Genomic DNA, 144179 nt, shown 5'->3' with positions numbered 1-144179 from the left:
GCCCTGTCTAGGCCAGTGGCCAGCAGATCTATACTTTGGTCCTGCATATTCAAATAGCTGTTCTGCATGCCTTTCAGGGGACCCCACTACCCTCTTACCTTCCTGAGTTCCTACTCAGTCCTCTAGACCTCTTGACCGGTGGTTCTCAATTGAAGCTATTTTGCCACCAGGGGACATTTGACAGTGTGTGGAAATGATTTTGGTTGAGGGTGAAGGATTGCTACTGGCTAATGGGAGAGGCCAAGCATGTGGTTAAAAATCCTGCAATGCAGAGGAAACCATTCCACCCCTAACAAAGAATCATTCATCAGATCCCAAATGTCAGTATTGCTGAGATGGAGAAACCCTGTCCTAGACCCAGCTTGTTCATTCATCCACTCATTCATTCTACATGTTTACTAGGGCCAAAAATGTGCCAGATCTGTCCATTAGCAAACCAGGTATTAATACATCCTTCACAGGACTGCAAGGAGCAATAAATAAAATGAAGATGTGAGCCCACCCAGTCCACCTGCTGGACAAAATCCAGCTTTGCCCACACCATGGTTTCCCTTTCAGATTTCTGCCTAGACAAAATCAGAGATTGGTAAACCTGGTTGGCCCCCAATATTTTTAAAAGCAGAAGTCTAAGAAACTGATTTAGGGGAATTATGAAAATGATGCTGTGATTCTTGCACTGATTTGGTTTAGAATAATAATTTGGAGTCAGAGAAACCTAACAGCTTATTCTTTTCTTTGTGCAAATAGGAGGATTTTTTTTTTTAGTTCAATTTTGTCCTCTACAACAAGGAATAAAAATGTCCCCTCCCAGGGTTGTTCCCGGGATCTGTGATCAAAATTACTACACCCAAGAGTTCTGTGGGAGGCTTGGTGCTGTGTGCCTCCTGCCCAAGGTCACAACCTTGAGTGGGAAATACCAGAGAGGATGGTGGGCTCTGCACGCTCCTCCCAACAGTCACCCCCGGAGCCAGGAGGACTTCAGAGGCTTTAAGGACTGAACTGAAAATTCAGCCTCCTTCATTTGGGATTCAACATAAAAAGCTATTTTTTTAAGTATGCAAGTCCAGTGGTTTGAAGGTTTCATTAGTCATTCCACCCATGTCTCCCACAGGAGCTTAGGGGACTGATTGCAGAGAGGGCTGTGGGGTCCCTCCAGCAACTGAGGCTTCTGCCTTAATGGCCTGTGGCTGTCTACACTTCTAGCAGGACACCCCTGGCTGTTTAGAGTCCTCTTCACTGTCATTGCTCTTTACTCCAAGGAAGGACCCACCCTGGACAATCACTTCTCTGGGCTCCAAGGTTGCTGGGAAAATGCCTTGACATGTGTTGGAGTATCCAGGGATTGTCTTCCACCTTGAAACATGTTCTCCTAGCCTGTAATGTTGCCTGTATGTTTTTGCAACATTTCTACATCTGAATGGACCTTGCAGATGTATTCCCCTGAGCTCTTAGCTCCCACAGCTGGTGGGCACAGAGTTTTTAAACTGCACTCAGTGTATAAAGAAATTCAGCATTTAGTAGTATGACTAAACCACTGCTGGACACTTCTTACCAGATAAACAGTCAGTTGCTGCAATTTTAGATAAATATTCCTATATGTGCTTTTCATGTACATAATTGTGAAGAATAGAAACCTAAACTTGCAATTGCTGGGCCAAAGGGTGTGTTTGCTTCTCATTTAAACGGACATAGCAAAATTATCATTCTAAGAGCCCCATCAGTTTATACTTATCTGAACAGATGGTTAGAGCACCCATTTTCCACCCTAGGAACATTGTTTAATATTTTTTATGTATCACAGTTAACGCAAGTGGTTCTGTAGTGGCTGTTGTGGCTATTTGGTTCTTATCACTGCTGAGACTGTACATCTTTTCATGCTCTTGACCTTGTGACCTTTCTTCACCATAAACTGCCTGCTAATAACCATATTCCCCTCCTCTATTGCTCTTTTTCTTACAGTTTCACAGGAAGATTTATGTCTTGGGTATAAGATGTTGCAGATATGTCCTTCCAGCCTGTCTTTTATCTTTGCTTGTGGTATCAAAAGTTTTCAGTTTTTATCAAGCTTTTCTTCTGTGTTTTTGTATTTTATTTTGTGTGGTGGGGGTATTTTGTTTTTGAAGGTCATCTCATTCTAAGTTTATACACAAAATATTTAATAATTTCTCAAAATGTTTGTATAGGATTTTTTAGTTCTTTAATTTGAAATAAAATTTTTACATAATTATATAACAACTATGCACAGTATTTTAAATGTATATTTTGGTTTCCAGTACTATTTATTAAACTATCCAGGCTTTTTTTTTTTCCTGGCTCCATTCATTGTATAGTATACAATTAGTAATTTCACTTGTCTATACATATATGGGCTGTTACTGAATTCCATTCTGGTTTGTTGATATATTTGTCTTTTTCCTGCACTAATGACATTTTATTATTATTATCATTATTATTATTATTATAGTTTTGTATTCTGTTTCTGTGTCCGGTGGGTCTGGTCCACTCTCTCTCTCTTTTACAAACTGCTCTTGGATAACCTCCTCCTGCCCTGCCAGGGTCTGTCCATCTATCTTCTCACTGTGACTCAGGCCACCCATGTCTATGGTGGGGGTTCCCTTAGTCATCCCTCAATCTCAGCAGTCTCAGTGGATCAATGGATAACTGATAATTAGCATAATTCCACACCCAGAAGAAGTATGCAAAAGCCAGGCAGCCCCTGCCAGGTGGGAAAGGAAACAGAACTTCTTTCATGAAACAAGAAAACATTGCCAAAACTCCTAACACCAAACCTTTGTTTTTATAGAGCCTAAGAGCAAAGAGGACAAGGGACTTGCCCAGATCACCCAGTGAGGGGTTCCTGACCCCCACCAAGACCCCTCTGTTACCCCCTGCTGAAAGGCACCCCAGCCCTTCTGAACTAGGCTCCTCCTCATTGCCTTGGGAGGACCCAGACAGCTCCTCCCAGAGCTGTACTCAGTGCTTGTTCCTCACACCATTGGTTATTTCTGGGACACACTCTTGTAAGGAAACTCTCACTGTTTCCCTCCCCCAGTCTTAGTAGCTACACAAAGAAGACCCTGGAAGTCAGCCTGGGCCACTTCCACTCCCTCACACACCACCCAATCTGTTACCCAACAGATTTGGTTCTCATCACAGCTCTGACTCTTTCTAGGCAGCATCTGTACATCACCATGCCTGTTTCTTTGCCTGTCAGATCAGACAACAGTCATACCTATCTCATAGAGATGTTTTAACTGTTAAATAAGGAAATATTTGGAAAGTGTTAAAACAGCACCTGTGATGAGCTAAGATTTGTATGACTACTCTTGTCACATCTCACTCTCATCATCCTCATTGTCATCATCATCATCCTGAGCATCTCACTGCCTCCCCCAATCTGGTTCTGGGCCATCATGCAGCCTGGATTCTTCCTAAATGGTCTCTTTACAGGCAGGGCAACCCCAGGGTTGGCTCTTTGGCCTCTGAGTCTCTTCAAAATGCAAAGCTATTCACTTTTATCTCCTTTCTTCTCTCAGGATAAAAACTAAAGTCTTTGTGGCAGCCTACAAGTTCAGTCTCCCAGATCCCTATGTAACAGAGAATTGCCCCTGCCTCTCCTCATCCAGCCACTTCCTACCCTCCCTCCTGATCTTGCCCTACCTGCCTTTTATCTTCCAGCCCCATCTCCACCCCCTCTCTTCCACAGGCTGGACCCCTTGATCTGAGCTCCAACTTGTGTTTTTCCCACAGCACCTCAGAGCTGACACCAGAATGTGGTTGTCAAGCCCCCTGAAGGAGCTCAGAGGCCATCAGGCCTAGGAATGCCTGCCCTGAGCTCCCAAGGTTGGGAAACACGCCCTGCCTCTCAGGCTCTCTAAGAGCCCAGCTCAGATCCTGCTCCCAGAAGTCCAGGAAGGAGGGCCTGCTGATGAGAAAACAAAGTGGCCACAGCGACACCTTCCATTTACTTTTCTGGGGCACTTCCTGGACTTCTCCGTGCACAGTCAGCTTTCATTGGAACTAAGACCAAAACACCAAGCCCCTGGCTTCTCACCCCACTGCCCCTGGGCCCTGGGTTTCCCTTACAACTTTCAGCACCAGCCCAGCCAAAGGCATTAGACTGCAGATACCCACCTCATTCTGATGGCCCTGTGGGTATGTGATATGGAGACCAAAGTTCTGTCAGGGCCACTCACCCAGAGCAGTCAGCTTATGGGTAGAGGAGATGAAAGAGCTCTTCAGAGAAACTTTCTTTAATTTGCCTTTCTTTAATTTAATTTTTTAACAAAGAAATATATGTTTTAACAATCAACTACTACTATAAAGCTGGTAATAAACATTAGCACCCTATACCTGCATTGGGGTAGGGGTACACAGCTGTACACATTTGTCTTCAAACATCAAAGCCCATCCTTACTGCAGTGAGAGAAGACACCAAAGTGGAAGCTCTGGTCATAATGGAGGCGTAGGTAAACACACCTCACCTCATTGCACAACCATAAGAAGGAACACAAACAATTCAAAATTAAAAACACTCAGAACTGCCGGAAAATTATCCAGGAAAACACCCAGAACTGTGCAGAAGTCGACAAGAAGGATTTGAAGAAGCTATATGCATCCAGACGGGGAGGAGGGGTGGAAACCAGGAATCGGTGCAGAGAGAATGCAGTGTGGTGGCAATGAGCCAGAGGAGGAGAGGCGGAGAGGCAGTGAGGCAGCAGCATCCAGAGGAAGGGGCAGCCCCATGTTCACTTGTGGTGGATAAAAATCAGGGGGACCCCTTTGTGAGCGAGTAAGCGCAGCCTCGGGCCAGATCACGCAGCCCAGGGCTCCAGTGCTGGGAAAAGAAAGCCTCATAACCTCCAACTAAACCCAGTGGGGTTTGGGGCAGCAGAAAAAGCTGCTGGTTTCTCAGGGGAGTGCAGAACATACGCAAACCCACCCACCCTGGGAACCAAAACAAGGACAGCAGCCAGAGGTGCGCCAGTCACATAGGGGAAGTGGGTGAAGTGACTGGAAGTGGGGCGAGTACCGGGCAAGACCCAGGAGTCAGCCAGCAGCAGCATTGTCCCCTCTTTGACCCCTCCCGCACACAGGGATCCACGGTCCCGAATACCAAAGGCTCCGCCCCATACAACTTAACAGCTGCACTAAGATGAAGTCGAGGCAGCTCTACCTAGTACACAGGCACAGGGAGGCTGCCAAAATCAGGAGACAAAGAAATATGGCCCAAATGAGGGTACAGAACAGAACCCCAGAAAAAGAATTAAGCGATGAGGAGATAGCCAACCTATCAGACTCAAAGTTCAAAACACTGGTGGTCGGAATGCTCAAAGATCTCATTGAATATGGCAAAAGCATAAGGGAAGAAGTGAAAGCTATACTAAGGGAAATAAATAAAAATCCACAGGAAACCAACAGCGAAGGGAAGGAAGCCAGGATTCAAATCAACGATTTGGAACATAAGGACAAAGTGAACATTCAACCAGAACAAAATGCAGAAAAAAGAATTATAAATACGAGGAGAGTTTGAGACGACTCTGGGACATCTCCAAAAGGGCCAACATCCTAATCATAGGGAAGCCAGAAGAAGAGGAGGAAGAGCAAGAAGTTGAAAACCTATTTCAAAAAATGGGGAAAGAAAACTTCCCTATCTTGGCAAAGGAAATAGTCATACAAGTCCAGGAAGCACAGAGAGTCCCGAACAAGTTGATCTAAGGAGGTCCACACCAAGACACATCATGATTAAAATGCCAAATATTAAAGATAAAGAGCATATGTTAAAAGTAGCAAGAGGAAGGCAGAGAGTTACCTACAAAGGAGTTCCCATAAGACTATTGATTGATTTTTCAAAAGAAACTTTGCATGCAAGGAGGGACTGGCAAGGAGTATACAAAGTGATGAAAAGCAAGGACCTACAACCAAGGTTACTCTATCCAGCAAAGCTATCATATCATTTAGAATGGAAGGGCAGATGAAGTGCTTCCCAGGCAAGGTAAAGCTAAAGGAGTTCATCATCACCAAGCCCTTATTATATGAAATGCTAAAGGGAGTTATATAAGAAAAAGGAGATCGAAAAGATGAACATTAAGATGGCAACAAATTCAACTACCAATAATTGAATCCAAATAAGAAACTAAGCAAACAAGTAGAGCAGGAACAGAATCACAGATACAGGGATCATATGAGGGCTATCAGCTGAGAGGGGGAAGGGGGAAATTGGTGAAAAAGGTGTAGGGACTTAGAAGCATCATTGGATAGGTACAGAATAGACAGAGGGGTGTTAAGAACAGTATAGTCAATGGAGAAGACAAAGAACTTATATGCATGACCCATGGGCATGAACTAAAGGGGTGGATAACGGGAGGAATGGGGGGTATAGTGCAGAATGGGGCAAAGGAACAAGTGTAATGGCATAATCAATAAAATATACTTAAAAATTAAAAATAAGAAAACATTGGCCCACTGGGGGAAAAATGTTCTCTGTATAAGATTTTTGTTTTATTTGTTCATTTATTTTATTTTATTTTTTAGATTCCATTTGTGATATCTATGGCCTTTGTCTTTCTTTTTCTAACTTATTTCACTAAGCACAAGACTATGTCCATCCTTGTTGTCGCAGATGAACAAGATTTCATTCTTTTTAATCGCTGAGTCAGATTCCATTATATGTATGCACTAATCATTTACCCATTTATTTATTGATGGACACTTAGGTTATTTGGCTATTGTAAATATTGATGCAAAGAACACATGGATGCATATATTTTTACAAATTAGTGTAATGGGTTTCTTGAGATAAATACCCAGAATTTAAATTTCTGGGTTGTTCTTTGTCTCTTGTTATAGCCTTTGTTTTAGAGTCTACTTTGTCTGGTATAAGTATTGCTATACCAGCTTTTTAGTTGTTCTCGTCTCCATTTTCATGAAATACCTTTTTCCATCCCTTTCTTTCAGTATGTGTGTGTCTTTCAGTCTGAAGTAAGTCTCTTGTGGACAGCATATGTAAAGTAAGGGTTTTGTTTTCCTACCCATTCAATCATGTTACGTCTTTTGATTGTAGCACTTAATCCATTTACCTTTAATTGTTGATAAATAAGTAGTTATTACCATTTGATAATTTATATTTTTTATCTTTTTCTTAAAGAAGTCCCTTTAACATTTCTTGTAATACTGGCTTGGTGTTGATAAACTCCTTTAGCTTCTTCTTGTCTGGAAAGCACTTTATATGTCCTTCAATTATAAATGATAACTTTGCTGGGTAATATTGGTTGTAGGTCCTTGCTTCTGATCACTTTGAATATTTCATGCCAATCCCTTTTGGCTGAAATGTTTTTGTTGAGAAATCAGCTGACAGATTTATGGGAGCTCCCTTGTAGATAACTAACTTCTTTTCTCTTGCTGCTTTTTAGATTTTTTTCTGTCTTTAACCTTTGGCCTTTTAAGGTGAGTCTTGGTGTAGGCTTCCTTGGAGTCATCTTGTTAGGGACTCTGTGCTTCCTGGGCTTCTGAGAGGGGGACCCGAGGAAAAAAATGGAGTTTCTAGAGGACAGGCACCTTGTTGTTACAGGTTTCTCCCACCAGGTGAGTTTTCTAGGAACCCACCTGAATCAGTATACCAGCTGGCATTGCTGTGAGAGGATGCGTTTGGCTTCAGCGAATATTTTTTTGAAGACTGACTCAATGTGCTTGCCCATTTCATGAGGGGTGATTTATGAGCACACCTGCCTACACCACACCGAGTGTTCAGCAGTTTTTGACCAAAAACAGCATGACCCCTGTGTCCCATACTTCCTATTCACCAGGTCTTGCCCCAAGTGACATTTTTTTGTTTCCCTGGATAAAAAAAGTCCTCAAAGGGAAATGTTGTGCCAATGTGGAAGAGATGAAACAAAAAATGGCAGAAGCACTAAAAGGTATCAAAATCAATGAGTTCAAAAACTCTTTTGAGCAGTGGAAATAACATCTCGATAGGTGTATTGCATCAAATGGCAAATACTTTGAAGGTAGCTAAAGTTTAAACATGTAAGAATACAAAATTTATTATAAATAAATTCTTTTTGGGAGCTACTCTTATATAGTATAATTTATTATATATAAATACTGTTTCAATATATGGAACATTATGATGAGGCTTGAATGTGAAGTCGAAACTCCACCATCTCCACCTTCAGAATGGACTTGGCTTTCCTTGGTTCTTTTTTTCCATTGTAATTTTAAGATGAGCACTTCAGGTTATATGAAAGATTTTTATTTTATTTGGATATAAATTAGAATTAGATGATATTTATATATTATTTTAGTGAGACTATATTTTTTATTTTGAAGAGTCTATTAAAACATAATATACTCTCCATTTATGTAGGTCTTTCAAATCCATCTATGAAGTTTTATACTTTTAAAAATAAAAGTTTGTGAACACTTTTTGTTAGATTTATTCAAAGATATCCATAGATTTTATTGCTACTGTGATTAACATCTTTTTAAAAATTGCATTTCATAATGGTTTGTTGATGTATTTAACAGTTGGTGATTGAATCCTCTATAAGATCTATTAGTTTTATCTGTAGATTCTCTTGTTTTCTCTTTTGTAAAAAAATTCTTATTTCTTGTTTTAAAGATTATGATTTCAAAGTTTCACTATTATGTATGATGTTTCTGATAGCTGGCCTTAATCAGACTAAGGAAATTTCCTTCTCTGATTTTACTAAGAATCACTATTACAAATGGATGTTGAATGTTATCAAATGCTCTTTCTATATCTATTGAAGGGATTGTGACTTTCTTTAACCTTTATTTATTAAAGGTTTTATTTATTTATTTTAAGAGACAAGGGAAGGGAAGGATAAAGAGAGGGAGAGAAACATCAATGTGAGAGAGAAACATCAAACAGTTGCCTCTCGTACACACCCCAATCAGGGACCGAACCTGCAATCCAAGCATGTGCCCTGACAAGGAATTGAATCATGGACCTTTCCCTTTGTGGGACTGTGCTCAACCAGCTAAGCCACACTGGTCAGGGCTCTTCCTTTAATCTTTTAATGTGATGGAGCACACTGCTCTGTTGTCTAAGGTAAAGCTATCATTGTGTTCCTGTGATAAATCCTACTCTACCACTTTTTTGGATATACTGTTCAATTCCATGTACCACTGTTTGATGTAAGGTCATTGTATCTGTGCTCATAGGTGAATCTGGCATATAGTTTTCCTTTTGTATACTTTTATTGTTTAGAACATATGTTACATTGGGACAGTTACCCCACTTTTCAACTTTTTGAAGAAATTTGCATAAGATTATTTGTTCCTTGAAATTTTGGAAAAATACACCTGTTTTACTGTGCATATTTATATTTATAGGAAGAGTTTTAACTACTGGTTCTACTTAAACAAATAGATATAATCTATTTTGCATTTCTATTTCTTCTCATGTTACTTTTATTAAGTTCTAATTGTGTAAATAATATTTAACTGTATCCATATTTTTAAATTTATTGGCATAAAGTTATCTTATTCTCAAATGGTTATTTAAATTTTACCTGTATCTGTAATTGTTTCTTTATATTTCTAAGGCTCGTTTTTATGTCTTTTTTCATCTTCATATCATGCTGGAGGTTTGTCTCTTTTATTTGTCTATTCAAAAAACCTTTTCAAAGAAAGAACTTAAGTTTTGTCATTCTCCCTATTATTTCTTTTATTATTATTATTACTATATTATTAACTTTCTAATGGACCTCAGGTGCCCAGAGTTGGATGTAAGAATTCTTGGCTCAGGATGCCCATCATGATCCTGTCATGACCTGTTTTATTGTGTTTATATATGTAAGAATAAGTAGGTGGGAGCCCTGTGCTCTACATGACAGAAAGGACACCTCCAATAGCTCTCATCTACTTATTAATTCTGCCCTTCCCCCCACTTCTGGCTTCCCCATCTGAGTAACTACTTTTCTGGTTTCTATGCTTTTTGTTCTCTTCTGTGTTTTTGTGTGTATTTCTAAAAATGCATTACTTATTTTGAGTTGTTCCTAATAAAAAGAGCATCTTGCAGTACATTATATTCTGGGACTTGTTTTTTAAAGTCAATATTATACTGCTGTATTTCATCCATATTACTACATGTAGCTGTATTTTAATCTCTACTGTGGTACAATATGCTATTTTGTGAACATTCCACAATTATTTTGCTATTGAAAGTGTCAACTGAAGGTCACTGCTGCCAATTCAATGTCAACAGGAATCCCAGTTTGGTGAAGGGGGAGACAGAGTTTACTCAGTGCTAACAGTTCAATTCTAAAACAGCTCAGCTGTTGAACAGCATGGTTATGAGTCAGTCCTGGTGTTACAGTGCTGCTCCACTCTGGTGGTTTGGCAATACAGCTTCAGCTCTGATGTTGCCACTGTAGCTGGGGTGATGCAGTCTTCCATGCACACTGAAAATGCCTCAGTGGAGACAGAGGTGAAGCTGACTTATAGAGGATTTCCCACCCCTGGTTCTTGATTGGTCAGTTATCATGCAAATGAGAGCTGCAAGTCAGCACAGTTTGAGCCTTCCAAAAAAAACACTGTTCTGATTAGTTGGAATGCAGTTAGTTATTCTGGCTGGTTGGTGAGGACGCAAATGAGGATATAGTGGTGCAGCCCCAATGGCTGAGGCAGATCTTCAGCCCATTGGTTGATTTATGATTTTTTATAAGAGCTGACTCTGATGGCTGGAGCAGTGCTGAAAGATTGGCAGCCCAGCCTGTGACTTTCCCTGAAATGTAGCTCGGGCAAGGGACTTCTGTAAACAATGGGTGCTAGAGTCTAGTTATGAATTTGAGTCCAATTAACCATGAGAAGTCCTTTTCAGCGGGTATATTCTTGGGGTCAACAAAAGACATTTTTTATATTGTAAACACTACAGCTATCAACATTCTGATATACATGAGTATATTTTTGGACAATTTTACTGGACATGTAACTAGAAATGGTATTATACCAGTTTTACCAAATTTCACCCTTCAAGCAAAGTGTAAGAAAGTCTCCTAATTCATATCAACACTTGATGTTGGCTGACTTCTTAATTTTCGTGGATCAAATGAGTATAAAATCTCAATCTGATCTTAATTTGATTTTCCTTATCACTAACGATTTTAAACATTTCTTCATGTATATTACTTTTCTCCTTTATTTCCTTTTCCTGTTTATTTTTATTGGGTTGTTTGTCCTTCTCATATTCTTGTTTTTTTAATATATTTTATTGATTATGCTATTACAGTTGTTCCAATTTATTCCCCTTTGCTTCCCTCCACCTGCTATACACATTCCCCCCAGCAGTCTCCCCACTTTAGTTGATGTCAATGGGTTCTTTGGCTACTCCATTACCTATGCTGTCCTTTAGATTCAATTGTCCAAATTTTGTTTGTACCAATTTTTGCTTCTTAATCCCTGCACCTTTATTCTCATTTTCCTTCTTCCCTCTTCCAACTGATAACCTTCCAAATGATCTCCATATCTGTGATTCTGTTTCTGCTCTGCTTGTTTGCTTAGTTTCTTATTTGGATTCAATTATTGGTAGTTGAATTTGTTGCCATCTTAATGTTCATCTTTTCGATCTCCTTTTTCTTATATAACTCCCTTTAGCATTTCATATAATAAGGGCTTGGTGATGATGAACTCCTTTAGCTTTACCTTGCCTGGGAAGCACTTCATCTGCCCTTCCATTCTAAATGATATGATAGCTTTGCTGGATAGAGTAACCTTGGTTGTAGGTCCTTGCTTTTCATCACTTTGTATACTCCTTGCCAGTCCCTCCTTGCATGCAAAGTTTCTTTTGAAAAATCAATCAATAGTCTTATGGGAACTCCTTTGTAGGTAACTCTCTGCCTTCCTCTTGCTACTTTTAACATATGCTCTTTATCTTTAATATTTGGCATTTTAATCATGATGTGTCTTGGTGTGGACCTCCTTAGATCAACTTGTTCGGGACTCTCTGTGCTTCCTGGACTTGTATGACTATTTCCTTTGCCAAGATAGGGAAGTTTTCTTTCCCCATTTTTTGAAATAGGTTTTCAACTTCTTGCTCTTCCTCCTCTCCTTCTGGCTTCCCTATGATTAGGATGTTGGTACATTTAAATATATGTCCCAGAGGTTCCTAAGCTTTTCCTCATTTTTTTTGGAATTCTTTTTTCTTCCTGATGTTCTGATTGAATGCTTTTTCCTTCCTGTGTTCAAAATCATTGATTTGATTTTTGGCTTCATCCTTTCCACCATTGGTTCCCTGTAGATTTTTCTTTATTTCACTTAATGCAACACTCATTTCTGCCTGGGTCTTTTTTATGGCATTGAAGTACCCAGTGAGTTCCTAGAGCACCCTGATAACCAGTGTTTTGAACTATGCATCTTACAGGTTGCTTGTCTCCATTTCATTTAGTCCTTTTTCTGGAGTTTTGTTCTGTTCTTTCATTTGGACCACATTTCTTTGTCTCCTCATTTTAGCAGCCTACCTGTTGTTGTTTCTGTGTATCAGGTAGAGTTTCTATCCCTGTCTTAACACACCTGTTAAGTTGTATAGGGTGGAGCCTTAGGTAATTGTGAGAGAAGAGCAACCCATGTCAACGCTCTGTTGCTGTGTTTGAGAGGGCTCACAGAAGGGACAATGCCACTGCCTGGCCTCTGGAGAAGTTGTTTCCCCACTTGTGCTTCACTTTCTCCCCATATGCCACTGGTGCCCTTCCAGCTGTTTTCCTGGTGCTGAATACTGGAGGGGGAGGGTCTGCATGAGTCCTAACTTGGTTTTAGGCCCTTTAAGAAGATGCAGTTTCTTCTGCTGCCCCAACCCCCACTGGTTTTTACAGTCAGAAGTTATGGGGACTTATCTTCCTGGCCCTGGGCCCCTGGACTGGGTAGTCTGGACTGGGGCTGGAATTCCTCACTCCCAAGGTATCCCTCCCATTTTAATCACCACTTGGGAATGTGGAACTGCCCTTTCCCATCTCCACACCTCTCTGCCCCATTCCATGTCTCCACACCTCTTCATGTCTCCACCTCTCCTATCCATCTGGATGAGTGTGGCTTCTTTAAATCCTTGGTTGTCAGACTTCCACACAGCTCGATTTCCTGACAATTCTGGGTGATATTTGTTTTCTAAAGTAGCTGTATTTTTTGCTATAGTTGTGTGTGGAGGTGAGGCATGTTTACCTATGTCTCCATTTTGACCAGAAATCTTGTCCTTCTCATATTCTTGATACCAGTCTGGTGCGGGTTATATATTTTGCAATATTTTCTCCCAGTTTGTAACTTATTTTTGCTCTCCCTTTTAAGGTGTTTATTGATGAACATGAACTCTTAGCTTTGTTTGTTTGTTTTTAAAGATTTTATTTATTTATTTTTAAAAACAGGAGAAGGGAAGGAGAGAGAGAGAGAAACATCAGTGTGTGGTTGCCTCTCACATTCCCCCTATGGGGGACCTGGCCCACAACCCAGGCATGTGCCCTGACTGAGAATCAAACCAGTGACCCTCTTGTTCACAGGCCAGAACTCAATCCACTGAGCCAGACCAGCCAGGGCTGAGTTCTTAGTTTTGATATAATCAAAGTTATTAATATTTTATTTTAATGCTAGTGCTTGCCATTTCCTCTATATAAAAAAAAACTTTTCTATTGTAAATTCAGAAAAATATTTAGTTAGTATTTTTACTTTTCTGTTTAAGTACTTAACCCAGCTGAAATTGTTTTTTATTCATGATGTGAGGTAGGGATTCAATTTCATTTATTTCCCCAAACGAACATGATTTTTATCATTTTCTTCATCCTAGGATTTATATTTTAGAGTTTTAGCTTATTATTCTTTTAATAATGTCTGGGGTTGGACTCTTGTTACATGATTTTCCAGTCTTCCTTGTTTTTTAATACATGAATTTAAAGCTGTAAATTTCCCTGTAGCTATTATTTTAGGTGTATCCTATAGATTCTAATGTTACGTATTCATAATTATTGGTTTTAATTTTTAATCTCCAATGTCTTCTTCTTCACCTCATAAGCTGTTTAAAGGTTTTGAATTTTCAAATACATTAGCAAGGTTGACTGTCTTTCTGTTACTGATTTCTAATGCTATTTTACTGTGGTCAGAGAACATGGTCTAAATGATATGGAGTTCCAGCATTTGTGGAGGCTTGCTCTTTTGTCTAGAAACTGACCAGATTATGCTGATTGCTGGTTATACTATAAATGTTTATTAGGTCAAAGCTGTCGACTGTGCTGTTTAAATGTTCTCTGTTGTTATTAATCTTTTTTTTCTTTCCTAATCTATTAGTTACTGAGTAGGGGGTTATAAAATTTCTATTATGATACAGATTGTTAAATTTTTCCTTAAAAACCTATTGACTTTTGCTTTATCTGTTTTGTGACTGTATTGTTAGAAACATACAGCTTTATACTTTTAAAATAACTTTATGGTGAATTGTTACCATTATCATCATGTGATGATGCTTTTTGTCTTAATGTTTATTTTGTCCAATATAAATATAGCTTCTATAACTGCTGTTGTTTTTTTCCCTAATCATCTCAAATTTCCCTTTTCTCATATGTTTTCTAATCACTTTGATCATTTTAAATAATGTTATTTTATAAACATTAAAATAATATTTTACTAACTCAAGTATGGTTGGAATAGGGGAGGCTAATCCTCTTATTTGGTATTTCTGCTAATTTTTACTCATTGTGTACTATTTCCTTATGTATTTTGGAATTTTTAAATTGGGACCTCACATATAGCAGTGGTTTTATTTGCTTGTTTTTAATGCAGGAATCTTAGAGCTGGGAAATTTTTCCTAAAGATTGGTTTTGCTTTTATTTCCTCCAGGATGCCAGAGATCTCACCCAATTATAACAATTCTCACGTTAAAATTTCACTGTAGGGATTTTCACACCTCCCTAAATGTGTACATGTCGACTGCAAACCTGTGTACAATGTAAGCTTAGGTTTTCATTCCCTTAGGAGAATCCTCCTTCCCCAACCCACCGGGTCCCACTTCAGAGTTCTGGGCAGATACCAGCCTCTCTGCCCTTCATGCTGGTGGGCCGGATTTTCCTTGTTCCCCTATCACTGCAGCCCTCACCTCCACCCCCCATGGATCCCAGCTTTTCTTTCTTTATTTTTTTTAAAGATTTTATTTATTTTTTGTCATGAGTGTATGCTTCGCAATATAATCTTTCCTATAAATCAGTATTCTGTCCCCTTTCAGGTTGTCTGACCTGAGCCTTAAGAATTGAAAGTGCCACGCCGCCTATACAACCTGGAGTCCCTAGAGGTGACACCAGCACTGTGGAATAACAGAGAGTCAACACAGGTGACTATGCCATTCACTTAGCTTTTATTAATGCAGGTTCAATCCAAATTCATACTAACCTAATAACAATAATAATCACTCAGAAACAATCAGCAATAACAGCACACAAGAGAATTAGGGGATAATGAACCCGAGTCCTACAAGTTTAGATCAGATCCACATTCAGGAGGCAACTGGGCCAGGCCGTCAACCTCTTGCAAGGCAGAGTCAGAGGGACAGAAGTGCAGTGTAGCTCTTTCTCTCTGGAAGTGAAACATGCAGGATGTCTTAAAGTGACTCACTTTCTGAATGTGTCATCCATGGTCTGAATTCCTCTGCTTTTATGCTTCTTTTGGTTGTAAAGTCATGTTGATTTTGCACAATTTCTCATAAACATGTTTTTCTTAATTTGTATAAGCAAGGACATGTTGTTTTCCTCATTCTCAATAGGCACATATTGTATGCATCAGCTTTGATAGGCACATGTTTATATCAGCTCTGAAAGGCACATATTATTTTATGTCAGCTCTGATAGACATGTTGTTTTACATCACTCCCTGAGAGGGTGGTGTTACCCCTCAGATAAGCACATGTCTGCCACACTGTGTTGTGCATGCTGAGGGGTTATATTATTTCTCTGCATCATTGCTGTACTGCACATGCTCTAAACATGGCTTCAAGTCTTGGTCTCCATATTTATTTTTACAGAGAAGGAAAGGGAAGGAGAAAGGGAGGGACAGAAACATTGATGTATGAGAGAAACATCAATTTGTTGCCTCTCACATTGTTCCAATTGGGGACTGGGTCTGCAACCTAGGCATGTGCCAACTGGGAATCAAACTGGTGACATTTCACGTTATGGGATGATGCTCAACCAAGTAAGTTACACTGGTCAGTGCTTGATCCCAGCTTTCCATAGTGATCTTTCCAGCTCTCTGGCTTGAGTTGGCACAATGATTTTTCTTCTCTCTCTCTCTCTCTCTCTCTCTGTGGTATTAAAGCATAGGAGTGTAATTATCTCTGGTGAGCAATAAAATGTTCCGAATACAGGTATGACTCTTGATTACTATTAAATCAGTGGTGAAGTGAAATGTATATTCATTGTAATAAGGGAACAGTCCCATAGAAAGGTCACCTACAGAATTGTGGGCACATGCCTTCATTCCAAGGTGGGTCCTTAGAGAAGGAAGAGGGGTGTGTGGGTGGGAGTGTGGGGAGAGCATATAGAGTTGAACTTCCTAGTATGTAACCATTAGGCATCTGTGGCTGTAGAATGCCTGAGATATGGCCAGTACACACTGAGATGTGCTCTAAACTCAAAAGCTTTCAAAGACTTAATAAGAAAAATAATGTAAGTATGTAAAATATTGTGATACATTTTTAAATGGATAACATATTGAAATAATATTTTTCAGGTTTGGTTTAAATAAAAAATTTAACATACATAACCTATCTCCTCTTACTTTTTAATGTGGCTATTAGAAAATTTATAATCCAACCTGTGGTTGAAATTGTATTTTTGAGAGCCTTACTAGTCAAAGTGAAGTCCTTTGGCCAGCAGCATTGCCATAACCTGTGAGCCTGTTAGACATGCGAGACCTCAGGCCCCAGTACCTGCATTTTATCAAGATCCCAAGGTGATTTGTGTGCAAGGTAGAGAACAGTGGTTCTGAATCTTGAGCAGGTATCACTATTACCCGGGGAGCTCTTTAAATTAGAGTGCTGGCCCTGCCTCCAGAGTTCCTGATGTAGTACGTCTGGCCTAGGGTCCACAAGATACACTTCTAACAAGATCCTACGTCATACTTAGGCATCAGTTTGAAGACCTCACTTTGAGAACCACTACTCTGTACTGTGGAGGATAATGGCCTGATCTGTCCCCAGGACCTAAATTAGGGGTTAGAGCCAAGTCCTGGGAATTAGATGTTCTGGAATTTTTCTTCCAGCAGTGGGATGTCCTCATTCTTCTCCTTCACACCCAAGCCCTCTGAGAACCATCTAAGAATTCCCAGTCTTTTAAATGGATTGGAGGGGGGAAAAAATCCTTTGAGAGTTGATATCAAAATCACGGGAATGAGAAAAGTCTTTCCTTTACTCAGAGGTGGGAAGGGCTTCCCAGCCTCCATTTTTCATTCATTCCTCCACCATTCACTATCCACCATCCACCATTTACCTCCATTCAACATTCTCCATTTATCATCGACATCCATTCGCTCTCTTGGTCCTTATGGCCTGCATGAAATTTTTTCATCAAAATAAAGAGGAAGAAGCTGAGGCTACAAGAGATGAGTAGTCCACCTAGTGCAGGGGCAGAGTGGACATGTGAGCTCACCAGAAGGGTGTTCTTTCTTTTCGTCTTTTCAGAGCCTCCTTTGAGTATCACTACTGAACCTCAGTGCACTGACTCTACCCCACGCTGCCGTTTCCTTGCCCCACGGTGCCTTAATATGCAAAAAGGTTGTCCCAAAGCCGGTGCCGATTCCTGGCCACACACAGCACACCAGGGTACTTGGGTCATCAAGCACTTTGAGATCTAAGGGTGCCTGAAACTCTGCATTCTTGGATTATAAGGTGGTACTCATGCTAAGAGAAGTAGAGGAACATTCTTTAAAGCGATGTAACAACTTGGAAAATGCAACCGAGACCTCCGGTGAGAAAGGGAGTGAGATCACAGTGATCTCCATTCTACCTGAAACCATGGTGTAGATTCATAGGACATGAGAACAGAAGAGGAAACAGTAGATGATATTTTCAAAAACAGAATGCAGATTCAGGAGGGTAAGTCATTTAACAGAATAAAGTTGAAGAGGGAGGAAGACAGTATGCTGAGGATAGCAGGAAAGGCTCACGGTTAGAAACACAGGGACTGCTGGAGGCTAAACACAGGAGAATTACCTCCAAGTCTGAAATCCCAGATCCCCTGAACCACCCAGGGCATCAGAGAAACTGCTCTGTTGACACTCTGGAGGAGCTGTGGACTTCAGGCTGCAGACACAGCAGAGGTTAGGGTATGGAGATCTCAGCAAAATGGAAATCAAGTGGATGTCTGTGGAAATAGTGAGAGCCAAGCCAACTTCTCCAATCTGACCCAGAATCCTAGTGGCCTGATTTAATTCCCTAATCAAGAAATTGATAGATTATTCTCTGAAAAACCAAATGAGTCAGAGAAAAGACCTCATTGATCAAGTCTTCCAAGATGGTAGGACTCCAAATGGTGGGGCCCTCCTGGAAAGCCCACCAGCCAACCAGCTATGTTCTTGCACACAGAGCTTCCACTTTTTAAAAAAGTATATTTTATTGATTACGTTATTACAGTTGTCTCTATTTCTCTTCTTTGCCCCCTTACACCCAGTCCCGTGCTTCCCACCTACAATCCACCCCTTTAGTTCATGCCCATGGGTCATGCATATAAGTTCTTTGTCTTCTCCATTGACTATACTGTTCTTAACACCCCTCTGTCTATTCTGTACCTATCCAATGATGCTTCTAAGTCCCTACACCTTTTTCACCAATTTCCCCCTTCCCCCTCTCAGCTGATAGCCCTCATATGATCCCTGTATCTGTGATTCTGTTCCTGCTCTACTTGTTTGCTTAGTTTCTTATTTGGATTCAATTATTGGTAGTTGAATTTGTTGCCATCTTAATGTTCATCTTTTCGATCTCCTTTTTCTTATATAACTCCCTTTAGCATTTCATATAATAAGGGCTTGGTGATGATGAACTCCTTTAGCTTTACCTTGCCTGGGAAGCACTTCATCTGCCCTTCCATTCTAAATGATATGATAGCTTTGCTGGATAGAGTAACCTTGGTTGTAGGTCCTTGCTTTTCATCACTTTGTATACTCCTTGCCAGTCCCTCCTTGCATGCAAAGTTTCTTTTGAAAAATCAATCAATAGTCTTATGGGAACTCCTTTGTAGGTAACTCTCTGCCTTCCTCTTGCTACTTTTAACATATGCTCTTTATCTTTAATATTTGGCATTTTAATCATGATGTGTCTTGGTGTGGACCTCCTTAGATCAACTTGTTCGGGACTCTCTGTGCTTCCTGGACTTGTATGACTATTTCCTTTGCCAAGATAGGGAAGTTTTCTTTCCCCATTTTTTGAAATAGGTTTTCAACTTCTTGCTCTTCCTCCTCTTCTTCTGGCTTCCCTATGATTAGGATGTTGGCCCTTTTGGAGATGTCCCAGAGTCGTCTCAAACTCTCCTCGTATTTATAATTCTTTTTTCTGCATTTTGTTCTGGTTGAATGTTCACTTTGTCCTTATGTTCCAAATCGTTGATTTGAATCCTGGCTTCCTTCCCTTCGCTGTTGGTTTCCTGTGGATTTTTATTTATTTCCCTTAGTATAGCTTTCACTTCTTCCCTTATGCTTTTGCCATATTCAATGAGATCTTTGAGCATTCCGACCACCAGTGTTTTGAACTTTGAGTCTGATAGGTTGGCTATCTCCTCATCGCTTAATTCTTTTTCTGGGGTTCTGTTCTGTTCCTTCATTTGGGCCATATTTCTTTGTCTCCTGATTTTGGCAGCCTCCCTGTGCCTGTGTACTAGGTAGAGCTGCCTCGACTTCATCTTAGTGCAGCTGTTAAGTTGTATGGGGCGGAGCCTTTGGTATTCGGGACCGTGGATCCCTGTGTGCGGGAGGGGTCAAAGAGGGGACAATGCTGCTGCTGGCTGACTCCTGGGTCTTGCCCGGTACTCGCCCCACTTCCAGTCACTTCACCCACTTCCCCTATGTGACTGGCGCACCTCTGGCTGCTGTCCTTGTTTTGGTTCCCAGGGTGGGTGGGTTTGCGTATGTTCTGCACTCCCCTGAGAAACCAGCAGCTTTTTCTGCTGCCCCAAACCCCACTGGGTTTAGTTGGAGGTTATGAGGCTTTCTTTTCCCAGCACTGGAGCCCTGGGCTGTGTGATCTGGCCCGAGGCTGCGCTTACTCGCTCACAAAGGGGTCCCCCTGATTTTTATCCACCACAAGTGAACATGGGGCTGCCCCTTCCTCTGGATGCTGCTGCCTCACTGCCTCTCCGCCTCTCCTCCTCTGGCTCATTGCCACCACACTGCATTCTCTCTGCACCGATTCCTGGTTTCCACCCCTCCTCCCCGTTTGGATGCATATAGCTTCTTCAAATCCTTCTTGTCGACTTCTGCACAGTTCTGGGTGTTTTCCTGGATAATTTTCCGGCAGTTCTGAGTGTTTTTAATTTTTGAATTGGTTGTGTTCCTTCTTATCGCTGTGCAATGTGCTGAACGAAGCACGTCTGTCTAGGCCTCCACCTTGACTGGAAGACTCACAGATAACATTTTGACAGTTACTGCATGGGAGTGGGGTTGGGGTTTGGGTGAAAAAGTGAAGGAATTAAGAAATGCCTAATGGTACTTACAAAATAGCCTTGGGCATGTAAGCTACAGCATAGGGAATATAGTCAATAATATTGTAATAATTACGTATGGTGTTAGGTGGGGGAGGATCACTTCAGCAGTTGTATGAATGTCTAATCACTATGTTGTACACCTGAAAATATAATATTGTATGTCAACTGTAATTGAAAAATAAAAACTTTTGTGAAAAAGAGATGATTATAAAGAATATTTCATAGTGCATGGATGCCTGTGCAATTAAAAAGAAAACCACACAACCCACTATGAAAGAAAGCCAATAGACACAACAAAGAACAGGATGAATACCAAGAACTTCACCTAACACAATAATTGGAGACTCTAAAAGTATTATCTTTAAAATTTTAGCCATAAAAATATTCAGTAAGAAAAAAGAAAAGTATTGTGAAATAAAACCAGGAAGGTTATGGTAGGGGGAAGAAGCAGTTTTAGAAATATTATAGCTATGAAGGTGTAACTTTTAAAATAATTTTTAATAAATTTTGATGGAGAGCTTAAACAGATTAGAAAGAATGAGTTCCAGAAGGATGGGAATAGAGGAAACTAGCAAGAGGTGATATTCAAAGAAATATTTCCTACAATTTTCCAGAATTGTTGGAAAGCATGAATCCTAAAATTCAGAAAGCCAAAGTTCCATACAGGATAAAAATAAATTTACACAAATCAGAGCAAAATACAGAACAGTTAGTAACAGATGATATCCACAAAAGAACTTCAAAAATTTAGACAATTTTATAGAAAAATGTTACCTAAATTGACTAAATACATTATTGAACACCTAGAAATGGTTTTCAGTGTACAATTCAGCGGCCTTTAGCACATTCACAATCTTGTGCAACCACCAACTCTTTTTAGATTCAAAGTATTTTAATCACCCCAAAAGAGAACAGTGAACGAATTAAACACTCTGCATTCACTCCCCAACTCCCAGTCTCTAGTGACCTACAATCCACTTTCTGTCTCTATGGGTTTGTTTATTCCTGATTATTTCATACAAATGGAATCATAAAATATGTAGTCTATTGTGTTTGATTTCTGTCACTTAAATTATTTTTGAGGTTTCGTGATTTTGTAATGCCTATCAGTACCTCACACCTTTTTACGGCTGATTAATTTTCAATCGTTTGGATATACTAGAATTTTTTAATCCATTCATCTGTGAAGGATACTTCAGTTGCTCCACCTTTGGGCTATAGTGCTTCTATGAATATGGATGTACAAATACTTTTGAAAAATACCAGAAAGTGGAATTGCTGAATGATACAGTAATTTTACTTTCAAATTTTTTTTTTAAGGAATTGCCATACTGTTTTTCACAGTGGTGGTACCATTTTACATTACCCTCAACAGCGCACAAGGTTGTCAACTTTCCCACATCCTTGCCAATTCTTGTTTTCTTTTATGTTAGTAGCTATCCTAATGGGGTGTGAGGTGATACCTCATTGTAATTTTGATTTGTATTTCCCTAGTGATATTAAGTATATTTTTCATGTGTTTATTGGCTATTTATATATCTTCTTTGGAGAAATGTCCATTTAAGTTCTTTACCCATTTTTTAAATTTTTTTTTAAAGTTTAAGAAATTCTTTATATATTCTGATGAATCCCTTCAAGGATATATAACTTACAAGTATTTTATCCCATTCTGTGGGTTGCCTTTTTACTCTTGGTAGCATCTTTGAAGCACTTTTTAAATTTTCGTGGTACAATCTATTTTTTCTTTGGTGTGTTTGGTGTCATATCCAAGAAATCATGATCAAATCTAATGTCAAAACTTTTGTCCTGTTTTCTTCTAAGAGTTCTATTGTTTTAGGTCATGCTTCTATCCTTTTACATTTACTGAATTTTTTTTTTTTATGGTCTAGCACATGGTCCATACTGAAAGTTATCCCATGTGCACTTGAGCAGAATGTATATTCTATAATTGTTGGCTGGGATGTTCTACAGAATGTTAGGTTTAGTTGGCTTACAATGTTGGTCAAATCCTGTTTCATTGTTGATCTTTTACTTTGGTGGCTCTATCCATTATTGAAAATGGGGTATTCAAGTCTACAACTATCGTTGTTTCTCTCTCTCTTTATTTCTGCCAGTTTTTGCTTCATGTTATTGTTGTTATTAGGTGCATATGTTTGAAATTGTTATATATTCTTGATGGATTGATCCTTTTACCATTATAAAATGTTCCTCTTTATCACTACTTAACAATTTTTTAAATTTGAAGTCTATTTTGTCTGATATTAGTATAGCAATTCAGCTTTCCTGTGGTTGCTGTTTACATGATATACCTTTTCCCATTCTTTTTGTGTCTTTGAATTTAAAGTGTATCCTCTTGCAGACAAGTTAGACTTAAAAAGAAAAATCCAATCTGACAATCTCTCTTTTGATTGGATTAATTCATTCACATTTATTACTAATATAGTTGGGTTTATATCTGCTCCTTTATTTTTTGTTCTCTGTATGTTTTGTCTTTTTTGTTCCTCATGTCCTCCTTTACTATTTTCTTTTGCACTGAACGGTTTCTAATGTATATTGTACAGAGCTCTTAAAGTTCCCAAAATAAGATTTTTACCTAATTGAGCAAGTCACTCTATATTGTTAAAACCATTATACTTAGAGCTTCTCCCTCTAAGTCTCTCATTCTGGGAAACATAATGACAATGTTTATAGATAGTCACACTGAGATACAGCAGGGCTGTGAGCTAGCCAAGGTCACAAAATGCCAGTGGCTGAGACAAGAACTGTACTGAAGATCACCTTCCTTTCATTGCATCATAACTGTTTATAGCATTTTCTACTTGTTGAAAAGGCTACAACTTCTCTACCTCAGTACAGTCTACATTTCACATATTATGATGCCCAGACTCTTCACACTCATTAATTGCATTAGGACTTCAATCTCAGAACGAGGAGGACACAATTCTCTTATAAGCTAATGATTACAAAAATAAAAATAAAAAAGCACTTCTCAGAAACAAAATAGTCATGAGTTTGACTACCTTATGAGCCAAGTTCTCAAGTTTAGCATTTATTGACCTGTTTAAAAATCCCTCTGACTTCTAGATAATGATGTCCAGGAGCATAATAATAGAATCTTCTTCCTCTAATACATAATGAATCATAATGAAAAAAGGAAAAAAAATGAACAAGTCAGAATAACGTTTAAAAAAAATCAGCAGAAAATTCTTGTGTCAACCCTGACTTTATGACATCTCCTACCAAAGGAGAGGGATTCTTGACCTAAGCCATTTAACAAAATCTCAGAATGGAAAAGTACCATATTTTGCCATGTATAATGGACACCCACACTTCTGGCCCAAACTTTCAGGAAAAAAATCTTTCATTTTAATTTTTTAATTCAATTATTTATTTATTTATATTTATATACTTGTTTTTGTATTATGAAGGAATTTTAGCATTTATTTTTGAACATACTATGGTATGAGAAATTTTATGTAACAAATAATTAAAAAACACAAAAACAGACACAAGCATTTCAGGTACTAACCCCTGTATAATGTGCATCCTTATTTTTCCCTCAAAAATTTGGGCAAAAACTACGCATTATACACAAGATACGGTAAAACCCAAGTCCTCCAACGAGAGCTTCATGCTGCCCAGCAGACACCTCCCCAAGATCCAAGTCCAAAACCCTCCTCTCTGGGTGGCAGGGTGGACCATAGAGGTCTGGACAGGGCTGCTCACCCTCGGAAGGAGTATGAAGTGAAAAAATGGAATGGGAGGAAGGTGAGGCATAACACAGAAAAATCAGAGAGAGGTAAATAGCAAGCCAGAGAAAACATATCCAATTAAAAAAAAAAACAACAGTTGCACAGTAACAGCTCTAGAAAAAAAAGAATACAATGAATTTAAGAAAACAAGACTTCAGAGCTGAGATCTTAATATAACAATAAGAAGGAAACATGACAAATAAGGTTAAGAAAGCAAAGAGGACCAAAACAACACCATCGGAGAACTACAAACACGTAATAGCTGAAAACATGCAAAGAAAAAGCAAATCTCTTAAAACAAGAGAGTTATCATGAATGCAAAGGAAAAAGAGATGGAAACAAGATGATACATAAGGAGAACAGTGCTGCCTGATATAAAGCAGTCGACACCATTAGGAAAGCAAACAATGAATACAATAAAAACATTCAGTTACCTTCCATCATGGAAGCAGAGAGGGCTGGGATGATGGTTACTACACAGTAATGATGGTGGATCTGGTTGTGGTCTGGAGTGATGTTTGTGTGCATGTGTGTGTTGGCTGTTTTATCTGTCCTTACTTTTGGTTCTGCTTGTTTTTTGTTTTTGTTTTTCAAGATAACAAATTTCATTTTCCTAAAGTACAATCAGTATAAAACTGAGTACACTACAACTTTCTACAAACATGTCTTATTTACCAAGCTATTTCATGCTTTACTAACAAAAATACCTGCCAACTTAATAGCACCTTAAAAGAAAGACTGTTTAAAGGCAATTAAAATGGTTCAAAGATGACATCAATCAGTTGCCTACCCTACGCGCCCTGACAGGGGATTAAACCCACAACCTAGGTATGTGTCCTGACTGGGAATCAAACCAACAACCTTCTGGGGTATAGTACAATGCTCTAACCAACTTAGCCACTCAGCTAGACAGGACCCTGATTTTATAACATAATATACAGTACCAAAAAAATTAACCCAAGTAAAAACTTTTAAGTTTCAAAGAATTTCTCCTCCCTTAAAGTTTTAATTATAAACTAGCTATCATTCAAAGTAAACATCAAATGCAGCCAACCTCTGTTGACAAACATGATTACTAATTATAATTGGAAATTTCCATGAGAAAAAAAATCAATTAAAAGATTAATGTTAATCAGCAGTATTCTGGCTTGAGTTTCCAAATTCCTTCACCACCAGAAGTTCTATGAAAAGTGCAGAGGTTTCTCAATAGTTCTCGAAAGACACAAGACTGTGAAACTGATAACTTGGATTCGAACTCCTGCAGTATCTCCTGAGTGCTGGCCTGGCCATCCACACGGGCCTGAAAAGCAATGAAGTTCCTCATTTCCACCAGCAGGTCATCATGTTCTGTGGTGGAGGGCGGTGGAGCAGAAGCCTCTTGAAGGTGCATGTTTTCACTTTCTAGCCTCTCTGGCAAAATCAGGTGGTTTCTAGCTCTCATTTTAGCCAGCAGTGAGGACGAAGTGAGGACCCCAGATGAGGACTCCGCATCTTCCACTCTTCCACTAACATGCTCAGAAACATTATCTTTTCCATCCTTCTTCATGATGTTGTCCTGAAGAAAGAGGACCACTACATTGAAACATTTAACTTCTAATTTATGGCCTCATTTATTTCCCCAAAGGTTCTGAGGGGCCTTAAATAACACATGTACCCAGGCCAGGGTGGGAAAGTTATAGGTTAAAACTGAAACACCAACTACCACGGCAGGAAAACAGAGTCAAGCACCTATATCCACCCACTACTAAAGAACATTTCCTCAAAAAACAAAAAAATCCCTCCAAAACTACACTATTCAGTTGGCCGCCATTCTAAATGATGGGCGGGGGGGGAGAACTGAGTGGCTAGATAACAGGCTTTCTAGGAAATTGCCTTGAGGAAGTACGAATTCTGTGGGCTTTTCCTGTTTTTCCTCCCAAATTTACCCTGATTTAGGTTGGCACTGTGGAGTAAAGAACAATATCATCGGTGCACTTCTTTCTCTTCAATTTTAAATCATTTTATTCTTTACTACTTTATACCTCATATGTGTTTCCTTAAAACAACAAAGGTTCTCTATTCCTAACTGTGTTCATATTAATCTAAAATGGCTGAACCTGGGAGTTTTCAAATTTTATCAGTAACATAACCCTTAATCAGCAAAAACCACAGAGAGTATTGACTCTGTCCTAGTAGTTACTCTCAGTGAAGCACTCAGGGCCCTAGGGAGAGATGGGCAGCACATGCTTTGGCAGCTAGTTAATCACAAACTTTAAGGCAGTCTTCTAGACATCTATTCTAGATTGGTCTTTGGAACTAGTACTGACCCTCACAATAGGTCAGGCTGTATGGGCGGTGACTCACATGTCACCTATCTCTGTATTACAACTTTCTCTCACCCCCACCCCCCCACCATATTAACTTTCTTAGGGCAAAACAGAGACTCTGCTACAGATTTTGGGTTAAAGACGTTTTCTTTTAGGAAGTTAGTTGGCCCTTTTAGATTCGATTAAAAGTGCTTCATAAATCAGAGCTTATAGCACAAATATCAGATGTCACTATGCCAGCAATTTTTTCACATCATAATCGGGTTAAATTTTCATGGCAATTCAATCAAGTAAGTCTCATGTAAAAAGCAGACAGGCTATCATATTACCTGGCACTTCTCCTTTGGAGAGACTGAAGGAAGATGTTGCACAGAGAAGCTGGAATTCCTTTTCTGACCAAATCTACTCCTAAATGGAAAAGAATCATAGTAAATAAAATGTTTATTTTTGTGGCTTAAGAGATGAAATGTCCTTTCAACAACTAAACTCTTCCTGGAAAAATTTTCTTTTGCATGATTCTTCTTTCATAGCTATAACACTCTGATTCCTCTACTTTATTCTCCTGGGAAGTAACTCCTCCATCTGGAGTAAGAACCACGCAAGACACTTGTTCAACATATTATGGAAACTATCCTCAATCCTAGGTAGGAAAATCCTTCCAAAAGATTAGACTGAATAGGATAGCAATTACTAAAAACTGGCTAATCATCTCATTAAGGTTTATCATGATTATGAATCTCTTAATATTTTTAATATCATTTCAAACAAAACAGATCATTTCTCCTTCCCCTAAAAAACTGGCTTTGGAAAGCAGGGGATGCAAGCAAGGAAGATGGTAAGACTACAAATGTGTTTCCCCAAGTCATACAAATTGGCTGATCTAATCCCCAGACAGATTTTCCACTACTGCACATAAACAGGACAAGTATCCACGCTAGCTCTGACTTTATTCCTAACCTGGATGGACTGGCCCTCTCACAAGCACAGTAGGACAATAAGCTCTTACTTTATTCCCGCAGGAGCGCCAGAAAACCCCCTGTGGCCAGTCCAGGTGGGCACACCAGAGACTGCTCCCAAACACTGCTGACGAGAGAGTCTCAGTGCTTTCAGAGCATCCTGGGCCACACGGGTGGCCTCTGCCTCCACCAACATATAATCTGGACTGCCTCCATCCATGATGGCGTCATGTTTCATGACACTGTGCACACCAACTAGGCAAGAACAAAGGAAAACAGGGAATGTGTTATTTCAGGATGAAAACAATCAGTTTTCTTCTCTGTATAATTTAGCATGTTGTGGGTGGCGAAAAATAATGAATACTTTTAGCTGCTTTTTACCAAGACCCAGGAACTTTACAAATGCTATTGCAATTTATTTTCATCACTACCTTATGAGGTACAGACTATTAGTATCCTTGATTTACAATAATCAAAGCATAATGCTTTGATCACAACTTCAACATAACCTCTTCTCACCTATGTGAAAAACTGGAAACCTTCTATTAATAAATTCTTTATTGAACAGAAAAAAAGAAACCAGAATTATAGAATTCCTAAAATGTAATGACCATGGAAACACTACATATCAGAAGAGTTTAATGTAGTTATCAGTGGAAAATTCACAGCCTTAAATACTTACATCAATAAAAATGAAAGAATAAAAGAACAAACTTTTCAAGGCAAACAGTTTTATCAAAATTAAGCCAAAAATTCACCAAAATACAACAAAAATAAAAGCACAAGGAAGAAACTAATGAAGATAAAAGTGAAAATTAATAAGGTAGAGAACAACCGTGGATCCAATTAATAAATCAAAATCCTGGTTTACTGAAAAAGAAAAAAACAGACAAACCACTAGCTTAATTTGATCGAGGAAAAAATTGAAACAAGCAAATTTAAAAAAAAATATTATGAGTATTTTCTATGTCTCTGTGCAAATGAACTTGAAAACTAGACAAAATAGATAATTTCCTAAGAAAACAGACCAGTAACTGTAGGAAAAAAAACAGGGAGTTGACAAGTTACAAAAGAGCATCAGGTCCAGATGGTTTCTTTCTGAAATGCCATACATAAGCCTGCCTTCCTGAACACAGAATCATAAACAGCAATCTTCGGAAAGTCTAAGTTCACACCACAGTGAACACAATGACTGTCCGGGGCTGAGTGAGATGACGCACCCAGGGGTGACTAACTGCAGGACTGCCTGTCCTCCAGGGTCCCGAGCAATTGTTAAGTCTGCTTTCCTGATTTTTCTCCCTTCATATCAGCTTTCCTGCTTCCAGAGTGCCTGCCTCTGGCCATATCCCTGTCTCTTGTCCCATGATGTTATTTTAATTTCCTGTGGTTGGAAAATCAAATAGATATAGACATAGAGAAATTTTCTAAATGTTTAGATAGTAAAAATCCATTTAAAGCATTGCACCCCTCCTGTAAGTAGTTGTAAGTTCTATTGTTCTCTAAAGTTTCAAATCCTTCTCTAGGTCTTTAAAATAAAAAAGAGGAGAATATGATTTTTCTAAATGTTAATAAATTTCAAATCCTGATTTTAGAAGAAAAAATACTTCCAGTGGAGAGACCACCTTGCACTGTCAGTAAAGGCTGCTATTGCTAGAAATGACCCATTCATGTTCTGTTCCTAGCATACCGGTGGCAAATTCAGCAAAAGAATTACCTGATTTTTTGAAAAGTTTTTCTAAAACATAATCATCATTGCTCTGATTCTTGTTCTCACTTTCACTCTCATTGTCTTGCTTCTGGTACTGCCTTTTCTTCACTAGGTGTGGAATTCGAGTTCCTTCAAACTTGGCGTCTTTGCAACACCTAGAGCTCTTAGGCTTTTGTATTGTTCTCAGAAGTTTCTTCTGGGTCTTTTCTTCTGCCACACTATGTTTTGTTTTTGACTTGTGCTTATAAAAATTATTTTCCATTTGTTCATTCTCCCAAAGAGGTTCTGTTTGAACCTGGCAGCGTTCTCTTTTTTCAGAAAGATGTTGCTTTTCATTGATGCTTTCCTCACCAGACATCTTGTCCATTTTACTGATTCTTGGAGAACTTGAACACTCCCCATTTCCAGTTAACACTGATGAGTCCTCCAGTCGAGACCCTGCATCTGCCTCTTCTCCAAGTCTGTCACTGCTGGTTAGATTCCTAGGTGTTTGAGGGGCATCTCTCAAAGGATCATTTTGATTAGAAGTTACTGCATTTCCATTAGCTCCAATAGCTGTAGATTTCTCCTCAGATGATGTGCCATCATTTGCAAATGCATTAGAATCAGGGATCGTTTTGCACATTGGAAAATTATGGTCTGTTCCAAAGGCCAGTTGAAGTTTTCTTTTTAAATGGTGTTTGTGTGTCTGAACATCTGAACCAGTTCCTATAAAAGGAAAAAACACACTAATGTTACATTACATAGTTCTTATGTAATTTATTCCTTTAAGTTAAATAACTTTATGTAATACCTGCAAAAATAGCACTTGTTTCAGTGCTCTGGGATGCATCAGGACTAGTCAGACTAAACAGCTCATAAAGATCGTTGGACTTGAAAAATCGCCGTTGCTTTGGATCTTTCAGTACTCTATTTGTCAAGAACTGCTTGAAGATTTGTCTAAAAAATAAAAATTAAACTGATATGAAACAGTGTTTAGCTCTCTTTCAAAATTCTAATTATAAAACAATGTAAGAGAGACATGATAGCTGCAGCTGTGCAGATGTCTAAATAATCCCTAGAACTTTTAGCCTTGGAAAATTATAATTCAGGAAGTACATAAAACATCAGGCAGTCTCCTGTGTTTCACAGAATCTAAGTAAGAAATGATACCTTATTATTATTCATACCCAATGGGTTTTTCCAATGTCCAAGATTCATCACATTTCAAGAAATACCTTTTCACATACACTCACACTCTCAAATGACTCACAGCCTCTCTAAGCTGCGAAGAGTAGCTTCCTGACCCCTAGATCAAGAGTCCCCTGCCCAGCCCTAGGCAACCTTCCTGTGATGGGCCTCAGGAAATGCTTACCTGGGCTTTGCAAAGTTTTCACTTGGAGCTATCTCATCAGCTGCCACCTGCTGATCCCACTGTATGATAAAGCACCATACCATTGTCACTATTGCCCAGACAGCTCCATGAGGTAGCCCTGTCCCCTCCCCCTTCTGGTTGCTTATTATTCAGCCTAAGGCATGTCTCTCTCAGAGGAAGCTCTCCCCATTGGGACTCAGCTTGCCTTGAGCACTTTCACACCAGGCCCTGAAGAACATGAGCCACCCCATGAGTAGACCAGCACAGGGTAGAAAGAAGGTGCCTTCCTCTATAAGCTGGGGTGTAGCTAAATAAGGTATTCAGCAGAGAAAGTGGAGAAATTGGCAATATTTCCATTCTACTGTTGAAGTTATCCTTGCTTAAATCCCTGCTCTTTACAGAGAGAAAGATGGAGGAAGAAGCAGGTGTCCTGGTCAACTTTTCTCTTTGGGCCTCTGAGCCAAGGCTAACAGAACAACCACACCTATCTGCTATGTGTAAATACCAGTATGTTAGCATTGCAATTTTGTTACTTCTTAAAATTTTTCTGAACAAAGATGGCACACTATACTAGGTAGGAACAACATTTCTCTCAAATAAACAATATAAAGTTTAAACATAAGCAGTCCTTGAAGTTTAATAAGGTAGAAAAATGACCATGTTCATAGACATTTTTAAGAAACTCACAATAAGCCATTTAATTTAGTAAGAAAAAAAAAAAGAACAAAACAAGAATTTTAAAAAATCACATTATCCCTCAAGTTACAGCAACTACTATTCCAAGATGGTAGTAACATCTTAAAAACAATGCTTAAAAAAAAAATCCCAGCTTGCAGCCCTGGTGGTATACTTGTTTACCCTGCACACACTGCAGCCAGGGGAGAAGATGTCAATCAAGGGTTGAACAGACTGACCGGTGATAAATCTTTTCTTCAATGGTGCCTGCAGTCAGAAGCCTATACACCGTCACCTGCTTCTTCTGGCCTATCCTCCACGCTCGCTCTCGGGCCTGCAACAGAGAGATACATCTTAATAAGGACCCTTCCCAATGCAAGCACTGACTAAAAAGAGAAATAGCTAGTTGCTTCCTTCTACTCCCAAAGTCAGAACTTCATCTAATGAGGCTAAATACATCTAAGGCCTATTGAGGAGGATAAACAGGCATGTGAAAAAGAGAGACAAACATCTCTATTAAAAAAGAATGAGTGTAATGTCACATACTCTTTTTTCCTCAGATCTAGTGATAGATGCTGTGAACAAACCGCTGGAACTCATCCTGTCTGTAATACTGGAGGGCGTCTTCCTTGTGCTGAAGACTAGGCAACAACCCAGATGTGAAGCTTAAGCTGAGAGGAGCACAAAGGATCCTCCCAAGTGCTGGCCATTAAACTGAAGTTGACCCTCAAACAACACACTGACCCTTGCACAGTCAAAAACCTGTATGTAACTTCTACTTCCCAAAAACTTAACTACGAAGAGCCTACTGTTGACAGGAAGCTTATCCATAACATGAACAGTTGAGAAACATATATTTTGTATCTGTATTATCTACTGTATTCTTACAATAAAGTAAGCTACAGAAAATGTTACTAAGAAATTATAAAGACAAAATATATTTACTGTATTTATTGAAAAAAAAATCCACATATAAGTGGACTCATACAGTGCAAACCCATGTTGTTCAAGGATCAACTGTATGTCACTAATACACTCCTTTTAAAAAATAAACAGACCTGTGTGTCTGTGCTTGGGTTCCAGTCGGGGTCATAGATGATGACTCTATTTGCCCCCGTCAGGTTTACTCCTAGGCCACCCACCCGGGTGGTCAGAAGAAACACAAATATGGATGGGTCCTAGAAATAAGACATACAACACTTAGTATGCATCTTTAACTAGTTAGAACTCTTCACCTCTGCCTTTCCATACTCTACATATGGAAAACATTCCTGATATAAGGAATGCGCTATGTTCTAAAGACCTCTGGTCAGTCAAGAAGCCATCTCACAACTCTTACTTTTAATCTCAGTATTAGTAGTATGTAAAAGTTGGGTTTTCAAAAACACACACACACACACACACACACACACACCCCACCCCCAAGAAGCCATCTCACAACTCTTACTTTTAATCTCAGTATTAGTAGTATGTAAAAGTTGGGTTTTCAAAAACACACACACACACACACACACACACACCCCACCCCCAAGAAGCCATCTCACAACTCTTACTTTTAATCTCAGTATTAGTAGTATGTAAAAGTTGGGTTTTCAAAAACACACACACACACACACACACACACACACACCCACCCCACCCCCCCCCCCCCCCCGCAATAATCCAAAAATGCGTAAAGTTAAAAGCGAAAAGTCCATCTCCACCTGCTGCCCAGTCAAGATATAAGCACTGCTCAGGTAGATATGGAAACACTTCCTGTCCCTCTGCCTAGAGTAGCACTACTGGATTTTACTGTTGTATTCACTTGTTACCTCATTGAATCTTGTAATCAGGGGCTGTCTTGAAGCTATTGTAGTAGTACCATCCATTTTGAGATAGGAATACTTCTGGGCTCTAAGGAATACTTCAAGTAAGTCCAACATCTGTTTGGGAGAGAGGATGGGAAATGAGAGTTTAAAAATCAAATATACACCCAACGTGAGTGCTTCTACATTTGTGTAAACAGTCACACCTTCCCAACAGCTTGAAGGTTTCTTGCTTTGAGAGAGATAAATATAATTGCTACAAGAGTATTTTTGGTATTTCCCTGCTGCTAATTCTTACAAGTTTTGTAAATAGCTGGGCATTTATTTGAGTTCAAGCCCAAACTCGCCCACACCCCAGAATCACAGGGTAACTACATGTTTTTAAAAAGCCAACTTCTGGGCACCAAATCGAGAGAAAGATCTAAGCTCCCAAAGATTTTGCAGGCTGTCACCCCAGTATCAACATGTAGATTTGCTTTTGAAATCATTATTTTAGATTATTTCCTATATTTTGAATTAACGGTTATACCCCATGAAAAATCAACTTGTTTCTTGTACAAGATTTGCATGCTCACCTGTCTTGACTGAGAAAATAGCAATACTCGTTGACCCTGCTTGTGCCATATCTTCAACAAGGACTCAACAACTATCATTTTTCCAGAACGTTTCCAGTATCCAAACTGATCTTCCTCTAGTTCATCATCTGAAATACCTTTAAGATTCTTCGGGCCTCCAGAAAAGAGATCAGGGTGGTTGCAGATTTTTCTAAGGGCTATAAGTCCAGAGAAAATCTACGGTATAAAAGAATTATGTGCAACCAAGATTATTTTGTGTAAATTCATGTTCACTCAGGAAAGGAGGGATCGGTGATATGTAACACAGATTAAGAAGGAATTCTTCATTAGCTTCTTAGCTTCCTCCCTAAACACAGAGTATTAGGAGCTAGAGGAAATCAACCTTCACTCATCTTCTTTTCCTGATAGCACAAGTTCTCTAGAAACAAAATAATTCTATTAGGCCAAACATGTCTACGGGGGTCATACTCAATTACTGATGATTTATTTTCCCTCACTAGAAAAAAAAAAGGTATGATTTATATAACAAGCATTAGAAAACTTGTTATATAAAGCTGACTTATCTTTTAAATATATTGAGATAGGAATACTTCCTATAAATACTTAAATAGAAATAAAAAATGTCATGCCCATCTAAGTTTTGAAGAAATCAGTCATATAACTTAGCAAATGCATTTAAATATTACACTACTAAGTACCTCACTAAAAGCTCTACAATTTAATGAGTCACGGGTTGAAGTCCAACTTACCTTTACATTAGTATTACATCAGAAAATATATTTGCATGGAAAATACACAAATGGGAAAGAAATGGACAGTCCACCCAGCAGGACAGACCAAGGGTGAGTGCCTGTCTTCCATGTCTAGCAGGGGTACATCTTGCACAGCTTCTAGAGTGTGACTCAAATCATGCTCACCAGTATAAAAGCTCAAGTAGAAAAAGATGAATCAAAAATTAAGCATGTAATCAAAGAGTATGATAGTTCTGACCAGTAAACAACAATTAAACAACTACAGTACAAAAGATCTGAATAAATCAGGAACACTGCCAAAATTCACCCAAAGAGTTATCTGTACCTCATATTTCTTCCCCTAAACCTGTGCTGTCCAACACAGTAGTCAAAAGCCGGAAGTGGCTACTAAGTGCATGAAGTGTGGCTAGTCCAAACTCAGATATGCCACAAATGTAAAATACAGTTGACCATAGGTTTGAACTAACAAAGCAGGCCTTCTTCTGTGAGATTTTTTTTTCAATAAATACAGTCAGCCCTCCATATCCATGGGTTTAGCATCCATGCATTCAACCAACTGCTGACTGAAAACAGTATTTTTGACCTGAGGCTGGGTATCTGTGCACACAGAGTGCAAAATGTATGCATTGTTCCATGCTATTTTATACAAGGGACTTGAGCAACTTTGGATTTTGGTATCTATAGGGGATCCTAGACCAAATCTGCCTATGATACCGAGAAATGACTATAGTTAAGTTTTTAAGGAGTCAAAAATTAAAAGCAAATTTTTGACAGTGCAAAGTGGGGGTGGGGGTGCCAGTGCCCCAACACCTGAGTTGTTTAAGGGTCAATTATACCCAATTTTGAAGACTTACAACAAAAGAGTAAAATATCTCAATAATTATTTTAAAATTCTGATTACATATTAAAGTATTTTGGGTATATAAGGTAAAGAAAATGTATTATAAAGATTAATTTCAACATTTTTATCTTCTTAAATGTGGTTATTAGAAAACTTAAAATCACACATGTGGCTTACATCCTGTTATCTACTGGATAGTGCTGACCTAGACCACCTAAGGCTGTACAACTTGGAGGCATGTGAAGATCAGGGGAGATATAGGAGAGTTGAATAAATATGAATAATTTAAAAACCTCCAATAAAACACAAAATAAGAAATTATGAGAGATGGTTGACTTAACCTGGAGGGAAAAGCATGTAGATATTAGGGTACACAGGTAGCCATGTTACCTGTATCCATCTCTTTATCTACCTCCATGCATAAACAGGAAAGTGTGAGTGCTGGAGCATACCATTCTACTCAGCTGTGCCTCCAATGAGCACACATCAAGGACTAAGGAAGTCACACATGTCAACTAAGTAAAACACAATTCACATACTAAGATACTGAAACAGAAACAAGTTGAATAGTTTACACGAAGCTTTAGACTTCAATGCTGATTATAGACCTACTATATATATTTATTGAGCAGACATTTACCCACAGATTTCTGAGTATTGCCAATAACTAAAATGTTATTCTAGAAAAATCTGTAATAATAATTCTTCCTCCTTGCACCTGCTAACCCCAGAGTTCTGAGGCTGCTTCCCTACATTATGCACAGGATCCGCAGTCCCTGAAGGACTTAGGCATTGCAGATCCTGTTGTCTAGTGCAATTCTTCTATTACGAAGCCATGTGGTGTTGGATTCGAGTGCAACAGTGCTTCAGTACAGATAAAAAGGGAGCATGCTGAATTTAACTGTGTGGTCTCTTACTTCTGTAAGGGTTCCAAATTAAGTGACAGCTTGCACCAAAATGTTTTCAAGAGTAATAGTGAATCCTCCCTGACTAATACTAGCTTCCTTTCTTTCCCTGTTCCCCTTAATTTTACTGGCTTCTGTTTTTAACTGACCTGCGTCTCTCCATTGAGAATTCTGTAAACTTCTTTGGAATCAATGAAATTTTGGTAGACTTTATGTTGCTCATCTGTAAGACGGCAAAATAAGACCTACAAGGGAGGAAACAAAACACAGCAACTATAATTTCAAAACACATTTTAACAATTAAAATACCAACAAAATTTCCTAATCAAAACAGCACAATGCATACAACTGTAATAATGTACCTCTTGTTTTTAAAAAAAAAAAAACACAAAATGAAGCCACATCTCAGAGCTGAACAAAGTAGTTTCCTCCTTTCACCAGGCCCCGTTTCTGTCATCTGTCCACCTCTTGGTCCCCATCCCACTGTCCTGACAGTCCCTGAAGACTTGTTGACTGCTCAGAGGAAAGTATGGGACTAGGTGCACAGACCTTCCTCCATCCTAGCCACCAAGTGCTTGCGCCAGCTCACCTCCCATGCCCCTCACCCACACTCCACTTCAGTAAACCTAACCAGGGACCTTAATTGCAACTGCACTCCCCTTTCCTGGAGTTATAAGTGCAGGTCCATAAGTTCACCAGACTCATCTCTGGCAGCAATGCCTACTTCCCCTGCCCAACTGAGGTGATTACTCTATGCCATCATGTTCTAACTTCTCAACCTTCCTTTCTTTCTTCAAGTCCACCACCACCTCACAGCTTGACTTTATTCCTTGGCTAGTCATATTCCCAAGGAATTTTTCTTCAGCCAACCCTTCACCACCCACTGCATCTGTCCTATAAACTTCCAAACATAGATTACCTCAACCTCCTCCTTCTCTGCTCCTTTCCATTAAGCGCTGAGCACTATTACTGTGTGTCACTCCCCCCTCCACACCCCTCCCCCTGGCCCCAGGCAGTGTCCTGGGGTTCAGCTCATTCTCCAGGGGAATCCTGTGCACTCTCTGCCCAACAGAATGGCTGTGACAACACTCCTCTCCCTCCCCAAGCTGCTCACCCACCCACCTACCTCTGTTTCAACCTCTACTTAAAAACGGTAAAAAAACAAAACAGTTTTTTAATTTTTAAACAGTTTTAAAAATTAGAAACTGAGGCTATCAGGATTGATTCTCTAGTTTTCACTCCCTAAAATGTCTACTTCTTCATCTGCCTCAGCTTATTTTCCTTTATTCCCAGAGGAACTGGTTCCTGTATGCGATCTATAGTAACCCTTCAACCTTTCCACCAGATCTGAAAATCCTCTCATCTTCCTTAGAACAGAGTTCAACTCCTTAGATTCTCCAAAAATTGAGGGGAAAACTCCCTCTAAGTATCACATACAATCACTATCTCCATTTCCTCACTTTTTTGTTACTCATGAACCAGCACAATCCTGGAGGGCACTTCCGCTGGTACCACTGAAACTGTTACGGGTGAGGTCACTAAACAACTTCCTAGTTGCCACACACCAGATCCCTGGGCCTCATGATTCCACTTCCCCTTACCCACCTCTTGCTTTTCTACATAGGCCTCCTGTGTTACCAGCTTGTTCCTTGTCTACCCTCTCCTAAATGCTGCCATTTCCCTGGGCTGCTTATCGCTCCTCATTCTATATGGACTCCTTAGGCAAACTCACTATTTCTAACTTTAACACATTCTCTGCTCACAGGCCACCTACATCCCAGCCTAGTACTTTCTTCACATTTTAACCCTTTTTATTGTCCTTTCACAATGGACACTCCATAGACACTTCAAAGATAACCTGAATTAAACTCGTTAGCTGTCTTCTCTGAGTTTGGCCTCCTGAAGCCTCTGTTGCAGGAGATCTATCCCAGCATCCCAGTGAGAAACCTGGGAGTCACTAGGCCCTTTAGCTTCCTTCCTGCTAGCCCCACCCTTGCCTCGGTTCAGGCCCACACTCTTCTCCTAAGGACTTTGTAGGGAATGGCTAATCCATCCCTTTGCCTCCATTTTCTGTCCTTGTCAATGCTTTCAAATGGTATCTGAGTAATCTTTCTAGAATATGAACCTGAGTGCTTATAATTCTTGACTTCTTAAATTCATATTTCAGTACTTTAAAAATGGCAGCTGAAAAGCCTCACCTCTCAATCACACAGTTAATTGGACAAATTATTCACCAGGTCCCTAGTGTGTGCAAATCATTGTTTTTGGTGTCATGCAAAATCTGTAGATGAGTAAGACAAAATCCTGACCTCAAGGAGTTCCAGTCAACTGGAGGCTCTAGTGGAGAGCCTTGTGGGAACTTCAAACGAACTTCTCTACGTGTGTGTTTGCTTGAGAGGTGGGCAAACTTTCAGGTAGAGGGAACAAATGCAAATAAAAAGAAAAGTGGAGCATTTTAAAAAAAGAGGAAGCAATTTGCTTTGGCTACTGCACAGAATATAAGAGGTATTCCTAGGAATCCACAGTAAAAATAAATTGTCACAAGCTAAATCAATATTCTTGGTGGGGAGAGGGATATCAAAGGTACGTTGGTAGGAAGCCTTGGAAAAATAAATCCAGCAAAACTGTGCAATACTAATGGAGTGGGAAGTGCCAACGGTTGGGAGACCAGTGAGACTAATTGCACTAGTCAGACTAAACTGTACTAATTTATGAGGATGTGAATGAGAGATGTGAGAAAATGACAAAGGATAAATAAAACACCACAGCAACTGGTAGGTCTAGAATTACAGCTCAGAGGGTTGTGTACTGAGTTAACTGACAGAGAAGAATGTGTGAGGGGAATGTAGAAGACCAAGGGGTAAATCTGGAAATAAGTTTTGGCAGGGAGGGAAGAGGGAGCAATGTCAATAGCCTTGATGACAGATCTCCCAAATCCTTTAGAGTTTCAACATTCAAAATCTACAATGCATTTATTTTTAGATGCTGAACAGACAGTACAGTCATCTATTAAGATAACAGAACACTAGGAAGAAATTCAATAGGATGATCCTTTCAAAACCTAAGTCAGATGTTATCACTCCTTTGCTCAACAACTTTCTGTGAATTTCCTCTAAAGTCTTCACCATGACCAGTCGGCCCTGGTGATCTGGTCAAAACTCTGACTGCTTCCTTTCAGCTCTCTGCTTGCTCCTGCCCTCCAACCACTCTGGCCTCTGTGAATTTACCAACACACCCCGACTTTCCATCTGCCTAGAATGCTCGTCCTTCACAATCCCCTATAACTCCTTCTTTCACTTATTTTAGGCCTCTGCTCAACTGACAGTTTATCAGAAATGTCTTCTCTGACCCTCCCTTATAAAAATGTTTCCCTAAGTCCTTGCCCTCATCCCCCTCTTCACACTTACTACCACTTGCTATCTGATATATTTATTTATGACTGTCTTGCCTCAAGAATGAATGTGAGTTCTCCAAGAACAAGTGTTTGTTTCGTTCACTTCTATTTCCCAGGCATGTTACTGGCACCTAAGACAATTTGTAGCATGAATGAATTGGGGACCTGAGGAAATAGAGAAGTTTAAAGAGAGTAGCTGTGGGAATCTATGTGTTACTGAGAGATCTAAGTCTGTGGACTAGAGGAAGAGTTCTGCTGAGGGCAGGTGTGTTACAGCAGAGTCACCTGTCACATACTGGTATATGTAGATGCCACAGGAGTCTCGTGTCACATCGCATACTGGCATATGCAAATGTAGATCAGCCTGCCCCACAGCTCCTGCCACCACATCCATGCTTTAGGGATGTTTTGCTAACTCCTGAATTTACAGACCTGTTCATTTTTATCCGGCAAAGAAAGGCTCATTTTGACATCTGATTTCATTCTCCGCAGGAGGTATGGATTTATGGTATCTCGTAAGACACATGCACATTTATAAGCAGTTTTAACCTTTAGTAAAACAAAAGGAAAACAATTACTGCATCTTTAATAAATGCATTTGTTCTTACCTCTCAACTGATTCTAATGCTTGAACAAATCATTTTTAAAAGAAATGACCAATGATTATACAAAATTGGTTGGAAATGGTTGGAAAATGGTTTATAAAAATTAGTACAAGTTCAATATGCTCCAGGAGGTGGGAGTTTTCCTAACAATATCATTAAAAAAAAAAAAAATTAACCAAAATATACAATCAAAAGAGCAACTGATAATTTTGTACTTCTATGCCTCTTTTATACTTCCCTTTAATTATTACTGCATAGTTAAACCCTCTAGGGGAAAACAACTGCTTTCAAACAAATCTCTATTTATAATCTTGTATTATGCAAAAGCTACAAAGGAACTGCTTCTCTGCAAGCTGAAGATCAAAAGCCAACTATGGGGGAAGTTGCTCCAATGAAAGCAACCAGATAATCAGTGATTACTGCCCACTGGAGACTCTGGAGAGTAAGTTCAAGAAAAGCCCTATGATCCTAGAAATAAAAGGTCACTCTAGTCTACAATGGAGCATATGGTTCTGTAATGGAGCACAGCCACATGAGATGGGTATTAACTGTACATAGAAAAACAAAGACTCACAGTGCAGAAAACCCCTCTCTCCGCAATTCACTTAAAGGCAAACAAAGAATTCAATACATTATCAATATTTAAAATAATCTAAATAGTCTTAACAACCTAGTAAATTATTCTTTAATGGAATAAGAAAAATTCCAATCAAAGTTTAAATTTAAGAAAGTCCGCTGCAAAATGAGAGGTTGATCATAATAAAGAAAAATTCATATAACAAAATTAACATGGTAAAAAAGAAAACATTTTAAAAGACTCTAAGAGCACCTCAAGTATGAATACCAGTTCATGTATGTGTTTATCTTATGTGTTTATGAGTGTGTAAACATAAATAATAGCTTTTACTTGGACTAGCAGACAACAATAAAGAAGCTCAGTATCATTCAGACACTGGTTAGAATTACCTTTAAGATGATGATCAGGTACATATCACTGGTTGTTAATTCTGAGGTAATTAAATTTCAGAATTTAACAAGACATTAAAGTCCCACCAAGGAAGCAAGTACTTGTTTAAATTTTCCTGAGAAGCTATACAGTGTGTTGAGGCTAAACTGTCTCCTCCAGAGGACTATTGAGCTAGTTGGTTATGCTGGGAGACCAAGGCCAGGCTGCTGAATGGCCTGGCCACTCACTTCTGTTCTTTCTCCCACCTGTCCACCCCTCTAGAGAGTTTCCCTGCTCCTGGGCCACTGGTCTGGGTCTATTTCTCATACACAACTCTCCCCAGAGGATGATGTTAAGCTCTAGACTGGGATAGGGAAGGGAGAGCAGGAATGACTAAGAAACCTTATTTTAGCCTTCATGTCAAGCCACATTTTCCAGTTCAACTCTCTTAGGGAATCTTGTGCTTCAAGAAATAAAGCTGAATCTGTGTTTAATTCTCATCTGCTTCTGGTGTCTTTTCTTCTGTGAATAAAAGACATATAGGGGTGACGGATCCAACTGCATTTCTCTATCACTCCCAACTCCCCAGTGTTGTGGAAAATGTACACCTAGCTGAGCATGCCCATGCTTCCTTCCTCCTTCTGACAAGGTAGAGTGATAATTACTGCCAAATTACTTTGCTTCTTCCACAGCTGAGTGCTGAGTCTCAATAACCTTGATCATGAAGGAAGGTTCAACTAGATGACCTCAGGTTCTTTTCAGTTCTAAAATCTTCTGCACACATCTAAGAAGAAACAGTCCCTATTTCTGGTAGTTTCTTTTCTCCCTCTCTCCCTCCCCAATCTTTTAGGTCCTAGCACAGTCATTCCATCCCCAGCAAGCCTTTCTTGACTCCTACAAGCTCTGATAATTGGCTATCTCCTCTGATCATAGACCTTATTACCACCTGATCATGTTTGCCACTTCCCCCCACCCACTCCCAGCATTTAAATATTATTTAAAGGAGGTTCTGGTTGCCAGCTATCTCCCATCATTTTAGTCCCAGACTGACAAAAAATGCCTGCTGACAGGCTATCTTCTTGGGATTCAATAATGCAGCCAGCCATGAACTTAAACAGAAAGGAGCAAATAAAAACAACACCTCTGCTCCCAAGGACCTTATACTCTAACAAAATAAAAAAGGTAAGTGCACTAACTTTTGAAACACAAATTTAAAGAAACAGACAATATCACATTGTCTTTAAGTACTTCCCCACAAATGACTTATTAATCCCAAAGGAGAAGTGGTAATTTTAAAGAGTTTAGAAATCTGGCAAATACCACCTCATCCAAGTAATCAGACCACTGCCCATTAATACCATCAACAGTGTGTGCCTCCAGTTAGGAAGCACTGAGAAAGACATGTCATTTCTGTGATATTCCTGCCAGAAATGCATAACCTGAATCCCATCACAGAAAATGGAAGACAAACCCAAAGTGAAGCACATTCTATAAAATAACAGGCCGGTGGTCTTCAAAAATGTCAAGGTGATCAAAAGTCATAAGGAAAATTAGAGAAATTGTCCCAGATTAAAGGAGACTAAAGATGCATAGATACTAGAAGAACTTGCAAAATGTGACTGACATATACTTTAAATAACAAAATTACATCAACGTTAAATTTCCTCCTGATTCTAACATTTATACTACGATTCTGTAAGATAATGGCCTTATGCTCAAGAAATGCACACTGAAGGATCTGAAGAAAGGGGCATCATCTGTAACTTGCTCTCAGATGATTCAGAAAAAAAACTCATAAATTTGTGTGAATGTACAGTGAAGTGGGGGAGAGGGAGGAAAGGAAAGATCAAGCAAATGTGGGAAAACATGAGCAAAATGCTAACAACTGGTGAGTCTGGGTGAAGAGAATATAGAAGTTCTTTTTATGATTCTTGCAACTTTCTGTTAAACCTGAAATTATTTCAAAATAAAAAGTTTAAAAAAGGACACTATAAATAAAGAACAATAGGGATTCAGTGGACGAAGAGAGCCCCTAAAAACATTAATAAAAAAATCATTCAAATGTAAAAGGTATTGAAATTGTTGACAATCCTCTCATTTTAAAGGTCTAAGATTCTTTTTCTAATTAAGTATTTCAAAACCTGTGAAATTCTCTTTTCATGAAAGACTTTCTTTGTGGTTCAGTCATGACCTGGCCAGTACAGGCCCCACCTGAGAGCTGCACAGAAACCCTGGGTCTTGTCCAGGGTAAAAGCCTTCTCTTAGGTCAGCTTCATGTCCTGATGTTCCTGCCTGACAACTCCATTCTACCAATCACCAAGGTCTAAAATCTCAGGGGTCAGTTGCAGCAAGCTTATCACCACCTATACCATTTCCTTTATCTTATCAGCCTTCACATCCTGTTTGTTCTGCCTAAAAAGCTGCCACCAGGGGCCCTTGGTCTCTACCTTCTTTCTCAGAACCACCACTGAGGTCCAGGTCCAGGTCCTCGTCCTCATCACCCTCACCCTAGTGATTCCTGCAGATCCTTCAATGCCAGCTTCCCTTCCATAACTACCTACAGCCTGAGTAACCCTCTGAGAACTGCCCTTCCCAGTGTCCTGCTCAGACAACTCATTGCCTGTTCCTGCCTGAGAGCCCCTGCCTCCTTTTCAAGGATCCCATTTCCAGAATCCACAGCTATCCTGATACCTCCCCATAGAATCTCTAGTCCAATCAAGTGTGTCTCTTCACTGCCCATGGCCACATAATATGGCTGTTGCCTTAATCTAATGACCTTGTTCTTCTAAGCCTGTTTTCCCAGAATCAAGATAAGGGATACCTGCCTCATTAAGTCTTCCTTGAACAATTCTTGATGGTTTCCCCTTTTCCAAAACTTTATACTACCTTGTAAGATGTACTACCTCAATTTGCACTAAATTATATTCTGTCCAGAACAGATCCACTCTTGTTTCATAATTTCTGACTGCTCTGCCGTATTTTACATGATTTTTAAAAACTCATCCGGAAAAATGTGAGCTATCAAGCAAAAATAATTTTGTAATTTTATCAGATACCAATTTATAAATTTGGTCATTTCTCTTATGTCTTGAACAACTTGGTTACAGAGTATATTAAAATATTAAAATACTAAAAGTGTTACCTGTACTGGGGAGGCATTTGAATATCCCCCCATGGTGATGGGGACCGAGAACTGTTCCATAAATACAGGTAATGTGCCTAACTTTCCTGGGAAGATAAAGTCAAAGAGTGACCACAGCTCACGGAGGTTATTTTGCATTGGTGAGCCAGACAAGATGATGCGATGAGGGGTACGGAACTATTTTGGGAAAGAAAATATTTTTTATTAAATTCATCTTTTACCAGATTATGACCAACCCTACCCCGAACACTCCAATCTTGTTATTTAACACATTACATATCATTTTGGTAGTCTCCAAAACACAGAAGACACTTTATGCAATTTTAATTCTTCAATTACATAAGGGAACATTTTTTCTTATTGTTCATGCTGAATACTATGGATTTGAGTTGGATTTGGTTACATTCTAATAACTGATCCCTATAAGAGACATTAAGTAATATGCACGATTAGAATTTTTTAAAAAACATGATTAAGAACAAGAATAAAAACATTTCTTCATTAAGGCAAAACATGTATTTCAAATTCCTTATGCAAAGGCACAAGGAAAGATTAAATAAGTGTGTTACTAAAATCAGGGAGTTTATTCCCAATTAAATACTATTATTCACCTGGACATCTCCCATGTTATAAGAGTTCATACCTGTTTACAAGCAAGGGTGATGGCAGCATTTGGATTTCGAATTTTGTGTCCTTCATCCAAGATCACATAGTGCCAGTCATGCCTACTAATATCATCTTGCATGAGTCGAATGTAGGAGTAAGAAGTGATTAAAATTCCATGACAATGAACAATATCTTGAATTAGTTTCTCCTAAAATGACGATAAAACAGTAAAGCCAGTTTTAAATAAGTTAAATTGAATCAGTATGGTTCTTAAAATGACAATCTTCCAATCATGAAGCCATCTAAAGCACTTAGTAAGTATGTATACAAACATAATACATGCGATTGTAATTGTACATTATCAGCAAAGGGAGGTTACTGCATGTTTCATTCACCTGTAAGAAGTAATACTACATATCCACTCTTGAGGGGTATCTCAAAAGACCCCCAAAAGTTATAATATACACTCAATTTTTATTTTTCTAAAACATACTTCGTGTCAATCCTTGTTAAACTTAAAACAAGGTATATAAAAAGTGATTTATTTAAAAAAAAAATGAGGGAAAAGCTGAGACAAGAAAAACAAATCCATGCACTCTAATGATTTATAACATGAATTCCAGAAGAAAAGAGTAGACAGGATATAAAAGAAATCATTTTTTAATATAGTAGAAAAAAATTCTGAAGAGATTGAGTCTATAGAGGAAAACATACTAGAGTGTCAGGCAGAAACAATGAAAAAAGACATAGGCCAAGGCATATATTTACTAGATGTTTAAATTCCAAAAATAAAGAAAAATAAGAGAAAATACCGTAGCTCCTTGCCCTTCAGAGCGAAAGACTCTATCTGCATTGAACATCTTTTCTGCAACATTAAAAATTTCAGAAAACAAAAGGAAAACCTTTTCCATAATTCTAGGGGAAAGCGGTGACTCTAGAATTCTGCACTGATCCAAACTAGCAGCCATGCTTGAGAGGAAAACAAACTCCACCTTCAGAAAGGCCAGGCCAGAAAATAAAGCAGCAAGGATGGGATAGGTATAGGTTGCTACATCCAGCCAGCATGGGGCTGCCTATAGACAACAGAACTTCCAGACTGAAAAGCTCAGCAGAGTGCTCAAGGGAATTCTGAGAGAGGACAGGGGTCCTTTTTAACACCCATTTCACAGATGAGGAAACTATGGCTTAGAGACAGTAAATAATATATCGGGTCACAAAACTGACAAGTGGTTGAGACAATACAGAAAGGCAGCAAACTCTAAAGTTATATTAACTAAATATAGAAAGGCAGCAAACTTCAAAGTTAGTATTAACTAAATGTCATGCAACACTGCCTCTTTACTACAAAAGAAAAAAAATTAAGGGAAAATTATATGTAATATAAATACCAATTCTTAAAATAATTTATTAAAACAATAATTAAGTATATTATTACACTTTTATAAAACATTAGAACACTTTTAAATACTAATGAAACTGTTAAGAAGGGATCTAACATATAAAATGGGGCATATTTTTGTGTTACTATAATTCCAGCTTAGTTTAATAAAACCTAGAGTGAGGAGAAAATAAAAGTGTAATAAAAATCCCACCCTCTCCAGGGCAGAATGGGACATAAGTGATAGATATTGTTTAATTCTCAACCACAAGAGAAAAATAGGTTGAAATACATTTGTAAAGCATTTATGCCCACTTACTGATTAATAGTTGCTACTTCGACATAAATAGAACACAAGAAATACATTATAAAACTAGCAAACTACTACAGGTAAAAAAAACCCCAAAAAAACAAAAAAACAAAACCTAAACATGCCAGGGTCTCCATGCGACAGTGGGTTATTAGCAGCCAGACTTTCACTGGGTAAATACAGCAAAAGCCTAGTCTTGTGTTGAAAAGAGACCCAAACTAGACTGGTACTGTAATTTGAAATTATGGGAATTATCAAAGATAAACCAAGGAAATGCAAACAAAAACAGAGCAGGATAAGAAATATAGCTATCAGACAAAAAAAAAAAAATGACTAGAAGAAGAGGGATATTTTATATTTTAAAGGAGACAACCTAAAGAAAGAAGAGCCATTAGTCTTTACCTACCAAAAAAACACTACAACAAAACCTGAAAACAAAGATGTCAGAACTACAGGGATCATACCCATAGGCTTTCAGAGTTTCATAGATCAGAAGACAAAAAACATTAAAGAAAATAAAAATTTAAAAATTAAGATACTACTTCCAGTCAAGATGGTGGCATACATAAACATGGCTCGTCTCCTTTGCACAACCACATCAAAAGTACAACTAAACTAAAGAACCACCATCATTTAGAACCATCAGAAATCAAGCTGAATGGAAGTCCTACACCTACGAAATTAAGGAAAAAATCACATCGAGACTGGTAGAAGGGGCAGAGACGCAGAACGAGATGGTCCCACAACCATGTATGGCAGATAAAAATTGGGAGGGATATCTCAGGGGCAAGGGGTCCCAGCCCCACACCAAGTCCCTCAGCCCAGGGTTCCAGTGACAGGAAGATAAGTCCCCATAACTTCTGGCTATAAAAACCAGTGGGGATTGAGGCTGTGGAAGAAACTGCTGGAATCCTAGACAGTTCCTCTTAAAGGATCTGCACACAGACTGACTCACACTCACTGCCTATGAGCTCCAGCACTGGGACAGCAGACTGAAAGGCCTCAGAGACATATAGGAAGAAACTGAATTGTCTGGCATCAGGGCAAGAGCTGGAGCACAGCTTCCTCCCACAAAGAAGTGCTGGCAAAGGCCACTGTTCCTTTTCTGAGCCCTCCACCCACAGAGACACAGAGCAGGCAGGTATGTGCCATATCTGAGACTCCATAAACCTAGCTCACACTGTTTACCCAACTCTGGAAATTCCCTGAGGCTCTGCCCCACCCAACTTTCAGGCCCACCCAAACTGTTTCCAGTGGCTTTTCCTTAAGAATGGCTTGTCTTGGCTCCTGCTCCAGATATTCGTAAATCCTCTCAAACAAGCAGTACCTGGCTTCAGCAAACCTCCTCTCTCTCGCTGTCAGCCCAGCCTGGCACCACCAGCAGCTGGCCTTGGTACACAGCTTGTCCTCTCCTCAGAACCTTCAAGCTCAGCATAAGTAGAAGCTATCTGCAGATCACTTATGCTGTGTGACCCTGGACAGAACACAGGCAGTAGCTGACCTTAGATGTGCCAACAACAATCAAGGCTCAACTACAGAAGGAAGGTATACACAGCTCACATGGTGGGTGTACCTTGAGTACCCAGCTTGGAGAATAGGGGAAGCTGTGCCACTAGACCTTACAGGACACCTACTATATTAGGCCACTCTACCAAGCCTGGGAATGTAGGAGCTCTACCTAATACACAGAAACAAACACAAGGAGGCTGCCAAAATGAGGAGACAAAGAAACACGGCTCAAATGAAAGAACAGAACAAAATTCCAGAAAAAGAACTAAGCAAAATGGAGTCAAGCAAGCTACCAGTTGCAGAGTTCAAAACACTAGCTATAAGGATGCTCAAGGAACTTAGTGAGGACCTCAAAAGCATAAAGAAGATCCAGTTGAAAATGAAGGATACATTAATTGAAATAAAGAACAATTTAGAGGGAATCAACAGTAGAGTGGATGAAGCCAAGAATCAAATCAGTGATTTAGAATATAAGGGAGCAAAAACCACCCAATCAGGACAGCAAGAAAAAAGAATCCAAAAATAAATGAGGATAGGGTAAGGAGCCTCTGAGATAACTTCAAGCGTACCAACATTCTCATCATAGGGGTGCCAGAAGGAAGAGAGAGAGCATGAGAAATTGGAAACCTATTTGAAAAAATAATGAAAGAAAACTTCCCTAACTTAGTGAAGGAAATAGACATTCAAGTCCAGGATGTGCAGAGTCCCAAATAAGATGAACCCAAAGAGGTCCACCCTAAGACCATCGTAATTAAAATGCCAATGGTTAAAGACAACAAGGGAATCATAAATGCAGCAAGAGAAAAGCAGTTAGTTACCTATAAGGGGCTTCCCATAAGACTGTCAGCTGATTTCTCAAAAGAAACTTTGCAGCCTAGAAGCAGTTGGCAAGAAATATTCAAAGTGATGAAAAGCAAGGACCAACAACCAAGATTACTCTACCCAGCAAAGCTATCATTTAGAATTGAAGGACAGATAAAGAGCTTCCCAGACAAGAAGAAGGTAAAGGACTATATCACCACCAAACCAGTATTACAAAAATATTATAGGGTCTTCTTTAAGAAGAAGATGAAAATCAATAATATGAACAATACATATCTCTCAACAATTAAATCTAAAAAATAAATAAGTAGAAACAGAAACAGAAATCATAAATACAGAGAATGTTTTGATGGTTGCCAGATAGGAGTGGGGTTAGGAAGATGAGAGAAAAAGGTGAAGGGATTAAGAAGTACAAATTGGTAGTTACAGAATAATCATGTACTGCATAGGGAATACAGTAGCCAAAGAATGAATATGCATGACCCAAGGACAGGGAGAACAGTGTAGGGATTGCCTCGGCGGGGGGGGGGGGGGGGTGCTGTGGGGAGGGGAAAACAAGGGAAAAATTGGGTCAACTGTTAGGGCATAAACAATAAAATATAATTTAAAAAATGAAATGAAATACAAAAAAATTAAGATACAAAGGATCTGAGTGATCATCACCAGTGAGCTCCTTTTACTAGCTATCAACAATGCTTCAGATCACATAAGGAACATTCATTCTTTACAATATTCTGAAAGGCTAAAATCAAACTCATTAGTCAATGCAATCTGCTAAAAAAGGAAAAAGAGAAGATTAATAAGATAAAAACAAAAATTAGTGACTCTTAAACAAAATGGTAGAAATGATAAAGCAAAAAAACTACACAATTCTTTAAAAAGACCAAACATAACAGACAAACCTCTAAAAAGTCAGGCCAAAGAACACACAGACTCAGCATGAGCACTGTCAAAAAAGTGACTTAATAGATGCAGAGATTACAAAATGTTACTGTGCTGTGTGCGACCTAATTCCAAAATAATCTGAACATCTGACAGAAGATGACTGCTACTAAATCACCAAAATGGATCCAAGAAAAATGAGACACACCAATCAGACCAATACTGAAGAACCTGAAAAAGATGTTGTGATCTTCCCACCAAAAGTCTACCACATCGAGGGTTTCACAAATGAAGCAGGAATTGATTCTGTTATTTAAGCTGTTCCAAAACACACAAAAAGAACACATTCCACATCATTCATGTAAAGCTAGTAAAACGTGTTTTGAAAACTGACAGACTCAACACATTAGAAATCCATTACTTTATAAATAAAGTTTAACAATATATTAACCTAATAAGGCTTATTGCAGAAATATAAGAACAGATAAATATCAGGAAATCTAATACATGCAATCACAATCATAAAAATTTTATAAAATTTAACACATTCAAAAATGGTATCTTAATAAACTAGAATATTTTTTAATTAAGTAAGGTACAAAAGGGCGTAACATGGGCCAAGAAAAATTTGATAGATAAAAATGAAGATAAGGAAATTGTCTTCTCATGTCATTATACACTTAACATGTCAGAGTCAACAACATTTGCTTTAGAAGATAAGTATAACACCTGGTGCCTACTCAAGGTTTGACAAGTGAGAGCTACTATTACTATGACTGCTACTTTGCTACCTTCCTATTCACAAATCTCAGTGCCTGCACAATACTTACATTAAAGGCCACACCTGATTTAACCATTTCCTGACTTTCTACCTGATGATGAATGCAGCAGTAAATACCTGAGGGTTCACAGCCTTACAAACATACATACAAGCTCTCTCAGGACTTGCCTTCACTGACCTCTTCCTGATTGCACTGGTACTCCACTGCCACTTGCCCTGCTACAGCTGCTGTCAAAGCAGCAGGCACCACACTCCGCCAGTCCCAGGACCTTTAGAAGCCAGTGATGATTTCAATAATCCCTCTACATCTAATTTTTCTGGAGAATCTGGGCAGGCAAACTATCATAACTCTATCCCCATTCTTCCCTCCAGAAGTGCAGGATCTGCTAGAAGTCACAGGAGACGATGGCAAACTGAAACTGAGAATGTTCCATGACCCATTTAACTCCAGGCACAGAGCTGTATGTATGCAGAGAAAAGGGAGATGAAAACAACCACAACTGTTCGGAGTCTGAAATGCAGAAGGAGTTAAATTACAACTGGGTCACAGCCAAACCCTGCAAATGTGAACCCTGCAACTCCCAATTGCTGGATGCACAGAATCACCTTGATCATTCCATTTGCCTCCAAGGATCACCATCCTGAGCTGGATTCTGGACATCACTTATCCAAATTAAACAAATGAGATTCCAGGCCTCTCAAATATCACTGGAACCATGTTCAGCTTCTTTTGTATGTTTAAGGATTGAAGTTTATTTTTAAAATTCTGTAGTGTTAACTTATAGAGATATAGGAAGAATTAAGAAAACACTTTTATAAAAAGAATAAGAAAATTTTGAAAATGTCCCCATTGAAAAAATAACGTGGCTTTACAAAAGCCACTGGGTAAAAACACATCTAAGGCTATTTGTTTCACCTGATTCAATCACAGAATTCTGCAACTGCTTAGACAAGAGTTTCAATAATGGTGAATTGTTGAATATTACAGACATTTCTATCCAAATACTTAAGACAAATTATCTCAGGCGGTTTCAAATTAAAAGCTTGTAAAATATGTAATCTCTCTCCTAGTTTTTGCAATTAATAGGGTACGTCTGCAATTAGCCTGACTTACTGAATGCAGAGCTGTTGTCATTAAAAGATGTCTGTGAAAGTACTACTGTTATTACGGAGGCTCAGGAGACCAATCGCTCCTAGAGGGCAAACAGTGGACTGGTAGAAAACAACAGCCATAAATCACACTGTCAGGCAATGGGAGAGCAAGTGGAGCACCGGCACATGAAGGCCATTCACGGTAAACGCAGCATGGCAGCTTCCCAGGCAGGACTTACTGCACCTGTAATTAATTAAAATTTCCTTCAAGCTAAATCTTTAATAAACAAGGATTTGTGCTGACAATGAAGAAAAAGGGACTCCAGCAACATAATTTTACAATATACCTCACAGAAAAGCATAACATCTATCATTTCTTGTATCAGGTGAATAACCATCTCTAAAGTTAATAGGAATTACATCACTTTGCATAATAATGTGTACTTGAAATGAGTCTGAAATAGAATGACTGAGGAACTGTGACCCTTTTCTTTTATTTACATTTTTACTCTCTTCCAGCTTTTTAAAATGCCAAGTCTTTTCACTCTACTGTTTCGGAAAACAGGTCTTTTTAAAGAACACACCACGACAGGTTCATCAGATGTCCATATTTTTGTGTGGCCTTTTCTTTAATGACACCTTGTAGTCACACCCCCACCAAAATTTTAACATTCTATTTTATTGTTTCCATTTGGGGCCAAATGTGTTTGGTGGATGTAGTCACACCCCCACCAAAATTTTAACATTCTATTTTATTGTTTCCATTTGGGGCCAAATGTGTTTGGAGAAAAAAAGTCTATCCAAGAATGAGCATGAATATTTTTTATGTATTTATAGGGAATCAATAAGAAATTCCAGAGCATCTTTATTTTCTCAACCACTGAGATAAAGAACTCTACAATGTCTTTGTTTCTAATATACAGGGTCTGTCCAGAAGTTATCTATCCATGTAATATGAAAAATAGAGACATTTATTGAAAAAGATACAAGATACAAGAAACACTGTACATAGGACAATGACACCTCAGTCCCCTTCAAAGTAGGCACCTGGGGACTTCACACAGCTCTCCCAGTTGCCATCAGCTGTCCCATCCTGTTTTTCTGAATCTTATCAATGGTCTGAAATCTCTTCCCTTTCAAAGGTGATTTTAGTTTTAGGAAAAGCCAGAAGTCGCAGAGTGTCAAATTGGGGCTGTAGGACTGCTGAGTGACCTAGGTGATTTGATGTTTTGCAAAAAAACTCTGTATGAGATGTGATGCATGACTGGGCACGTTGTTGTAATGAAGCTGCCAATCACCAGCTGCCCATATCTGCAGCCTTCTGCATCATCCAAATAGTTTCCATGGAGGTATATTCAAGCTTAAAGTAAAATCTGATACATATTTGTTGCTCTACTCATTGATTTTCACTGTGACGGCCACACGGTACACATGCTCACTCAACAGTGTCTACCCCCCCCACTGACTAGTACAGTGAAGTAACATTGGTTCGCACATGTGCATTCCACTCCACTCTCCTTGGCTGTAAGGTTAAATCAATGTTGTACAAACTGTTCTCATTATATTAACAATGACCAGACTTTTTCCGGACAGACCTTGTACAGTAAAGGTAAACTTTTCATGTACACATAGTAACTCAACAAATCCTCACAGAATTACTAAAAAATCCCATTTTGCAGGAAATCAAATTGGGCTCAAAGAAACTGAATGACTTGCCCAAGGTCACAAATCTATGAAATGACAGATCGAAGATTCAAACCCTGGTCTGGTAATTACAAAACCTATGTTGTAAACCCTTTGTGCCATTGTTGTATTTCTCACTCTTCAGCCTCTAAATGCCAAAAACTGATCAAAATAAGACAAAACTCTTTGAATTATTATATCCTACATAGAAGGGTAAGGTGGGAGAGACATAATGTGACAACTGTTTCAGAATATAAGCAAGAAATTTTTCATTACACATCTTCCAACAAATTAGAAAAAAGGGTCTTTAATAATTAAATAAACCTGAGAACAGAATGTTAAAGATACCACCACCCACTGTAAGTTACGGTGTAAGTATCACAAAAATGCCCTCTTTTATTATCTTTGCATATACTGGGTTGGCCAAAAAGTCTGTACAGTTTTTCCATAAAATAAAATACACATTTTTTTATTTTCACTAATAACTTTATTAATTTGGATATTTTTAGTATGTCAGCTACTTCCCGCATAGTATAGCATTGACTGTTCTCAATTAATGTCTCAATTTGACCACTATCAACTTCAACTGGTCTACCTACCATAGAGCATCGTCTAGTGAAAAATCTCCAGCACGAAACTTCGCAAACCAGTTTTGATATGTACAGTCAGTAACAACACCTTTTCTATACACTGCACAAATATTTTCTTGCATGTCAGTTGTTTTTATCTTTCTTGAAATAATAAAGCATAGTATGCTGAAAATGTGTATTTTCTTCCACCTCCAATATTAAAATGGCTACACAAAAATTCACCAATTTTAAGGGTTTTTTAAATGCATGCTGATTTGACAGCTGTCACAACACAATCTAACAAAATTGTTTCCAATGAAGTTAAAGACAACTAAACACTAGTAGAGCACTTACAGAAAAAACCGAACAAGCGTTCTGGCCAACACAGTATTTTCTTTCCCGATAAAAATGGTTAGCTTTTCGGGTCAGTTAAAAACAACATACCCATTTTGGGGAGCCCTAACAGCATCAAAAACCTGGAATATTGTGTTTACAGTTATTCAATAAATAAATACTAATTGACTAACACATTAAGTTTCTCTATGTTTGAAAAAAGGGATAAAACATAATGAGAAAGGAAAACTTTCTGACTCCCGTTAAATAAGATTTCAACTGACCATTAAAGGAGATTCAAGAAACTAAAATGTCTTTATTGGCTCATTTGGTTGAAAACAATAGCCACTTTTTTTTGGCGTAGTAACTAGGTGTTTATTTGATAATTCTCAATTATACTGTGAAAGAGAATATTAACAAAGATAATATAAAACAGTGAGAGAGGTGGGAAACTATTCTAAAAGGCTATTTAAAGAAGAAAAATACATGTGCTCTCCATTCAGAAATTGTTTGATCACTTAATATGTTCTACATATGCAAAAACTTCAAAATTTTGTATCATACCATCTATGAAAAATCATTAGGAAATAATGTATTTGAATGATAAAAAGAACAATTCTGGCATTACTCTTTCAAGTATTTTTAAAGAGAAATTCTCCCCAGCACCAAATGTTCGTATGCCAAAGCATCACTATTACATTTAGATAGGACAGCCCGTGCGCACAGAAAGCTCCATCATGGAGAGAAGGAATCTCAGCTGATAGGATGAAAAGGATGTCAGATAATAGATGCTGGGTTAGAGATCAGACCAGTATTGATGAAATACTTGAAATACGATTAAGAAACATAAATTCTATTGCAATTGAACATACCTGTAAGTTAACAAGTGTGCATGAGGTAGCAAAGATCTGTACATACAAGTTTAAAAGGACAGAGCTGAGGGTGCTTAAATCCAGAAGCCAAGTTCTGACCTTGGAAGTGTTACTAACAAGGTCTCTGCAAGGAATTAACACATTTGATGTGTCGTCATCACAAATAGTACAATATTAGCATTAATAATAAATAATAAACTGTGTATCTAAGTCGAGAGGTATGGTTTGAAAGATGCAAGAGAACATCATTTTGATCTTTTGCTTGACAACTTTTATCTTTATAGATCTAAGATATTTTAAAACAAAAAAGGAATAGGAGAAAGAGTTAAGGGTCAGAGTAAAAGCACAAGTTTACTGCTTTTCCTCAAAAGTGAAGTAAGAAATTTCAAGTTAAAGTCCTTGGTGAACTGTAAAAACTCAAAAAATTATGAACAATCATATGTATGCATGTGTTTATGTGTGCAAAACAAACTTAGAAGGTGGAATCACTGTAAATATAAGTGAAATATCTACTCTTCAAGTTTTTGCCCTCTGAACAAGTAGGAAGCCAGCCTTACCAAGAAACACCAATCATTGTCAATTCTATTTCCAATATGAGTCAATGTATTTCATTTACATGAAAATAGTTCTTCAGGTTATAATTACAGAGAAAATGCAGGTGAGCCATGATTCAGGTGAACGTGTGAACTATATATACTTCACTAGCCCAAAGAAAATAAAAGGATAAAAACGACTATATGAAAAATTTGCCTTTTAAAGACAAACACATCAACTAAAGAATCCCTCTACAGAATTTGGCAATACAAAACATGAAGAAATGTCAATTGACAATGGAAGTGAAAAAAAGGAATAAAAGTGTTTACAAGGCTGATGACAGGATGGTTACAATTTATTCTGACTAAAAAACAACCTAAACTGTTACATCCATGCTTCTAAAAAAAAATCACTTTTTTAATCACAGCATTATATTTTAACTCAGTTTGTTTTCCATTTATCAGGTAAAACTCAAGGCAAAGTCAGCTGGTTGTAACAACAGCTAGTATAAGATTCCATCTCACCAAACTTGAGTTGCCAAACTATAGATATTCCTGATTCACTCCTATCAAAAGTTCTATTACTCATAATCACAAACAAGATGGGAATTTGGAAAGAAAGGGCATCAGCAAAATCAGAGAAACACTGGAGCTTAGTGGCTCACGCGTCTAACTTGGCAAGACCAACCTTCACTAGCTCCTTCCCAGGCTGCACGAGTGCTCACTCAAACTCCAAAGACTCAGGAAAGAAAGAGCTTATCATAAATTGTTACTTCTTGTCAATAAAAAAACCTACAAACCCACAGTGAAATGTAATTATTATTTATTTGGCAAATGTTTATAGAGTACTTGGGATACAAAAAATGAGGAAGGCACAGTCCCTACTCTCTACGGCGCTTACAGATGATGAGACAGATGAGAATAAAAAAAGCATTATACAACATATCTATGCTACCCATAGGAGCACAGATAAACCTCCTTTTAGATAATATGGCTAAAACTATGAATAAGTGAGGAAATACAACTATCAAAATATAATGATTATGCTTACATGATGATCAAGGATTCAGAAAACAAAAAACAACTAAAAAACAACAATGCAAACTTTTAAATTCTCAAAATGGCAGGCTGTTCCTTTGTTCATTAAAAACAAGAGGGAAGGAGTGGGGGCGGGGAAAAGGAAGGGAAGGGGAAAGTCAAGGAACATATAGCAAGGACTCATGGACAAAACCAAAGGGGAAGAGCTGAGGGAGGGAAGGAAGGAGGGGGCAAGGGAAAGTGGTGGGGGGGAGGCAGAGACAAATGTATTTGAAAAAATTAAATAAATAAATAAATACAAATGGGGGGGGAACCAAACATGTTTAAAAAGCATATTAACAAATGCACTTACCAATTAAGAGTTATTATATGACGTATTGTACCCACCTTCCTAAAAGTCCTAAAACTGTTTAAAACTGTTAATGCCCCCAATCCAGCCAGTTAACTGTCCCATAGTCCCCAGACATAAGGTCCCACTTGTGCTCTCAGGCTGCGCACACTGTGCCCAGCTGTTTCACTGGACAACAAACATGTCTCAACACCATTAGGGCCTATCAAATACAGAATTCCCAATTAAATCTGTGACAAGGTTAAATGCATGAAAAGAAACACAGAAACATACATTTGAGAAATACATGTATCAAAGAAAAAACAAGTAAAGCCTTCCATCAAAGTAAAATGGAAGAGACAAATGTATTTGAAAAAATAAATTAAAATAAAATTTTTAAAAAAAAGGTAAAATGGAAGGCTTCAAGACAAAACAAAAATGTACTCAAGTGCTGTCATGTTACCTTTTTGTGGGTAGAGGAGCCAGTCTCGTGTAGAATTGCCACTCTGAACGGAGGCCACCACATGTGAAATTCCTTCACCCACTGATGCATCACTGTTGTTGGACAGACAATTATAGTTGGACCCAAACCCTGAAACCTGCAACCAAACATCCAAGAAGAAAATACAACCATAAATGACAACATATGAATGATTAAATGCCAAAAATCAAAAACGAAACAAACAAAAACAAGTTTAAAAAAGAAAATCCTACTATGGAAATTTACTGATATTTTCTTTATAGAAGGAGCTACTGAGGTTAAAATGCAGTAAGTGAAATCTCTACGATCCCATTCATCAATTAGTGAATGCAGGTATTAAAAGAAAACAAGAGCTAATATATTAAAAAGATAACATCTAAAGTAAAGAATTTCAAACAATTTCAAATAAAAATTATGTAATAAAAACTTTTCTTCCCTCCTTTATTCCCAATTAGTGAAGGTATTGTACAATGTATCCTAAACCAAGTGCACATAAGAGTATCTTTCATTTCTTTGACCCTTTAGAGTCTACCAAAGTTTTCACCCACAGAATTTCAACCAACCTCACAGCCCTGGAAAATAAGCAGGACAAAAAAATGCTCCAGTGTCTGAAACCCATAAGGTTGATGTGTCCAATGAAGTGTGGTTACCAGGAGATGAGGGCAATGCCTACAAGTCAGTCTTCTGAAAGCTGCAGCCTGTTCTTTTACAACATCATGCTGCTTGCTCCTCTATGTGGTAAAGAACAAGTGGAGGATCATCATAGCTACTATTTCTAGAACAAGCCCATGCCAGTCAACTGCAGCCTTCTCTGTTCTTGTGGAAAACAGCTGAGCACTGTATAGTAAGAGCTTTAACAACAGTCACATGTTCACCCAGCAATCCCAAAGAAACACTTACGTACTGAAATACACATCGCAGCATTATTTGCACTGTAGAAAAAGTGGGCCTATCTTCTCTATTTATTTCCTATTTCTACTTAAACATCCACAAATAAGGGAAGGGTCGAATAAACCATCCCATCCTTTAATATAGCATAGGCCAGTGGTTAGGAGCACTGCCTGGGTCAGAATCCCAGCTCTGCACATATATTAACTCTGTGATCATGGGCACATTATTTAATCTTTCTGAACCTCAATTTCTCATCTTGAAGTGGGAATAATAATATAATGATCATATAGGGTTATATAGATTAAATCAGTTAATATCTATAACATGCTTCCAACAGTACCATACAGCAAATAATATAAAAGCTTGTTAAATAAGATGGAATATCACATAATCATTAATATTCCTTTTGAAGAATATTTAAAAACCAGGAAAATGTTCATAGTTAAGTCTCTTAAAAAACAAAATTATTTATGGAATCACCCCAATTCACTTACACATAGGTAACTGATAGATTGGTCATGACCACTATCTGAACATGTCTTTCTCCTCTCTCTCCTTCCTAACCGTTTTTTTTTGTGCAGGTATCCACTCTTCCTTCCCAGACGTGGACCTGATGGGACTCTGGGCTTTGTCTGGCTATAGCGAAGAGGGGAGAAGCAGGAATCCTGGTTCCTCTCCAGACTGCCGGCACACACCATTCCCCTGGCAATGCTCACCAGTCCCCTAAGGGGCCTGAGAAGACTGGCTCATCAGTGTAAGGAAGAACTTAGAGCAGTCCCCCCTTATATGCAGTTTTGCTTTCTGTGCTTTCAGTAAGAAAATTAATGGAAAGTTTCAGAAAAAAAAATTATAAGTTTTAAATTGCACACTGTTATGAGTAGTGTGATGAATTCTCAGTCCGGCTTATCCATAAATCATCCTTTTGTCCAGCGTATCCACATTGTGTTCACTCCCCACCCATTAGTCACTTTGTAGCCATCTGGGTTATCACACTGACTATTGTAGTATCTCAGTACTGTGTTTAAGTAACCCTTAAAGTAGCCTAATGCTACGTCCCAACGCCTACGTCATTCACCTCACTTCATCTCACCATGTACACACTGTACTACCTTACATCATTACAAGGAAAAGAAGGGTGAGTACAGTACAGTAAGATATGTTGCGTGAGAGGCCACATTTGTTTAACTTTTATTAGAATATAGTGTTACAATTATTTTATTTTTAGTTGTTATTAATTGCTTACTGGGCCTAATTTATAAATTAAACTTCATCAGAGGTATGTATGTACAGGAAAAACAGTGTATCTATAGGATTCAGTACTATCCAAGCTTTCAGGCATCCACTGGCATCTTGGAACATATTCTCCTCTGATATGGAGGGACTACTGTACCTCCGAGGTTGAGGGGAGAGTTTTCTCTCTAGGTCTCTCCTGCTGCTTGTGAATATGTAAACAGCCCAATGGCCACTGAGCATTTGGACTACAGTGCAAGGAAATCTTATGACCACAAGGAGAACTGGCCGTAGGGGAAAATTTAAGTACCTGGGTCCCTGATGACATCTCCAACATATTGATCATGCTGTGTCTACAGCCCACTCCTGTGGTTTCTAGGTATAGCACACATACTGTGAACATTTAACCCAATTTGAGACCAGGTTTTATTTAATTACTGTCAAAATATCCCGATGCATTGTACCTCATGGGTACCTGACTGAATCTATACCATCCTGCCCTCCACTTCCCTCCTGTTACAATGAAACAAGTGTCCCTTCTCTAGTATGAGACTAATCGTTCTGCCTTGCTCTGAGCCTGTGCCCTACTGCAGCAACACTCCCATCACCGTGGCTGCTTCACCTAAGTGCATGAGATGATTAAGCAAGTCATACTAACTATAGGAATCTCTTCAACACTAGACCCCCTCAGTTCCTGTTACAAGAGTCAACTGGGAGCCAAGACTGCAGACCCAAATGGCCGACCTCTCCCTCATTCTGGAGCACTCAATGGCATTTTTTAAACTGTCATTCTTCCCTTCTCCTACCTTCTTCTGTCCAACACTGGTGTTGAATATGTAAAGTTAGATGCACACTGCACATACTTCCCCCATGTTATCTCAATTCCCCCAGTTTCAATTACTCTCTACACTGATGATGCCAATTCTAGGTCTCCAGTCCAGCCCAGGTCTCTTTCCTGAACTCCAAAATATTTGGAAGTCTATCTGCTGGCTGATATCTCCACATATATGTCTCCATGGCATCATCTTCCCCCACCTTGCCCTCCTCTCATGTTTCCTAAGAATTGTCACCTATTCTCCAGGTGCCCAAACTGGAAATCCAGGCCTCATCCTTGGTCGGCCCCTCGTGTTCTTTATCATATCCACAATCTGTAGAGTTCCAATAAAATCTGCCTCCTAAAAATCCCTCTCAAAGACACCTTGTCTTTCCATCTATCCTGTTGATACTCCAGTTGTGGCCACTATCATCTCCTACCTGGGTTATTGCACATTCTAGCCTGATCATTTCAAAAAGCAAAATCTGAATGCTTCATCCCTTTGCTTAAAAAGCCTTTTAATGTTTGCCTGTTGTTCCTGGGAAAGTTAAACACTGTAACCTGGCCTATGAGCCCATGAGGATCTGACCTCTGTTCATCTTACCCCTTCAGCCTCTCATTGACCCATCCCAACACTTGCCCCTGAGGCTCAGCACTCCACCTGCTAGCACTGTCTTCAGTTACTACAAAGAACATAACCCTGATCTCTCATCCTTTGCCTTGCCCCTTCTTAGCTTTATCCTAGTTACCTATTTGTCCTTCAGATGTTGGCTTTTTCTTTAGCATCTCCTCTGTCCTTTTCTCTCCAGGAGGGCTAAGGACCCTTCTTCGGTGCATCCACACTAATTAGAACACCATAGTAACCCTATCGTATCCCTTATTGCAATTGGGTATTAGAGCTTTCCTAAGCTCCTTGAAAGTAGAGAGAGAGAGTGTGTCTCTTCAAATGATCTCAATGCCTAAACCACAGGAGGTAACTAGTGAATATTGGTTTTAATAAATGAAAATATTGTTGGAAGACTGGAATATATTGAAATGTTCAAAGAGATCATTTCTGAATTGGGGGATCATGGGTGATTTTTATTATCTTTCTACATCTCAATGATACTAAACTTTAAAAAATTATAAATTAAAATTTAAAAAAATTAAAAATTATAAACGTTTAAATATTTCAAGCACTGTGTGCAAAAATCTTCTGCAAAACTGGAAAATACCTTGTAGTTCTAATAAAAAAACAAGCTGTAACTTAAATGAGGCTTACTCTTATATTCCAGTGTGACAAAATGCCACCATCTACCCCTGATCCCTTCAACCTCTAGCTACAGTGTCCCACCTCCTGCTCTGCAGAAAGGGCTGAGACTGCAGAAGCCAGAGCTCTGACACTTGCCGCAAAACTCCTAATAAATTCTCTGCTTCTCACCAAGACAGGTACCATGTAGGCTTCCAGGGGAGGGCGTTGACTCAACCCTGGTACCTTCCAAGACAATATTCCTTTGTAAAAGGATTAAATGCACCAGCATTATTCTCCAAGGGAAACAAGAATTATCATCAATATGTACTTAATTAACAAGGATTAGGAAACAACCGATAAAACCTGTCTGAAATAGTTAAAAACAAACTCATTTCCAAATAAATACACATATGTTTTTATTTAGGTTATACAGCATGTTTTTCTAACATGCTTTCTGCAAACCGCTGCAATGACTCACATTTTGTCATTTAAGGCCAGTATTTTATTCTGGCTGAACATCTATCTGACATTATTACTCCCTTTAATTTCTGCCATTTTCCCCTTATCAGAAGACGGTGGAGGTTTCAGACTGAGTGGACATTGAGGAGCAGACCTTCATTGTTTCTGAACCACAGAAGGGGCATCAAATCCATTAACAGTCACATCAATGACACTACCCTTTTCAAACCCTCAACACTGGTGAGATGCCATTCGAAATGGCTAAATGTATTACAGTGATTACAGTATCAATTACCAAACTGGCTACAATTCCTTTCATCTTTGATTATCACTGTTTATACCTAATGAATTTAGGACAAGCCAATAGTTCCAGGGTCAAATATTTCAGTCTGTAGGATAGAAATCTGCTATTCATAACCTAGAGCCTCTCAAAAATTACAAAAATATTTACTTTTGAAAGTTTATTAACTTTTTCAGGCCATTTACTTGTAATTAGGAATTTACTAAATAATAACCAAGACTTTAAAGTATTAACTAATGTTTGAAAGATAAATCATTTATTTCCTCTCCATCATGAAACCTAGGGGTGGGGTGGTCTATCATAATATGAACAGCAAAGTGAAAATAAGATAGTATGTACATTACAAACTGGGAACACAACCAGGATAGATTTTTATTAACCATATGTAATATGCTTCTCCTTCTTCAAAACACATTAAAAAAAAACCCCAAAAACTTCTTTTACTATAAAGTTTCTTCTTGGTATCCCAGAGATCTCTACTATTTTAATGATCATAAACCTTAAAATTGCAACACTAAAACCATCTCAAATTAGGGCCCAAAAATCTACAGCTTGTAGGAGTTCAGAAGAAATGTGCACAGCCAATGAAGGCCCACTCACAGCCCTTGACAATTCAATTCTATTTGAACTTCATTTGATTATTCATCTGACCCTTTTTCCTTAGGATATAAACATAGAGGGAAACTCCAAATTCATTTAGTTTCAAAGGAGGACACGTTATAAAAGTGCTAAACAATTTGCTCTGGCCCACGAAGTGGAGGGGACCCCTCAGTACACCTCTCTCCATAAAGAGCCCAGTTGTTTTTATGATATATAACCACAGTCTGGGCAGTCCCTTCTACCAATACTATTTTAATGAAGATAATCTGGGCTATAGTCCAACATGCCACACTATTTCATTATGGAAAAAGAGGGTATGAGCATTGATAGTTAATTGATTACAGCTGTTGTTCATTTTAGCCCTGACTTTACTCCTGGTAGGACTGTCACTACTCAAGAGAGCACGTTTTAATTTTTAGACCAAAATTACACTGCAGGGATGCCTTTAGGTTTCCTAGGCCCAGAGTACTAGATTCCACACAAGTTTCATGATAACAGAAAAGGAAAGGAAGACATGGGAAATAAGAAAATCCCAGAAATCATTTAAGAAAAAAAAAAAAACCAACAGTAATAGAAAACATTTGAGACAGCTCAGAGCATTCTATTCATTTAAAAAAAAAAAAGATTTACAGAGTAAGTCTCATCAAGAGCTTATTTAAAACACAGAAAGCGTTTTTACAAATAATAAACTAATTAACGGCAGTCATAGAAAAGAAAACATGAAATGCACATCTTCAACTTCACTTTTCCCTTAGGCTGGAATGACTTCACCTGATTCCAGGCAAAATGTAACAGAATTCTAATATTTGAAGGAAAATCTCTGCTTCAATGTAACCAACCTCCTTGTAATAACAATAAAATATTTAGTATTTTAAAATCTCCAAATGTATTTTATGTTTCCCACATTTATGTATTTCTAAAATATTCTAAAACTTTAAATACACCTCATAAGAAGGGTAGGTCTGAAAAATTAATACAAGAGTAAGGGATTAAAAACAAAACACTAAACTCTGAAGATTAAAATAAAAAGCTCTTAATAGTTTATAATTTGTATTTGGCTATCTACTAAACACCTGTCTGTCGATGAACCAGAATATAACACAGGAGCTTCCTGCAGTGGCTCATTTTAGGCACACTGATACTATTTTAAAGGTGTCTCCAAATCTTACCTAGAGAGTGCATGACGTTTCTACCACATAACCCATCTGGTGGTAAATGTGTTTCTGTTATTCCTTAGAAAAACCTATTGGAATCTAAGAAGCTCTCAGATTAACTGGGTTCAAGATTAAATAACCCTCCTAATTTACCCACTATTATTTTTTACCAATACTGATCACATAAAGCAAATTTACAGCTTAAATATGGAAAGAGTCACTGCACTGATTACAACATAAAGTATTTCAGTCCTACCATACTGAGCTAACAGCTTAAAATGGTTCCTCTTTCAGAATACTATAGCTTTAATAGTTTATTTAAATTCCTAAAGAGAATAAAGACTAAAATCTAAACATAGTTTTCTATCATTTTAGCATTTTAGATAGTCATTTAGGTTTTGGCCTTAGAATTTATATAAAATTCTTAGTCTTGGAGAGAGGGCAGAAAGCATAGTGAGTAGATAAGTAACTTCATTAAAAAGAAAACTGCTATCTACAAATGCTCTCATGCATACTGATTATAAAAGAAATTCAGGAGAATGGCTTCTCCAAAAGCTCCAACTTTCCCCATGAAAAGACTCTGTACTTACTGTAATGTTCACCTGGTCTCCTGCCAAAAGAAATATTTTAATATAAAATTTAATAAATGGAACTAAAAGTATTATGTCTAATTTAAAATTCCATATTGTGTAAACTATTGATATTAACATAATTGAGTTTGTAAACAATCCATTTGTAAAAGCTAACCTTAGACAACTGTATTGACCCAAAATATCTAGTGGGGCTCATCTGCAAAATGAAGGCTCAATGCCTGGAATTCATTAAAAGTGTTACATGTTTAATTTCTCCTGCCCTACAGCTCCATTGTCTCGTAAAAATTTTTCTTTGATGTCCCCCACTAAAAGAATTAAAGGAATATTGTAATTGAAATGTCATCAATAATTCACAAGACCCTCCTCCACAGCAATACATCTGATGAAATATTAATTGAGCTCCACAGACTGACAGTCTGCAGTGGAGCACTTGCCTGTAATTTGAACCACGAGTTCTGATCTTGCTGTAGCTCAGACCTGCCAAGAAGGCAATTATCTGGATGGTCTTGCCCAATCCCATTTCGTCTCCCAGAATTCCTCCTGCCTGCTGGCAGTGCAATTCCCACAGCCACCTAACACCTGTCTGCTGGTACCTACAACAACAAACACCAAAAAGAAAAAGAAAATGGCAAATGGTGGATAATACAGATCATAACAGAGAGTACCCATGAATTAATCATTTCACTAAGTTCTAGTAACAGTCAGAGAAACAAGCCGGATGTGTGTTTTACATGAGTATTATATTTATAAGGTTATACATTTTTGATTACCTAGGCATAAAATCACAAATTTTTCTTTACAGAATGTTAACACATTTCTAATTAAACTGACAGATGGGTTAAGTAGAGACTGTTTTATTTTTTACAACATTAAAAATAGCTTGGTAAACAAGCATAAACTTACTATCTTTTATTCAGTATCTTTCTGGAAAATATCTTACATATTTTTAGTTTTTTAAGTTCTAATAATTTTTCTATGATAAAAACAGGCATGCACAGCATCAAAAAGCAGGGCAGAGAAAGCCACAATTTACAGCATATACTGTTGAAAAGTCACTCGATAATCATTATCATTTTTTATAAGAAAAATTAAATTAAATTTTAGGCCATAAACAAGTCTGAGTAATAAAGCTCCTCACAAATTAATAAAATTTATTAATAATTTATTAATAAATTAATGAAATTAATACATAACATGATTCTGTCATATTACTAGCAGATGCAAAAAAGAACAGTTTAAAGACTCAACAATACAAAAGGGCTTTTTGGTATTTTAAAGCAGAATGTGATTCAGGGATTTTTTCATAGCTAGAAAAATACCAGAGCTATTAAAATTTATAAATAAGAAGTACAGGTCAAAGAGAATAACACAGTCCCCTCTTTAAAAAAAGTTCTTTTCTCAATGTCATGTTTAATCTACAATCTAAAGATGAAGTTTAAAAAAAAATAAGGCAAAAAATTTTGGGGGGAGTGAAAGATTTAACATCACAGAATGGTATAAAGATTAAATGCCAAGGTTAAGAAAAAAAATCTAAAGCAAAACACACCTGAGTTAAAAGACAATGAAATCCAAAGGATTTTTTTTTTCCAAGGAAAATACCAAGTCTAATGAGCCTCCCACCTCAAAAGAAAATGATTTTATTGTGTTACTGACCAAAAGTTTACTATATATTTGGCACACAGTATGTCTACTTAAAATCTAAAATCTCGCTCTGAACTTCAGTCCCTGTTGAACTAGTTTTACTTAATCTTCTTTGAGTAAATATGTCATTATTAACTTTTCCCATTTTCTGCAAATCAGTTCCAAAAGCTTGACTCAACTGTTGCCATAATTATCTGCCATGTAAGCAAAACTCTGAAGGATAATTTTGCTGCTTGCACACTGGAAAAAAGGATTACAAATCAAAACATAGTAAGTGCAATATGGATAAAAGATCACTTAATTTGGGAAGAAGTGTAAGTTCCACTAACATGTTGCACACAACTAGAGAATAATGGCAACCACTAAAGGATCGTACCTAGAGCCTACTGCCAGGGAGGCACCAGGCCATGCGATTTGGTTATAGTCTCAAAACCACCCTGCAGGGAGGTGACCAGCCCATTTTTCAGTTAGGAAATGAAGGCACAGAGAGGTTAAGTAACTTGCCAAAGGTCACACTGCTGAGAAAAAATGAGCAAGCCAGGTTGAAGTCCAGAACCTCAGATTCCAAACCACTTTACAGATAATCTTGACCAGTGGTTCTCAAGGACAGGGCTATTTTGCTCCCTAGGGGACATCTAGCACTACCTACAGACATTTTTGTTTGTTACAAATTGAGAAACTGTCATTGTTATGTAGTGGTAAAAACCAAAGATGCTGGTCAACACCCTACAATGCAAAGGAATGGCCCTGACAAGAAAGAATTATTCACAACTCGAAATACAAGTTGTGTTGAAAGTGAGAAATGCAGTTCTAGAGAGCTGGCTGTGAACTGGCTAACTTACATTACTCCCAGTTTTGGAAAAAGATGCATTCAAAAAACTCTCCAAAAAATCTGATGTATAGTAGTCCCCCTCTTATCTGTGGTTTCACTTTCCACAGTTTCAATTACTTGCAGTCAATCAAAGTCCAAAAATATTACATGGAAAATTCCAAAAATAAACAATTCATAAGTTTTAAATTTGCACACCATTCTGTGTAGCATGATGAAATCTAGGGTCTTCCCATTCCATTTTTCTAGGGACATAAATCATCCCTTTGTCCGGTGCATATGTACTATAAATGCTCCCCTCCCCTTAGTCACTTAGCTCTCTCAGCTACCACATCCACTGTTGAGATACTACAGAGCCTGTGTTCAGGTCAACCTTATTTTACTTAATAATGGTTCCTAGGCACAAAAGTAGTGATGCTGGCAATTCAGATGTGCCAAAGAGGAGGGAAAAGGGGAAAGTTTGGGACTATCCACAATTTCAGGCATCTGCTGGGGGTCTTTAGGGCAAGTTAAACGTTTTTACAAACTACTGTACAACAGCAAAGCAATTATTATGCAATGCTTCTCCCATGACACCAAAACACCACAAAATAACCATAGATAATTGGTATATCTTGGCATTGTCACACTAATCCAAGAATGTATTTACTAGTGTAGCTCAAAGGTAAGTCAGAAGAGTAAGGTTTGTCATTCAATTGCTCAATTACACAAATGAATGCATTTGCTGGGCAAACTTTCAAAACAGAATTTTGAAAGTTAAACATGATCTTCCAGAAAACAGCACTTAAATGGGTAATTGCACTTTCTGACTCCCTTGTGTACAATACCCTGTTAATTTAATTCCACAGAGTACAGTAAATACAGTAAAAATATATATCTATAGTTTAAAATTAAATTGGCCTACCTAAAATTTAATCATAGAAGAAAAATAGAGACAATCAATCCTATTACTTTTCTCATACAGCAGAAGAAAAAGGAACAGGAGAAGTTTTATAACATTTATGAAATATTTAAATCCTGTTTTTGAGAGATGAGAGAAAAACAAAATACTTTCCAGGAATGTGCAATCAAGATAAATTAAAAAACTAACAAACGTGTTTAAATTAACTCCAGTAAGGGTAATAGTCCAATCACTGAATCATATATATTCTTAATAAGCAACGTCTGGTTATACTAACTGCAAAATTTTTGCTAGAAAATCTCACATTTATTAAAAAAATGCACATTCAACTTGAGTTTTGAGGGTATTTGCCAAATCATTTATTATACCTGTAAAAGTATCTTATCTTTGATAAGTCAATTTAACCTGTAATTGGGGTATTCCTTTTGCTAGTACAACACTGATATTATCTAACCTGTTACTAATAAGCAGCTGCTTTAGAGAAGAAAGCTAAGATGGAAAGAATTGCCAACAAATGTCTTCATTTACCTTCCCATACTTAATTTTCATTTGGGGAAAAAGCAATAAACTAAGTAGCCATCTCTCCAAGCTATAAAATATCTGTAATTTCTTTACAGTTCTTCCATCCAGTTTGGCAACCCAACCAAGACACTTCATTAAGAATCAGCTTTCCTATATATTTGATAGGATAAAATAACTCTCCCCATCCTTGTTTTCTCCCCAACACTCCAAGAAAAATTAAAACTATAAATAAAAACTCTTTGAGATGAAATATAAAAAGGATGTTTTTTCAATAGACATCCTGCAAATGTTTAAAGCATGGCTGACAGACAAATCTATGAAGAACATTAAACATAACCATCTTGAAGAAAGAAGTTTGCTTCCTGCACCCAACTAACCAAGTGATAATACAAGAGACAAAAAGAAGTTATTTAATGGTTTAAACCTCCTATACGCATCTAAGAAGTCTTCCTGAAGTACCTTGTTAAGTAAGTCCCGAGAGTGATGAGATTGAAAACATGCCTCAGTATTTACATTCATCACGAGAGACTTGCCCAGACCTTGAAGTCTTTAGGCATGCATCGTCCAGTTATCTATAGCACTGAGGCCACCTCACATATGAAACATAGCCAGATTCAAATAGCAACTTGGTCCTGAAGGTGTTTGCCTACATCTTTTCTGACATCAGAACACGGGCATAAAATATTTAGATGCGCATTTGGTCAGCTCAGTATTACACCCTTAGGTACAAAATAGGGCACTCTGAAAATAATCTAAAGAGTTTTCTATTTCCACACAGAAGAAAACCTCTCAATGCTGATTTTAATATACAACTCTTCTTGCTTAGTTAATCTGATTTAATAAATTAGAGATTTGGCTCCTTAAAATTACTAAGAACAAAAAAAAAATAACTCAATGTTGATGGCTTTCAAATATGTTGCTTTTAGCCTGCTAAGGTAGGTCCATATAGATTCATCAGTTTATAAACATACCCAATGCACACTTTAGTCAATTTATTATCATCTAATTTTAATGAACAGCATGTGGCTAAAATTTCATTTGACAGTGTCTGCATTTGCAATAAACTGCTGCAAGTACCTAAGGGCCCACAGGTAACTACTGTGTAACTCCTAAAATATTAATCTGCTCACAATGGCTTGATGACAGATACAAAGGAAAGAACACATGGCACATACTTAAAAAGCTTTTTGAACAGAAAACCTGGTATTTTAAAACCTTCATCAAATTCAGCATCACTTTCCTCAGAATCATCTTCAAGCTTCAGACACTTCGCTTTGTCCTGCAGTCTCAGTTTATTCCATCTCCTACCATGAAAATAAAAATCATATTTCCATTATTTTGAATATGACAGATTAAAATATATAGTTCTAGATAATGCACAGAAAAAAAAACAACAGGTAAATTAGAATGATCTTGTAGCTTTCTGCTGCCATCATTACACAAAATACCAATATTCAAAGAAGAAAAACAACTAATTCTCTTCTCCTTCCTTCTCAATTCAATTCTTAATTATTATAGCTGCACTAGAAATAGTTTTGTAAGGTCATTTCATTATCAAAACTACTTGCTCCTCTTCTGGCACACATGAAGGGAAAATTTCTAGTTCCTAAGATATATAAACTTAGTTCAGTGAAAATTTCAATATAAGAAATATTGTCAAAACGACAATATAACAAATTTTTTTTATTTATAATTATTTCTGTGCTAAAAATATGCTAGTAATAGTATAAAAAAGCACAGTGTCTTCAATATAAAGTAAATTTTTGGTCAAAATTACTATATATCTCATTTACATATAGATTACTTAATTGGGACAGGGCATCAACAATATGTAAGTCATAAGCAAAATAGAGACAGGCTCAGAGACAGGCTCATAGAGCAGGATGACAGCTACAGGGGACTGTTGGAGGGGTGGGTCAGACGTGGAGGGATAGAGCAAAAAAGAAAAAAGAAAAAGCTTATAGACACGGACAACAGTGTGGTGATTTCAGAGCAGGGAGGGATTGTGGAGAGAGGTGGAAGAGGGTAAAGGGGGAATAAATGGTGATGGAAGGAGACTTAACTTCGGGTGGTGAGCATACAATACAGTGCAGAGATGATGTGTTGTGAACTGTGCACCTGAAACCTGTATAATTTTGTTAACCAGCGCCACCTCAATAAATTCAATAAAAAGGAAAAAAAAAATATAAAAGTACTGATAATTATACCACTGAGAAAAAGTATGTTCACTAAAATGTTATAAATTTAGTAATATGATGCTTTGCACATATAAAATAAGTATATTTCAGAAGTGTAATGCCAAGTATGCATAAAAGAAAAAAATGTCTAAAGATCTAAAAGTCTTAGCAATACACCAAGGTAGTTGGGAAGCTGCAGTCATTTAGCCAGACTAATTCTGTATTCATACAACTGTAACACACTGGTGTCATGAATTTACAAAAAAAAAAAAAATATATATATATATATATTCAACAGCCTCACATTCTATTCACCTTCAAAATGGATGACTTTTTTCATATGCATGGAAATGATATTTTGAATTTCACAAAATGGTGGAAATTGATGAAAGCAATACAAATAAATGCCTTTGAAGTAAAAAGCTCACAGGAAGGGAGAACAGCAATATATATAAGAAGGCATTAATCTGCCACTTATTATGCAAGAATAATAGAGAACACATGAGGGAAGTTACAGGAGAAAATGGAAAGATAACCAAAACTGTTGCCAGTGGCTTTTCCATATTAATGGCTTGTATTGGCTCATGCTTCAGATTTTCCTAAATCCTCTCAAACAAGGAGCATCTGGCCTCAGCAAGCCTCATACCCCTTGCTAAATGGCCTCAGGCCTGGCAGCCAGCCTTGGTTCACGGCTTAGCCTCACCTGGCCACCTGTAAGCCCAGCACAAGTAACAGCCATCTGCAGATCACTTTGTAGCTTATGCTGTGTGACCTTGGACAGAACCCATGCAGTGGCTGACCTTTGATGTGCCAACAGCAATCAAGGCTCAACTACAAAAGTAGGGTGTACACAGCCCCCACAGTGGGCGCACCCTGAGTACCCAGCTTGGGTAATAGGGGAGGCTGTACCACTGGACCCTACAGGACATCTACTACATTAGGCCACTCTACCAAACCTGGAAGACGTAGCACCTTTACCTAATACACAGAATGAATACAGGGAGGCTGCCAAAATGAGGAGACAAAGAAACATGGTCCAAATGAAAGAACAGAACAAAACTCCAGAATAAGAACTAGACAAAATGGAGACACGCAAGCTACTAGATGCAAAGTTCACAAAAGCTACTAGAGGCAAAGTTCAAGACAACAGTTGTAAGGATACACAGAGAACTAAGTTAGAACTTCAACAGCATTAAAAAAGCATGGAAACCATAAAAAAGATCCAGTCAGAAACAAAGGATACACTAACTGAAATAAAGAACAATTTACAGGGAATCAACAGTACAGTGGATGAAGCCAAGAATCAAATCAGTGATTTAGAATATATGAAAGCAAAAAACACTCAATCAGAACAGCAAGAAGAAAAAAGAATCCAAAAAAAAAAATGAGAGGGTAAGGAGCCTCTGAGACAACTTCAAGCGTACCAACACTCCCATCACGGGGTGCCGGAAGGAGAAGAGAGAGCGTGGAAATTGGAAATCTATTTTAAAAAATAATGAAAGAAAACTTCCCTAACTTGGTGAAGTAAATAGACATTCAAGTCCAGGATGTGCAGAGTCCAAATAAGATGAACCCAAAGAGGTCCACCCTAAGACAAATCATAATTAAAATGCCAATGGTAAAAGACAAAGAGAGAATCTTAAAAGCAGTAAGAGAAAGTAGTTAGTTACCTACAAGGGCCCTCCCATAAGACTGTCAGCTGATTTCTCAAAAGAAACTTTGCAGCCTAAAAGGGATTATTGAGAAATACTCATTCAAAGTGATGAAAAGCAAGAACCTACCACCGAGATTACACTATCTAGCTACACTATATAGCTACACTATCATTTAGAGTCCAAGGACAGATAAAGAGCTTCCCAGATAAGAAAGGCTTAAAGAACTACATCACCACCAAACCAGCATTATATGAAATGTTAAAGCGTCTTCTTTAAGAAGGTGATCAAAAATATGAACAGTAAAATGGCAAAAAAAACCAAAAAACAAAAAAAACCAACCCATATCTAGCAATGATTGAATCTAAAAAACAAAAGAAAAGAAAAGCAGGACAGAAATGGAATCATAGATATGATAAGGGCAAGATGACTTGGGAGGAGCAGCCTAGCCAGAGACCCCCTCCCAGGTTAACTGTTAATCATTGCTTATCTGCTTCTGTAGCCCGTTTTCACATCCCTTCCCCCGCCTGGGGTAGCACATCAATCTCCCACCTGAATGCTAATCCCTTCCGCCCATCCGTTTCCCGCCGGAATGCTAGGGCTTATAAACCCCTATCTAACCCCTATTCGGGGCTCAGAATTTGGAGACTGCCTCCTCTGAGCCCGCGCGTGTGAATAAAGGCTTACTCCGTTCCCTGAATCGTGTCTTGAGTCTGGCTTTCCGTAACAGATAAAGAATGTTTTGTTGATTGCCAGATGAGAGGGCATCAGTGACATGGGTGAAAAAGGTGAAGGGACTGAGAAGTACAAATTGGTAGTTACAGAATAGTCACAAGGATGTAAAGTACAGCACAGGAAATAGCATAGCCAAAGAACACATATGCATGACCCATTGACATGTGAGAATTGCCTGAGGGAGTGGGGAGGTGGGTTGGATGGAGGAGGGCAAATGTGAAAAAACTGGGGCAAATACAATAGCATAATTAATAAAAATAATTAAAAAAATTAAAAGGGAACCAGAAAAAAGAAAATGAAGGGATTACAGCACATAGACTCCCCAGTTAGAGGAATGGTATATTTTCCAGTATCAATTACCAAACCTGCACAGAGGCCAAAGAGTGACAGGCAACCCCATCCAGATTGCTGCTTAAAGCACATCCTCTGATAAATCTTTGCCTTAATGAAATTTCAACTCCTCAAAGTAACAAAAAAGAAAGGGTTAGCTGAAGTGGAATTTTAACCAGTAAGGAAGAACCAGCTGGTGACGTGTAACTGTCTCTCTGGGCACTAAGAGAGCCTAAAAATCAGCACTGCCAGTAATTCCAGAGAACAGCAAATGGAAGAGGCAGTAAATAACCAAGTGTAAGGAAACAGCTATCATATAAGGTTTAATATGTGATAGTCTTTTCATGTAAAAATTGACCTTTTTTGTGCTTATCTTGTAAAGCCAATCTCTTCCTCTTTTATTTGTATTTTGCTTCCTTAATAATCATTTTCATGCAATTGACAAAATGAAGTACCTCTATGTGGCTATAATAGCTGTTGCTATTCTTGTGAGTTTCACATTATCTATAACTTTAGTTATGCAATGGTATACAGCAGTGGTTCTCAACCAGGGGCAAACTGACCACCTTCCACTGCCCCCTCCTTTGCCCCCAGGGTCATTTGACAATTGTGCAGACATATTTGTTTGTTACAATTGCTGGGGGAGGGGAAATATCCTACTAGCATCTAGCCAGCTGAGGGTAGGGATGCTGCTAAGCATCCTGCAATGCACAGAACAGTCCTCTATAATAAAATGTCATCTGATCTCAATGTCAATAGTGCAAAGGCTGAGGAACCCTGGTATACAGGTATCCCTTACTAGTGTAACTTAAATGTTCATAAATTTTTCATATAGGTAGATGAATTTTTCATCTAGTCAGGTAGTGACTAAAATTCTTGCTAGTCACTACCTGAAATTTAGCAAGCAAGCAAATTCAGATGATATTCCTCATTATCCAGGCTTACAATCAGAGCTCAGAACCAAACACCTGCATAACAAAAGATACTTGTATTTAGCAAATTTGTGGATAATACAAAACTTGAGGGAAAATCACAAGACCTGTCACAGGCACTTAAGATAATTTTATAAGAATAAAAAGAAAAACACCAGAAGTTACTGGCTTTAGAAGTATGGCGCAACAGGTCATTAAATATTTTAATATAAGAGGATCACATAATTAACTTCACTGATAGATAATGATTATTTCCTTAGGCTTAGCCAGGAAATCTTTATGGCTGTTAAATTTCCCACTGTACCTACTCTCTCTATCGAGAACTCTCTTCCTCCTCCCTCTCTCCTAAAATACAGGCATCAGGTCCCCACAGAACACACAGCACCTAGGAAACCCCATGAGATATTACAGAAGTAATTGCATCTCAGCATATTCAGCCTCACAAAGAAAGATGAAAAGAAACAAACATTTATTCAGTCTGGCTAAGGGATAACCAAAGGTGGTGGGGAAAAATCATTATTGCCTACAAATATTTCTATCATTGTGAAGACAAATCACCCCAATAAGATCACATACACATTATTAAAGACAGAAAATACCAGCTATAAACCAACCACATATGTGACTCAGGCTAAGAGATTCTTCTGTTACACAAAGCAGTAATTCCCCATGTGGTGTGTAGCCAGAACAGACCTGATCATCTAACTAGTGCCACTAAAACAGAGCAGCACCAAGTGCTAGCTGACAAGAAGTACAAGGCACACTGTACAGGTGGAGGAGAGCCAGATTAACCTGAATTCTGAGAGAAACAGGGCAAGCTCTTCCCATCCTAGATGCCATCAAGCATCCAGGAATGCTCTTTATAGAGTGCCTGACCCAATTCTCCTACAGCCTGAAGCTGGATGATCTGTCTGACCAGAAGATGTCAAGGGGGATTCTGTGCTATGAAAAACCTTGGTTGAACAAATACAGTAAGCACAGGCCAAAACCTAAAATCGGACTCAGGCAGTCTAGAATTAAATCCTGACTGCCATTTATTAGCTCCCTAATCCACAGCAAGTAAATTAACCTCTTCAGCATCTAAGCTTCCTCAACTGTGACGTGAAGAAAACACTAGCAACCCCTTCACTGGATTTGGGAGAGGATTAAATGAGATGTCACACTTAGTGGTATAAGCCTAAAATAAAATAAATGCTAAATGAATTAATATGCTATTATATTCAATACATAACGCTACCTACATATGCAAAACCCTCATATACCCCTGAGGCAGGAGCTATTACTATGTTCACTTACAGAGGGGAAAACGAAGGCAACATATAGTCCAATACAATCCTATGTGATAATGCAAAGCACCACAGAATTGGACAGAACTCCCTGAACATGTATATTTGAACTAGAACTAAAATAGTTTACCAAATGAATGCTAAGTAAATTACTATGAATAACATGATCACCATGAATAGACACCTAGCCATCACAGGGTACCTGCTGGAATAAAAGTGTGTAATATTTAGATTTGTGAACAGTGAACCGTCATGAAGTATGGCCACCTTTTATATAATGTAACAAAAAATAGTCACAGAAAGACTTAAAATTAGTTGATGGTGGAAAAATAAGATCCAGGACCAAGTGATCTGAAATTTTAAAAATTAGAAATGGCTCCAAAATGTCTAAATTCTGTCAGTTCAATAAATAATCTAGGTAATGGATTTAAAAGTCGAAGGAGGCAGTAAGTAGTCCAATGTTTTCAATTTTGGAAAAGAATAACTTTTTTCTGTTTTCTATTCTCTCATTTTAAATACTCCACATATGTAATATTCACAGCTGCAGCCACATAAAACCAAGCAGGCATGGTGTTCTGGCCTCTAACTCCTCATACAACTACCACAGTTAGCCCACTGCTGACTCCATTGGTAGCCACTTAGAAGAGAACCTAGTAATAAACAGAAACTTCAGCTCCAATCAGATGAAGGCAGAGAAAACATTCCCTGACTTCCCTATATTCAAGCAGGAATGAGAACCTCGCCCAGGCTGTGGGGCCTGGTGCTGATAATACAATACAATAACAATCTATCAGAAGTAACTTGGACCCAGGGCCAAAGGGCTAGCAACACGCCACTGAATAACCAGTTGAAACAGCACCAGGAACAACTAATACTTCCTCCAGTTGTAATCTACTTGCGTACCTTGTCAATGAAAACCTAACAATGCACCTAAGAGCTAGCTGCCATCACTTAAAGTTAAATTTATTTTCAAAAGAGAATTTCCAGCATGTCAAGAGCATTCAATATACAGAAGTGGAAAAAACACCTAGCTGGCATTATGTCCTACCTTGTGGCTTCCTCACATCTGTGCATCTGCATTCCTGCACTATACCCAACCTCTCTCCCTCCAACACACATCCACAAACTCCATGGATCCTGCAGACTTCTGCCCAAGCAGTGCCTCCAGAGAAGAAAGCCTTCTTCTTGGTGTCTCTACCAGAACACTCATCAAGCTTAGCATCTTTTGAAATCCTTATCTGTCTACCTCTAAGACTAGAGCCACTTGAGATTAGAGACTGTCTTAGTCATTTTTATATTCCTAGAGACTAGTATTAATGCCCACCTCACCACAGGCACTCAGTAAATGCTCACTGCCAAATGAATGAATGAATAAATGAATGAGGTTAAGAAGTGGGGCAGGGATAAGGAAAACATCAGGGAATGAAAAGCATAGCTTCAAAATGGTCAAAGTGGATCACTCAGAAATGAGTTGAAGTAACTTCCAGTTCTATCTCATTTACAGCCTACCTCCTGGTGCATTTCTTACTCCTTCTACATGTATGCCTTTAAGGTACTACTCCTGGCTGTAGCTACAGGATAAACATAGTTAAGGTCCACTACAAAGAATCAGTCATGGCAAACAGCAATTGCAAAGTCAGAGAATTTCTTAATTTGGAATTTTGTAACAAAAGAAATTTATATTGAATATAAAAATTTCGTAAGTTATTTTCAAATCCAGAGTTCTACTTTTTGGGTTTCCCAGTGGATTCACTTTGCAACTGGGATTTGCATAGAAGCTGATGGGAAGAACCATAAACCCCAAGTTAGGGTCCAAGGTTCGCTAGGACCAGTCCAAAAGCTGGACAAAAGATTAAACTTTTTATGAAGGAATTTGTCTTCTGTCAGGGGAAAAAAGATGTTTGACTAGCCCTAAAGTACAATATATTTACTTTAGTAAAGAGGAAATGTTTTTGATGTTCCCACCTTCATCTTTTCAGTCCATACATATAACAGTCACGGCTGCAAGCAAATAAAATGAGAATATTATTCACTTGCAAGGGGATGGTGGTCTCACTCCTATAGTCCCTCAGTCTCCAGTGGCAGCCACCAGAGGAGAACCCAGTAAAAAACAGAATTAAGATGTCTACTGAGAGTGAACACTGGATGTAGGCTGAGAGTTGCATTATATGTCTGTAACAGGTAAGGAGAGGTCTGAACTTTATTATTTTTTTTAATCCTCACCCGAGGATATGCTTACTGATTTGTGAGAACTGGGGGCGGGGCGGGGGGGGGGGGCGGGAGAGAAACATCAATGTGAGAAAGAAACATTGATCGGCTGCCTCCCCATACATGCCCCAAACAAGGATCCAACTGCACCCTGTTGGTACATGGTACAATGTTCCAAACAACTGAGCCACCTAACCAGGGCAGAGAGATAAGAAACTTTAAAACGTCATCTAAGGATGGAGGTAAAAGAGGGGAAAAGGGGGATAAATGGTAATGGAAAAAAAAAAATAAGTAAATGAAAAATTAAAGCATCATTTAACAATTGCTACATTTACCTCTTTGACCACAAAATGAGCCAAATACTAGATTCTTAGAAACCTAAGTGCAATGACATATGTATTATACCCTTTGGAAACTTTTTTTTTTAATACTGCATACATGTCAGATGATCCTATAATTAATTATTGGCAGGAGATTACACAAAAAAAGTAAAACTGAGAGCCTACCAAGTCTAAATGCTATCATGCTACCCCATCCCTATTGTCAGCCAAAATCTAGATTATTATAGACCACTCTGGGCATACCATCCTATATACCTAGGACAGCAAGAGTGTGGAAATCAAGCCTTACAAGGCACAACAGAAGGACCTGAAACACCTTAAAACAGAAAAAACCATACAAAAGCAAACCAAATTCTAAAACTTCAATTTAAATTTGTTGTAAAAAAGTGCTAAAGTTTAAGGAAAGATGGCCTTCATTTTTGTACAATAATGTGATTTCTTCCCTACCTCAATACTGTGCAGATGAGTCCAAACTCACCTGAACTGTATACCTCGATCTTTCCCATGGAACAGTAAAATCAGTTTAGTTCTTTTGACTGCAGATGATCTGGGGTGAACAGATACTTAAGATATACTAAATATCAGCAAACCAATATACTCAATTGCCTATACCAACCTACAAAAATGTAAAATATACCTATTAAAAGGAATTGTCAAATATTAGTAACCTGAGATCATGTATTAATAAAGTGAACATGCCCTCTCCAAAAATTCAAGGAAGTCACATACTGAGCAGCTTGAAATTCAAAATTTACCTTACTGTTCTGTCTTCATTTTTACATTACGAGGGCCACCAAGCCCGGAGCAGTTCAGCTTTACACTGACTGCAAGAAAAAGTCATATATCATACAGTTAAATCATTCTTAATATAGGGTGAAATTTCTATCTGCGGATCATTCTCCACTTACTGCAATATCCATGAAAGAAATTCTACAATAGAAGCACAGTAAGTTCAATTTGATTTTTAAAAACATATCCAAGGCACCAAGCTGGGTATTTAATATAGTTTGCATTTCTGCAGTGCACTAGGTTTTCTATTTCAGACAGCTAAGAATCCCTTAAAGATTAGTCTAATTTGCTAAATTGAGATACTCGGTGTCTTACTTTTCTTATCTGCCTTTTTATGGTCTATCTGGGTGGACTTAATTGGCACATCTAGGCAGATGAAATACCCTCAGTTAGGAGTCCAGATCTCACAGAGTAAATTAAGGCTGATGCAAACAATTATGCACTGAAGCTGAGAATGAGAGGTGTGTGCAGAGCACAAAGCAAAATTAGTCTTCATTTGTGTCTTAGCTTCATCATTTAAAAGAAGCCAAGACACACTCTAAGAAAATTCCTTAGGGGAGTAACTACTTCTCTTTAAAATACAGATTCTTAGAACTAAACCAAACTGAAGAAAGGGCATAGTTTTTTTTTCTTGAGAGAGAAATTAACTCCCCAAAACTGATTAGATTTAGATTTCCAGATCAAGTCTAGTTTAAACTTTCACTAAATTCAGATTTCTAGGAATCAAATGAAGTTCAGAGTGTATGTGTGTCAAGGTACAAGCCAATCACACTCCACAATGTAATTTGTCTTTTGTCTAAGTGCCACCTGAAGGTGCTGAATCCTTATCCAGTGCAAACAAAGATCCAAATGAAAGACAAACAGGACAATCCCAGTGCAAAGCGGGGGGGGGGGGGGGGGGCACTGCTAGGAGGAGGAGGAAAGAGGGCAAGGAGGAGGGAGGATGAGGAGGATGAACAAGAAGAATAAAGAGGCTCCATGAAGACAATAAAATGGAGACAGAGCAGCTGGGAGAGTGGTTCTTAGGACCACGGTCCTAGCAGCATTTCCAGCGAGGAACGGGTGAGTGTACACTTGGCCTCCATTGAGGGGCAGGAGAAACCAGCTGCTGAGGCAATACTCCTCTGAGTCCACCACACCAGACCAAGCTGATACATCCTGTCCACCTCACCCAAACCACCTTCAGACCCCAAATTACTTCCACTTTTTGGACTCAGGTTCCTATCTCCCAGGGAGTTGTGAGGATTAAACTAATGAATCCACAGAACATGAAGCACTGCAGTTATGTTTACAGTGGTAAACATTCGATAATGTTAGGTATCACTGTTGTTCTTGTACAACCTCTTCTCATTCCCCACCGACACACTTGCTCAGGCCATTGAGGCTTCCAAATTTCCAGATTCAAAAGACTTTTTTCAACATTTATACTACTTAGCATGACCCCTCTCAGCATCTGAAAATGCTGAGTCTTCCCCTTTTAGAATTACACTTGTATATACTACAGCCCTCTAAACCAGGATCCAACTCACCCCTAATCACAAAATCCCCAAAGCTCAAAGGGGAGGACGATGAAGATACCAAATGGTTAAGGTCTGCAGAGTATTAGAAGGTATTCTGTGAGATTTACATAATGAATGGAGTCATCAGTCCTTCTTAGCTCAAAGTTATTCATGTGAAATAAAGTGAAAAATAGGGCGAAGAAAAGAAAAACCTTCAAGGTAAACATGTATTAAAAATCAGTTACATCAACAGGCATCATGGCTACAGATTAAGGTTACACCAGACCATGAGGCAAATGCCATCCATCTCCAGATCAAACTTGTCAGGTCTAGACTCCCTACTAATTTCCCCAAATGCCCATCCAACTGGTTGCTTAGTTTGTTTTCAAGACAGGGAGGAGAAGGTTGCTATGTGCAGATTCTTGGCACCACCTTGTGGTCACATCTAGATATTGCACGTTCCACATAATTCTACAAATGGAAGAAAACTGGTATTTACACAATCCTGTCCTGGCTCCCAGTACCACCCAGTTCTACTTCTTAACTGTAAGATCATGGGTAAACTGATCAACTTGAAAGGGCCAAAATAAAGTGTCTGTACTTCCTACAACAATTATAGCAGCTGAATGCTAAGTATACATTGAATCAAAAACTGGAATAAAACGTAGAAAAAAATAACAAAAAATAGAGGTGCAGGTTGTCAGAATGGCTATCATGAATAAATCAACAAATAACAAGTGTTGGCAAGACTGGAGAAAAGAGAACCCTTGTGTAATGTTGGTGGGAATAAAGACTGGTGCAACCACGATGAAAAACACAGTGGAGGTTCCTCAAAAAATTAAAAATGGAACTGCCTTATGACCCAGCAATTCCACTTCTGGGTATATATCTGAAGAAAACCAAAACATTACATTAAAAGAATAAATGCACCCCTATGTTCATTGCAGAGTTATTTGCAATAGCTAAGATTTGGAAGCAGCCTAAGTATCCATTGGTATATGTGCGGATAAAAAAAAGTTGTGATGTATATATGGGAATACCACTTGGCCATTAAAAAGAATGAAATCTTACCTTTTGCCACAACATGGATGGACTGAAAAGATACTATGCTAAATGAATTAAGTCAGAGAAAGACAAATACCATATAATTTCTTTCTATGTGGAATCTAAAAAACAAAATAAACAAAACAGAAACAGGCTCAGATACAGAGAAGACTGATGGTTGCCAGAGGGGAAGGGGCCTGGGTGAAAAAAAGTGAAAGGATTAAGAAGTACAAGTTGGTAGTTACAGAATATCACCAAGATGTAAATTATAGCATGGGGAATGTGGTCATTAATATTGTAATAACTATGTGTGGGTTGGGTACTTGAAGTATGGGTGAATCACTTTGTGGAGTATACAATTGGCCACTATGTTGTATGCCTAAACTAGTGCAGTATGATTTTAAATGTAAACTGTCATTGAAAAATTAAAAAAAATAAAAAGGTGTACGTAGTTTTTTTCCTCTTAAAATTTTACTATTCAAAAAACAAGGAATCATCCAAAGTGAAAGGTGGGGATGGCAGGGAAGCCTTCAAAACATTTGAAGGTACCAATTCAAATCAATTTCAGGCTGTGATCTCAGCAGCTTAGCCCAAAGTACCAAATAATCTGAAGAGACTCAGGCACAACCTACTGAAGAGTCTGATTTCTAAACTCTACTGAGTTCCAGTGACTGGAACGGGTGAAAGGAAAGGGAGTGGAGGTGGAGATTTATTCTAGCAGCAATACCAAGTGGACTTTGTGCTAAAGTAGAGAACATTACATTCTTAAAACTCCAACCTTCTTACCAACGATTCATTCTAACTTCCTGAAAGGTTTCCTAATTGGGAACATTAAGGGCCTACGATCATGAAGAATGCCATCAACCTCACCTCAGAATTAGTGGGAACTCAGTCAAAGCGCAAGAGCAGTGCCCAGCTCCTTCTGCCCCAGCCCGCTGCCTCAGATACTCCAGGCTGAGCCCTCAGGTGATTCAGAAGCAAATGCCCTAACAGGAACCAGATGATCTATTATGTACAGCATTTAACTAAATGAACTGCCCCAAAGGTCCTCTCCAAAACCTCTCCTGTGTAGACATAATTTTCAGGGTACATAAAAGAAGAATTTTAGAAAAACTGATGTACAAAACTGAATGCTTCAGAAAAGAAAATAATACATAAATCTATTTACATACATCAACTGGTTCCCAAGTTTGACACCGCATTAGAATCACCTGGGAAAGCTTTTGAAAATTATTCCTGGTAGCTCAACACTAGGCTTCTTGAATCCACACCTCCAAGGGTGAGGCTTGCAGGTGATTCTGCAGAGTCAGCCTATGGACTTGGAACATTTGCTTTAGTCTATGCTCATTACCAAGGCTCATTACTATGCTCATTACAGGCTGTTCAGTTAGCAAGTTAAACAATAATGGCTGGCAAATGGAAAGAGTAAAAAGAGCTTCAGAGTATGGGTTTAAGTCACCCTAACTCTGGTCATGCTAACAGAAGACAAAACTTATTTGGAAGTGCATCCTCTCATTCAAGATGTAACCTGACCTATGCCCCAAGTCTGACCCATGCACAGTTGACTGCTGCTGGGAAAGAGGCAAGAGTGAGTGACATTTTTTGTGTTCTATCTCAAGGATTGGCAAATAGCTGCAATGAATGCTGCTGCTTCCATACACTAAGGTGAGGGCTTCTGCTGTCCCTGTCCTGAAGCAGACAGCTTAGAAACTGGGCCTCTGTAGACCATGGCCACTACACCATTATGCAAGGCAATCTAATGAGAGCCCTGAGGAAATAATGTGCCTCCAAGCAAAGCAAGTCAGTTTCCTTTCCAATGATGCACTTAAAGTTATTGGCAAATGAGGCAAGAGTTTGACCTGCATCCTAAGGTCCATATCAAAGTATCTGAACTAGCCATCAGACAAGGCCCTGTGCTGGGATGAGCCTCCTTCAAACAAGTATTCCCCCAAATACCCTGTCTGAATTCATTATTTCCTTCACACTGGTTAGGTCCTATACGTAAACACATTCCCTAATATACTCCAAGCTCTTTGCTGGAAACCCTAGAAGCTAATCCTAGAATGCAGATACGCATTCATGCATTGAGAGCAAAGACAAAGCAGTGGGAGCTGACCTATCTTAACTGGGAACTGAGTCAACAACAGAGGTCACAAGGACCACTAATCTTCGATCACCTTGAGGATAAAGGCACACCTATGGAACATGTGGTCTCCTAGGTCACTCAAAGGCTGTCCTGGCTATACAAACTAGACTAGAAAAGTGACATGTAAGTGTACATCAGGAACACGTGTCACTCAAACACTGAAAATGTGCTTTCTATTGTCTTTATTTGGCTCCTGGAGCTCCCAGACCCAAGCTTTCCAAAGCAGCAATAACATTTAAGAGCTAAACCCTAGTACTAGGAGCCACAAACTCATGGAAATTTTGGTACCACAAAATTAAAATTAAAAAGTAATGGATGTTTTTAAAGAACTGACTGAATATTTACTTCTAAGAAATACTCATCCATCCTGATCCATTAGGAGATATGAAAATCAGGGACCACCACTAAGGAGATAGCCTCTAAAAGTAATTTGGTGCAGCAAAGGAAGCAGGCTAAAAATGGGGGAAAAGCAAAATACAGTCTAAGAAATGGTTAAAACTGCAGAGACTGATCTGAGGTCTTGAGCTGAATCAGAAAGTTAGATTATAAGTGCTAATATCCAGTCTCAGAAAAGGTTAAACTCTAGAGAAGACTTGGTAGAAAATTCCCATTATCATCTGAAAACAAAGATACCTAGTTAGGACTAACCCAGAGCTAATGGGTTGTGAATAAACACAATCTGAGAGAATAAAGGAGATTCTAGAGTCACCTGCTTTCACTTTTAAGAATTTAAAAGAGCATTATAACTAACAGGGTTACAATGCATACTTAAGTTCAAAGCTGTGCCTAGACATCGGCATGTAATGAGGAGAGGGCGGGTGTGTGTGATTGAGGTCATCGAGCAGGGTCAGGTGGTTTGACCAAGACCAAGACAGAACTATGGCCAGCCATGGACAGTGGGCACAGTTCTGTCAAGAATGAAGATGGCAATGAACATATACTCAGCATCAGTCATGAGTGATAACCAAAGTCAACCTGACATGCCGGCCTGCATCAATGAGTCTCTGCAGTTGAACCTGACGAAGATCCAACAGTTGTGCTCGGCGGCTACCTATTGTCAGTTTATGAACATGCTGTCCTGGCTCCACTGCCTTAAAAAAAAATGATATTCCAAGATAAGTTAGGACATGAATACATCTATAGCTTCAAAATACAAGCAGGTTTTAAGAGGATGGGTGTTGACAAGTAATTCCTATGGACAAATTAGTAAAAGGAAAGTTTTGGGACAATTTTGAATTCCTTCAGTGGTTCAAGAAATTTTTTGATGCAAAGTATGATGAAAAAGATTATGACCTTGTTGCTGCCAGACAAGGTCAAAAAACAGCTGTGGCTCCCTCCCTGTTGCTCCAGCTCTGAACCCAAGAAACCTCTCAGCTCCAGCAGTGCAGCTCCACAGAGGTCCACTGAGACACACAGAACTACTGCAACCCCTAAGGCTGGCCCAAGTGTGGTGTCAAAGTATCCTGGGGTGGGCAATGGAGATGACAAAGCAGCCTAACTGATGCATCAGGTCAATGTGTTGAAACTTACAGTTGAAGACTTATAGAAAGAGAGCAATTTGTACTTTGAAAAGCTAAGGAACATAAAATTGATTTGCAAGAAGGTGGAGGGAAATAACTTTGCACTGCAGAGGACTGTGACATTCTCTATGCCACAGCTGAAGGCTTTGTGATACCTGATGAAGCGGGCCCAGAGAAGACACAAGAAGAGTATTGGCAGCCTGGACCAGCAGAACAATACCCAAACTCTTCACTCTAAATCATGCACTTAACTGTGAAATACTTTCAGTATCCTTAGTGGATTCACTAGTTTCAAAAGAAAAAAAGTACCTCTTCTTAAAGTGTACTTTTGCAGAAGTGTCATTCCTTTTCCAGTAAGTTTTAGTTAGGAGCTTTTACCTTGTTGTAGAGCATTATTAACATCTAGTTGATTCAGCTTGGAAACAAAGAGGCGGACCATGAGGCTCACCACATGGATGCTGGTAACACTGATTGTTAAAGAAGGTGCTTAAGTGATATACTGAGGTGGAGACTTTAGCAGGAAAACACTGACCTAAATTTTGAACAAATATAAAATCTTGCCAGAGAATGTTTTAATAAAAAAAATACCTTTTAAGATATGCTTCCAGAAGTGAATCAAATGAAGATGGTAGAGGAGTGAGTGCAAGTCACACTGACCTCATCCCAGGACCAATCTGAAATTACAAATTGTGGAGAAATCACCTGGAACAAACAACTCAACAATAGCGAGAGAGGAGCCTTGTAACCTCAGAGACAGAAGAATCGGCTTTAGCGCAATCTAACTGGTAAGGAGTGCAGTACAGATCTGAGAAGGCGGGCGGTGCACTCATGGGCAACAGCACCAGAAGGATATTGAAACGGCCAGGTGGATCCTCCTGAGAAGAGCGGGGTCTAAACCATAAGCAGGGATCTCTAGCCTACAGCACCAGGGCCCAAAAAGTACACAGAAAACAGCCAGCTGTGAAAAGCGGCAGAGTTGCTCTCTGCCAGAAACAGGCAGCTGGAGATGCAAAGAAGTGTTTAAAGGGTCAACGCGTAAGTTTTTATTTGCAGCCATTTACCCTAGTATCCGGCAAACGCAGGGGCAGAGAGAACTAGAGACGCCTGAGGAGAGACTGGGGAAGGAGGCTTTGGGGAGAGAACTGAGAGAGTAGCCCGCGGGATCTCGGTGCTGACTCATCCCCCATGTGGCAGCAGCCATCTTGCTCAGGCAGAGACCGCTCCCCCTAAGTGGCAACAGCATCAGAGGACCCAATAGCCCCATCCCCAGATGGAATCCCACACCACCCTGTGCTATCTAAACCACCTGCTGAGTCCAGAATGGCAGCCACAAATAGTAGATCCCTGCTAAAGGGGATGCAGAGTGGTCTGGAGACACTTGAGGAGAGATTGGGACAGAAGCTTTGGGGAGAGAAGAGAAGGGAGTAGCTAGCGGGATTCCAGTGCGGACTCCTCCCTCATACAGGTGGGAGAGGACCCAATAATCCCACCCCCAGGAAGGACTCCGCCCTGCTCTGAGCTGTCTAAGCTGGCCTGCTGAGTACAGAGTGACTAGATTAACAGCTGAAAGAGAAAGCCACAAACAGTAGATTCCTGGAAGTCTCAAATAGCTGCCTAACGTGAGACAGGGACAACATCTGACATCATCAGAGGCAGATCCAGAAAGTAAAAAACAGTGGTCTCCTACCATAGAAATTCACACCACAGTCAGGAAATCAAGACAAATCAACTTAAGACACAGAAGCAGAAGAGTCTCACAAATAATGGGAAGACAAAGAAACACTCCCCACTCGAAGGGAAAGGAGGAATCCCCAGAAAAAGAACTAAATGAAATGGAAGCAAGTAAACTATCAGATATCAAGTTCCAAACAACAGTATGAAGGAAGCTCAATGAGCTCAGTGAGCTCAGAGAGAATTACAAAAAACTACAGAGAAACTATTAGGAACTTACTGCAAACTATATCACCATGAAAAAGGACATGGAAACTATCAATAAGAGATAAGAGTAAATGAAGAATACATTCTGAATTGAAGAACACAGTAGAAGGAATCAAAAGCAGGCTAGATGAAGCTGAGGATCGAATCAGAGAGCTGGAGGACAAGATAGAAAAAAGCTCCCAAAAAGAGAAAGAAAATGAAAAAAAGACTCAAAAAGAATGAAGAGGCATTTAGGGAAATGCAGGACAACCTGAAATGTAGTAATATCTGTATAATAGGGATACCAGAAGAAGAGGAGGAGCAAGGGATAGAGAATCTGTTTGAAAAAGTAATGATGGAGAACTCCCCTAATTGGAGGAAAGAAAAAGTAACACAAGTCTAGGAAGCACAGAGGGTCCCATTCAAGAGGAACCCAATGAGGCCCACTCTAAGACACATCATCATTAAAATGGCAAACATCAAAGACAGAGAATCCTAAAGCAAGCAAGGGAGAAAGAGGTAGTAACATATAAGGGAGCCCCAGTATGGCTAGCAGCTGACTTCTCAACAGAAACACTGCAAGCTAGAAGAGAGTGGCAAGAAATATTCCAAGTAATGAAAAGCAAAGGCCTGCAACCAAGACTGCTCTACCCCTCAAGGCTCTCAATTAAAAGGGAAGACAAAATAAGGAGTTTCCCAGACAAAAGAAGGCTAAAAGAATACACCTCCACCAAACTAGCACTGCAAAATATACTAAAGGGACTGCTTTAAGATGAAGAAAGAGTTTCTCTGAATACCCAGTTCCTTTCACAATTGCCAATACTTTATATTACCAATATTTTTAAATTCAATTAATCTGATTGTGACAATGATGGGTTATTTTAATTGTTCCTTTATTATTTGTTGAAACGAAACCTGTTTTTGTATATTTCTTGCCTTTTTCTATTATTTTAAAAAAGTTTTAAATGACTTTTTAGTATTCTTTATCCATTTAACGATTAAAGGTTTATAGAATTCATTTCCGTAAAAGAAACTATTAACCCTTTTTTAGATGTGTGGCAAATACTTTCCTGTTCTATTACTTGTCCTTTAACTTGTTTTATATGTATATTACTATATAGTCTTAAGTGTTTAATAAAGTCATATTGTCAATATTTTACTTTATAGCTTCTAGGTTTGAGTATGTTACTTCAGGGTAAGAAAAATATTATTTTGTATTTTCTTCTAAAACTCCTTAGAGTCTACATATTGATTTTTAACTCACCTGAATATTTCTTGTATAATGTGTGAAATAGGGCTCTGTATTTGTTTTATTTCAAGTAATAGTGGTCCATGCACCTTATTTGTTGAATAAGCCTTATTTTACCCAGTGATTTGAAATACAAACTTAAGCATATATTACATTGTTAGACAGATATATGCGGTTGTCTCTAGAATGCTCATTATATTTCATTGATCTACTTGATTATTTCTGTGCTGGTGTCATGTTGGTTTAATTGCTGAGACTTTATAATGGTTTTAAATTTTTTAATATTTTATAATTAATTTTGAGATTTAAAAAGAATAAAGAAAATCAATCTGCAAGGGAGGGAGGGAGAGAGAGATATGAAACTCCTACCTTTTGTGACAACATGGATGAGTTGGAGAATATTAAGGTAAGTGAAATAAACCAGTTGATGAAAGACTAATACCACATGATCTCACCTATAACTGGAATCTATTCAACAAACTAAACTAACGAACAAAATAAACCACAGGCATGGAAACATGGAACAGACTGAAAGTAACCAGAGTGGATGGGGAAAGAGGACAATAGTAGAAAGAAGGGGAAGGGACTAGACAAAGAACATGTATGAATGACCCATGAACATGGACAACAGAGTGGGAATTGACTGTGGGAGCAGGGGTAGGGGTGGGATGGGTGGAGGTGGGGAAAGGGGGAAAAACTGAGACAACTATTATAGAATAAACATGATTTATAAATTTAAAATAATAATAATAAAATATGCTTCCATATTTCCAAACATAAAATATAATCTGAGAGGAGAGTTTGTGTGTTGCTCTTGTATCTGTGAAGGAAGGGCCAGTCTTGGAACTTTGGAACCTGCTATTCACAGGACTTACAGGGCTGTCTCAATCTTCATAAACTTAACATTAGACCAGAAGGAAAGTCTGGAAAGCCATTTGGTGTCCTTAACCAGCTGCATCTCTGCTATGAAGCAAAAGGCATTGTTGCCTGCATGAACAGAGGGTGTTTCAGCCCTGGGATATTTGAGTTGAACAGACTGATTTTCACTGAGCATTTCTCTGATGATTTTTCTAATTACCCCTGAAATTTCTATTTATTGTTTGTATGTGTGTGTTTTAACTCTGGGATCTGAATGGGGGGTGTGTCTCATTCATGTCTTTTAAGTTTACATTTAACATGTTTCTCTTTCTTGCTCCCCTTGCCCACAGGGGATTCCTCTTTGGCTTCTTAAAGTTTGCTGCTTAGAGTGGAAGTTCAGCAGGCAGGTGATCATACTACAAGTTCTTTCTGGACCTCTGACAAAAGGAGTGGTAAGTGAAGGTTGTTGCTACCTTGAGATCTGCAAGGCTGGGTGTTTTGGTACCAATTTCCACAGCCCTCCACTGTTATCAGAATACTTTGCCAGTGCACTAATCTCTTTGGAGATAAAATTCATTAGCATGTTACTAAATGTTAATTTTCTTTTGCAGAAAACACAGAACCATGCCTGAATTATTATATTTAAAATATCCATTCCTTAACACTCCCTCATTTGCTTTGCCCACAGCCTATTTGGTTCATTTGGCAGAATTCTGCAAAATGTGTGTCATCCACTACTGAGATTGCTCAGCCCCTGATGTATTTGTATTAATTTGTTTCTGGTGGTAGCTGGTCCTAATATTTGTGTAGAAAGCAGGTATTTTATGATAAATTGCTGTGTAGTGCATGCTTTATGTAGAATTCAGAAGAAACCCAGATTCAGTGATTAACAATGTCAACAATGCTAGTACTAGCCATTGTTCAAGAACAGTAGTGCTATGTTTAGACTTTTATTGTCTTAAAATTCCATTTTATTGGGGACCCATTTTCCACCTGGTCTTTCATGACAGGTCTTTTTTCCTATGTTAAGCAGTTTCTAAATAAAATTCTATATTTAAAAAAATAAAGAGGGCAGGGAGTGGTGACGATCCTTGGTACATATTCCTAAATTCTAAGCATTTTAAAAACTCATTTTTTATGCTATAAATTATACGGGGCTTTATTTTGATCATCCATCATCAAACCATTGCTAAAATAAGAAATTCTACAGTCTTTTTCTTCACGTGAGGGAATACCATTATGACTTCAATCTGTCTACAAAGATCAACAAGAAGCAACAAAATATAGTGACTGGCAGTTCTAAATGTTCTCACTATGCTTCTAAATCCTGAGCATTTCGTTTTCTTTTAACATCCCCAATCCAAAGAATACCAAAGATTTCACAAACAGAGAGATTCAATGTGGATCTCTGCAGTTTAACAGCCTTAATAACTACAGCTACAACATTTTAAGAGCAAAATTTTGGTGGCAATCAGTTATCGACATTTTTGAAATTCATTGAGGTTTCAGTAACTTTAGCAAAAAACTGACTTATGATTTGGCTTTGAAAAAAACTGTTTTACAATCTTAACATTATTAAGAAAAACTCAGAATTTAAACTAAACCGATTATTTGAAATTCAATTAAAATAAATTTCTCTTGATCAAAATACTGATATATTTAAAATATACCTAATATTGATCCAATTTAATGGGAAGAATATATTGTTCCATTTAATCAATATGTTGAGATTAACACTTTTATTAATTCTCTCCAACAGTTAAGAAAAAGACTGACACTGCTCACTGTTGAAGAGTATTGAGCAACATCCCTCAAAAAATTTCAGATATTAAATATGCAAAATAGTCTTAAAATTGCAATGAGAAATGACAAATTTAAACCACTCTTCAACTGCATATTATTATATTAGTTAAGGTTCTACTACAATGTTAGTGTAACAGCTCTACCCAACTGGATTTAGGTCACAGAACCTAAAATTATTTGTGAAAAGAACTATATTGCATCCCCTTTTAAAAGCTTAGGGAATATATGCAGCAGTCTGGATATGGGTCATCAGTAGTTTTAAGTAACAGAAAAAAAGATACCAGGTCAGTAGAAAGCTTCAAAAAATACAATAAACTAGATCTCTCTACATTGAGAAACAAGAAAAACTTGTTCATGACTGGGAAAAAAGCTACCCTGGGAGCAAATATTTTAAAAGCATTCTGTTAACTGGATTCTTCTATTTTGTGAGTTTCTTGATGCTCTTAGTAAGCCACTTTGTGAGACCGCTGAGACTGGAGAGGTGGCAGTGCTGGGCTCAGAGAGACAGGGGAGAAACCTGCAGCATACTGTTATTGGCTCACAAAAAATGTGTGGCAACATGCAATACTGGCTTTAGAAGGAATGCATTCACCTTCCCTTTCATCTTGTATCTTATTTGCATCATACACTACAAAGTCACGGAAATAAAAGCCAGAGTATGTCTCTAACATAAAAAAATGACAGTGAACAGGAAAGACATGCTGTGCACATGAAGTACATTTCTGGCATGACAGCGGTTTATAATCCTATAGGTAACTACTTTTTTAAGATAAGGAGGGAGGATTTAAGAAACCAAGCTTATTCTTTCACATGCTAAAGCTTGCATTTCAACTCTTATTTGAAGTAAAATTCTCTAAAATTTAGTGCTTCAAAAGAAAAAAAAACACCATCTAGCAAACACTGCATAAGTCAACCTTTTCCTCCTCCTGACTGTCTCAGGGCAACCCCTTATACAGCTCATACGTCAGACCTCCACATTACCTCTTGTCCAAGCCCTTCCCCCTAGGCTTTTCTTGTAGACTTGCCCCCAAATCTGAGTGAAGACATAGAAATAGAAGTATTTTGAAGTGTTCTATCAACACTTCAGGGCTCTGATGGTTCTAAAGGGCTAAGGCTACAGAAGTCAAACCTTTGAATAAACAAGTGTGTAACATAAGCTAGATCTAAAGCTCTTACTTATTAATAAACCTGCTGCCTAAGATAAATCAAGTAGTACAATCTGTTTATAATAATCTATGCAGACTGACCTTAACCGTTGTTTATAATAATTTTCATCTCCATCGTCTCGGCATCTCACCACTTTCCGACCTCCTCCTCCTTTAGCGGCTTCAGATTCTCCCCAAAAACTTGGAAAAAAGTCATCATCAGTCTCCCGCACTGAGACTTTTTTCTGCCATTTCTGGTGCTTAAGCACAGGCCCCTGTTCAGAGTCAGTGCCTTCTGCAGACAGGTCAACCCCTGCAGCTTCCTCCTGCTCAGTGGGTAAGTACTCAGACTCTTCACCCTCAGAGTCTCCTTCTTCCTTTGGCCTCATATCAGATTCCAAGTGTCTCTTTCCCTTCAGCAACCCAACTTTCCCCTGGAACTGAAGAGCCCTCTTCTGGAGTTTCCTTATATGTTTTTGCAAGCGCTTGTCAGTTTTCAAGGGAACATTGCTTCTCTTGTTTGGTTTGTTTTCACTGACCATTGGGCTCAGCTCAGAAGTGACCATGGCTGGAGTTTTTCTAGCTGCCCTTTTATTACAAGCTTGCTTCTTCCTTTCAAAAGACAGTTTTGCTTGATCTGCCAAATACTTTTCAAAGCCTGATGCTTCATTGAGCATTAGTTTCCTAGGCTTTTTCTCCTGTCTCTGAGGAATCTGGGTACCAAAAGGTGTCATCTGGCCAGTGCGGATGAGTTCTTCCCAAGCAATCTCCTGAGCAGGCATGAGCATGCTGCCAAGACAGGAAGGCCCCGCTTCTGAAAGAGGGATGACAATACATTGGGCACTAGCATAACATTTCCAGGAGTAGAAGGAATATATTCACTAATTCAAGAAATAGTATGTAACCACAAATAACTCATTTTTAAAAATATATCATTAATGTACTGAAACATATTACCTATGTACAATAGAGTAAAATTTATTATAGCATTCATCATGCCGCCTTCAATAAACTCCTGTTCAAAAAGGTGATCTTTCAATAACTTTTTCCAGAACATGGCATCATAAGTATATTCTCATGCATCCAAAGACAGAACTAGTCATTTGTGACATAAAGATAGATACAGTTAGCTATGTTTCCTTATCAATTAAAGAGTAACCTGGGAGGAAGCAATCTCCCAAGTTGCTATGTCACTGCTAAACCAGCATTCAGGTAGACTTAAATTCAAGACACAGTATAACTGAAAACAGATGCCTGAAGAATCAGCATGCACCTAAATAGGTGAAACATAAAATGTTTGATCTGCACTGCCAATATAATAGTCACTGTGTGGCTATTTAAGTTTGAAATTCAGTTCCTCAGTTACACCTGCCATATTTCAAGTACTCAATAGCCACATGTGGCTGGACAACACAGACAGAACATTTCTATCATTGCGAAGAAGTCTACTGGACAGCACTGTGTTAAGACATACGAAGTTCACTGACTGAAGGGATGGACTAAAATTTTAAGTTATGCCATAACAATTGTAAAGTAACCTAGAAATCATCCTTCTTTAGTTGAAATTAATACTCTCCAGCAAGATCACTTTACCCATCCCAAAATAACAAAAGAAGTAAAGCTTAACAGGAAGAAATCCATACTCTAAATTCTATGTTTCTTGTAGGCCAATAAGACCACAGCCAGTTTCTCATTAAACTTGCACTAAAAAGAAAAAAAAAACACAAAGTGCACAAATCCTAAATGCACAGCTCACTGAATTTTCAGAAAAAAACACACATAAACAAGCATCCTGAGCAAGAAACAGACATTGCTAATACCCCAGATGTGCCCTTCTTGGCACCTCCAAACCTCTACCCCACCTCAAGGTAATGAACTGACTATCAATAGTAAAAACAAGTTGTACCTGACTTTGAACTTTATGTAAATGGAAATGTTCATACTCTGTGTCTGGCTTCTTTTACTAAATATTACACTTGTAAGATTCTCACTTGTTGAATATAGTTGTAGTCTGTTGATTCTCATTGCTGTTAGAATTCAATTATATAACCATACTACAATCTTTCCACTTTATAAATAATGGACAGTTGGGTGATTTCCAGGTTTTGGCTACTAGGAATAAATGCTGCTACAAATATTCTGGTACACATCCTTTGGTGATATGTTTATAATTCTTTGGTTATGTTAAGCTTTAGTAGACACTATCAAACAGTTTTCAAAAATAGGCCTACCAATTTTAACTTCCACCAATAGTGTTTGAGAATTTCAACTGGTCCTTGTTCTTGCCATTCCATTTTAGCTATTCTGTTAGGCATGTAGTAGTATCACTTTAACATGTGATTTTTATTTCCCTGATGACTAATGAACTATGGTACCTTTTCAGAGAATTATTGATTTTTTGGATAGCCTCTTTTGAAGAAAATGTTCAGGTCTTTTGCCCATTTTTTCTTATAGGTGGTCTGCCTTTAAGAAAAAAGACTTCTAGTTCTTTATACATTCTGGATTCAAGTTCCAGACTGATACATGTATTGGCAATATCTTCTCCTACTCTGCCACTTTTCAGGCTCTGAATGAAATCTTGCCCCTAAATCTGAGTGAAGACCCAGAAATAGAAGCATCTTTTTCACATACAGAAATTCTTAGTTGTAATACAATTAATTTACCAGAACTTCTCTTTTACAGTGCCTTTTTCTGTCTCATAAAGTCTTTGCCCCAAGATCATGAAAACGTTTTCCTATGCTATACTCTACATTTCCAACCACACATCCTCTTCCCCCTAGAAATTTACATTGAGGCAGCACTGAAACTATACATGGATAAAACTGACATCATTACAATACCACATCTTCTGATCCATTACCATGATGTGTCTCCCCATTTATTTATTACCAATAGAAATATTGTACCTCAAGAGCAGAAGGCATGAGCTTAAAAAGCATATCTAGTATTTCCTCTACTGCCCCAATTAATGCTTCATTATTATCTTGTCTCAATGAATAAATTTCAGGAGCTAGTATAAAATATTTGCTTAAAGAGCTTAATGCTAAGAAGCCTTCCCCTTTATTTTGAGTGGTAAATGAATGAACAGTTACCAATAATTTCTAGACACATGCATCTATACACTGACTATAGAGATATTTTGTTTCAGTACTTAGGCATTTACTCAAAAGGTTTTCCATCAGATGGCTATCCAGCAGTGTTATAAACAAAATCATGGCCACTGTATAACTGGAATGAAGATGTCTTTTCTTAAACAACAGTACTCATGTTAGTAAAACCTGTCAAATATGTCTCAAAAAGACATGTGAAAGCAATTCTATAAATCCAGATTGAATTACAAAATGTAATTCAATCAAGATGTTAGTTGCTTTGTGAAATTAAGAATACAAAAATTTAAAGATTTCTAATTTCTTAAACATAATACTATATTTGCAGCAGCAGCCAATAAGACTGAGTTAAGAGGACTGGCAAGATGGGGGGGTAAATGAATGGAAGTCACACTGACCTCCTCCCAGGACCAATCTGAATTAAAACTAAATTGTGGAGAAATCACCTGGAACAAAAAAACTGAACAGCAAGACAGGATCTTTAAAACCTTGGACAGACAGAAGAATCAGCTTTAGCACAACCTGACTGGTAAGGAGTGCAGTAGAGACTCGAGGAGGCTGGCTAGGCACCCATGGGCAGCAGCACAAGAGGGATATTGAAACAGCCAGTTAGATCCCACTGAGGAGAGCAGGGGCTAAACCATAAGTGAAGATCTCCAGCCTACAGCACCAGCGCTCAAAAAGTACACATATAACAGCCAGCTGCAAAAAGTGGCAGGCTTGTTCTCTGCCAGAGACGGGTGACAGGAGACGTAGAGAGCTGTTTAAAGGGCCGACGCATGAATTTTTATTTGCAGCTGCTTACCCTGGGCTACCGCAATGGTGGGGGCAAGGTGAGCTAGAGACACCTGAGGAGAGACTGGGGAAGGAGGCTTTGGAGAAAGAACTGAGGGAAGAGCCATCAGCATCCCAGTGCTGAGAAATCCCACACACAACAACAACCATCATGTTCAGGCAGACCACTCACCTGAGCGGCAGCAGCCTGAGAGGAAACAATAACCCTGGAGGGAGGGACTCTGCCCAGCCCTGTGGTGCCTGAGCCTCACTGCTGAATGCAGAGTGACTAGATTAACAACTGAAGAAGACAGCCACAGATAGCAGATTTATGGAGGACTCCAACAGACTGCCTAAGGTCAGATGGGGTCAACAGCTGACATCATCAGGAACAGATCTAGAAAGGAAAAACAGCGGTCTACCATAGAAGTTCATACCACAAAGTCATGAATCAAGACGGATCAACTTAAGACACAGAAGCAAAAAAAAGAAGAGTCTCACAAATAATGGGAAGACAAAGAAACACCTCCCACTCAAAGGGAAAGGAGGAATCTAGAGAAAGAGAACTGAATGAAATAGAGGCAAGTATACTACCAGATACCAAGTTCCAAACAAAAGTTCTAAGGAAGCTCAATGAGCTGAGTGAGCTCAGAGAGAATTACAAAAAACTACAGAGAAACTATGAGGAACTTACTGCAAACTATATCACCATGAAAAAAGACATAGAAACCATCAATAAGAGGCAAGAGGAAATGGAAAACATAATTTCTGAATTGAAGAACACAGTAGAAGGAATCAAAAGCAGGCTAGATGAAGCATAGAATCAAATCAGTGAGCAGGAGGACAAGGAAGGAAAAAGCTCCCAGAAAGAATAAGAAAATGAGAAAAGACTCAAAAAGAATAGAGAGGCATTTAGGGAAATGCAGGACAACCTGAAAGGTAATGATATCTATATAATAGGGATGCCAGAATAAGAAGAAGAGGAGCAAGGGATAGAGAACCTATCTGAAAAATTAATGATGGAAAACTTCCCTAATTGGAGGAAAGGAAAAGTCACATAAGTCCAGGAAGCACAGAGGGTCTCACTGAAGAGGAACCCAATGAGGCCCACTCCAAGACACATCATAATTAAAATGGCAAACATCAAAGACAGAGAGAATCCTAAAGGCAGGAAGGGAAAAACAAAAAGTAATATACAAGGGAGCTCCAATAAGGCTAGCAGTTGAATTCTCAACAGAAACACTACAAGCCAGAAGGGAAGGGCAAGAAATATTTCAAGTAATGGAAAGCAAAGGCCTGCAACCAAGACTACTCTACCCAGCAAGGTTCTCAATAAAAATGCATGGAGTCTCCCAGACAAAAGAAGGCTAAAAGGATGCACCTCCACCAAACCAGCACTATAAGATATGCTCAAGGGATGCTTTAACAAGATGAAGAAAAAGAGTGAGAAAGACAAGAACACAGGTACAAAGGGAAAAAAATGAATGAGTACTTAGCAGTAATAACTTTCAATGTAAATGGATTTAATGCTCCAATCGAAAGACACAGGGTAGCTGAATGGATAAGAAAACATGACCCGTACATAGGCTGCCTCCAAGAGACCCACTTCAAAACAAAGGACCTACACAGACTGAAAGTAAAGGGATGGAAAAAAGTATTCCAAGCAAATGGACAGGGAAAAAAAGCTGGGGTAGCAATACTTATAGCAAATGAAATAGATTTCAAAACAAAGGCCATAAAGAGACCCAGAAGGACCATTCATAGTACTCAAAGGAAGAATCCATCTAGAAGACATATACATTATAAACCGATATGCACCCATCATAGAAGCACCAAAATATTTAAGGAAAATCTTAGAGGACTTCAAGAAAGATACAGACAGTAACATACTGATAGTAGGGGATTTTAATACCCACTGTCAACAATGGATAGATCTTCCAAACAAAACATCAACAAGGATATTGTGGAACTGAATGACTCATTAGATCAAATGAACTTAACAGACACATACAGAACCTTTCATGCCAAAAAAGCAAAATACACATTCTTTTCAAATGCACATGGAACACTTTTAAAGATAGACCACATGACAGGACACAAAAAAAGCCTCAACAAATTCAGGAAAACTGAAATCATCATAAGCATCATTAGATAAAAAGGGAACTGCCTTTTGATGCAGCAATTCCAATGCTGGGATTATATCCTAAGAATCACAAAACACCAGTTCAAAAGAACCTATCCACCCCAATGTTCATAGCAACACAATTTACAATAGCCAAGTGCTCAAGGCAACCTAAGTGCCCATCAGTAAATGAGTGGATCAAATAACTACGGTACATTTACACAATGGAATACTACACAGCAGAGAGAAAGAACGGGCTACTACCCTTCACAACAGCATGGATGGAATTGGAGAGCATTATGTTAAGTGAAATAAGCCAGGGGATGAAAGACAAATACCATATGATCTCACCTATAAGTGGAACCTAATCAACAAAACAAACAAGCAAGGAAAATATAACCAGCAACATTGGAAAAAAAAAAAAATCCGACAGTAACAAGAGGGAAGGAGGGAGCAGGCTAACAGGGAAAAGAAGGGGAGGGGTCAAATCAAGGAACGTGTATAAAGGACCCACAGAGAAAGCCAAAGTGGGGAAGGATTGAGGGAGAGAGGTGGGGGGGGGGGGCCAGGGGAAAGTGGTGGCAGGAAAATGGAGACAACTGTATTTGAACAATAAAAAATAAAAAGACATTAGACTGAGTTAAAATTTTACTTTCACTCTCTAATTTTAAAGAGATTTGTTTCTGCAAGTGTAGAGAATAAATTTTTCCTAAATCTGTTTTGACATTAAGGCAAAGAAATATCAAAACCTAGGCCAGGACTAACTATAGGCATCAGTCATCAATTCAAGGACACAGAGATACCATTCCCAGTATCCTCACCTGCGTCCTCCTCCAGACTGGCATGATCTATTTCAACGTTTACTTCCACTCCTCTAAGGATGGCCTGGAGACGTTTTTGTTTTGCTGTGATCTTCTTTAGCTGTTGTTCCTTTAATGGTAAATATTGAAGATAGAAAACAGTAATGCAGTGATTTATTGTTAAATACAAAAAAGCATTACAAAATTTAAAAACTTTAATCAAGAGCAAAATAAAAATAAAACAAGAATTCCATACATTACTATTACTACAGAGAATCTTATTTCAGCAACTGCCATTTTCCTAGCAGGAAGTAGGCCTCAAAGCATTTCTATCCGGCAGTCATCCCTGTCTCTACCCGCTTTCCTGATGAGGCTTTCTACGTGCTGAGCAGTGATGTTTACATGTTCCGACTCTCCTTGATTTGGGAGATGGAACTGCTCTACTTGGTTCCTCCATTACGACTGGATAAATCACCACACTTCTTTTTGTTCTGGACCTTACTAGCCAATAGGTTATGAAGTCAAAAGGCTATAGAGATAAGAAACATAGAAATGAATGTTTCAAAGTTGAAAGTCAGTTTCCTTTGATAACCTACCATATTTATGACTGTCCTATATAGTACTCTACCCAATCACAAAATTTTAACAGGAACATATTTTTATATACCCTTTTACCCCACTCACCCCAGACTCCTCTTTGTCTTGTCACCCTCTACATCACCAAAGCTCAGAGAGGGACATTCCTAGGGCCTCCCCAATTAGCTAGACCTGTGGTACCTGGTTCTTCCCAAGGTCAAGAATATTTAAATGCCAAATACAAGGGTGGGGCAAAGGGAAATTCTCAATATAAAGGCCATGTTAGAATGATTTGTAATTTGTTTTCACTTGCAGTTTTTCTCAGTACAATCTAATTTAAAACAGCCTTTCTTTCTGAATAGTCTATGTCAAAATACAAAAAAGCTGCTAGAGAAAGACAGGGATATATAACTAAGTTGGACTATTACCTAAAGCAGCCTAAAGTATTTTTATAAACTGCATATAAATTCTAAAATGTGTTTCGAATCTTGTAAAAACAATTTTATAAGCAACAGATTATTCCATACCCTTAAGTTTTACAACTCTACATGCAAACCCAGTGTAATATCTAAGGCCAGCCTCTCAGAACAGTGAGCCTGAGAGTATGAGGATGACTGTATCAACAGGAAATAAAGTATAAACAATCAGTCCAAGCAGGAGCTAAGCAGGGGAAAAAAGAAAGTTCACACAAGACAAGGAGACTGACCAGAGGCCAGCATACAGAACAGAAGCCTGAGCTGGGTAAAAGAACGGTGGAGCCAAGACAACTATGAAAGTACAAATGAGTGAGGAGGGATGCAAAGCAAAAACAGAACTTTCGCTAAAATATGTATGTATGTATGTATGTATGTATGTATATGTGTGAGTATGTCGGTGTGTGTTTTTAAAAACACTCTTTAACTTCTGAGATCAGACGAGATAGGGCACGTTCAGGGTGGTATGGCCACAGACTAAAAATACTCTTTTAACAGAGGATATTAAAGGAAACAGCTGAAAAATTAAACATACAAAAAAATAAACCTCAAAATTTTCTATTATATTTGCTTCACATCTTATACTTTTCAGAATACTTCCTAAATATTAAATGAGTCTAAATGATGACTTTTCCATGTATTTGAAATCACCTTATTATACTTTTGCCGTTTTACAGAATCTAGTTTCCTGTTGATGTCTCTGTTGGTGGCAGCTTGAGGGCTAAGTTGTTCAATAATTTTATTGATTTGCCTTAGGGATGTCGTACATGACCTGAAAAATAAGATAAAATGTGTATTTTCCACCCTGGTACCATTTTTAATAATAGAACATAAAGAGAGAAATACTAAAAACATGTCCCTTTTACTTCTTATTAACGGACATAAAAGAAACATTTAAACTAGAATGCATATACTAGTTGGCCACAAATAGAACCTGAAGGTTGTTAGAAGTTTAAGATGACTATTAGTGTTTTATCTGACTTATTTAAATCAGCCCATCTCGCTTTGTAATCAGATTAGTTTATTCTACAAGCATTTTAAGTATCTATATTATTCCAGAGACTATGCTAAAAATAATGTGCAGTAAGTTGTCTTTTAATATGAAAAAATACACACATGGTTTTTTTTAAGATATTTTTTATAGCAGTCTTAGGTTCACAGCAAAATTGAGAGGAAAGTATAGAGATTTCCCATATACCCACTGCCTCAAGTATGCACAGCCTCCCCCCATTATTAACAACACATACATGGGCTTTAGAAGCCCATTAGGAAATCTTCCAAAGGTTGGAAAAGTACTAAAACTGCTTAAACATTTCTTTTATAAGTCAGATATCTATGGCAGTATTTTTCTTTCACATGACTAGAAGACATATTTGCTGTAGTATTACCCTGTGTAGGGCAAAGGGGAAAAAATTAATTTATAATACATTGCTCCTAAAATAGACACCATAGAATTAAGCTCCCAATTTTCAAAACACAAATTCAGTCTTGACACTTGTGTAATTTGCTGCTGTATCCTTTATGGATTTCAGCATAAAAAGATGTTATCAAAGCAAGTTACTGGTAGACTAAACACCACATACCACCATCCACCTAGTGTTTACCCGCCTTTTGACTCTGCAGTACTCTTGTCATCTCAGTAAGCAGTGGACATGTTTCTAAGGTCAAATGTAAAAGGTGTGTTCATTACAAAGAGTCAAGGTCTTCACACCTGAAGGTCAGACCACAACTGTTTGAGAACATTCCAGAAATCGTAACAGAAAGCATGTCCTTTACGTGCCAATAGCCACCTATACTACATCCTTCCCCAGTGGGAAGCCAAGGGCTCCATGTTCCTCCTCCTTCTCTCTCCCTTCCCCCAATTTAAAACTTCACCCCCATTTAAAACTTCACCATCCCTCCACTCAGTCCTCCCCTTCTCTTTCTTGCTTGCCTGATACTGCCTAGAACATGGCCAAGGTAGGGACAATTGGCAATGGAGAGTGAACCTAATCCTTCAAACCCTCCTTTTAGCACAGGTCCAGAGCCTGTCCCATCTCTATCAATGTCCGATGATCAACAGAGCCCAAGTATATGTTTCCTTTAAAACACAAATGAGATCTCCATGAGACTTTATCTTCCCTCAAAGTCAAAAGTAGGAGAGAAGAAAGAAAAAGCAGAAAGATGTTTCTCATTTCTAGAAATGCAAAATCTGAAAAATTACCAAAGATTGTCACTTGGTTTAGAGACAGGAAACTGGAAAGAAACTACAGGACAGCGAAAAAAAGTGAGGGGGTAGGTATGTTCCTGATATCTAGAGTAGGATACATCAGAACTGCAGGCACACTTCTCCTGAGCATTTTGTGCATATGCTTCTCACAAGCATTTTGTGCATATGCTTGTGAGTTCTGGGTCATTTACTTCTCCCCCAAAATTATGCATTAACAGGCTGTTGTAAGCTGGACTAAAACCCTAACTACCATGTACAATGCTGCTCCAGAGGGAAAGGGCTGATATTCAAACACAAGGTCGATGATAGCCCTTATTGTCTCTGTCCTCCAAATAAGAAGTTCTATAAATCTCCTAATATTTCTGGAATACTACAGTTATTACCTGAATTTCTCCATCATATGTAAACACAACTCTACAATTAGAGAGATGGTCCACACTCACGTGAGGTCATCCAGAACTGACTGATACTCCCTCTCTGCATCAGCAAGCTGAGCAGCACGGCTGGCCTCATGGATGGCACTGTCTACCTGCTGAAGCACACCTTGCTCCAGCACGTCCTGATCATAGACATCCACACCCAACCCCTGCAGTTCAAGGGCCTGCGCACTCTGCTCCACCGCCTGGATCTGATGTCTGTCGATGTGCAGCAAGGCAGGCCTTCTCCTTGGAACTTCTGATGGACACCCCTCAGCAGAAGTGGATGGTTCAGGTGCAGAGGAACAAGAAGGGAGGCTGTCTTCCATCTCTGCATCACCATCATTTTCTTGCTTGATTGTCATTTCTTCATTATCACTGATATACTGACTCTGTAAACAGTCTTGCTTCTGAGTTTGACTTGAGTGGGGGATTTTCTCATTTGACATCCTCTACAGACTATCTAAAAGGAAAATATTTTTTCAATAAGCCTTTTGTTTATAAAGAAGTGATAGTTACATAGTTTCTTAAATCTTTTATGAAGCAGACTGATTTCTCAAAATATCAAGTAATAATTCCTCCAATCACACAGATTCAAGTTTCAAAGTATTATTTTTCTTAAAAGCTATATGTCTTCTTGAGTTCTGATAATAAATAAGAAAAACTGAGCAAAAGAAAAACCCAGAAGAAGAAAAAATGCAGTATCATTGACAGAGGACATTTGGGCAGCCAAAATCCTGAGTGATACCTAGAGTCTTCTCCAAACCAACTGAAAAAGCTGGCAACCAAAATCCTGAATGACACCTAGAGTCTTCTCCAAATCAACTGAAGTCATCTGACTAATATTCTCCAAGTTAGCATCTCCATTGCATTATGGCAAAAATGATCTGCATTATAGTATATGATCAACTTAATATATAGATTTAGTTTTATTTATATATACATATATATATGTGAGAGCTTCTACATGAATCTGACACTAGAAACTTTGAGCTTGAACATGTCCTCCAATAAATAGAAACTCTGAACAAGAGATAAACATTGCACCGCTCAAATCAGAATCTCAGAAAAATTAAAATATCCTCAAAAAATAGCTCCATTTCAATGTGTGATATAATTTCTCACCCATCAGGTTGGCAAAAACATAAAGCTGGATACTATCCAGTATAAACAAAAATGATACACCCTCACACAATGCTGGTGAAAATAGTAAAGCTCCTTTAGAAGGCAATTTAGCAATATCTATTAAGGTTTGAAATGCACACAACGAGGTGTTTATTCCAGAGAAATATATATGTACAAGCATATTTATTGTAGCATGTTTTAATAATTTAATGTAGTTATTAAGCATATTCAGTAGTTCTAAGTCTTGTAAACTGAAAAAAGCCATATAGTATAAACACAATTATGTTGAAAAAAATGTTTATCTGCATCTGTATGTATGGAAGGCATTCAAAGTGATCTGGAGATACACACTACACCTACAATAGTTGGGACTGGAAAGTAGACAGGGCAGGGAAGAATAGAGAGAAGCTTTCACATTTCCAAGTAGTCAGGAACTCCTTGAATGAAAATGTATTTTCTATATTGTCTGTATAATTATAATAAATAGGTTATTAAGCAACACAATAACCAAGATATAGCCCTGCTTTTCATTTAATTGTGAATAAACTAAGGTTTCCTTCAGCACTAAAACTTTGTTTCTATGAAATGACCACAAGTTCCCCCAATTCCCACTCATTCCTCCTTAAACAAAAAGATCCCAGAAGCCATGCACTGGGATACAGAGATGCCAGAATTTAGCATCATCCTGCCCTGAGCAGCTCACTCTCTAGTGAAGTGTCAAAAACAACACAGTGGGACAAATCTGTAGAAGAGACATGGACAACAGGCCATGTGAAAACACAGGAAGGGATGGCATTGGGTGTGGAGTTCAAAAACATGTACAAGCTAGATTTGGACAACTGGCCCAGGGTCTGATACTCAGGAGGTGCGCAATATATGCTGAAAGAAAGTCAGGTTCAGAGAGGGGTCTGAAATAACAAGTCTGGTCTGGACAACTGAGTCACTGGTGAATTCAGTTACAAAAATAAAATCTCTGAAAGAAAGGAGACAGCCCAAGAGATGAGCTGCTGGGAGTTTACAAACTGCCAGCAACATGTCCAGGATTCAGTCAGAAGTACAAATCTGGGCTCAGGAGAAAGAGATGTGGACACATCACCACAGTGAACAGCCAGGGACCCCAAAGATATGACAGGTACCGGAGATCCTTTCAGAGGGTAAGAGGAAGCTAACACTGAAATAGTTAAAAGTGAACAAGAGAATAAGAAAGTTCCTCCTTTTTTGGTCCTTCTGAATGTTTTCAGGAGAAAGAATTAGTTTAGTGCACCATCATTAACTAGTCTCCCCTTTCAACAGGGAAGGCAGGATTCTGCCTCAGATTCTTAATGCTAGCTAGAACTTAACAATTGTTTTCATTTTTTTATTTTTCTCATTTGTATGTATGTAAGGATTTCTTTTTCAGTTAAAAAGACATTAATTCATCCAAATATACTAAGCAATAATATTGTAAAATAAAGAGGAGGTTAAAATAATGATGTTTGCAGAAAACTTCTAACAGACAAGGAAGAGGGAAGAGTTAAAAGTGGAAAATAATATGCCAAGTTCACATAGAGGAAACTGAGAGTCCAACGGATTTGGAATTAGCAGTTCGCTAGTTATCTTAGTACAAAAAAGTTTCACTGGAGTAACAGGAACAAAAACCAACTATAGTGAGTTAAGAAATGAGAAGGTGAGGAAACAGAGGCTACAAGTGGGTAGCCTACCTTCTAAGGATCTTGCCTATGGAAGGGAGACATCTGGAATAATAAAATAATAATGGGATGGGAGAGGAAAATTAAGTCAAGAAAAACTATAAAATAGCTGGAGAGGGAGTAGGGAGATAACCTACATAGAATGTTGTACAAAAGTCAGAAACAGGAAAAGATAAAGTATAGAAGTAAACAAAAGACAACACATCGTTCTCCAATTCTAGCAGGATGATTTCTGATGTACTTAAACTGTACTACAGAGGAGAGAAGTTGAGGTGGACCTTAAAGAAAATATCTTATCAGAAAGAAGTCCTGGTATCTCATGAATCAGGGGACAAACTTGGGATGGGGGATGGAGAAGAATTAAGAATCTGGAATAAACGTCCGGTAGAAAGAGAAAAGCTGATTGGGAATACACAATGGTGACAGATACTGACGGCTTATGAAAAGTTGGACACCCAAAACTATAGATTGCTAACTACTGCTAACAATCCTCAAGGCTGTAAAATCTCCTTCTTCAGTAACTAACAATTCCAAGGGAAATATCACTGTTGGGGGTTTTCAGAGCAGAAGTAGCGAAAGATCAAACGGCGTGGGGTAAAGATGTCAAGGAGGAAAATAGTTCAAGTTACTGATCTTGGGGTCCAAAATGGGTAGGTTAAAAACAAAGAAACAAACAAAAAACAGAAGGGACTAGAGGAGGGAGGGAGGGCAGGCAAAGAAAGCAAGGAGACAGGGAGGGTGGAAGACTGGAAGAATGAAAGGAAGACATCAAAAGCTACTTAGAAAGAGTCTGTGGACCAAAGAACACAACTCCTGGAGTGAGAGTTGAAAACCAGAAGATTCTCATTAGAAAGTTAAGAGATTCAGAGGTGAAATAAATCATCCATTCATTCAATAAATATTTATTGACAGTCAATTATACCAGGCAATGTGTTAACTAGTTTCAGTCCACATAGGGCTGAAAGTCTCTAGAAGACACATATTTTAAGAATTATATATAAAAAATATACAGAAGTCAGCAAAAGTAAGTTTACAGTTGTGTGTATGGAAAAATATATAATACAAGAATAAACTGTTTCATGCACTCACAACTATAAGCCTACTTTTGCCTCATCCTGTATACCCACGTCATTGTGGTAACTGCTATAAAAGGAAAGTACAGGATTCTTTATAACAAAATAACAGAGAAACCTATTTAACACTGTAGAGTTGGGAGTGAGGTCAGGGAAGCCTCTCTGATGAAGTGATATATGCAACAGTTTGCAAAGAAACAATATGTGCAATTTGTAAGGCTGGTAAGAGCTGGTGCATTTGGGAAAATGGAAGAAGTGAGCAGAGGGAGAATTTATTTTACATAAATACCAAATTAAAGAACTTGATAAGGACTCCATTCATCATGAAAATCTTCTAATGTTCTGCAAGGCTTAAATCATCTAGAAAAACACAATCTTCATTGTCCTCCCCTTAGAGCACTCGAGTTTCTGTGTAACGGCTTGGATTCTGGTTTGGAGGCTTGGCTGCACACACACAAAGCTGAGGGGCCACATGTAAGTGAAAACAAGGGGCAGGTATGGACAGGCCCGGGGGTCTGGGTTAAAAGTGAGCTTGAATTATACTACAAGTGCAATGGTATATGACTTTGGAAAGTTTTAAAGACGGCGATGATAGAACGACACAAATGATGTTTGGGGGCTGCTGTATCGATAATGGATTAGAGGAAACAGGGCAACAAGATGATGACGAGAAACATACGTGTGAAAAGGGGCAGCAGCATGGTAAAGAGTGACAGCAGTGAAGACAGATGCTACGTGGGAAATCACTGTTAGAGCACTTACAAGCAGACTGCTCAAGTCTCCTTCACAACATTGACTGACTACGTCAATGCCAAAAGCCTAACTTGTAGTTAGCCCGATTTTGTTTTTCAAGTAACCACTCTAGTATTCCATCGAAATCAAACTGGGCCGAGCTGACCTTATGCGCGGGGTCCTGACACAAAGCCAAGAAGTTAATGCCTCTTCGTTGGCCCACCCACCCGGGGCTGGGCCCGAATTTGCGGCCCCACCGCCAGGGCGAACGCGCGCCTCGTCGTCACTTCCGACCGCCGGTGAATTGGCAGGGAAGGCGCGCGCCCGGCCTAAGAGCTGGCTCCCGGCGCGGCCGGGTTCCTTGACAGAGGCCAAAGGCCAGGGGCTGCCCGGGGAAAACGAGCGAGGCCCAGACACTACCCGCCCCACGTTCCACCCGGCCCGCCAACACTCACCCCTGGGCCAAGAGTCAGACTGTCGGGAAACGTAAGGGCTCCGGCTGCCGAGGGCTTCGACTGGGAGCGACCACAGCGCAGGCGTATTGGGCCCGCCCCCAAGAGCGAGCCAAATGGCTTGCGGGGGTGGGGCCAACAGTGCCAGCGCCCAGCCTTGAAGTTGATGAGGTGGGCTGGCGAGACGACCGGATTGGAGGGCAGGGTGCAGCTCCGCCTTTCTACCTTTGACCCGGATGTGAGTGAGGACTCTGATTCTGATCAGGTGCGTACCTTGTTATAGGTACGTCACTTCTGGCGAAACAGATCTCTAGTAAGGCGGTTACAGGCATTAAAAGACACGTTGCCGGGGAGAGAGGTACTTGAGTAGACTGTGCGAATGTAAATGCTTACAACAGTGAATCCCAAAGAGAAAGTAAGCTTGGGGAAGGGAACTGGCTTGAGTGCCAGCCATTTCGGTAGTCAGGCGCAAGTGCTGTGATCTCCCTCGGTCACCTGGTACACTGAGCTTGTGAAAAACAGTCGGAGAGCTTACTTATCTGTGTCCAGTCTCGCCGTCTCACACGCACACGCATACCCCCTCATCGTTAGAGGGAGCATTGTGTACTCATAGTGAGCCTAAATGAATGTTTTGGTTGCATTAGTGAATCAATCATTTAATATCAGCTCTCATATCAAAGAGGTAAGAAGGATTTTGAGCCAGGTAAGAATTTTAGCTTGGAGCATTTGAAGGAACAAAATGTCCACACATAGATTCAAAAGAAACGGAGAAAATTGAGATTCCCCTGAAGAAGGAGTAGTCTTGGTTGTGGGAGCCGTACGCAAGTGGCAGCGGCTGGCCCAGAGATTCCAGCTTTAAAAGAAGGTGGACTTTTCAGCAGCCAGAACCAGAAAGTCCTTTGGGAATGAAAGGAGACTATGGAGAAGACCTCGAGTATGAGCAGGAAAGTGCCTTACTCATTTTGAAGACTGAAGTCTTACAGTAGGAAAGGGGACAGGGACGAGAACCTGAAAATGCTAGTATCACCGTATGTCCTATTATAAGTGCTGATGTACATATGCGTCCTCATCCCACATAAAAATGTAACTTGTTTTTTAAGAGGAAGTAGAGAAGTCTATTTTTCTCTTGAATGAAATACTGAGAATAGAAAGGTATTTGATAAGATAGTAGTTTCCGTGCTTGAATCTGAAAGCATGAAAATTCCTCCCAAGTATATAGTGGTTCCCAAGTATTTTGAGAATGAGGCCTCCTTTTTAATATATACTATTTTGGAGAATCCCTACATGTCAGAATTTGGACAAGAAGCAGGTGGTACATCAAACTGGGTATTTGAGGAGAATTAATAACTTTTACAAAGGTGTACGTGGGATTTAGGAAAACAACTCAGGATGGCACCAGTACTAGGGCTAACAAGAGACCAGTGCTTCCGGGACAGTATGAGGAAAGGTCCCACTTAGGGAACACCTGCTCTTGGTGGAAGCAGAAATGAGTTTAGCTTGCTAATTCCTACATCTCCTTTGAAAGCTGGTGATCTGTGCAGAGTCCAGGGTCCCTGTGGTATGCATGCTCCGTGGGTGACCATGCAGTGACTGCTGGCTGCCAGTGTCTTTGTGTAAATGGCAGGTCCTCTCTTGTACCATGAGTCTTTAAGCCATCTTGTTGTCTTCCCCTTTTCTGGTACTGAGCATTGTGACAGCCATTTGGGTCACTTTTCCACATGGGTTAACTTTGACTGCATAACAAACTACTCCAGAACACAGTGCTTGATATAACCAGTATTTATTAATGCTCACAGTTCTTTGGGTCAGCAAGTAACGTCTCTGGTCTGGACCAGCTTCACTAATCCCTGCCTGTCAGCTGAAGCCTTGGTTCTTTGCTGACGCTGGGTGGTATAAGATGGCCCCACACACACAGCTGCAGTTGGCCTAATGTCCACTGATCCTATTTGCATGGCAGGTGTTACTAGATTTCCAAGACAACAGTTTAAACCCCAAGGCACTAGACCATTTTTTAAAAATTGTCTTACTGAGATATAATTCATACACCATAAAATTTACTTTTAAAGTGTAAAATTCAGTGGCTTTTAGGATATTTGCGAAATTGTGTAATTACTGAGATTATATGATGTGGTCAGAACTTCATTGTCTTCTTAATGCTTAAGAAGAGTGCTCATGCAAGGGGAAAGGAGTCAAGTGAGTCAGAGTGCTGGATGGGGCCAGTTTGACTCAGCTATCTATCTCTGTTTCCCCATTCTACTTGCCAAGGAATTTTCCTAACTTTTGCTGTCCTTTCTCACTATCACCCACTGGCTGACAATGAGTACCCCTTAACTGGGATAGATGGAGTAGATAGCCCCTAGCATACTGAAGCAGTGTAATTTTTTAAAACTTAACACTAGTCATGCACTGGAGTGGGACAGCAGTAGAAGGGTATTACAAGTGTAATGTCTCGGGCTTTTGAGAAGCTCAAGAGAAGTAAAGATCATAAAGACAAATTGATTACCTCTTACTGTGTGCCACTGATGCTCAATGAAAGAAAGACAATGTAAGGCTGAGGATGATTAATCATCAATTAAAGGCATAGTATGAAAATCAGAGCCTTCTTGGCAACAAAGAGATTCTCTTCTCTTGCAGAAAGAGCTGAGATCAGGCCCAGGATTAACCAGAAATACAGTGGAACTCCAAAGAAGATGAAATTCTCAACCGCAGAAAGGAAAGTCTGCTGTGCCATGGTCAGAGCCAGGGATGAGAGAAGGGTGAGACCCTGAGGCAGGATGGGGACATCTTGGTTGATGCATTTTAGAACTTTAAAACTCCATGTCCTGAACTTTTGAGTCTTCAGAAGTAGCCTCTCCTTCTTACAAAAGCCAAGACACACCTACTTCCCCTGCATAAAGACAATACATACCTCCTCAGGATCTACCCCCACTTCTACTAATCACCAGACCAGTGACTAAGGTCACATTACAATATAACCCAGCCAGAAGAGTGTTAATCTGACTGAGGGAGGAAAAGACCTTAAAGACCTAGCCAGCATTTACCCACAAGATCTAGGATAGAGCAATCAAGATCCAGGCCTATAGAGACATGGAGATGAGACAGTAGAACATGGAGTTTCTAAGAACAAGAGAGGTGGGCAGTCAGCAAGGGTTTTGTTCTATCTGTGCCTTTAAAAGAAAGCCAAGAGGGATGAGAAGGCAGCCACTCCAATAAAACTTAAAATTTCTCAGTCAGCTGAGATTGCCATAACAAATACCATTGACTGGATGGCTTAACAAAATAGAAATTTATGTCTCAGCTCTGGAGGCTGGGAAATCCAAATTCAAGGTACATATATGGTGGATTTCATTCTGAGGCCTCTTCCCTTGGCTTTTGCAAGGTTGCTATTTCACTTTGCTCACATGACCTTTTCTTTGTGCACACATGGGGAGAGAGAAGGAGCAAGCTTTCTGTCTCTTCTTATAACACCATTAATCCCATCGTGAGGGCCTCACCCTCATGACCTCATCTAATAGTAATCACCTCCCAAAGGCCTCATTTTTAAATACCCTCACTTTGGGGGTTAAGAGTTTAACATTAATTTGGTGAAGACACAAACATTCCGAGCAGGAGGTTGGCACAGCTCTGAGGCCAGAGTGTGAAGGTACACTACTTGCTGCACAAGGTAAAAGCAAATAAATTCTAGTGATCTTTATAAATTAGTATAGAGAAAAAAATACCAGCTAGGTCAGTAGCTGCATACCAGGTGCCAGGAGCTTTACTTGTTTTTTCTAGTAAAGTTATCTGGGACAGCAGCTGTAATTGGAGTCACCATTTGATTAAGTTTACAATAGTTCACAGTCATTCTCCAAGATCCTTCTGACTTTTGAAGAGATAAAACTGGTGAGTTATACATGGGGATGTAATAGTCATCACCCCTATTCCTTTCACGTCTTTAATGGTAACATCAATCTTTGCAATTCTCCTAGGGATGTAGTACTGCTTCTAGTCTAGCATCTTGGAGAAGGTGGAAGTTAGTCCTCAACCATTCCTATTTTAACAGTCCTCACCTCATAGGTCAGAGAGAACATGTGGGTATCCCACTAGTTGCCAAGTATGTCTAATTAAATTATACATTCAAAAACTTGAAAAGTAACCCCAGAGTTGATACTTGGACCAAGAGGGCCCACTGTAAGTCAGACTTCAGCTAAAATTCCATCTATCACCTGACCACCATCAAGTCCCACTCTGATTGGTGGCCACTGTACCATTTTGGGTCCCCAGAGTCAGTATCTAGTAATCTTGGCAAGATCTGGCAATTTCCTTTTCAGAAATGCACAGTCAGTCTAGTAAACAGCTACAGGTGTCTTTGGAGAAGGCTTATAGTAATATTTACAGTGTTTATTTGTGGAAATGATGCAGGGTTTTTCTCAAGGGACTTCCTCCTCAAGGGGCTCTGACTGAATCAGCTTGAAAAGCCATGACTCAGGTCAGATTTTAGTTACCAGACTGAGAATATTTCCTGTTCTATAAATCAAACAATACTATAGTAGACTGTTCGTGTATTTCATTTTTAAGAACACCATAACTAATTGGCCACTCAAAAAACCTCTGTAGGTAAAGGCCTTCTGATAGCCTGTGCATCCTGCTGCCTTTTACAATAGATGTGTCTTTGCATTTAAGTGCTGTCTCTTGACCTCTACTGTTGTGAAATCTCATCTTTATTAAAACCAGGGAGCCCATCCTAATGTCAGCATTCCATACAGTCATAGCTGACCTACAAAAAAAAGCAACCACAGAGCTGTTCAAGGGTGCAGGTGTTCTGATCACTAATGTGTTTCTCAATGCCTTAGTGAAGGGTGTGTCTCCTGGGCCTTCTCCAGGAACGTGGGTAGGAGTAGATATACAGGTTGTACATGATAAATCTGGTCCATAACTATCTCTTTATCCTTTAAATTCCCTTCTCTGTGTCATGTCGGGGCAGCTTTGGCATCCCAGCCTCATTAAATATAGGCAAGCATGGAGTCCAAGTTTCAGTTAACCAACCAAGTATGCTGTTAAAATCACCTCCAAGTGCATGAGGTAGCACATTAAATATATATAGATATATACACATACACACACAAGCATATGTACATATATCTTACACAAACATATTCATAGCAAAATAAAGAAGGACAGTTCTCATACTAAGAGACACCCAAAGGGATCTTCCACATTCCAGATATACTCTTCCTTTCCCCCTTAGTCAAGATTAATTACCCCATCCAACACCATAACCTTGTATTTGCTCATTGGTTCAGAGGCGTGAAGAGCCCAAAGTGGCCAGATAACAATCTTTCAGTTCAGTGGAATCATTATTGTGTCTCCTAGTGAAGGCATTCCTTCCTCTGGAACCAAGACCTCTAAAACCAGCAGAACATAAAGTCACAGGAATAGAAAGAAAAAAATTGCTAGTGGGTCACAGGATAAAAGTGAATGCTGTTGCTCCCATTTCCATCGTTAGATTCCTGTACCAGTATATTCCTGGCTATCAGAGAAACACCACCATATATTGGACACTGATTCAGAGCATATATAGTTTTTTTGGAGGACCTTACTCAGCCCTGAAAAGTGTTGTCGTCTGGCTGGCACACTAACCTAGTCTTCAAAAGGCCATTCCACCATTCTTTCAAGCCAGTTGCTTCAGGATGGTGGGGAACACGGGAAGACCAGTGAATTCCACAGGCATGGGCCTGTTGCCTCATTCTGCTGTGAAGTGAGTTTCTTGGTCTGAAGCAATGCTGTGTGGAATGACATTATGGTAAAGAAGGCATTCTGCAAAACCATGGATGATAGTTTTGGCAGCAACATTGCATGTGTAGAAATCCATATTCATATTAAGTGTTTATTCCAGAAAAGACAAAATGATGCCCCTTCCATAGTGGAAGTGGTAATTCTTTGTAATCAGCCTGCCAGTAGGTATCTGGCTGATGACCCCAGGACATGATACCATATCAGGGACTTAGTGTTGGTCTCTGCTGCTGGCAGAAGGGCATTCAGTGGCGGCCATAGCTGGGTCAGCCTTGGTGAGTAGAAGTTCAAATTGCTGATCCCATACACAAACTCTGTCCCTGCCACCATGGCCAATTTGTTCATGGGCCCATTGGGCACTGACATGAGAGCCTGAGGAAAGGCTGAGTGGTATCCACAGAATGGGCTATCTATCACCTTGTTTATTGAAATCCTCCTCTGCTAAGATCACCCTTTGGTGAACATTTACATAGAAATAAATTGACTTTTTTTTTTCCCATTAAGAGAGGTCTATCTACATACATCTTCCTCAAATTTGTCACTTGTTATACAAACATGTTCCTTCCAATCCCTGACAATGCAGTCAAACCATTAGCTACAGTTCATGCATCAGCATATAATGACATGTCTGACCATTTCTCCTTCCAAGCAAAGTAAACAACCAGGTACAATCCTCAAAATTCTCCCCACTAGAATGATTTCCCTTCACAGTTACTCTTCAGGAATGTTCTAAAAAGGAAGCTGTATTATTGCAGCTGTCAACTTTTGGGTGGTGTTTGCATATCACATGAAGCATCTGTAAACCAGACTTCTGTCTTTGTTCCGCTGCCAACTGATCATAAGGAACTCCTCCTGAGGCTATAGGTGCAGATTGGAAGAGGGAAAGAGTTGCAGGAGTGGGGACCGTGGGCATGTAGGCCACTTTTTCATGTAACATACTTGTAACTTCAGGAGCTGCTCAGGCCCAATCATGTCTATACCACTTCCATTTGATATTGGAATGTTGCTGGCTTGAGTCAGATAATACCCAGTTCATGATGGGCAGCTCTGGTCAAACTGTAACTTGGTGGTCCATGGATAAGTGTTCCATCTCTGTAAAGACCCAGTAACAGGCCAAGAGCTGTTTCTCGAAAGGAGAGTAGTTATCTGTGGAAGATGGAAGGGTCTGCACTGAGATTGAGGTAAAAATGCCTGCTGACGTCTAAACCACATCCCTGTCTGCCTCTGGCACGTCAGTTATTTTAAAGACTAAGACTTTTTAATTCTTTTTAATTAATTTATTTTTCCAAATACATTTGTCTTCGCCTTCCCCCCACCAGTTTCCCCTGCCCCCCTCCCCTTCCCTCAATCCTTCCCCACTTTGGCTTTGTCCATGAGTCCTTGCTATATCTTCCTTGACTTGCCCCTTCCCTTCCTTTTTCTCCACCCCGCTCCCTCCTTCCCTCTTGTCTTTGTTGGTTTCTTTTTCCTTCAGTGTTGCTGGTAAAGACTAAGACTATTTTTAAAAACATAGATAAGTATGGCACTTATTTTTTTCACTTGAGTAGTAGTTTCTACCTGGCTCCATAAATAGTATTTTTAAAATACAGCATGAGGCTTTAGCAGTGTGAGCATGCATCACACTGTGTTATAAGGCCTAAATATGTATTCTATTTCTAACACAGGTCAAGGGCTAGGATACAAAGTACCCACTGTACCTCTTTACCCTCCGTGCCTAACACAACACTTCTGATGTGATTCTGTTTGATGTTTATTGAATGAATGAAAGGCTAGCACAGGAGGCCTTGGGTGGGCCTGCCAGAGAGTTTCCTTCTACCTCCTGAGTCCGGAACACTCTTCTTAGCTTGGTGCAGTGGTTCTCAAAGGGTGGTCCAAGGTGCACCTGCACCAGCATCATGGATGTACTTATTAAACACAGATTCTATGTCCGCTCAGGCCACCAGAATGGAATCCTGGAGAATAGGCTAGGAATTGAACTGTCTCCCCACTTTCCTGGGGGCTTGACACATGTTGAAAGGCAGACTAAGGGACCTCCAGACCAGGGGAGGCATTTCTGACTCCTTCCCGTCTTAGGGAAGCTCCCTTCCTCCTTCATTCTCATCCTCAGTGCGGCCCCATAGGTTTATCTTTCCTTGCATTCACCTCCACCTCCTGCTTATTTCCCCTCCAACAGTTGGCCTGCATTGTACACCAGAATAACAGTTGTGGAGTCCATTGGTAGTATTTTCATAAAGTTACACTGTTTCACATTTCCTACTCAGGAATGATGGTATTAGGTTAGCCAAAAAGTTCATTTATTCTTTCCTTAAAATAAATAAACTCTCCATTTTTACCAGTAACTATTGATTTCGATATTTTAAGTATGTCAGCTATCTCCCATGTGTAATGGTAATTGTTCTCTATTAATGTCTCAATTTGATCTGCTATCAACTTCAACTGGTCTACCCACCCATGGAGCAACATCCAGTGAGAAATCTCCAGCACAAAACTTCACAAACCATTTTTGACATGTTCAATCAGTCACACTACCTTCTCCATACACTGCAAAGTCTTTCTTTGCATTTCAGTTGTGTTTTTATCTTTCTTGAAATAATAAAGCATAATATGCTAAAAATATTGTGTATTTTCTTTCATCTTCAATATTAAAATGGCTACACAAAAATTCACCAATTTTTTTAAATACATGCTTATATGACAGCTGTCACAATACAATCTAACAAAATTATTTTGAAATAAGACAACTAAGTGCTGCTAGGAGCCCTCCTTTGGGAAAAAAGAACAAACTTTTTGGCCATCCCAAAATTTTATTCAGAGCTGGCTGTTCTAGCCCAGTCAACTCAAGTGATACAGATCAGATGTGAGAAGCAAAGGCACAGAAATCAAAGTTTTCAATAAGAATCTCAACTTAACATTATTCAAGAAAACAATGTACAACACTCCAAATGCCTCAGGATCCCAGATTTAACTTTAAAAAAAAAAATGTTAACATACTTATTGGGGCTAAGGGTTGGGATTATATGTGTTGTTGTCTGACTGACAAAAGATTTGAGGCCCCTGGTCCAGAGGAGAAAATGCCAGGCTCAGCAAGATTTCAGACTGGAAGCAATTTGGAAATGGTTTGGAGATCAATTCCCTGCCCAAAAGGTCTGAACAAACCCAAACCAGAGCTTTTTACACAAAAGATTAGAAATGAAAGCAAAAATTTTGTCAAAACAACAATGTGTGTGCAACATATTGGCCCCTTGGTGTCATTTGAAGGATATTAATGTGGAGGGCCAAGGAGATGGAGTCTGCAATATGCAATGCTCCAGAGACCTGCCTGCAATTTTGTTCCTAGTACAGCAGAAATAAGTGCTCCCTGCAAATCTACAGGGAGAAAGAAGACATGCGCATAAGTAAGATTAATCAGTAAAGTTGACGTCAACCTAATGAGTTATTTTTGACATCAGAAAACTCAAACAACATGAGGTGGTGTCTTTTCAGAACTATGCACTATCGGAAGAAGCAAATGGGAGCTGCCCAGGTACATGGCTGGAGGCAGCTCTTGAGCCCAGCAGTGGGAAAATAATAGAAAAATCCCTACATTGGGGGTTTATTGGCCTATGTGGGCCTGTTTCTGTGAGATTTGGGGTGGGGAAAAGTAAAAGCTTGGGGCTCATACTTCTTCCCTCAGGAACCCCCTTTGTTCAAATGAAGCTCCCAGAGATGCTGTGTTTCCATCCAAACAGACCATCCACCAGGCTTTCCTGGCATGCAGCACCAGCTTCTGGGATACTGGCAAAAGCAGGGTCACAGAGCATGCCCAGGATAGAGGCTTCTTCATGAGGCAAAGTCTTATGAGGCAAGGCTGAAGGTTCCAGGCCTGGCAAAAGAGTGTTTGGAGTGGCCTTGTGTCCAATAAACTGCCATTTCTCCACCCCAATTTGTCACCAGATGCTGTGGACCAGCCTCATCTAGAATTACACCCTCCTTTCCACTATGTATCTGCACCTACTCATACAGCCTTTACTTCCCTTGAGCCTGAAATACTTTGATGTTCTCTTCCCAGCCTGGATTGTCCCCAGACTCCATCAAGGAATGAACAGGGGCCATGGTACTGTCCTCACAAAGCCACAGTCCATTTTATTCAGTGCTCAGATGTCTCCAGCCCTGCAACCTTTTGTGATCAGATGCCTAACCTCTTCCTTGGGGAGTTATGGTTACATGGTAAGCCAGACCACTGCCTCCACAAGTACTTCCTGGTTTTGAGAGCTCTCTTTAAACACTCAAAAAGCTGAAACCCACCTTTCCTTTGCTGACCAATTCCATACCCAAGTGCCCAAGAGAGCATACCCAAGTGCCCTAGAGAGTTCCTTGTTGGTTCGAGCCTCCTGAAAGAATAGCCATGTCCCTCCACTGTGCACAGCTAGGTTCTGTAGGAGCAGAGTCCTCCCTGCAGAGAACCACATCACATCACGCCAGCACTGGACCCAAACTGCACTCAGAGTTCTCCATCCCAATGCACACTCCTGGCTCAGCTTGGTGCAGCAGCCTGTCTGGCTTATTCTACAAGACTTGGGTACAGCATCCAACATCCTAGGTACCCTAGGTACATCCCTCCCCCAAGTGGCTATTCCAGAAGTCCTTGGCCAAGACCTCAGATCTTGCCTTCTTACCTGGGCCATGTGCTCCTTGTCCATGAATGCAACTAGAAAAGAGGTTTCTGGGACTCTTCCTCATAATGGCCATTGAGTGTATGAGATGGCATGAGCTTTGGAGCAATGCAGCAACACACCTGACCCAATGTCTTCACTCAGTCACTGCTGTGCATCATGACAAGTGAGTTAATATCTCAGAGCCTTGGTTTTCTCATCTTTCTCTAAGTCAAAGAATAATTACTATTCCTACTGTGTCTGAACTGTTGTCACTAAGGATATAGCAGTAAATAACAAAGATACAATATCCACTCCCCTGCAGCTTAGATTTTAGTAGAGAAAAAAATATAATAAATAAATGCAATAAAGTCATCCAGTGGTGAATGGCACTGTGACTGGCACTATGGCTGGATAGATGGGAGGGGACTTGGACAGAGTGGTCAGAAAAGGACTTTCTGAGGAGATGATCTTTGAGATGAGGCCTGATAACCAAGAGGGTGCCAGCTGTGGGAAGATCCAAAGTGAGGTGAGAGAAAGGAGAGCTTGCTGGGGTCAGAGTAAATTCCAGGTCTTCAAGGGGCAGCACTGCAGATAGTGGAGGTAGTGAGAAGATGTGGGGGTGTTACGGGTCCAAGAGGTGGGTGAGGGCTGGACCATGTAGGCCTTGTGAGCTACAGGGGTACTCTCTCCTTAAATTTTATTCTAGTTGTAATAGAAAACCACTGGATGGTTTTTGGTAAGATGATAACGGATTTCAGTTTTCAGAACTTTGCCTGCCAAATGATGGGTAGATGGTGGCAGTGGCAAGGGTGGGAGTGGGAGTGGATGGGATAGAAGCAAGTGACTATTAGGCAGCCTCTGCAATTGTCCAAAAGAGACATTAGGATGGAAATAGAAGAGAATGAGAGCAGGGACAGATTTGGATTATGCTTTAAATTAGAATAAACCTGACAGATCTTCCCAAAGGATTTGATGTGAGGGTTCAAAAAGAAAGAATGAAAGATGAATCTAAGAACTTTTGCTTAGCCGCTGGTTGGGTGCCATTTACTGAGAAGGGAAGCCTGGGGGAGAAACAGATATATTCATATGGGAAGGAAACAGAAGGAATGTTTTGGCCAGGTTATGTTTGAGAGAATTCTTAGACCTCTGTGTGAAAATTCCAAGTATGCAGTTGGACATATGAGCCTAGAGTTGAGGAAGAGGTTTGAGGTGGAAACCTAAGTTTGGAAGTCTTCAGTACATCAATGGAATGCAAAGTCATCAGGTCAGAGGAAAGCACCTCAAGACAATGTGTAACTAGAAATGTGGACCAAGCTCTGGAGGTGCCTCCAACATGTAAAAATGAAGCATCATAAACCAGCAAAGAAGACTGAGAAACTGGAGTAGGAGAGACATTGGGAAAGAGAGAATATTGCAAAAGTGAAAAAGACTATTTCACAAAGCAGCAAGTAATCCACTGTGTTTACACAACCCACTTCAAGGAATGAACAAAATAGTGTATACAAAAGCCCCTGTGGGCCATCCCAGGAGTGTGCACCATGACTATTACCTATAAAAGGCCCATTTCTGTCTGCCTCCAGGGCCTACTGCTCTCATAAAACTCCTCTGTGCTACTGTGAGCCATAATGTTCCAAATTACCAGTGACTTTTATAACAGGGAGAGCAATCACATCACTGTTTTCCTCATGAAGTCCAATAGATATTGTAGTGATCACTGGATAACAGGACACTTTCAATGGAATAGACCCAGGAGGATCACATGAGAGAAGAGAATAAAAAGAATAACAAGTTTATAAACATCCTACCTGAGAACCTGAATTTAAATTTTGCCAAAGAAAGAGCAGAGGACTGTTCTAAACCTTATTAAGACACCACAACCAAACATTACCTAGTTAGCCCTGGCTACATATCAGTTGGTAAAATGGATTATCTATATAAGTAGCTCGGTCAACAGAGCTATGAGTTATTTTGTGGCCTTTTATGAAAGAGCATGCAGTATAAAACCATTATTTCAGAACAGCCCAGTTATGTCCAGACATCCTGTTTTTTCATGCCTTGAACAGCTACCAGAAAAGGTTCACAATAATCAAGAGCTTTGAGTGTGTGTGTGTGTGTGTGTGTATGTGTGTGTAGTGTATGTATGTATGTGTGTGTGTGTGTGAAAGAGACAGAGAGAGGATACACAGAAAAGAGTAACAGATAATCAAATTTGGGGGTAAATTAATCTTCCGAAAATCAGATTTCTATATAAAATACTACTGTATCAGATGTTTCTCCTTAAGATCTCTGTTTCCCCTCTCTCCCTCTCCCCCTCTTACTTTTCCTCTCCTTCTCTTCCCTTTCTCCTCTCTCTACTTCTCCCTCTTTCTCAAAATACTATTGGCTTTTAAAATTTGACATTAGAGATAAAACTAAATAAGGCCCTACATTGTATTCCCTATAGTAAATAAAAGGAAAACCCAAATAAATTGTGCAGATTATTTTGGATTCTCATAAACCCCCAATTGACCCTGGTATCTGACCTGTTTAAAAGGTCTAAGACCCAAAGGTAAGAATTGGTAGCTGGTCACTCCCACTTGCTGATGCTAAGCTAACTGCCACTGTGGAAGGAAGCACAGAGGTGTCTGTGGAGCAGATCCTGAAACTTCAATGGCAGCCCCACTACAGCAGAATTTCACATAGATCTTATACTCCTGTGGCCTAGCTGCCCTTGCCTTGCTTCTTTCTTAAAGACCCCTAAGCTGCCCTGGCTGATTCTCAGCCCTCTGATTCAGGCTGGATTTTTTTTTCTTTGTTATTACAGTAGATGCTAGTGACTGTCCAGTGTTCTCTAGCCTCTAGTCCTTGGTTCTCAGATTTGTCACCTTCCATTGGTCCTGGCAGCTCAGTTGAACCATATTCTCCCTTTAGTCCTTCAATTATTCACTAACTTATATGTTGGGAACTGCCCAGCCTGGTTTCAGGAGCTGTAACCCTGCCAACAAGCTGGAAGGCCCCAAGGTGGGACATATTCAGGAGGCCCTGGGAAAGCAGGCTCCTGAGGAGACTTGGCTTGCCCCTCACAGCCAAGTCTCCTCAGGCTATGCCCCTGCCTCTCTGCTTTGCCTTGGGATGGTCCCTGCCAATGACGGGTAAGACCCCTTGGGGGAGGGGCAACCTAAGCCAGGCATCGACTGATATAGGCAGCAGATAAGAAATTGAGGGACACGGAGAAGGGGCAAAAAGGCCCCTGCACCTCTCAGCTTGGCTTGGGCATGGCCAGAGTCCTCATTGCAGCTGAGAAGCAGTCTCCTTATCCCTTGGTGGCTCCCTCCCCGCACCTGGCTCAGGTTTGAAACAGTACAGGAAAAACAGCCCTAGATCAGACCTGGTGGGTCCCGGGGTAATCAGGCCTAAAAGTAAATTCTTTAGAGTACGCTCCGTTCCTCCCTCAGATCTCTGGTCAGCTCATGCTGCGAAGGATCTTTATTTATACCCTTTACCTTGTTAAGACATTTGCTTTATTTACACCCCCTACCTTGTTAAAACACTTATTTTATTTACACCTCTTACCCTATATCTTTAAGGCACCCTTAAGTCTACTTTCCCCTTATCTATAGTTTCTATTGTTGATTCTAGTCTCCTCTCGGATCCATGTAAATCAGTGTACTCCTGTCACTTGTCTTGTTAAAAGCATCATATATTCACTGTGAAACTTACCATACTGATGTTATGAGATAACGTATGCATTCCTGTTACATACCCTACTGATAAGATTTTCAATAAAAGGCTTGGAACAAAGGGCAACAAGGCCTTCCCCACTAGGAGGATGTGCCACAGCCCTCTCCAGTGAGAGGGAAGTGCCCCCGTCTGCTCTTGGGCAAACAGAGAAGTGTTTGCAATGTTTTGTGCTTATTCCCCCTCATCTGTGACAACCCCAGGACAGGCTCTGTGAGTTTCAGAGCCCTGCTCCCACCTCAGCTGGCCCCAGCCGGTTTCCCTCAGGTTCAGGGAGCGCTGCGCTCTCTATGGCGCTCCCCTGTGGCAGCGTGCCCCCTATAGCCACTGTGCAGTACCACACCTATACGTAACACATCATCCATCCATGAGCATTTACTGATCACATGCTCTATTCTGGGTCCTATACTTAATGCTGAGAAGTCAGAAAAGCAAGATAGAACAAAACCACACTTTGTGAGGAAGTAGCAAGAACCATATTTATCCTATCATATATAACAACTAAAAATCCAGTCAAAATATATGAAACAATGGATTTCAAGACACTGTAAACCAGGCAATGAAATAAAGGGATGACTGAGAGGGAAAAAAGTTGAGACGAGACTTACTATTGACTCAGCTTACCACCTTGGTACAGAGAACAGTACTGCACTGCACAGAGGAGAAACCTAAACAGAGGCAGCAGACTCTCAGATTTTAGAACACGGAGCTGATAATCTGAGACAACTACAATAGCTACAGCTCAAAGGGCAGAGTACCAGATACAGACTTAAAGGAAGTCTCCCTTGAGTATCTAGCAGAATATAGATCAACATATTTGTCTAAGACCCAGGTCAGGGGAAAAATCCATCTACAACTATTAAAGGAAACAATGCCCAGTGCTCACACTGTGGCTGGAATAGTGCCTGTTCCTACCAGACAGACTGGGAAACCTTGTAATTAACAATAGAAGTACTCAGTAAAATCTTTCTTCAATAATGCAAAATAATTAACCTGAGACTGGGCACTGCTCCAGACCCACCAAACAAATAATAAATCAAAATCCCAAGGATCAAACTGTCTCCGAGTAAATTAACTGCATTCCAGAACAAAGCTCAAGAAGACTTAAAATAATTTTTTAAAAAATTTCACACACAATAAAGTAAACTCACAATCTAATCATAGATTAACAAACATTCACAGAGGCAAGAAAACATTATCTGTAATAAGAATAAGAAAATTATTAAAAGTAACCATTGTTAAATTTCTGAGATGAAAACTACAATGTACAAAATTAAAAATGCCCTGAATTGGATCCACCATTAAGGTGGAACATTGCAAAAGAAAAGGTTAGTGAACTTGTAAACATTGTGATAAAAACTATCCAAAATGAAACCACAAAAAATGAGTCTTACAACTGAAAAGAGCGTCAGTGAGTTGTAGGACAACTTTAAGCATTCTAGCATGTGTTTGATTGAACTTCCTTAAAGGGGAGGAGAACAAAACATACAGTCCTCTTTTCTTGTCCTTTGAGTTTGCTTCCAGAACTCCTCTACCACTCCTACAGATACCAAAATCCACAGATTCTCAAGTCTCATATAAAATAGCATAGAATCTACAGACAACCTACACACATAATCCCATATATTTTAAATCATATCTAGGTTACTTATAATACTTAATACTATGTAAATAGTTGTTATATTTATTGTTTAGGGAATAATAACAGAAAAGTCTGAACATGTTCAATACAGACATAAACATTGGAGGCCTAACTACATAGTAGATGTCAGCAACAATGTAACATTTTTCCTCAAATATTTTTGATCTGTGGTTCATTGAATCCATGGATGCAGAGCCAACTGTGTTTGAAAAATAATGATTGAAAATTTCCAAACTTGATAAAAACAATGAACCCACATATCCATTAAGCTTAACAAAGCCTAAGCAAAGGAATATGGAGAAAATTACACCAAGGCATATCATAATCAAATTGCTCAAAACCAGTTGGAAAGAGAAAATCCTGGAAGCAGTTAGAGAAAAAAAGACACTTTATGTACAGAAGAATAAAGCTAAAAATAACTGACAATTTCTCTTTGGAAGCAACATAAGAAGGAACACAGTGGGGCAGCATCTTTAAAGTACTAATAGAAAAAAATCAATCTAGATTTCTACACCCAAGGAAAACATTTTTTAAAATAAAGGTGAAATCAAGATTTTTTCCTGACATAGAAAAGCTGAACGGCTTCATCATGAATAGACTTGCAATACAAGATATTTTAAAGAATATCCTTCAAACCAAAGTAAAATAATACCAGATAGAAATCTAGATCTATACAAATAAAGAATATTAGAAATGGTAATTATATAAGTAAATGTAAAAGCCCTTTTTGATTATTTGTGAAATAAAAGATAAAAAATTTAAACAAATATGACAATGCATTATAATATTTATAACACAAGTAAAAGTAAAATGTATGACAAAAATAGCATATATGCTAAGAGAAAGAGTAAGTATGCTATTATAAGCCTCTTACACTGTCTGTCAGAGTTTCTCAGCCACACCACTATTGACATTTTGGACTAGGTAATTTTTCATTTGGGATACTGTCCAGTGCATTGTAGGATTTTTAGCAGCATCCCTGTCCTCTAAGCCTAGGGGCCTGTAGTCTCTAGACATTGCCAATTGTGCTCTGGAGGACAAAATTGTCTCTAGTTGAAAACCACTGCTGTATGTGAAAAGATTTCATGTCACTTGAAGATAGACTGTGATAAGTTAAAGATATGTACTATAAACCCTAAAGCAACTACTAAAATTACAAAACAGAGAGATAATAGACCAAGAAAGAAGATAAAATTAAATATTAGAAAACATTCAATTCAAAGAAGACCTGAAAATAGTTAAAAAGGGAAAAAGGACAGATGGGATACATGGAAACAAATAAAAGATGGTATACTTGAACTTAATCATATAAAAAATCATATTAAATCTGGTCTTAATATTCAATTAAAAGGCACAGATTGTCAGACTTTATTTAAAAAAAGTGAAACCAAAACTATCTTCTGCCTAAAATAAATTAACTTTAAATATAAAGACAGGAATAGAGGAAACATCAAGGTGAAAAAAAACATATACCATACTAACACTAGTCAAAAGAAAGCTGTAGTGGCTCTATCAATATCAAACAAAGAAGATTTCAGAACAAAAAATATTATCAGGGATAAGGAAGGTCCTTTCATAAAGGTAAAGGGGTCAATTTATCAAGAAGACATAACAATCATAAGCATTTATGACCCTAATAAGATAACTTCAAATATATGGACAATAATGGAACTGTAATGAGAAACAGACAAATACATATTATACTCAGAAATTTAAATATTCCAATAACTAAAGAACAAGCACACACAAAATCAACAGAGGTATAGTAGATTTGAGCATTCTCAACTAACTTGACCTGTTGGACATTTATAGAATGCACCGCAGCCAAGTACTGGTTCTGCTTAAGTACATATGAAACATTTACCAAGATATTCCAAGCTATAAAATAAGTTGCAAAGCATTAAAAAAGATTCCAGTCAGACAAAGTATGTTCTTTCACCACAATGTAATTAAGTTAGGAACCCATATCAGAAAGATATCTGTAAAATCCCCAAATATTTTTAAATTAAATAACACACTTCTATATAATCCATTAGTTAAAGAAGAAATCCAAAGAGAAACTAGAAAGCATTTTGAACTGAATCAAAATGAAAACACAGTATATCAGTACTGAGGGGGGATTATAGCACTAAAAACCTAATTTAGAAAAAAAGAAAGATCTCATATCCATAACCACAGTTTGCATCTTAAGAAATTAGAAAAGGAAGATCAAATTAAACTAAAAAAGGAGAGGGGATAAAGAGAGCAGCCGAGTAGGTGGAAGCTGAGCCCACTTACTTGTGCCCACAGCACTGATTTTTGGCTAATCTGCCAAGTAATCTGAACAATCAACGGAATCTCAGCTGATATGTATTTTTGAAGCCAAGGAGTATAGAGGATGCTTTGCACTATCCTGTAAGGGATTTCATAAATTGAAGGGGAAATACCCTGGGGTAAGTGCATGTAGCAGAGGAGAGACCAGAAAGAAAATGTAGCTTGGTAGCTCCCTCCCATCCCAGACAGGTGGTAGGTGGCCAGTCACACACAGAGAACCCCCAACCATACTCAGGAGAGTCTTGGGAGGATATACATAGTTTGGGAGACTCAGGCTGCACACACACAACAAGCAGCAAGTCCATAGCTGCAGTGCCCACTAGGAGAGTTCTAAAGGCAGAGAGTTCTATCTCCTAAAACTGTTGGAGGCACTGGCAGGCTGTGGCCAGCCCTGACTGGGAGATATGTTCCACTTCTCAGGGAGGTGGAGTGCACTGAAAAACAGTCAGTGACTCAGTGCTGTGGTGTGGATGCCACATAGAGACTTTTTTTTATTGTTGTTCAAGTACAGTTGACTCCATTTGCCCCACTCACCACTCTCCCCCCCCCCACCCAAAATGGGTCCTTTATATAAGTTCTATGTCCATGGGTCCATTATACATGTTTCTTGACAACACTTCTCCTTCTTTGCCCAGTTTTTCCCCTCCCCCTTCCCTCTGCTTATAGTCCTTTGTTCTTTATTTCAATGTATCTGCTTGTATTTTGCTCACTTGTCAGTTTGTGGATTAGGTTCTACTTATAGGTGAGATCATATGGTATTTGTGATCCCTTTCGCCACCTTATTTCACTTAGCATAATGCTCTCCAGTTCCATTCATGCCATTGCAAAGGGTATGAGTTCCTTCTTTCTTTCTGCTGCATAGTATTCCATTGTGTAAATGTACCATAGTTATTTGATCCACTCATTTACTGATGGGCACTTAGATTGCTTCCTGCACTTAGCTATGGTACCTTGTGCTGCTATGAATATTGGGGTGCATAGGTTCTTTTGAATTGGTATTTCAGGATTCTTAGGTTATAATCACAGAAGTTGAATGGCTGGGTCAAAAGGCAGTTCCATTTTTAGTTCTTTGAGGAAATTCCAGACTGTTTTCCACAGTGACTGCACCAGTCTGCATTCCCAACAACAGTGCAGTAGGGTTCCCTTTTCTCCACAACCTCACTAGCGTTTGTTGTTTGTTGATTTGGTTATAAAGCCCATTCATAATGTGAAGTGGTATCTCACTGTGGTTTTAATTTACATCTCTCTGATGGGTAGTGAGGCTGAGCATCCTTTCATATGTCTCTGGGTTCTGTTTATATCCTCCTTGGAGAAATGTCTGTTCATGTCCTTTGCCCATTTTTTTAATTGGGTTGTTTGTCTTCCTGGAATGGAGTCATGTGAGTTCTTTATATATTTTGGAGATCAAACCCTTGTCCAAAGTATCATTGGCAAATATATTTTCCCATACGGTTGGTTTCCTTTACATTTTGCTGATGTTTTCTTTAGCTGTGCAGAAGTTTTTAATTTGATGAAGTCCCATTTGTTTATTCTTTCTTTTATGTCCCTTGCTCTAGGGGATATATTGGTGAAAATATGTGAGAATATGTGAGATTTTCCTTCCTATGTTCTCCTCCAGGACTTTTATGGTATCGTGACTTACATTTAAGTCTTTTATACACTTTGAGTTTATTTTTGTGTATGGTGTAAGCTGGTAATCAATTTTTATTTTTTTGTATGTAGCTGTCCAGATTTCCCAACACCATTCGTTGAAGAGGCTATTTTTACTCCATTTTATACTCCTGCCCCCTTTGTTGAATATTAATTGACTATAGAAACAAGGGCTTATTTCTGGGCTCTCTATTCTGTTCCATTGATCTATATATCTGTTCTTATAACAATACCAGACTATTTTGATTATAGTGGCCTTGCAATATAGTTTGATATCTGGTATTGTGATCCATCTTATTTTTCCTTCTTTATTAAAATTGCTGGGGCTCTTTAGGATTGTTTAAGGTTCCATAGAAATTTTTGAAAAGTTTGTCCTATATCTGTGAGTAACTTTTGATATGAAATAAGTCCTTTTATTTAAAAAGCCATCAGGCACCTGATGTCTTTTGATTAGATGATTTGTCCATTTATATTGAATGTAATTATATATTAACTTTTTAAAATTTTTCTGGTGTAAAAAAGATAGAAACATTTCAAATAAACAACCCAACCCTACATCTGCAAGAACCAGAGGAGCAACAAACAATGTCCAGAATGAGTAGAAGGAAGGAAATAACCAAGATCAGAGCAGATTTAAAAAATATAGAGACTAAAAGAACAATTCAAAGGATTGATAAATCCAGGAGGTTTTTCTCTGAAAAGATAAACAAAATCAACAAGCCTTTACTAGACTCATCCAGAAATAAATAGAAATGACCCAAATAAATAAAATCAGAAATGAAAGAGGAGAGGTTACAACTGATACCACAGAAATAGAAAGGATGGTAAGAAATTACTATGAAAAACTATGTGCCAAAAATTTGAAAACCTGTGTGAAACTGAAAAATTTCTAGAAACATATAATCTCCCAAAACTAATGAAGAAGCTGCAGAAAGCCTGAACAGACCAATAACAGCTGGTGAAATCAAAGCAGTAATCAAAAACAACCTTGGCACACAAAAGCCCTGGACCAGAAGGCTTTACAGGAGAAGTATACAAAACATTTAAGGAAGAGCTTACCCCTATCCTTCTCAGACTATTCCAAAACTTCTAAGAAGAGGGAAGACTCCCAAATTATTTTGATGGAGCCAACATCATCCTAATCTCAAAACCAGTTAAAGACACAACAAAGAAAGAAAACTACAGGCCAATATCACTGATGAACATAGAGGCTAAAATCCTCAACAAAATATTGGCAAACTGCATCCAGCAATACATTAAAAAGATCATCCACCATGATCAAGTGGGATTCATCATAGGGATGCAAGGATAGTACAATATTTGCAGATCAATAAACATAATACATCACATAAACAAAAGGAAAGACAAAAATCACATGATCATATCAATAGATGTGGAAAAAGCATTTGATAAGGTACAGCATCCATTTATGATTAAAAACACTCAGCAAAGTGGGAGTAGAGGGAGCATAGCTCAACATGATAAAGGCCACATACGAAAAACCTACAGCGAACATCTTACTGAGCAGGCAAAACTAAAAGCTTTCCTACTAAGATCAGGAATAAGACAAGGGTGTCTGCTTTCACCAGTTCTATTTAACATAGTATTGGAAGTCCTAGCCACAGTGATCAGACAAGAAAAAGAAAGGAGGAAGTAAAACTGTTACTGTTTACAGATGACATGATAGTGTACATAGAAAACCCTATATACTTCACCCCAAAACTACTCAACTTAGTAAGTGAATTTGGCAAAACAGTAGGATACAAGGTCAATATTCAGAAATCAAAGGCATTTTTGTATGCCAACAACAAAATATCAGAAACAGAAATTGGGAGGAAAAAATCTCATTTGCTATAGCAACAAGAAAAATAGAAGTACCTAGGAATAAAACTAACCAAGCAGGTAAAAGACCTGTATTCAGACAATTAGACAACACTGAAGAAAGAAATTAAGGAGGACACAAATAAATGGAAGAAACATATAACTTGTTCATGATTTGGAAGAATATCATTAAAATGACCATACTACCCAGAGCAATTTATAGATTCAAAACAATCCCTATTAAAATACCAATGACATATTTCACAGATATAGAAAAAACATTTCAAAAATTTATATGGAACAATAAATAACCCTGAAGAGTGACAACAATTTTAATAAAGAAAAACAAAGTAGGGGGGATCACGATACCTGATATCAAACTATATTACAAGTCAATTGTAATCAGAACAATCTGGTATTGGCATAAGAACAGACACATAGATCAATGGATCCCAAAATACCAATTCAAAGGAACCTATGCCCCCCAATGTTTATAGCAGCACAATGTACAATAGCCAAGTTCAGGAAGCAACCTAAGTTCCCATCAGTAAATGAGTGGATAAAAAAACTATGGTACATTTACACAATGGAATACTATGCAGCAGAAAGAAAGAAGGAACTTCTACCCTTTGCAATGGCATGGATGGAACTGGAGAGCATTATGCTAAGTGAAATAAGACAGGCAGTGAAAGACCAGTACTATATGATCTCACCTATAAGTGGAATCTAATCCACAACACAAACAAGTGAGCAAAATACAACCAGAGACATGGAAATAAAGAACAGACAGTGATCCCAGGTGGAGTGGGAGTGGTATATTAGAGGAAAGAAAGGGAAGGATCAAACCAAGGAATATGTATAAAGGACCCAAGGACAAAGACATCGTACAGGGAGGATTGAATGTGGGAGGTGAGGAGTAGGTAAGGCAGGGGAGAGTGTGGGAGAAAAATGGGGACCACTGCAATTGGACAACAGTAAAAAAGCAGAAACAAAATCTGTGGGGTACAGGAAAAGCAAGTCTAAGAGAGAAATTTTTAGCATTACAGGCCTATCTTGAAAAAAACAAGAGAAAGTTCAAACAATCTATCTTTAAACTTAAAGGGACTAGAAAAAGAACAGCAAACAAACCTCAAAGTGAGTAGAAGAAGGAAATAATAAAGATCAGAGCAGAAATAAATGAAATATACTCTAAATAGTTATACAAAAGATCAATGATCCCAAGAGCTGGTTCTTTGAAAAGATGAGTATGATTAATATACCTTTACCCAGAATTATCAAGAAAAAAAAGAGAGGACTCAAATAAATAAAATGAAAAATGAAAGAGGAGAAATAACAACTGACTGTTACAAATACAAATGATTGTAAGAAAATATTATTAACAACTATATGCCAAAAAACTGGACAACATGGATGAAATGGATAAATTCCTAGGAACATACAGTATTCCAAAACAAAATAGGGAGGAATCAGAAAATCTGAAAAGACAGCTTATATGTAGTGAAATTGAAGCAGTAAAAAACAAAACAAAACAAACAAAACACAACCTCCCAACAAACAAAAGCCCTGGACCAGATGGCTTCACAGACGAATTTTACCAGAGTCTGAGAATTAACACCTATTTTTCTCAAACTATTTCAAAAAATTCAAACAGAAGGAAGGCTCCCCATCTTATTTTACAAAGCCAACATTATCTTAGTTCCAAAACCAGAAAAGGCACTATTAAAAAAAGAAAATTATAGGCCAATGTCCCCGATGAACATAAATGCTAAAATCCTCAACAAAAATTTAGCAAACAGGATATAGCAATGCATTAAAAAAAAATCATACACCATAATCAAGTGGGATTTTCTGGGGATGCAAGTTTGATACAACATTCACAAATCAATCAATGTGATTCACCACGGAAACAAAATGAAGGGTAAAAATCATATGATCATATCAATAGATGCAGAAGAAGCATTTGATGAAATCCAGCACCCATTTATGATAAAAACTCTGAGCAAAGTGAAAGTAGAGGAAACATACTTCAACATAATAAAAGCCATATATGGCAAACCCACTGGCAGCATCATACTCGACAGGCAAAAGTGACAGGCATTTCCCTTAGGATCAGGAACAAGACAGGGATGCCCACTTTCACTTCTCTTATTCAGCACAGTATTGGAAATCCTAGCCATAGCAATCAGACAAGAAGAAGAAATAAAAAGCACCAAATCAAAAAGGAAGCAGTAAAAAGGTCTTTATTTGCAGATGACATGATACAGTACATAGAGAACCCCCAATATTCAACCAAGTAACTACTAGAACTCATAAATGAATTCATCAAAGTGATAGGATACAAATTAATATCTAGATATAAACTGCATTTTATATGCCACTAATATAAACAGAAAAGAATATTAAGAAAACAATCCCACTCGCAATTGCTTCAAAAAGAATAAAATACCTGGGAATAAACCTAACCAAGAATGTAAAAGATGTGTACTTGAAAAATTATAAGACACTGAAGAAAGAAATTGAAGATACAAATAAGTGGAAGCACATGCGGTGTTCATGGATAGGAAGAATTAACATCATTAAAATGCCCATGCTACCCAAAGCAATCTATATATTCAGTGTAATTCCTATCAAGATTTCAATGACATATTTCACAGAACTAGAGCAAATATTTTAAAGATTTATATAGAACCACAAAAGGCCCCACATAACAATAGTAATCCTGAGAAACAAATTTGGAGGAATCATGTTACCTGATATCAAACTATACTATAAGGCCATAGTAATCAAAACAGCACACTGGCATAAAAACAGACACATATATCAATAGAACAGAATGGAGAGCCCAGAAATAAACCCACAATTTTATAGTCAATTAATATTCAATCAAGTAAGCAAATATATAATAATGGACTAAAGATAGTTTATTCAATAAATGATATTGGGAAAATTGGACAGATATATGAAGAAAAATGAAACTAGACCTTACACTACACACAAAAATAAATTTAAAATGGCTTAAGGACTTCAATATTAGACCTGAAGCCATAAAAATCCTAGAAGAAAACATGGGCAGTAAAATCTGAGACATTGCTTGTAGCAATATTTTATTGGATCTATCTCTCCAGGCAAGGGACACAAAAGAGAAAATAAACAAACAGGACTACATCAAACTAAAAGGTTTTTGGATAGCAAGGAAAAATTAACAAAAAATACAACCCACAGAATTAGATAACACATTGGCTGATATATCTGATAAGGGGTGAATATCCAAAATATATTTAAAAGTTACAAAACTCATCATCAAAAAAAAAAAAATCCCAGTTAAAAAATGGGCAAAGGACCTGAAAAGACATTTCTCCGAAGAGGACATACAAATGGCCAATAAACATATGAAAAGATACTCAACATCACTAATCATCCGAGAAATGCAAATTAAAACCACAGTGAGTTGTCATGATTTATTGATGACCTGTCAGAATGACTATCATAAATAGATCAACAAACCACAAGTGCTCATGAGGATGGGAAGAAAGGGACACTTTTGCACTGTTGGTAGGAATGCAGATAGGTGCAGCCACTGTGGAGAGCAGGATGGAGATACTTCAAAAAATTAAAAATGAAATCTATCTTTTGCCTCAGCAATCCCCCATCTGAAAGAACTAAAAACACTAATTTGAAGCATCATAAGCACTCCTATGTTCATTGCAGTGCTATTTACAATGGCCAAGATATGGAAGTAGCCCAAGCATTCATCAGTAGATGAATGGATAAAACAACTGTGGGACATTTACACAATGGAATACTACTCAGCCCTAAAAAACAAGAAAATTTTATCCTTTGTGACAGTATGGATAGACCCGGAGAACATTATGCTAAATGAAATAAGCCAGTCAAAGAAAGACAAATATCATATTATTTTACCTATATGTGAAATTTAATGAACCAGCTGAATTAACAAGGAAAATAGAGACAGACTCAGACAGAGTGCAGGATTGTAGCTAAGTGGGATTGTAGGCGGTGCAGTGACTGAGCAAAAAGGAAAAAAGACTTATGGACATGGACAACAATGTGGTGATTGCAGGGGGAAGGTGGTTATAAGACGACTAAATGGCAATGGGAAAAAATACAATAAAAAAAGGATGAAATTCATGGAAACAAAGGTTGGTTTTATAAGAAGATAAAAAAAAAGTTGATAAACTGATACCCAAACTAATGAGGGAAAAATTGACATAAATTGCTAATATCAGAAATAAGGGAGGGGACTACAGATTCTACAGATTTTAAAAGGATAATAAGAGAATGTCATGAAAAACTTTGTGCCAATAAATTCACAACTTAGATAAGATTAACACATCCTGAATACATTTTGGCCGTGTGTTTGCTGTCTCCTTATCTTCTTATGACTTCTAAATATTGGAGTGCTCAAGATCCCACTATTTGGTCATCTTTTTCTTTTCAGATTACTTTTTTTTTCAATGTGATCTCAATTATATCTCTAAACATCATCTAAATCCTAATGATTCCTGATTTTTTCCCATCCAGGCTGACCTGTCTCCTGAGCCCCAAACATGTATATCCATCTTTCTACTCAACAGCTCTACCATGAGATTCCCACAAGCAGTTCAAATTTAAATGTCCAAAACGAATATGCTGATTTTCTCCTACTCACATACATCGATTAGTCCTTCTCTCAAGCTTCCCCATCTGAATAAATGCTATCAACTACTGTTCTTCCAATGTCTTGCACCAAAATTCAAGGAGTTCAATTCCAATTCAAGAACAAACCCTCTCTACTCTACTTCCAAAATATATATTACATCTAATCTCTTCTCTATTTTCACCACTACAAGCTACTAACCATATCTTGTCCAGGTGTCTGCAATAGGCTTCTAACTAAAATTTCTACCTCTACTCTTGCTCAATCCCTACCATCTATCCTAGTAACATAGGTATTTAATGGCTATGGATTACTTGGGTGTTCCTTCACATTTTCCAGAACTACTTTGCAGTTGAGCAGTGCTGTAAGCAGAAGAGACTAAGGTAATATCTAGCTGAAACAAGGAAAAGCCCCTAATTCTTCCATCTTGAGAGGCCACATATTGAGATGGTAAGTTAGAGATTTGAAACCAGCCAGCCTCAATCCTCAGTTTAGAAGGGCATGTCCTAAAGCTAGCAGACTTACAGGACACTTTGCAGGAGCATAAAATAAATTTTATGCATCTAGACACTGAGATTTTGGGTTGTTTCTTCACCAAGCATATCCTATACTGTCTAACACAGCCCTATATAACAGTAAAAAGGTAAATCTTTTAGAACATTTGTAATCACATTTTAAAACTTCTTTTATTGAAGTGTAATTCACATAACATAAAATTAACCATTATAAAGTAGAATTTAGTATATTCACAATATTGTGTAACTACACCCTCTATAAAATGCTAAAATATCTTCATTACTCCAGGAGAAAACACTATTCTCATGAAACTATCATTCTTCATTCTTCCCTTCTCCCAGACTTTAACAACCATCAATCTGCCTTGTATCTCTATACATTTACCTACTAGAAATATTTACCTAAATATTTCATATAAATGGGATCATTAAAGATGTGAACTTTTGTGTTTGACTCTTTTCATTTAGCATAACTCTTCCAAGGTTGATCCACATTCTACCATTTTATCAACTCTTCATTCCTTTATATAGCTGAAAAATATTCCATTGCATAGAATTTTGCTTTATCCATTTGTCCATTGATGAGTATTTGGGTTGTTTCCACCTTTTGGTTATTGTGTCTAGTGCTGCTATGAACATTTATGCACAAATATCTGAGTACCTATTTTCAATTGTCTTTAGTCTGTACCTAAGAGTAGAGTTTCTTGGTCAAATGGTAATTCTGTATTTCACTTTTGGAGAAACCACCAAACTGTTTTCCATGCTGGCTTTACCACTTTACATTCCCACCAGAAATATAATCCATATCATAACAACACTTTTTTTCTGTTTTTTCAATTGTAGTCAGCCCAATGAGTGTGAAGTGGCATCTCTATACAGGATTTAATTTGCATTTCCCTAAAGACTAGTTACATTGAACATCTTTTATGTGATTGTTATCTATTTGGATATATATTTTTTGGAGAAATGTATATTTAAGCATTCTCCCATTTTTTAAATTGGGTCATTTGTCTTTTTGTTGTTGAATTGTAAGAGTTCTTTATATATTCTGGATACTATAGCCTTACCAAATATATGGTTTACAAATATTTTCTCCACTTCTGTACATTGCCTTTTCACATTATTGATAGTGTCCTTTATTTTTAAATCATGTTTATTCTATTACAACTATCTCAATTTTTCTCTCTTCGCCCTCCACCGCCCCCTTCCCCCACAGTCAATTTCCACTCTGTTGTCCATGTCCATGGGTCATTCATACATGTTCTTTGTCTAGTCCCTTCCCCTTCTTTCCACCATTGTCCTCTTTCCCCATCCCCTCTGGTCACTTTCAGCCTGCTCCATGTTTCCATGTCTGTGGTTTATTTTGTTCATTAGTTTATTTTGTTGAATAGATTCCACTTATAGGTGAGATCATCTGGCATTTGTCTTTCACCGACTGGTTTATTTCACTTAGCATAATATTCTCCAGTTCCATCCATGTTGTCGCAAAGGGTAGGAGTTCCTTCATTCTCTCTCTCTCTTTTTTAAAATGCAGATTAATTTTATTTATTTTTTAAATGTCAAAATGCATTATAAAATATTAAAAAATGTAAATCTATTAAAAGTCTCAGCAATTAAAGCAACATGACACCAGCACAGAAATAATCAAGTAGATCAATGAAATAAAATGAGCATTATAGAAACAAACATATATATGTACCTAACGATGTAATGTATGATTAAATTGATGTTCCAAATCAATGGGAAAATAAGGCTTATTCAACAAATAAGGATCATGGACCACTATTACTTGAAATAAAACAAATATAGAGCCCTATTCCACACATTATACAAAAATATTCAGGTGAGTTAAAAATCAATATGCAAGGATCTTCAAGATGGCGGAGGACTAAGTGGAAGTCACACTGACCTCCTCCCAGGACCAACCTGGAATTATAACTAAATTGTGGAGAAATCACCTGGAACAAACAACTGAACAATAGCGAGAGAGGAGCCTTATAACCTAGGAGACAGAAGAATCAGTTTTAGTGCAATCTATCTGCCACTTACCATGGTCTCTGGCAAAGGTGGGGGAAGAGAGTGGTCTAGAGACCCTGAGGAGAGACTGGGGAAGAAGGCTTTGAGGAGAGAACTGAGAGAGTAGCCAGCAGGATCTTGGTACTGATTCATCCCCTGAGCGACAGCAGCCATCTAGCTCAGGAAGAGGCCATTCCTCCAGAACAGCAAGAGGATCAAAGGACCCAATATCCCAGCCCCCAGGCAGATTACACCCTGCTCTGTGCTGTCTAAGCCGCCTGCTGAGTCCAGAGTAGCAGTCACAGAGAGTAGATCCCTGGCTAAAGGGCGCACAGAGAGGTCTGGTGACACTTGGGGAGAGACTAGGGATGGAGGCTTTGGGGAGAAAAGGGAGAGAGTAGCCAGCAGGATCCCAGTGTGTACTCCTTCCCCATATGCCAGCAGCATGAGAGGACCCAATAACCCTGCCACCAGGAGGAACTCCACCCCGCCCTGAACTATCTAAGGCAGCCTGCTGAGTGCAGAGTGACTAGATTAACAACTGAAGAAGACAGCCACAGACAGCAGATTCCTGGAAGTCTCCAACAGACTGCCTAATGTCAGACAGGGACAACATCTGACATCATCAGAGGCAGATCCAGAAAGAAAAACACAGCAGTCTCCTACCATAGAAGTTCACACCACAAAGTTAGAAAGTCAGGAAAGATCAATTTAAGAAGCAGAAGCAAAAAAGAAGAGTCTCACAAATAATGGAAAGACAAAGAAACACCTCTGCCACACAGTCGAAGGGAAAGGAGGAATCTCCCGAAAGAGAACTAAATGAAATAGAGGCAAGTAAACTATCAGTTAATGGGTTCAAAACAATGGTTCTAAGGAAGCTCAATGAGCTCAGTGAGCTCAAAGGGAATTACAAAAGACTACAGGGAAACTATGGGGAACTTTCTACAAACTATATCAGTATGAAAAATGACATAGAAACTATCAATAAGAGACAAGAGGAAATTTCTGAATTGAAGAACACAGTAGAAGGAATCAAAATCAGACTAGATGAAGCAGGGGATCGAATCAGTGAAGTGGAGGACAAGGAAGGAAAAAGCTCCCAGAAAGAACAAGTAAATGAGAATAGATTCAAAAAGAATGGAGAGGCATTTAGGGAATGCAGGACAACCTGAAATGTAATGATAAATGTATAATAGGGATACCAGAAGGAGAAGAGGAGGAGCAAGGAATAGAGAACCTGTTTGAAAAAGTAATGATGGAAAACTTCCCTAATTGGACAGAAAAAGTCACACAAGTCCAGGAAGCACAGAGGGTCCCATTCAAGAGGAACCCAGTGAGGCCCACTCCAAGACACATCATCATTAAAATGGCAAATATCAAAGACAAAGAAAGAATCCCAAAGACAGCAAGGGAGAAACAGGGAGTAACATACAAGGGAGCCCCAGTACGGCTAGCAGCTGACTTCTCAACAAACACTAAAAACCAGAAGGGAATGGCAATGAATATTCCAAGGCATGAAAAGCAAAAGCCTACAACCAAGACTGCTCTACCCAGCAAGGCTCTCAGTTAAAGTAAAAGGCAAAATAAGGAGTTTCCCAGACAAAAGAAGGCTAAAAGAATACACCTCCACCAAACCAGCACTGCAAGATATGCTAAAGGGACTGCTTTAAGAAGATGAAGAAAAAGAGGCTATGAATACCCAGTTCCTTTCACAGTCACCAATACTTGATATTACCAATATTTTTAATACTTATTAAACAGATTGTGACAATGATGTATTATTTTAATTGTTCCTTTATTATTTGTTGAAACTAAACCTGTTTTTGTATATTTCTTGCCTCTTCCTATTATTTTAAAAAAACTTTAAATGACTTTTTGGTATTATTTATCCACTTATTGATTAAAGGTTTGTAGAACTTTTTTTCCCTAAGTGAGTTAAAAATCAATATGTAGAATCTAAGGAGTTTTAGAAGAAAATAGAACTAATATTTTTCATGACCTGAAGTAAAATATTCAATTCGTTTTATTTCAAGTAATAGTGGTCTATGTGCCTTATTTGTTGAATAAGCCTTATTTTCCCCATTGATCTGAAATACCAACTTAATCATATATTATATTGTTAGATATATACGTTTGTCTCTAGAATGCTCATTATATTTCATTGATCTACTTGATTATTTATGTGCTGGTGTCATGTTGGTTTAATTGCTGAGACTTTGTAATGGTTTTAAACTTTTTTAATATTTTATAATTAACTTTGAAATTTAAAAAAATAAATAAAATCAATCTGCATTTAAAAAAGAAGGAAAGAACAAAAGAAAGATATAGAGAGAATGAACTCCTACCTTTTGCGACAACATAGATGGAAGTGGAGAATATTAAGCTAAATGGAATAAGCCAGTTGATAAAGCCAGTCCATGGGTCATTCATACATGTTCTCTGTCTAGTACCTTCCGCTTCTTTCCACCATTGTCCTCTTTCCCCATCCCCTCTGGTCACTTTCAGTCTGCTCCATGTTTCCATGCCTGTGGTTTATTTTGTTCATTGATCCTGGTGCTGTTCTGGGGGACTGGTCTGCCTGAGCAAGATGGCTGTTGTTGCATGGGGGATGTCTCAACACTCGGGTACCACCAGCTATTCTCTCAGTTAACTCACCAAAGCCTCCTTCCCCAGTCTCTCCTCAGGTGTCTCTAGCCCACTCTGCCCCTGCCATTGCCGGAGTCCAGGGTAAGCAGCTGCAAATAAAAATTCATGTTTTTTGGCCCTTTAAACAGCCCTCTGCATCTCCAGCCACCCATCTCTGGCAGAGAGCAACCCTGCCACTTTTTGCAGCTGGCTCTTATCTGTGTGCTTTTTGAGCTCTGGTGCTGCAGGCTGGAGATCCCCATGTATGGTTTATACCCCATTCTTCTCAGGGGGATCCAACTGGCCACTTCAATATCCTTCTCATGCTGCCACCCATGGACGCCCAGACCACCTTCTCGAGTCTCTAACGAGTCTTTTCCCTTCATACCTGTGTTTTTCTCTTTCTCACTCTGTTTCTTCATCTTCTTAAACCAGTCCCTTTAGCATATCTTGTAGTGCTGGTTTGGTGGAGGCGTATTCCTTTAGCCTTCTTTTGTCTGGGAAACTCCTTATTTTGCCTTTTACTTTAACTGAGAGCCTTGCTGGGTAGAGCAGTCTTGGTTGTAGGCTTTTGCTTTTCATGCCTTGGAATATTCATTGCCATTCCCTTCTGGTTTTTAGTGTTTGTTGAGAAGTCAGCTGCTAGCCGTACTGGGGCTCCCTTGTATGTTACTCCCTGTTTCTCCCTTGCTGTCTTTGGGATTCTTTCTTTGTCTTTGATATTTGCCATTTTAATGATGATGTGTCTTGGAGTGGGCCTCACTGGGTTCCTCTTGAATGGGACCCTCTGTGCTTCCTGGACTTGTGTGACTTTTTCTGTCCAATTAGGGAAGTTTTCCATCATTACTTTTTCAAACAGGTTCTCTATTCCTTGCTCCTCCTCTTCTCCTTCTGGTATCCCTATTATGAGGATATTATTGTGTTTCAGGTTATCCTGCATTGCCCTCAATGCCTCTTCATTCCTTTTGAGTCTTTATCCATCTCTTGTTCTTTCTGGGAGCTTTTTCCTATTTTGTCCTCCAGCTCGCTGATTCGATCCTTGCTTCATCTAGTCTGATTTTGATTCCTTCTACTGTGCTTTTCAATTCAGAAATGGTATTCTTCTTTTTTCTTGTGTCTCCTTGATAGTTTCTATGTCTTTTTCCAGGTTGGTATAGTTTGCAGTAAGTTCCTGATAGTTTCCCTGTAGTTTGTCATAGTTCTCTTTGAGCTCGCTGATCTCATTGAGCTTCCTTAGAGCCATTATTTTGAATTCAATATCTGATAGTTCTTTTGCCTCTATTTTATTTAGCTCTCTCTGTGGGGATTCCTCCATTCCCCTCATTTGGTGGGTATTTCTTTTTGTTACCATTATTTGTGAGAGGTTTGTTTTTGTTTTTGTTTTTGTTTTTTTGCTTCTGCTTCAATTGATCAGACTTGATTGCCTGACTTTGTGAATTAAACTTCTATGGTAGTAGGTGGGTCAGTTTATTTACTTTTTGTTTGTTTGTTTGTTTCTCTTTTCTTTTATTTCTGGGTCTGCCTCTGATGATATCAGTTGTTAACCCTGTCTGACCCTAGGCTGTTTGTTTGAGCCTTCCAGGAATCCACTGTCTGTGTCTGTCTCCTGCAATTGTTAATCTAGTCACTCTGCCCTCAGCTGTCAGGCTGAGGCACCACTGGGGAGTGAAGTGCCTCCTGAAGGCGGGACTATCATGTCCTTACAGTCTGCTTTCACTCAGGGGAGTGGTCCACCTAAGCAAGATGGAGACCATGGAATGGGGAAGGAGTCAGCACTGGGATGCCCACCCCCGCCCTGGCTACTCCCTTAGTTCTCTCCTCAAGAGTCTCCAGGCAGCTCTGTGCCCCCTTTAGCCCAGGGTCTACTATCTCTGCAGGCAGCTCTGCACTCAGCCTCAAGGCCCACACGCAACTCCTCTCCGCCTGCACTGCCCTGAGGGCAGGGTTATTATTTCCTTCCCCACAGCCTGTGGCTGCCTCTTTGGGGCGTGGCCTGCCTGCACACAATGGGGACTATGGAATGGAGAAGGAGTCGGCTCCCAGCACCCCCAGCTACTCCTCCAGTTCCCTCCCCAATGCCTCCGTCTCCAGTCTCTCCCCAAGGGTCTCCAGGCATCTGTGTGTCCCCTTTGGCCAGGGATCCTCCACTTCTCCTGGCTGCGCTGCACTCAACACCCCATCCCAGGCCATGTGCGTGCAAGCTCTGGGCAGAGCACACAGAAGCAGGGTTATTGATTCCCTTATGCCTGAGCGAGATGGTAGCTGCAGAGTGGGAGGTGAGTTATCACCAGGGCTCCACTGGCCACCGCCTCAGATCTCTTCACAAAGATTTCCTCACCAATCTTTCCTCAGGCTCCAGCCCACTCTGCTCCTGCCTCTAGCCAGCAATCAGGGAAGGCAGCTGCCACTGCAAATTTTTGCATTGGCCCTTTAAACGTCTCTGGGTCTCCAGCTGCCTGTCTCTGGCAGAGAGCGCTGCTAAGCTTTTCGCGGTTGCATTTTTGTCTGTGTGTTTTTCTGGTTTCAGATGTTGTAGTCTAGAGGTCCCTGCTTATGATTCAAACCTTGTTCTCTCAAGGGGATCCAACTGGCCTTTTCAATGTCCCTCTGGTGCTGGTGCCCATGGGCGCCCAGCCCACCCTGTTGAACCTCCACCACACTTCTCACCTGTTAGGATGTGCGAAAGTTGATTCCACTGTCTGTCAGAGGCTCCAAGGCTCCTCTCCTCTATCGTTCCATTGTTTTCCAGGTAATTTCTCCACCTTTTAGTCACAATTCCAGTTTGGTCTTGGGAGGAGTCAGCGTGACTTCCACTTACTCCTCCGCCATCTTCCAGCCCATTTCTGATTATATGTATTTGGGTCCTTGCTCTTTTATTCTTGGTGAGCCTGGTTAAAGGTTTATCAATCTTGTTTATCTCTTCAAAGAACCAGCTCTTGGTTTTACTGATCTTTTACATTATTTTTTTAGACTCTATTTCATTTATTTCTGCTCTGGTCTTTATTCTTTCCTTTCTTCTATTCACTTTGGACTTTACCTGTTTCTCCTATTCTAGTACTTTTAGGTGTAAGGTTAGATTGCTTATTTTAGATTTTTCTTGTTTTTTGGGGGTGGGCCTGTGTTGCTATGAATTTTTCTCTTAGGACTGCTTTCATTGTGTTTCACAGACTTTGGGTAGTTGTAAGTCTTTGTTTAAAATTATCTTTTGATTTCTTGCTTGATATCATTGCTAAGTAACATGTGTTTTTGTGTTAACCCATTGCTAACATCTCATTGTTAACCCATTCATTGTTAAGCCATGATGTGTTTGTGTTTCAGGTTTTTTTTCTTTCTCTATCTCTCTCTCTCTCTCTCTTTTTTTTTTTTTTGTACATCCATCTTGTAAGAGTATATTAGGTTGAAGGACAATAAGCTCTATCATCTGAATGGAGGACTTCCCTTTTAAATTTTCAATTTTAAAGCAATAGAAACTGATCACCCTTACCTAGTGCCAAAAAGATATAAAAGCCCTATCTTTAAATATTTAGTTTGTTCCAGAATAACTCCTATAAACAGCCACTACAAATAACCACTTTATAGCAGTCCCATAGTGAATCTACTGTGCTTATGATTCCAGAATTATCTTGAGTTGCTCTTAGCAGTAAAAACAAAACAAACAAAAAAACAACAAAAGAACAAAAAACCCAAGCAAGTAGGTGGTGAAAGGGCTGGTGGTTCAGCAGTTCTGTTCAGTATTCCTTAACTAAAACCAAATTCTTATATATGATAATTCAGGCATACAAACTTAAAAACCTCTGTCTGATTGACAGATTTACTGACAGAGAAAAAGAACCTGTGAGGAGACCCATTCACTTTACCATATAGCTAAGACATTTTTTTTCCAACATTGTTCAGACAGTGAGAGAAGAGTCAGGTTTCCCCAGCTTTAGTTCTCTTGGAGACACAAGATTGTCCAGCTGTTAGTCATAAGTCAACCTCAAGGCACTATGTCAAAGGTATGCCATACACCAACCCCCAAAACCGAAGAATTCAGAGATTAATATGCTCTCTAGAGAAGAAATAAACAGATCAATTTGTGACTACTGACCTGTCTCCTATTTACACCACCAGAAAAGCTGATATAAAGCTATTTTCCCAGAAGCCTTTTTTTTTGGCAGTCACAAAAGAAAGAGGCCCATGTGGAACCCCAGAGAGCAGTCTTCTCCACAAGGCTGTAGCACTTAGGTTTATCACAGGAAACAACCAAATGATTCAGTCTTTGGCATCTTCTACTCCATCTGCATTGATGGCAAACAAAGCTTCAGCCTCAGGAAGACAGGGAGAGTCATAGATTTTGCAGATCTGGTTTCTCTTCTTCCTTTTCTCAGGTAAAGTCCGGTTGTTGAGGCATGAGCAATGATAATTCCTCCAACAGGTTTTTTGGATCTGCAGTGAACATGGCTGCTCCATCCACTTGGGCTACCACCTGGTTGGTGATTACTGCTGCTACACCAAACTCATCAGCAAGTCATGGAAGTATCCGTAGAAAACTGGCCAAGTGCGTCTGCCCGGCTGAAAATTCACCTCATCCAGAATAGTCTGTTCTGTAGAGGGCAGTGGCACTGTCTATAGTTAGCAGTGAATACTTGTACTCTACCATCACAGTTGATGCCTGATAAAGTGGCTGGGTCTGATGGACTGTGTGGAACCCACAAGCATATGCTATGTTATCTAGGACATCACTGCCAGAGAGGCTATATCTCTCAGCCACTGCTAGCAGCTATTCTGGCCCAAAGGTACCCTCGGTGTCAATGTACATGGCCTTTCCTTCACCTTGGTCAATGGGAAGCTGGCATGTTACAACCAATGTATGACAGATC

At 38.8% G+C, this 144179-nt stretch overlaps 1 protein-coding gene and 2 pseudogenes across 3 annotated transcripts; 1 reads left to right on the top strand and 2 right to left on the bottom strand.

Annotated features, from left to right (window-relative positions):
• Positions 1-24022: 24022 nt before the first annotated feature.
• Positions 24023-108035, bottom strand: ERCC6 (ERCC excision repair 6, chromatin remodeling factor). Of its 3 annotated transcripts, XM_054572368.1 has the most exons (21): positions 107962-108035; positions 102916-103351; positions 100915-101035; positions 99236-99344; positions 92514-93225; positions 69956-70084; positions 65322-65480; positions 57597-57732; positions 45041-45211; positions 44398-44574; positions 40137-40253; positions 36460-36555; positions 33813-34028; positions 33244-33354; positions 32491-32610; positions 31672-31766; positions 30197-30342; positions 29410-30111; positions 27746-27950; positions 27069-27147; positions 24023-25988 (listed from the first exon to the last, which is right to left on the bottom strand). In XM_054572368.1, exons 2-21 carry the CDS (start codon positions 103335-103337, stop codon positions 25566-25568), a joined length of 4446 nt encoding a protein of 1481 aa, XP_054428343.1. In that variant the 5' UTR covers positions 103338-103351; positions 107962-108035; the 3' UTR covers positions 24023-25565. The 3 variants fall into 3 exon arrangements, with proteins under 3 accessions (XP_054428343.1, XP_054428344.1, XP_054428345.1); XM_054572369.1 differs by lacking the exon at positions 69956-70084; XM_054572370.1 differs by lacking the exons at positions 100915-101035; positions 107962-108035 and having other exon boundaries at positions 102916-102997.
• Positions 84837-85677, top strand: LOC129069689 (microtubule-associated protein RP/EB family member 1-like; annotated as a pseudogene).
• A 35536-nt stretch (positions 108036-143571) lies between the features above and the next one.
• The window catches only part of LOC129069663 (DNA repair protein RAD51 homolog 1-like), a 1012-nt pseudogene continuing 404 nt past the window's right edge, over positions 143572-144179 (bottom strand).

This window comes from Pteronotus mesoamericanus, unplaced genomic scaffold (genome assembly GCF_021234165.1).
Source record: "Pteronotus mesoamericanus isolate MK-2021 breed Mesoamerican mustached bat unplaced genomic scaffold, CSHL_Meso_final contig_230, whole genome shotgun sequence".
Classification (NCBI taxonomy): domain Eukaryota; kingdom Metazoa; phylum Chordata; class Mammalia; order Chiroptera; family Mormoopidae; genus Pteronotus; species Pteronotus mesoamericanus.
This window is presented reverse-complemented; position numbering and strand designations above follow the sequence as displayed.

Coding starts and splice junctions, on each gene's coding strand:
- ERCC6 (XM_054572368.1), bottom strand. CDS start 103,337: ATGTCAAATGAGAAAATCCCCCACTCAAGTCAAACTCAGAAGCAAGAC. Junction 31,767..32,490: donor ACCCAAGCACAGACACACAG/GTCTGTTTATTT, acceptor TCTCTGTTGCAG/GCCCGAGAGCGAGCGTGGAG. Junction 27,148..27,745: donor GGCGCTCCTGCGGGAATAAA/GTAAGAGCTTAT, acceptor TTTTCCATTTAG/GAGTAGATTTGGTCAGAAAA.